Source organism: Sebastes fasciatus, chromosome 16 (genome assembly GCF_043250625.1).
Source record: "Sebastes fasciatus isolate fSebFas1 chromosome 16, fSebFas1.pri, whole genome shotgun sequence".
In the NCBI taxonomy this organism is placed as follows: domain Eukaryota; kingdom Metazoa; phylum Chordata; class Actinopteri; order Perciformes; family Sebastidae; genus Sebastes; species Sebastes fasciatus.
Genome location: NC_133810.1, coordinates 10,927,616 through 11,071,794, shown reverse-complemented (window position 1 = coordinate 11,071,794; position 144,179 = coordinate 10,927,616). Strand labels below are relative to the sequence as shown.

The 144,179-nt window shown below is 40.3% G+C and overlaps 3 protein-coding genes and 1 long non-coding RNA gene across 7 annotated transcripts; 3 read left to right on the top strand and 1 right to left on the bottom strand.

The window, feature by feature from the left end:
- The first annotated feature begins 32,980 nt into the window (after positions 1 to 32,980).
- On the top strand, positions 32,981 to 43,323 carry LOC141753489 (leukocyte cell-derived chemotaxin-2). The gene is made up of 6 exons (XM_074612224.1): positions 32,981 to 33,086; positions 33,364 to 33,434; positions 36,127 to 36,441; positions 36,918 to 37,008; positions 37,488 to 37,633; positions 41,176 to 43,323. The coding sequence occupies exons 2-6, from the start codon at positions 33,383 to 33,385 to the stop codon at positions 41,340 to 41,342; spliced, it is 771 nt and encodes a 256-aa protein (XP_074468325.1). The 5' UTR covers positions 32,981 to 33,086; positions 33,364 to 33,382; the 3' UTR covers positions 41,343 to 43,323.
- Positions 43,324 to 44,730: 1,407 nt separating this feature from the next.
- sh3pxd2b (SH3 and PX domains 2B) lies at positions 44,731 to 93,486 on the top strand. 4 transcript variants are annotated; one of them, XM_074612220.1, is made up of 15 exons: positions 44,731 to 45,201; positions 49,594 to 49,674; positions 61,276 to 61,351; positions 69,343 to 69,419; positions 75,761 to 75,852; positions 82,528 to 82,553; positions 83,509 to 83,544; positions 85,653 to 85,784; positions 85,860 to 85,961; positions 87,480 to 87,563; positions 88,291 to 88,408; positions 88,638 to 88,846; positions 89,654 to 89,700; positions 89,785 to 89,910; positions 90,067 to 93,486. In XM_074612220.1, the coding sequence occupies exons 1-15, from the start codon at positions 45,130 to 45,132 to the stop codon at positions 91,603 to 91,605; spliced, it is 2,817 nt and encodes a 938-aa protein (XP_074468321.1). In that variant the 5' UTR covers positions 44,731 to 45,129; the 3' UTR covers positions 91,606 to 93,486. The 4 variants fall into 4 exon arrangements, with proteins under 4 accessions (XP_074468321.1, XP_074468322.1, XP_074468323.1 ...); XM_074612221.1 differs by lacking the exon at positions 83,509 to 83,544 and having other exon boundaries at positions 44,732 to 45,201; XM_074612222.1 differs by lacking the exon at positions 87,480 to 87,563 and having other exon boundaries at positions 44,732 to 45,201.
- A 4,040-nt stretch (positions 93,487 to 97,526) lies between these two features.
- stk10 (serine/threonine kinase 10) lies at positions 97,527 to 143,844 on the bottom strand. Its single transcript, XM_074611077.1, has 20 exons — positions 143,312 to 143,844; positions 129,252 to 129,416; positions 123,163 to 123,211; positions 122,313 to 122,462; positions 118,349 to 118,421; positions 115,922 to 116,116; positions 115,299 to 115,380; positions 110,833 to 110,967; positions 107,679 to 107,999; positions 107,128 to 107,592; positions 103,372 to 103,496; positions 102,250 to 102,373; positions 101,738 to 101,917; positions 101,498 to 101,590; positions 101,194 to 101,323; positions 100,836 to 100,960; positions 100,371 to 100,559; positions 100,162 to 100,287; positions 99,709 to 99,822; positions 97,527 to 99,362 (listed from the first exon to the last, which is right to left on the bottom strand). Exons 1-20 carry the CDS (start codon positions 143,471 to 143,473, stop codon positions 99,222 to 99,224), a joined length of 3,144 nt encoding a protein of 1,047 aa, XP_074467178.1. The 5' UTR covers positions 143,474 to 143,844; the 3' UTR covers positions 97,527 to 99,221.
- Positions 99,270 to 102,432, top strand: LOC141752853 (uncharacterized). The gene is made up of 4 exons (XR_012590356.1): positions 99,270 to 99,384; positions 99,448 to 99,807; positions 101,759 to 101,948; positions 102,301 to 102,432. It is a non-coding gene; the product is annotated as an uncharacterized LOC141752853 (long non-coding RNA).
- Positions 143,845 to 144,179: the final 335 nt, after the last annotated feature.

Below are 144,179 nucleotides of genomic sequence, written 5' to 3'. Positions count from 1 at the left end.
TTTAAGCTCCAATTTTTTCAAAATAAAATTACTTAGTGGTTTACGAATAGATCGGCTTGGTTAGGATTAGGCAACAAAATTGCTTAGTTGAGTTTAGGTAAAGATCGAGGTCTGGCTTAAAATAACTCCGGAAGTGGCGTAACTTATGTACGTTATTGTTTTTTGACCCACCCATCCACTCCGACTTCCTCCCTATGCAGCATTTGCCGCTCTTTATACTTCCCGATTCACAATTACTTTGATTACATAGGAATTGATTTAGTGCTGACCATCACAAAAAAATGGGAAATTTGTGCCTATGTACATGAAGCAATGCATTCAATTTCGGGACTATTGCACAAACTGCTGTGTGACTGGGCTGAAGTACTTACTTAAGAGTAGAAATCAAGTACATACAATGCATTTTTGATGCAGGCCAACCCATTCATGCAGTATACAACTGGGATGTTTGGTGGTGGTCATATATACCAGCTGACAGCTCAAGCTCGGCAGTGTGTTCCAGGCAAAACTTTGAATACTACTTTGAGCATTTCAAAAACTGAATTATAGCACAGTACCTATTGATGTTGACTCCATACAGATTCTCCTCTCTGGGCCAACTTTTGTCTTTACTCACGACTGTGACCGGTTGAACCTTCACAGCACCAGCACTGAATCCTTCTCAGAACTACATGTACTGAGTCTCCAGTGATTTAACACTGAATGTGAATCAGTTTACCTCGCTGACATTTTCTCCTTGTGTAACATGCCGCAGGCAGTAAGGGAGATAACGCTAACTCACATTGATCCTCCATTTCAGCTCTTTTGTTAACTGATTACTGGGGAGGCTTGTGACCATGGGCTGTTAGAGGCCCAATGTCAGGTCTAACTTAAGGCAAAGCAAGCAGAATGTATTATGTAGAGGGATTTTGATATGCAGTTAATCTTTGATGTGGCGCTGGACTTGAAGGACGCTGAAGGCAAATTGCCTCTGAGGCGATATGAATCAACATTTTTACACAGAGCATTGCGTGAGCATTGTCAGATGTCATCTGATGTCTCTGAATTTTACAGACGTAGCTAACAAAATGATCTTGCATTGGAACACAACAAAATGAAAAGCTCACAAAACCATGCACAAAGGTCACACATGGCATATTTTTAGTAAAACATGATAGCATCCATTCTGACACATACAGTAAGCTCAAAAATCTGTCTGTGCAGATGGTACAACATTCTCTGTTGCTGCTTAAAGAAAGCTTTTACTCCTTGTAAAACCGTCTCTCGGTGATACGTCTTTGTGCATGGGTGCTTTAACACAAACTAAAAAGATACGAGTAATCGAGGTGGTGTCGATTTATTTGATGGAGCCATATGATAACGCCTTTCTCTCTTTTTCTGCCTAATTGCATTACTTCCTCAGGTGCCCGGGGCGCTGTGCACAGGTGGAACAGTAACTGTCTTAAAAGTTAATGGTCTCTGAAATGGCTGATGAAAACAGCCATTCTTAAATTCTCGAAGAGAGAGAAAAATACATGGTTAATGGTTAAGGTGACTAAATTTGTCTCACTTTGACGTCTTCCTACAGTTACAGTAGTACTGTATAGTGTTGTAGGAGAAGCAGCAGAAGGTGATGAGGATGTTTTTTCCAATTCGGATATCAGCTTTTTATAACCTGAAAACCTAAGTCAGGTTAGGTAAATATTTTAGATATTTAGGGATGTCAAGGTTTACGCGATAATAGCGCATTAACACAAATTTGTTTTAACGCCACTAATTTCTTTAACACATTAATGCGACTTGCAATTTTTAGGTTGTAGTGGGCTCAGTTTTAAAGCTAGATACTGGTATCAAATGAAACTAGAAAAACCTAAGGAATCCATTGGTGCCAACCTACTAGCTATACTGTCATACTACCTTGTAGGGCAGGCGGCTAAATAACGCTACACATTTACTCAAAATGTTGGCGTGGAAAAAATGGCATGGCCATTTTCAAAGGGGTCCCTTGACCTGAAAATGGGTTCTATGGGTACCCACGAGTCTCCCCTTTACAGACATGCCCACTTTATGATAATCACATGCAGTTTGGGGATTTCCAATAATAAATATATACATACATTTGCATAAAGCAAGCATATTTGCCCACTCCCATGTATATAAGAGTATTACATACTTGATAAATCTCCCTTTAAGGTACATTTTGAACAGATAAAAAATTTACAATTCATTTGTGAATAATAGCGATTAACTATTTCAATCAATTGACAGCCCTAATTAACAATGGATCAAATGACTGTGTAATATGAATGAAATTGCTCATAGTTATAAACCCACATAGAATTATTATTTGACTCTGCAAATCTCTACAGAGCGTGTTTGTGTGTTTCCATTCACTGTGTTGGTTTTGTTCCCCTCTTAATGCTCTCATTAACCTTTTTTTCCACAAAAAAAAAGCTCTGATAAGCCCACTGCACATAACCTGCCCAGCATCAGCCAACTGACAAACAATGGTACAGACTAGCTGAAGAACATGGTGGAGCATTAAACAGCTAAAAAGCGAAATATTTCCCTCAGGAGTTGGTGGAGACCAAAACCGAGCTAAAAGGAGAGTGAATATTGGACTTACGTTTGCCAGGTGGCCAGAAACACAACTCCCAGTGAATGCTATTATTGCTCCATGTCTGCTAGATGTGTAAATAGATACCTCTACGCTAACACGATTGCTAAATAAACTCTATAAAGTGATATTATGTCAATGTTGTGTTTACAGCTTTTGCAATTTAATCTTCCAGAGGATGCTCTCAAACTATTGCTTAACTTTGGGGGTCACATGAGAGGATAGAACCTGTGAATTAAATTTTGGCATAACTTGTTTTTCAAGGCAGGACAGTTGAATGTCACGTTGCTCAGAGCGTCGTGTTTCCACTTCATCTCCACAGAGCTTTCAGACAAACACTTTGCCGACAAAGCAGGTGGAACTCTGTTACCTCGAAGCAAATCAGTTTTCCATTCCGCTGAATAGAATTCATGAATAAAAGCTAGCCAAATCCTCAAACTGTTTTTGTAATTTTCTTTTTTTGGTCCATGTCCTTCTCACACAGACACAGTATAATGGTAATCACTGTAGCATTTATTGAACGGTACTTTGCGGTTGTTAAGTAATGGGTAAATGAGTTGGAATGGGCCACCGTGGTGCATTTAAGTGTTTATCTGGCTGTGTGGTGAATGAGTGTTTCCAAATCAGGGTTTTATTTTGCTTTAATTCTTTTAAACATCTGATGGACCAGAATAAAAGCGGATGTGGATGTGTGTCATGAAGACTTTCCTTCCACTACCTGCAGACTTGGAAATAATTTAATTAATTGTATAAGTACTTAGTTGCCCTTACAAAAAAGTAGATACTTCAAGTTTATTTTATGAAGTAAAATTAAGTAGAGTTCAGGTATATTTCTTTATGTAGTAAGTATACTAATATCAGTTAACTGGTATATTTTAAGTGTACTACTTCAATACTTCTTGGGACTAAATTGGCCCACTTTTTTGTTTATAAAAGTATACTTTTAAGTGTACTTTAATTGTAAGAATAGTAAACTTTCAGCACACAACTACATCCAAGTTGTATTTTGTAACTATACAGTATTATGAAGTGAACTATACTACAATTTAACTTATAGGTATGCTGTTAGTTTACTAGTTATATACTCGCAGCCCACTTTTTAGTTTATGAAAGTACATAAAGTATACTCTAAGTAAACTACTATTTTAATAGTTTTGACTGCAAGTATACTTGTAAGTTTTCTTCAACTTATAATACTTAGCCGATGATTTATGCATTACATAAAGAGACTTTCGCTATTTGATTTGATATTTTGTGATGAGTGGTGAACGAAGAACGCAAAAACATAGAAAATACTTGAAGATTTAAAGTAAATTAGTATCAAAACATACGTTTACAAAGTCTCACACGCTCCAATAGGCTACTTTATCAAAAAGTAACCATAGGCCAACTATACTTAGACCTTTCTGTGTACTTGTCAGTATAAGCCAACTTAGACTTTTCTGTATACTTGACAGTAGAAGCCAAGTATACTTAAGTATAATTTTGTTAAGTATATTTCTGTTAAGTACATAAAAGGTAAACTGAAAGTATACTCTCTTATTTTAAGTTTAAAAGAAGTATACTAATAGCCCACTTGAATAAACTTAATTTTGTTAATGGAAGACTTAGATGAATACATGCTAATTTCTGCCATAAACTCGATAAAATGTGTATTAAATGTATAATGAATATCAATGTGGTTATGGTGCACATTTGATGACTGCTTGCTTTTTGAGATTTTACACCAATCGTATCCATAGCAACAAAGCAGTAAAGACTGCCTATCACTTTCGGCCCTTTTATGCAGCATCACACAGCTGTGCCCTTTTAGATTCTCATTGTCATGCTGAGCAGTCGACTTCAGAACATCTAAGACCACAGTCTGTCAACATTTGGTTTCAGCGATATATTTCCTCCGTCACACAATCTCACATTTATAACTTGAGTTTACTCTGTACGTTTGCTGTCGAATCATATTCACTTCATCTACCCATTTATGTGCAAACAAACCCACATTGTACTGTATGTTGTATAGTTAGCTGCTCTCGACCTTCCCCCACAGCGCACACACAAACAACACTGTCACATTTCTTGGTCTCAATGCTAGTCAGTTACAATAGCTGAAGAGGCTCTCCCCGGGTCTTTGTTAAACCCACTTAACATGTCAGAAGCAGTGCTCGTCGCAATCTGTCTCTCAAGATGCATCATGACAGCCTCTCCTGTCTGCTCCGGACAATGTTCCCCCGTGATATGAGAATGAAGGAGTTGGAGAGGTGCCAGGGTAAAGGATGGTGAGACAACAGATACAGAGAGACAGAGATGGAGTTTGTGTGCGAGTTCTCAGTTCTCTGTCTGTTAAAAACAAACGTTAAGGGGAAAAAAATGTTGAGCATCACAATGCTGTTTGTCACAATAGCAATACACGTCGAAGCACAAAGAAGAGTTTGGCAAAGAGAGATTTTTCTTTCACTTGGGGAGAAGAAGTTTATGATCTTTGTGTTTGATTGCGGTTTAATTTGAGGAAATTGGTGAGGTATTGGACTCTCATCATGGTTATCAATCTTACTTTGCTGGTTAAAGCTTTCAGCCTCTCACTGGAGAGGTGTGACAATAATACACAAACACGCATGCACCCTTAAGACTAGGAATGTGACAATGTACTGTGCTTTTGACTGAGATTACGGGCTAAACTGAGGTTTATGCTGTGTGATGTGACAGTGTCCCGTTTTGCCTCGCAGAGACGTGAATATTACACGCCTGTATTAACGTGCTGTACCAGCAGGGGGCGACAAAGTCACTCACCTAGTTTCAGACAACAAACCCGTTTAGATAGGTTAAGGGAAAACACCATGGTTGGGCTTCAAATTAGTACGTAAACTAAGAAAAACACATACGGAAACAACAAAATGTTACATGTACACAGAATCCGTCCATTCCACGCTTCCCATTCATTGTCTAGTAAGCAGCCGTGCAATGCATTCTGGTAGCGTGGCAGCGCGATTTGAGGTCTTGAGGTCTAGGCTATTTTATGCAAATCAGGGGTGTCCGGCACAACTCGTCGCCTCTGGACACTCCCTAGAAACTTTAAAACTAAATGTTGTTGATCTGAAATAAAGACAGATTCAGCAACTGCGTGGCTTATTTTCTCACCTCAAATGTTTTCAGAACCACATTTCGGTGAACTATTTTCATAATATAAGATAAGAAAGTTTCCAAACGAGCCGCAATGTTGGTTCCGGTTTCAACGCTGGGAGCAGCAGCCCACGAGGGAAAGCGTTCGTCCAATCAGGTGCTGAGTGCCTAGTGTCTAGTAGCATGTACTGTAACGTCATTACAGAAAATATGTGACAAACGTCACATGACAACCATCACTACAAAACATGTGACAAACGTCACTAGCGTAACTTACAAAACAAAGCACCGGTCTCTAACATGGGTCTTCCGCTTGAAAGTCCCATGTTTGTTGGACCCCTCCTCCTCCTCCACGCCCGCCCGCTATAGGCGGTCTTTCTCAATTTATATACAACGTAACTAGCTCTGAAGTTACACTTCTATGACTACACAACACGTGACAACCGTCACATGACAACCGTCACTACAAAACACTGCACCTTCATGCAGGCGTGTAATATTCACGTCTCGGCGACACAAAACGTGACACTAACTCGCTTTCTTCCGCTGGACAGGCGGGTCTGAGAGGATTTTAAAGAATAACTGTGGTTTATCACAAATTTGGTCTCAGTTTCCACCTCACCACCTTGATTCCAAGTCCCACACAGCACACGAGGAAAAATCTAATAAAGAAGTAAAAGATAGAACAATCCACAGAGAATGTTCAATAGATTACAATTGAATTAAAAAGGCCGCTGCACAACAAATTCTTCTTATTCCTGTTACTCCAAATTCAGAGCACAACCAGAAAGACATGTGTGAAAAAGCAACATCTGGGACGCCTCTCCACTGACGTCGACCCACGGGAGCACAGAGTGCTCTTTGCACACAGCTGTAAATGTGGCGAAGCACATTGACACATAGTTTTACTGTTAGATCATTAATAATTTATGAGCATTACACTCTTTCTTTTTTGCCTAATGCACCACACTGCCATTTATTATATTAAACTGTATCTCTATACAGGTGTTTGTTTACATTCTCTTCTCAGTCACAAATTAATGCAAACATCACTCATGAAAAGGTCAAACGTCTAGTGACATGGATGATAAATACAGGACTACAGCACACATAAGATTAAATGGGAACAGATTTGTAAATGAGGGATTATAGGGTAAAGAGGAAAAGAGAGCGAGAAAGAAGTTGAGAACAGAAATGAGGTGTTGTTAGCAGAAAAGACATAAAAGAGAAAAACTAAAGGGAGTAAAGTCACATGACTGAGCATTACACTGTTCGCCTTTGATGTAATTGTACAGTTAGATACCAAAGATTGCCAAATAAACCTACCCACAACACATCTTTACAGTTAGTTACTGCAATTTGCACAGCATTATGGGTATAGCGCAAGAGTTATACTGTATATTATTTACAGTAACTTGCTGTATTTTGCAGTAACAAATTAGCAGTAGAGAGGCGTACCTTCCATTCTGGTGTCCCCCATGGGACTTTATTTCCGAACAAATATGTACGGTAGTCAACGGTGAGGGACAAATATTTTTTTTGATCCCGTTTGAATTGCGCCATGAATCACACATATGATGTTTGTCAATTTAAAAGATAATTTTGCAAGTCACTACTGTAGGGGTAGACCACATGGGCTATGTATGGCTATTGCGCAATAATCCGACAGGAGAGCTAAATGCGAACGTTTTGTTTGTTTATTTTCTGTATTTGTTTGGCAGCGTGTTAATTCACTTAATCTGTTTTCTTAGACACTGACTGACACTTCTGTTTTGTTATGTGGTTGATATGGTTGCTTTGTGTCGGCTTCATTTCTGTTTTATCCTGGCTTGCATTGTTTAACCTTTGTGTAGCAGTTAATGCAAAAAAATATAATCAAATGTCTTAACAGCAGAGATAAAAGGAAAGTAATTGACATCAGGAGAAAAGTATTTTGAGATAAAGGTGAGCTTGACTAAAGAACTGTGTAAACTAAGAGTAAGGGAGCCAAATCCCTTTGCTCTGCGTCCTCAGCGAGTGATGAAAGTCATTTCAATTTTACAGCCATGATGACATGTCCCCAGTGTCCACTGTCAAATCGATCAATATGTGCACAAATTGTGTGCTTATGTGTGAATGTAACCCATTTACAGTCTGTGACCGCCCTTGGATTGAAATATATACAGTAAGCCTATTTGTGATAATAATTCTGTTACCTGAGTGTGAGCGTGCATGTGTGTTTGTATCATTCGGTTGTCGTTGGTATTTCTACACATAGAGGAAGAGGTGTCCTCGTAAAAATGGAAAAATCTTTCAAAGTCAATACTCTTCTTAAAGATAAATTTTTTTAAGGAGGGAAATTGCTTTTTGGCAGTAAAGTTATATATTTTCTTTACTGCTTGATCTTTGCCTCAGATCTTTTAAGAACATTAAATGTGCTATTAATAATATTGATAACATCCAGCCACTAAATGTCGAATTCTCCCTCCCCGTTCCATTGCATTTACTTCACAACAAGTGGTTGCCAGGCACTTACCATCAATCTCAGCCAGTTTTTTTCCACACTAACTGGCAACTTGATCGCTGACAACCAAGAGATACCAAGTGATACCAACGTTGTTATACTATTGCCTCACAAACCTTGTTAGAAGTGGGAACCGAACGTTAGATATCTTCCACAGAGATAAACAAAACATTAATTTTGGACCCACCAACATTTTTAAAATGATTAATTCACAATCATAGCAATTGTTTTCAGGAAAAGCCATACTTTTATCGGCAAAATAATCGCACAGTTTTTAATCTGTTCAAAATGTACCTTAAAGGGAGATTTGTCAAGTATTTAATACAAAAAAAGGTGAAAGGCCCAACTTTGGCATGTGCCTTTGTGTGTCTCTACACCTGCTCTCCTACCAGTGTATCCCTTTGTGTGTGTATTTTATAAGTACCCTTTTCTCTTTTTCTTTTTTTTTTTCCTTCTAGGACGTGTGAATGGACTTGTCATGCTCCAGGCAGCCTCCAGTGAGCAAGCCAAGGGGAGCCTCCTTGTCTCCTTGTTTTTTTGTTTTTTGCCTCACTGTCTGGTGAAACTGGTGACATGAGCTGTCACTCTCCTCTCCGCTGCTGCTGCACACACTCCTCCAGAAGAGCTCACAAACACCTCAAGGATCACAGGAGTCACACGGAGGGACGTACACACATAAGACAAGGATGCACATTTGTATCTGCAGACATCCACACGTGATGCAATGCAAGAAGACGGGGGTATGTATGTGTTAGGGTGTGTGCAAACAGCAACACACAGATACAAACAGGGCATGGGGCAAAATTAGAAGATATGTTGAAGGTAGATCGCTGACTGACAGCTGGCACCATTCAAAACATTCGTGGGACACTCACTCAGGCTTGTTTTGATCTGGTGAGCATCTGTGGCATATTCACTCACTTGGTTGAGCAGGGTGGAAAAGAGTGAGAGAGCTCAGCTGACTTTTCCTGGATACATGTGACAATCATCCAACCAAGCAGCCGTTTTCTCTGAAAACCCACACTCTCAGGTATATAATCTTTTAAAAAAATATGTGTTGTAGCACGTCAAATAAATGTTTCAAAGCATGACCTTTGGAATACCCTTCCTGTCTTGCCCAGGCCACATCCAAAGGAAGGAATCAACTGGACTCACCTTGATATCTCAGCTGTTAGTGAGGCCGTCGTCAAATGGGGTAATCTAACTTCAGTTTTTCTTCTTTATCCTTCTTAATTGGACGCCTGGTGAACAGCAGAGTCAGATCTTAATGGAACCCTCCTCTAATCTCTGCGAGCGACTCATGCATGTAGCTTTAATTTCTTTCGTCTGGTCTGATCCAACGCCAAGTCCATCTTGTCTCAACAGTAATGAGTTCAACAAGGATCACAGGAAGTCTGATGACCCGACCTGATATTTATTAGCGTTGCGGTGTTTTGTGTTCTAGCCGTTTAAAACACTTATTAATGTATGTGCGTTCACTGAAACAAAATCTAATCAAATATTTGCCTCCAGTTGTGTTATTGTCTTCCAGATCCTCACAACAGTACATGATAAGAGCACATTTGTCACTCAAGTTGGGACATTTTTTACTTATGGGTCCTTGCCCACAGTGTCTTACGACAGCAAATTAGGGCAATTGTAGGTGAAAAAAATATTATTATGGAACCGGGGGACGGATTTATATTCTGAGAAAAAAACTCAGTATTTGCCAGATTAAAGTCGTAAATTTACGAGAAAAAAACTCCCAAATTTCCTAGATTATAAAATCATAAATTTACGAGAAAAACACGTATATTCTCTGATATTAAAGTGACAAAATTTATGAGGAAAAAACTCAATAATTTGCAATATTATTAAGTCTGAAATTTACGAGAAAAATGTGGATATTCTATGAGATAAAAGTGGCAAAATTTACGAGAAAAAACAACTCTCAAATCTCCGAGATTATAAAGTCGTAAATTTATGGGGGAAAAAACTTGAGTGCAAATCGTGGTAACGGTAGTCACCGTCTGAAGTTCTTTGCTCCGTAGTGTTTTTATGGGTAGGAGGCAACGGTCCTAAAAGATACATAAAGAAAGACAGTTTTTCCTCAGGATATTATCCCCCTGTCCCCCAGCTTTGTACATATTTTTTTTAACCTACAATCGCCCTTCTAAACCGTAGTAGTCTACTTGTCATTACATGATTGTGTGCGAAGTCATGCCACCTCTACAATGTGTTTCACTTCCAATCTAAACACACCCAACACATTCTCATCCCAACTCGTCACTTACTGACGCTTTGTGAAACCCCTCTGCATCACTTTTCGGTCGCAGTAAACACGTGCTTAATGTTGTGAATTAAACAAAAACTCTTGCTTAGGTTTAGGCAACAAAACCACTTAGGTTTACGAAAAACCAACATGGTTGGGCTTAAAACTACTACTTTTGTGCTGTGAAAATGTGACTTAACGTTGTGAACACGGGACACAAATGAACAGCTGATTGTTTACTGCGTTTACTGTTGCAGCGGATGGGTTTACATTGTAATTAATGGAAGGCCCGGTGCATCTCCTACTGGTATTAGAGGGTACCTTGTGCTGCGGTATTGAACGCCGCAACGTGACAAAGCGTCGGTATTTCACGCCCTCGGAATGAGAACGGGCTGACACACCCGTAGAGAGAGTCCACCTCTGAGTTGCATAACAATTTGTGATTCACATTGTCATATTTTTTTTTCTGTGGAGAGACATTTGGGGTCACAAACTCAGGTTACGCTCATAGTAATGAATTATGCTGTGATCAGCAATTGCATTGCACAGCAGGGACACAGTATAACACAACGAAGCACTCAACCATTTTCTTGTGTACTATGTATTTGACAACATCACACTAAATTATTTCTCAATAGAGAATTGCACTCACTATGCGTCTTTAGTGCACGGCTCCATATTCGACCCCTTTTTTATGTGGTGACAAGGATTTCACGGTCAAATAATTTCCATCTTCCGTCTCTAAATGGTGAGGTCACAGGATAAAAGGCCTCGTAAAGTTCTTTCTGCTGTAGTGAGCAATCCCAGGTGAGAGGACAATTTGCATGTATCTAACCTTTGATGTAGCAACTCCCCGGAGAGACTGTGTCGACTAAATGGCCCGTTACAACAACTTAACTGTGCTCTCCTTTTCACCTCTTCCATCATTTCTCTGCTGTTTCTAGGAATACGTATGAGGTGTTCATGAAGAGGGAAAATAAAGAAATGCAAATAATGATTTCTATCTAACAATGTGCACTTGTGCTGTCCAGATTTTATGGATTACTTGAACTACATAGTGTACCAGCAGTTTCTTACTTCTGATAATGTGTGTGTTTGTGTGCTGAGAAGATTTTGTTCCTTTCAGGCTGACGGACCCTGAGGGATTCTGAGCTCAGAAGGACACAACAGAGCCGGAGAGGTATCAAAACTAGACATAGATGCAGAACTGCGGCATATAGCTTCACCACCTGGGACAAAACCTAAAAGTAACAGGCCCTATTTATGACTCATGAAAAACAAAAAGCTGCTTCCTCTGAGAAGCTCACCTTCGGCTCATGGCACAGGACACAATCCTACACGGCTCCAGTTTTGCCAGTTAATCTATCTGACCCGTTACCCGCAGTTATCTTTAAATCAATGCGGCCCTTATAGGCTCAGAGCCAGCTGCTGGCATAGGCAGATTCAAGTAGGCAAATGCAAGGGATACAAGGTACTATAGGGACACACTCTCTATGTTTTCATTGGATTACATTCATGCCTTTCTGTCGGTTCAGACCACCTCTTTTGTGGCTTGTTGGCACATGATACCATTTTACAACCGTTAGAATTCGGGATGGCCACCGTACTCTTACCGATATTGCTTATTGATCCGGTACTTAAACGGTACTCTTAACGGTTCTTTTTGTCGTTTTATAAGAGAAGAAAAAACGCTCTACACACACACATACTATATACATCCACCTACAGTGTATATATAAATATATATATACTGGAACTATAAACCAGAGGGATGAACTACGAGCTAGTCTGATGAAAACGGTGAATTTCTCCTCCTCTATCTGATGCACTTTCACTAGATGTTTTGACAGATTGCTTGTGTTTCCACCCAAACAATCAAAAGACTTGTTGCACTTTTGGCAGCGAGCATTGTCTGCATCGACTCAACTGAAGTATAACCACACTTTGAACCGTTTTGTTCTCTCCGCCATTGTCTCTAAGAGCAGGGTCTCCAGTTTCTGTGTGTCTGGCTGTGTGTCTGTGTGTCTGTGACAGGCTGAGAGAGAAAGATCTCTCCTCTGGACTGGAAAGTGCATCACTGACAAAGGTTTTAATGTTATTACAAATTAGAAACAGAGTTTGCGAGATCAAGACAACTTTTATGTAGCCTAAATAAATAGGAAATTAATTTTCTTAATTTCTCTACCGATTGCAGAATCGTTAACGTTGGAGCTTATCGATACTATAGAAAAAAATTGTGCTCATTTAGTACCGAGTTTCGTTACCCATCCCTAGTTAGAATGCAAAGCTGGATCGCTAACCAAGCAAAGTGGGCAACTGCTACCTGAAGTTGACGCTCTGTTTTGAAGAGGATCTCTGCGTCAGAATCTGTATTATTTTTGTATTATACTCACCTGTTGAATTGTCCTAAAATAATATGTGGTTAATCAAATCACAAGTAGTATTCCAGCAGATAAAAAACTCATTGCACAGAGAGGAAGAAGCTCAGCTTTTCAATGGTAGAATGTACGAAGGCCTTTATTTTCACAAGACGGTAGCAGGTAACAGATTCAAATTTTGCAGATGCACTGCACTTAAGATATATTTTTACACGTACCTGTATTATTATTAGTAGTAGGTCAATGAACTCTTTGTGACCCGTCAGGTATCGGACAAGGTGCTTCTTGACTCTGGCACAGAACATCTGTCCTGTTTGTCCCACTGTCTTGAATGCACTTTAAGGACCTCATTGTCACAAATACGCAATAATGTCCTACCCTGGACAGTCCCTCTGCAGTCACAGGAAAGAGGCAGGCCCGTTGTCAGCACAAAGGATCTTTATAGCCCCAGATAAAGGCAGGACGTTGGCAGAACTCCAGCAGCTAGAAAGCAGGAGATGGAGCAGTTGTAGAAGGTATAGTTGGTCCTCCTTTTACATAGGGAGAAAGAGGGAAGGGGGTGGGGGGGATGTTGCATTTCTATTATCTTGAAGTAGGTCACGTACACAGTGCTGCATTTGTCATAAATGACAGCTCTATTAATCATGGAAGGGGCAGTGTTAATGCCCAGTGGCTTTGCTCTGCAGGTGGGTTGTCCCTCTGGATGCCAGGGCTCCAACCTCGGTGTTCTACCCGTGTTCTTTCTCCTCTCATCCCTCAGCGCTTTGCTGCTCTGAAATGGCTCACCTTGCGTGCCCTCCGTGCGCATCCAACTCTCACCTTTTCCCAACTCCAATACCCTCTCTCCCTTCTCTTGGAACTTTTCTCTCAATTTAAAGTCCTGCACTGTCTTTTCCATTAAAAAGCTGACTCTTGCCTCTCTCAAAGTCTCCGGTTTCCCTGACTCTCTTCCAACCACTCTCCTTCTTTACAGTCTTCTTCTCTTCCTCTTTTCCCCAGACGATGGCTCCTGTTTTTTTAAGATACTCCGCAGGATCTGCACCAGCAATCAGCCAGTTAGCACTCCGAGCGCTGACGTGTTTGGGTTCCCGGGTGTCTTCACCAATTTCCACTCACGCACCTGTCTCTTCATTCCATCTCCTCCTTTCTGTGTAGATAGTTATACAGGCCTGAAGGGAGAAGGACGTTAAAGGGAGATGCCAGTGTAACTGTCTGTTTTGATTGTCTGACGGGTTGTCTGTATACTAATGTATGCAGGAACATGGGATATGCTAAGATATGACTCAGGAAGAGTTGTGGCACTTCTGAGTTATCCCTCACACCCTTCAACTGATATGCAGCATATGTGCAATTTTGAATGATAATGAAAACACTATGTTCTAAGAAAACAGATATTGATACACACATGAACAGAATATCACATAAATCACAAGGGACAGTAAAGATACAGTACAATCCAGCAGATTTATAGGGTACCTGTACATTTCACTTACAATTATGAAATCTGTGAGTGTTAAAAACATTGTTTAACCCAAAATGTATTTATGTAATTCATAGTAGATACAGATAAGGCTTACCAAAGCAATAGCTACTGTAGATCAGTGGTTCACAACCTTTTTCCTTAGGGGACCCCTTTTCTATCATTACATAAACTGACGACCCCTGAATAAGTAACATATTTCATATTATATTTGATGCATAACAATAACCGCACAGAACAACTGATAAATTGTACAATTAACCCAAATAGTGAACACAATAACTGTAGGAAGTTTGTATAAAACGAGCAATGTGGATGAATTTTTAGCAGATTATTTCCTTGGATATTGCATCAGAGATTAATGTTATTTTTTTAGCAACTTTTAATACAATTCTCTGTCTGTATTATGTATTTATTTAATTTTTTAACAATTATACACACTTAATAGGCTTCTTTTTTTTTATAAATTCAGTTCTTTCTTCTCCCTGAAGCTTGGCCATTGTTCTATTAGGTCTTTGCTTGTTTTAATTGTGTACTTTTCTAATGCAGGATGAGAATTACACCCCTTAAAAGAAGTCCTCACGACCCCCCCTTAAAGTTTTGGAGACCCCTAGTTGGGATCGGGACCCCCAGGTTGGGAACCAGTGCTGTAGATTACTTCAAGTCACAGTGAAATGGAATATTTGAACGGTGTATTTAAATCAAATCCTTCGCATTTCACAATTTTATGACAGTCACTAATCACAGTAGTGCACCTTTACTTAGACATTTTGCATGGTTGTTAGTTTACCGTCTTATGCAGTTTGATGGATGGTTGATTGTTGATATCAGTTTGATCTCTCTGTTTAGTGGAGAGACTGATTTGGTTTGGTACATGTTGGCTTGGTGCAGGGGCTCGGGGTGGGGGGGAGACAGCTTGTCTCTACCGAAAGAGTATAAATGTGACTCCCAGTAACCTTAAAGTTATTTCCCTTACAGTATAGGTCGTGTGCTCTTAGCTGGCTTGCCAAGGTTACCCACTGATAAGCCTACAATCAGGAATCTCCTTCTTCAGAGATGGAGGGCGTGTGAACCCTGCAGCTTCACTGTGAGGTCAGGACTTCTGGAGTGAAGTTAACCAACTGGGGATAACATTAAGGTAGCTGGTGATGATGAGGGAATGCTTACAAAACATAGGTTATATAATACACGTCTTGTTTTCTGTTTCTACACGTGTTAACTGCAGAAGATGTGTTGCTGTAGAGAATTTGGAGTTGTTTAAATGCTCACTTTGACGGAGCTGTGTAGAGTGGCAAAAGTAAAGTAACTTTCCCAACACTGACAATGGCTCTATTAAGACAATCAAACCAGCACATGGAGACCGTGGAGATGTTAACCTCAACAATTTATTCTGTGCACTAACACGTCGGTCTGTCTCTTCTAACACTGCCCTCTGTCTGCATATTTGTGTATGTGTGTGTGTGTGTGTGTGAGGACGGGTGTGCCCATCACCGCTGCTGATAGTGTTACATATTTCAGTCAGATCCCGCGGTCATACATCTGGGTGCATTTGAGACCCGAGATAAGGAGGGATTTATGAAGGCAGCCCTCTGCTAAGTCAAGGTGAACACCAGAGATATGATGCGTCTGTGTGTAGCAGTGTGTGCGTGCGATTCAGTGTTTGTGTGTGAGAGACCACGAAATGTATGATAGAATTGTACTGTCACGTGCGTGCGCCATGCCCATGCATGTCTGAATGAGTGTGTGTTTCTGTGTGTGTGTGTGTGTGTGTGTGTGTGTGTGTGTGTGCTCACCACTGATGTAGTCGTCTCTCTACTCAATGCCTGTGGAGGATGCGATGTCTTATGGTGCTTGAAATCCATCCTTTCAATATCTCAATATCATTTTATTCCTTTAATTCATTCTTTTTTTTTTTCCTCACACCAACTTAATCCTTTTCATGGCCACATGGCCTGAAGCCTTTCCCAGAATGCATTTGGCAGGAGGCAGGAAGATGGACTAGCGACCTGTTTTAGGTGCCTCCCTGCCTTTCCCCCAATTCAGAGTCTCCCAACTATACAGATAGATAAGCTAATTTTAGCATAATCTCTCTTTCACCTGATGGTATGAATCACTTTGTCTGTTTCTGATATTTTCATATGACTGAAGAAAAAAAAGATCTAGGTTAAAGGAGCACTAAGAAGGAGCACTCATAATTCTCCAAACTCATAACATTCAGAGACACTTTACTATTCATTTACTATTACTTAAAATTTTAGTGGATTTCTTAATCCTGTGGTCAAAGCTAAAGTGCAACCTCATGTTTGTGCAGTAGGAAGGCCAACACAATATGCTCCAGAGCTAGGGCTGTCAATCGATTAAAATATTGAATCACGATTAATTGCAAATGTTTTATGTGTTCAAAATGTACCTTAAAGGGAGGCTTGTCAAGTATTTAATACTCTTATAAACATGGGAGTGGACAAATATGTTTGCTTTAAGCAAATGTATGTCTATATGTATTAATGGAAATCAATTAACAACACAAAACAATGACAAATATTGTCCAGAAACCCTCACAGGTACTGCATTTAGCATCAAAAATATGCTCAAATCATAACATAGTAAACTGCAGCCAAACAGGAAACAACAGCTGTCAGTGTGCTGACTTGACTACGACTTGCCCCAAACTGCATGTGATTATCATAAAGTGGGCAGGTCTGTAAAGGGGAGACTCGTGGGTACCCATAGAACCCATTTTCATTCACATATCTTGAGGTCGGAGGTCAAGGGACCCCTTTGAAAATGGCCATGACAGTTTTTCCTCGCCAACATTTTGCACAAGTTTGGAGCGTTATTTAGCCTCCTTCACTCTAGCTTTCAAACTGAGCCCGCTACAACCTAAAAATCGTAAGTTGCGTTAAAGAAATCAGTGGCGTTAAAACAAATTTGCGTCAGCGTGTTATTATTGCGTTAACTTAGACAGTCCCTATCCAGAACATAAACTGTTTTGGGGCATCAAATGTTCACTTGTGTAGCACAACTGGAGCAAGCTGTGTGTCCCTGGAAAGCCCTTTGTAGTTGTTAGTACCGTCTATTTGCTCGCTGAGGTAACATTAATGAAGCGCTGCTGTTCCATCTGGCATTTCTTATTAGTAGGTGGAGGATCATTAGACAGTGTATTACTGCTGACTTTTTTCTTTCTATATGGGTCAGTTGCCAACTTCAATATATTTGCCTTCAAACAAGCTCCACCTTCTCTCACCATGCTCTCCAACAATCTTGGGCAGATTATCATGACCATGGGCACAGATTCACCAAGGGCTCTTACACTCACACTCTTCCAGAGAACAGGACCTGAGTGCATGATAGCACAAGGCCAAGTAACCTACACATACAATGTATTAGCTTTTGTTGCAATTATGTTGATTTTTTTTGGTTAAAGATAACCACATTCGATCCATTTTGCTCTGATGATACCATGTACATCATGTACATTTATCATATCAGCAATGAAATATGCTCTACCTAAACCACAGGCTTCCTCTGGCCTTCTGTAAGTCATCAGTCCTACTCCAACTCTTCTCATCTCCAGCTTCCTTTTCTTAAAGTTTATGCTCTGCTGACCCACTAGGAGGGTGATTTTTCATGTTGAAATCGTGGTTAACACAAGCATTTTAAGTGTTTTCCTTTTACACATTTACCAACTTTGTAAGGTGATTATATGTCCATGTTGTGTTTACAGCTTTTTGCACTGCCTTCAAGCAGCCAAAAATATCAATTAATGCAGGTTTAAAGGTGCTCTATACAATATCCAGAGCATTAATATAGCAGCAAACAATTATTTCCTATGTAAAGATATAGAGGAGTAATGTCTACCTGAGCAGAGAATGAAGTCGCTCTCCCTCAGTGTGTGTTGTAATCAGAGTTTCCGAGTGAGCGCCATTAGCTATGAGCCGCTGGCTCAGACGTCTCCATGTTGAGAGCCATGCAGAAGCAATAGAAATGCTCCCAATCTTGCATTTAGCACCTTTAAGGCCCAGACACACCAACCCGACATCAAAGAACTAGGCCACAAGTTACGTCGCTTTTGTCTTGGCCAAAAAGTTGCACTCCAACACACTGCAAAGACTACAACCGACCGCCAAATACCACGTACGTTCTGCGCCTGCGTGAGAGGAAATAACTCTCCACACCAGCAGGCGGTGGTAGTCTGTATTTGTTATTCAAAAAGGGAAACCGGAAGACCGAGGGCCGTTGTTATGTTACGTACATGAAATAAAGCGCCGTCTGCCGACCATTTTCACACCACTCCCACTCACCGCTTCATTTCAGATGGCCATGCCATTGTGAAAATATCCGTGTATTGGAATGATCAGATGAGATGAAGATGAAAAATGAGAAGAGCCTTCTGTGTTTTTCCTCTTGTCTTTACTCATTGGCTTGCTTTCCGCACGTCCGTTTCTCTTCTCGTGCACCGATTCGTTTAAGCTGAACCGCCAATCAGAGTGATTTCTCCGCCGCCGATTCATCATGCTGAATCGGCCAAAAGAACTCAGACACAGGCAGACTAGACCCGACAGTGAGGGGCACGCCGCAAAAACGTCGGCTTGGTGTGTCAGGGCTTTAAAAGACAAGGGCCCCTTTGCCATGGGCACTTTGCCAATGCAGTCGTCCATGCATCTAGCAATCCAAACTTTGGCTTGTTTGAACTTAGTTTCATAGTTTGTCTATGTGAGGAGGTTTCATAGTGTGTCTATGTGAAGAGGTTTCATAGTGTGTCTATGTGAAGAGGTTTCATAGTGTGTCTATGTGAAGAGGTTTCATAGTGTGTCTATGTGAAGAGGTTTCATAGTTTGACTATGCAAGGAGGGGTGGTATTTAAAGTTCAGAGTTGGGAAAAGGGACTTTTTTGTATAGGTGATAGCAGAAAAGTACGTTTTGGAGAATAGGATTGAGACATCTCTGCTGAAGAGAGTGGTGTTGGGTGATGTGTGTCACTCCCTATTGGGTGTCTCTCCCGCCCCGCCAACCCATCCGCTTGCACACTCCTAACCGAAGAGGATTGCACTGCACCACACGCAGCGACTGCTGCCCCCTCGCATTTTCTTATTTCATCGAAGAGTCTTTCTCGTTTTGGACTTTCCTTTCAGGTCTCTCAGATCCCCTTGTCTTCCCTGTCACGTTACTTTCTTCTCTGTCCCTTTGAACTTTTCTCCCCCCTCAGAACAAACTCTAAAGCCTTTATCTACTTTATTTAACACTCAATCATCATCACAAGACACTCTATGCAGAGAACTGGGACAGAGAAAGATAAAAGGGTGTTTTTGAGGGGGATCGCAAATGTATGACTCGCTTATTCTATTACATTGGTTTTGGCACGTCTGCCAAATGCCTAAGATGTGGATATGAATTGGGTTTTTCTAATAAAAAAAGCCACATGAATTTATTCATTTTCAGCCTCTCTTTTGACCACAGAAAAACTCAAGGCCACGTGATAATGTGAGTACTGGACAGACAGAACGTTATCTTTTTTATGTCACTGTACTTTGTGATAATGTTCAATTATACTTAGTGTCAGTCAAGTGACACTCACGGGAAGTAAGGCAAGTCTCCACCAGGAAATAATTCCTTCAAAACCATCACGTTCTGCTTTATTGTCACACTCGTGTCTTCTTATACACCAGAACCGGTACTTCGCAAAAGGTCAAGGCCGCGTTCCCTTTAGGGGGAAAGAAAGATCCATTAATATTGTCCTTTAACACTCCCATGAGTAAAGACTGTGTCTGGCTGCAGGTCTTTAATTAACAGCACTTCCTGTGTCACACACTGTGTGAGTTCTGACATTGAGGCGGTGTGTACAGTATATTTGCGTATCACATAATAGATTTTTTTTTCAACCTCTCTGTACTATCCTGGAAAATATTCAAACCACTGGTGATTCCAGTGACAAAAGACCATTTTCCTACGTGGGAACAATGAAAGAACATTGCCGCCGTGGGAGTACAGCGTAATTGGGATACATTCTCACACACGCTGAGCTTCTTCACCATGTTGGTCAATGCTTTCTGTGCTAAATGGGAAAAAGGTGCCCCTGTGCATTCTTTAAACTATTTATGTCTGACTGTGGTGACACTAATGGCTCGTGTTAACAATGTCCACGCTTCCAGCCCATATTGACTATAGGCTTATTAAAACACGTTGTAGCTCTCTCTCTCTTTCTCTCTCTCTCTCTCTCTCCCCAGTGCTCTAGTTCAGTGATTCTCAAAGTGGGGTTTGGGGACCCCCAGGGGTCCGTGGCACTCTGTCAGGGGATCCACGACATAATTACCTATAAATAATAAAACTGTGCTCTCAACAACACTCATTAACAAGTGCAAATCTACATATAGGGACCATTTGCGCCAATAAAACAAACATGTTGAAAGTCAGCTTTAGCCTGGTGAGTTTAAAGATCTGGATTTAGGACTATGCCAGTCATTTTCTAACAGATCAATGTGAGATCAATAACTTGAAATGAAGGCTATAGATGCTGTCAAGTTGAGTCCAAATGGACTTAGAATAAAATCACCCTCTGTTTAAAGGTATATACAGTAAGTGGTGTTATTGCACGGCTTTTTTGAGTACTTGATTCTGATTGATCAATCACGGCATTCTAGGGTCTGTTATTTCTTTGTAGCAGACTGTTGCTATGGGCGCAGTTCTGATGTTGGACCCTGGCGGACTGTTTTTGTGTCAAATTATTGATTTCTTAAGCAAGTAGTCGTGTAATAAGCAGGATAATGCACAGCTAACGGGTCATTGTTGTGAAATAAACCCCATCAGGGCGATGTAAGACCCCTCTGCTCCGCGTTGGGGTGCCGCATCACCCTGTTGGGGTTTATTTCACAACAATGACCCGTTAGCTGTACATTATCCCTTACTTAACATTCAATAACATGGCAAATTTCCCCGTTGTGGGACTAACAATGGATTATCTCATCTCATCTTAACATGTTTCAAATTGAAATGTGTTTCTGTTTATCACTATGAAACAGGTCTGAAGTATTTAGGTTGAAAAGTTTTAGAAAACACATAGTTCCAATGACATCTAAGAATACAAATGGTGGTAAGCATTATGCTTAATCTGTGTTACGATTTAGAGGGGGTCCTTGGAAAATGTTTCCCCTGTAAAGGGTCCCAGCTCTAGTTCATTTAACATTGTTTATTCTTTCTAGATATATACATACAGACACACAAATAAACACATAACCACAGAAACATACACAAAATATTATGAACACATACTGTATAATCTTTTACACCAATCTTGTAAAATTGCCTGTTCCTTTACATTGTTGTACTTATTTCCGCTCCATGAATTGACTGCAGGAAATGTAAACATGTTTTTCTTTAGTTTATGTAAACACAATGTAGACACATTTTTTTCATTGACCTTCATGAACAGGTTTCATCAGTACTGGAAATGCCAATACCAATTTCCTTGCAGCAGTTTCCTTGCAAAAAAACATCATCCAGCATCCATCTGAAATTATCAATTATATTGACTACTGTATATCCAGTAAAGTACTGTTACAGTAGTTTATTCTTTCACCTGACAATGGTGAATGGCTGACAATGCACAGTGGTAAAGTTCATCATGCACTGAAACAATTCACATACGTATAACATCCTCTTTGAAACTGTATTTTGAAATAATAAGCTTCATCTGAGGTTTGCAAACTTGTATTTGTAAAATCCTCTGATTAATATTTTTTGTTTTATTTAAATGTTAACCACATGTCTAAAACAGTTTAAAACTGCAACCTTAATCCGGGAGAAAATATGTTTCCCTCGAAACTTAATTAAGAATGCAGTTTAGTTGTATGGGAACTTTGCAGGAGACAGGGTTGCTTTGAAAGGATGTGCTCAGCTAAAATCTTTTATTTTGATAGTCAAGATTGGTTAAGGATCTACAGTATGTGACCTTGTAGGATTGCTACCCGTCTATCACTCAATTGCAAACTTTGATTTGTTTTGTGTTGTGGTTTTGGTAGGTGGGCATGTTGAAACTATTTTGCATAATTTATACGTGCTGCATGAAAAGACTGAATCTATAGAGAGACTGAGTACTGTGGAGTGAGTTTTATCAAGCAATAACAAGGTTTTATCAAAGATTCACCAGGAGAGCTGTTAAGATTTCATACACAAGCATAGTTCTCTATCCGGGTGCAGAGTTTGATACTCATGAAGTTGCCATTTTAGAGTGAAATGGTCTCATACGGTGGCACTTCAACGAAAAAACGGTGTAGGGGCAGTTAAGGTCAGAGAGAAAACTGAAACTAAAACTCTACCCTTAAACAAACTGGTGTAGTTAACTTGCCCCAACTCGTGCCTTGACCTTAACCTTAAATGTTAGCTTATAGGTTTAAATGGTAAGAGATCTTTATTGACCCTCCTTTATTCTTTTCTAAAATCATTGATAAATTGCACCTGCCTGTGGACAATTTGAGCATATTGTGTAAATAGGTGTAAACTGCAGCCCATCATGTTGGTGCTTAAATTAAAAAAGAACCCTCATGAGGCCCATCTGCTACAGCCATTGAAGAATTTGAACTTACCCATAAGAAACTGATTGTGGTAGACGCCAGCAGCCTCTGGCAGTCTTGCCGTATTCAGTCTTGCAGTTGAGAGTGAACATTTCATGTAATCAAGCAACCTTGAAAGTACCAGTACTCCTCTCACTGACCCGCTTGGTAATAATCACTAATCACCATTGCCTTTTCCATCCAGTTAACTTACCTCAAGCCAGCTGCAAACCACCAACAAAAGCCATCCCCACCAACTTAAAGGAACGGTGTGTAGCATTTAGCAGGGTCTATTGGCAGAAATGGAATATAATATTAATAAGTGTTTCCTTTAGTGTATAAATCACCTGAAAATACTAATCGTTGTGTTTTTGTTACCTTAGAATGAGCCGTTTATATAAATACAGAGCTCTTCACGGAGCCGGCCGCCATGTTTCTACAGTAACCCAGAACAGACACATCAAACTGGCTCTAGATAGGGTCATTCGCGCTTTCCCGTCGGAATACTACATGGTGTACACATGCCACGCCAAAAGCAACAAGGGCGTTGTTATTGCTCGTGAAATGACTGACAAATTACCGTGACATTTGCCATTCGGTGAAACCGGGTTTGAATCCTCAATCTCATCTAGTGCTGTAACACAAATAACCCTTCAGTATGACATCTCCAATTTGAATACTTGTATGCATGTGTTTGGATGTCAAACCTTATTGAATGTTTGATCTTAGTTCCATCCTCTTAATGTCAGTGGTTTCTGTTTATACTGGCACACCCGTCATTATGCAGACAGTGATAGAAAGAGAGGCACTGTAATGACACATTGAGTTGATGTGTGCAGATTATTAGCAAGCAAACACAGTGAGACAATTATTAACAAGCAAAACAAATGATTTCTTATTTTTTTCTCTATTTGCCTTCTCCCTCACACACATTTTCTTTTGTTTTTTATCCTTCTCCCGATCTCTGTCGGTGCTTCTATTCAGTTAGATACTGTTTGAATGATCACATTCCCTGGCATGAGAGTGCTATGTAATTAACCTATGAGATTCCTGCTGTTGCAACGTGCCTCCTGCCTGCCTCCATCGCCTCCTCTGGTGGATTATTACTGCCATCTTCTGGCCAAACACAAAACTGAGTCTCCCTATAGTGAGAGAAAGATGTGACAGAGGAAGTGGTTGACATTTTCACTCCACAAGTATTCCTAAAATGACGGATTAGGCCTACTGCCCAGTCAAGTCATCGACAGGTGACCATGAGAAATGACCAACATCTGACATTTAGAACTTTAAACAAAAAAGGGAAAAGGGTCTAAATGACATAAAATGAACACAGATCTGGGTTTTTTTTGGTTTATATAACTCTTTATAAATAAAATGAATAAGTAAGTTTAGTGATTTATTTATTTTAGCCGCAAAAGAGGAAATACATTAACTTTCACATTAGCCATGAATTCTTGGAATCATTCAAGAATTGAATATTCCTTCATTTAAAAAAAACAAATAGATAAATCGGTTTGACAGCACAAGCTGGTTTCCCAAACTTATTATTCAATTTACTTATGCCGCATTGGTAACTGTCCTTTTCCTATTGTCAGCAAATCCCATGAAAACACCAAAACAATGAAAACAATGAACTGATCCTACTAACAAGTGTTGCCTGGGTAGGCAACACTTTATATATTTTATTTCTCTGTGCCATAGAGCTCCTTGTTGTCTACAAATTATTAAAAACCCTTCAACGAGCCACATTGTTGCACTGTTCCTTCACTAAGTACATGGTCGCTATGATACATTGTAGAGATCTAGCTAAGCTGGCAAACAATTATTGTTATTATTAGATTGCTATAGAGCACTGGTTCCCAACCTGGGGGTCACGACCCCCTTTAGGGGTCACCAAACCTTCACGGGGGGTCACGAGGCCTTCTTGATTTTAAGGTGTGTGAGAAAACTTTTAGATATAGTTGGCATATGTCATATGTTATATGTCAGCATTTCAGTCATTTCTGTGAATAAAACTATTATTTAAGATATAAACTTAAAAAACAGACTTCCCTCTCTCTGCTAAAAATGTAGGATTGTTTAAAAAAATACAAAAATACTAAATACAGACAGAGAAGTGGATTAAATATTTTTCTAAAATAACAGGAAAACTCATCTCTGATGCAATATTCACAGGAAATAATCTGCTCAAAATTCACCCAAATTGCTCGTTTTACACAACTTCCTGCAGTTATTGCGTTCACTATTTGGGTAAATCGTGCAGTTTATCCTTTGTTCTGTACTGTTATTGATATGCATTGAATATAATATGAAATATCCAGAAAATATGTCATTTAGTCAGGGGTTTTCAGTTTACTCAATGATAGAAAAAGAGGTCTCTTAAGGAAAAAGGTTGGGGACCACTGCTATAGAGCAAGCTAGCACCTAGTGCTAAATGTCTCATGGTAAAAGGAAAAAAACTGAACCTGCAAACTTTCCGTCTTTAGGTTGCTGCTAAATTGCTGCACGACCCTCAGCATGATCCTGTTTCTGTTTCCTGCACTTATTCCACTTTTCTCTTTTTGCCTTTTGTGGCTGCTTGAAGGACAACTCCTCATTTTGCCTGTCAGGATTAGAGTTTGTGCTTCAAAACAAGCTGAAAGTCACAGTGGGCAGGAGGACCAGAGTGAAACAGGGCCCTTTTATGCAGCAGTGGCTTTAGGAAGGCTATTTTGCTACAGCTGGCAGTGGAAGGATTACTCAGATCCTTTACTTAAGTAGAAATACCATAGTGTAAAAATACTCCATTACAAGTAAAAGTGCTGAATTAATTTGACTTAAGTAAAAGTACAGAAGTATTATCAGCAAAATATACTTTAAAATGTTAAGTACTCATTATGCAGAATGGCTATAACATTGTTATATTATTATAGAATATAATACTATACTATGCGTATTCTCATAAAATGGTTTGTATGATATCTTACGAAAAAGTTATTCTTCCTTTTTCATTCGTTTTCCTATGAATGTCCAGCAACACATATCAATTTCTGTTGGTTACATGCATACAGTTTCCTCAAAATAAACTTCCGTCTTCACAGGAAACAACTTTCTTAGGGTTAGGCAACAAAACTTCTCAGTTCGGCTTAGGTAAAGATCGAGTTGGTTAGGTTTAGGCAACAAAACTACTTAGTTCAGCTTAGGTAAAGATCGACTTGGTTAGGTTTAGGCAACAAAACTAGTCAGTTAGGTTTAGGAAAAGATCGTGGTTTGACTTAAAATAACTCCGGAAGTAGCATTACTAAAGTACGTAAGTTGCGTAACAAATAAATCAAAGTTGACTTCTGGTTTCACACGGGACGCGAACGTCGGTCTCCTGGGCAAAAGTCCAGTATTTTTTGACCCATTATTCCACCCCGACCTCCTCCCTATGATGCGTTCACCGCTCTTTATATTTCCTTGTACAAGATTATGTTAATTACACATGGATTGATAGAAGTAGAAAGTAGCTTAACATGGAAATACCCCAGTAAAGTATAAGTACATGACAGGGACGCTCTCTTTTTCTCCCACCTCTGTTCAGCAGAGTATTATCCCAGCAGGGGATCAACTTGTAGTATTCAGTTAAACAATAATCATCCCTGTGAAAAGGTTTATTTTGTGTCTTTGTAGACGGCTACTTTTTTTCTCTTCCCGGTATACAGGTGTATTAGTATCAATTTCTCTCTCATTACGTGTGTATGCTGTGCTTACGAAGGCTAATTATACATTGAAGCTTCATTGAAGGAGTTTTATCTTGCAAGCGTGATGTAAAAACACTGTAATTATAGATAATGTGGGTGTAATTAGGTACTTCTTAATGAACAGACTTTAAATGAGATGTTGCTCGGATGAGAGCAGGAGCTAGATGGGGCTGAGAGACTTTTTTGAACTTACTTCTAATGCTGTTGTCCTGACTTCGAGAGGTCTGTTTCTCCTATATGAGCTTGTAACAACAATCTTTGATGTGAAAATAAGGGGGCATCTGTGTTGTTCGCTCATCAATGCAACCTCACAGCGCAGGCTAATCGATCCGGCAGCTGCTGGGTCTATGCTTTGCCACATTTAACACCTGGGATGAGCTTCATGATGAACAGAATAGCAGCTAAATCCTATAAATAACCAACGTTATTGTGCACTCTTGTGGGAGGCGTGATATGTGGGAGGCTTTTGTGATACATGTTCCTGCATGGCTATATTCAGTCTGAGAGACTAAAGTGTGAATCTTCAGCTTATAAAGGCTCCATGAAAGGAGTGAGCCTGGATCAAACTCTTTTAAGAAGGCAGCAGGTTAAAAAAGCCACCCACCTCTCTCTCTTTCTTTGCCCCCCAGCTGGGATCAGACTCTAGTGAGGGTGACACGGCTGACTGCCATGTTTCTCAGCAGTGACTTCGCTCTCTCTTAATTCATTTATTCCCCTGCTCCACCTCATCTTCCGCTGCGCACCTCTGCCTTCTCCCTCATCAAAGCGAGGGGAAGTGATTTAGCCGCCCTCCCCGCTGTGTTTTGATGTTCTCCCTCTCCTCCGCCGCTGATCCATCAGTCATGAAACCGCGCTTTGATGCGTACACGATTGTCCGTGACATTCATTGTCTTGGCCTATCACATTCACCGCCGTCGTCGTGTCCACTCCTGCACAGTTCAAAGGCTTCAAGCCCTTGAAATTTAAGCTCTCCTTCGCTCTCTCCAACCAACTAGTATTATAGGCACATTTTTTCTCCTTCACCCCTGTATTCATTGTGTCACGGGCTCCGTTAATTCTCTCGGAACGAAGGTTGCGAAGCAACAGGAAGGAAATGTTACAGGTTAGAGTGTCAAATGGAGCCATTTGTTTGAACACAAAAGTTAAAATACACAGCAGTTACCGTTTTACCGTACAGTTTTTTTGTTTTTTTTAAAACTGTTCCAAATGCCAACTTTAATTACAGGAAACAGCACTTTCTCACTCCCAACTCAAATACCGCCACTTGGTCATTGCCCCTCTTGCGTTAATTTGGACGGACCAGGGACGGCATGTCAATATACGCTTGTTATATGCATAGTGTCCTTTCAAAATAAACCTCCATTTTCACAGGAAGTTACGTTTAGGCAACGCAACCACTCGGGTTAGGAAACGGTCGTAGTTGACGTTAACTTCACTGACTAATGACTCACGTGACTAGTGACTGACAAGACTCACGGGGCTGACGTGACTCACGGAGCTGACGACTCATGTGACTAATGATTCACATGACTGACGACTCACGTTACTCACGGGGCTGACGATACTAACGACTTACGTGAATCATGGATTTGACGATACTAACGACTCACGGTAGTGGACCCATCCACCACCCCTCCCGCCTGCTGTGAGCTGACTCTCTTGCAATTAATACTACGTATCTTGCTCCGACCGTCAAATAACGCCGCAGGTGGGTTTACACTGGAGTTAATTGAAAGCCCGGTTCGTCACATACTGTCACTAAAATGTGCCTACGTGCATCACTGCCGAGTCGGTGGTATTTGAGGTTGGAAAAATAGACATTTCTAAGTTTTCAAATCATATGACTTCTCCTTCGGTACTTTTTATACCATTTTTGTACTTGTGGGAACAAACGTAGTGAATCTCAAGCTGTGTAAAATCCATTGGATGATATCAGACTGAATGATCTGGAGTAGCATTTCATCTGGTGTCTTTCATCTGATGCTATAGTCCATGCCTTTGAGGCTGATGGGCCTTAAGATTCCAGTCACACTCTGCTTTTGTTGTCTCTGCTTGTTGCTCAGGTTGGCTTTTAACTTGTACTGTAGATTCATGGGAATTCACGAGAGGCATGAAGGACATGGATTGACATTTGTATATCTTAAAGGATATGCTCTGCTTAAATGTTGTTGTTTTGCTCCCTGCAGACTCAGAGAGAGAGACAGAGAGACGTGTGACCAGACTTCAGTCCATCCACTAACGCCCTTTGAAAGCCCTCCCTTGGCAGACATGGAAATGCTTTTAGTAGAACACATTATTCAGACTTTGCTGCCACCTGTCTGCTGCCGCCAGCGTCGCCCAGTTCATCCCCTGCCCTGTGGCTCTAAGTTTGTCTGCTCAGGCCGGCTAAACACCTGCTCCCCAAACCCCATGAATATGTTTACAAATGGACGAAGCCAAGTGGGTGTGACTGGGATGAGAAAGCTGATTTAGACCCGCTGAGCAGTTCCGATCCATCAACAGACCCATAGAGCCTTTTCACGAGCCTGTTTTTGTCAGATGTTCCTTTCACCTGAGCAGCAGAAAGACTCCAAATGAAATGAAAGATTAAAAGTCAGGCTCATGCCCAGTAACCGCTCAGCTTGTAAAAAGGTGAAATATCGCTGCGTTCTTTCGATATTCTGTCTGCCAACGGGTCTCAGTTGCAGCGCCTTCAACCTTCACAGGGGAAAGCCTCGCTGTGTGCTTTTTCTTTACAGATGACAGGGGCCTGAATGTCATTTGATGCAGGCCTGGCAGTTTGCTGAAGGGAACAGGAGGGAGAGGGAGGGAGAGTCGGGAGAATTAGAATGTATTTCAGGTCTGAGGCAAGTGGTGCATTGCTGCAACTCGTATCTCAGGGAAGGAGGGAGTTTAAAAGGAGGGGGGTTTTGCAGCGAACTGTTGCTAGGAAACACTTGTGGCATCCTTTTACTCCGTCTCGTTGAAATGCCAGAACTAACTGACAGAGACGCCGGAGTGAAATGTCACTCCTATCCTCCCAGGAGTTTGAAGAATGCGGCGCGTGTTTCTATTTAAGTAGCCATGTTTATCAAAGGGTTCTCAAAGAGTCAACACTCTGCCGGAGCAGAAGGTGTTTAGGATGCAGGGAGGCTGGCTTGTCTGGCTGTCTGTCTGTCTGTCTGTCTTCGTCTTTGTTTTTTATCCCCCTCTCGTTCTGTCTTTCAAGTTCTTCTACCTACCTCATTTCCCTTCCCTCACTCACACACTCTCAGTTGAGCGCTATTACTCCATCTCTCATTATTCCACCCCCTATTCTCTGTTTTATATTGCTCTCTAATTCCCTCTCTCCTTTTCCAACTCCAAGCCATATGGTCCATCAGTGTAATCCTCCGCTCGGATATTTGATTATCAAAGCAGTCTGGCTGCAAAAAGGCTCAACTCTCCACCGACCACTACTGAGCCCACTCCCCCACACTCCCTCCGTACATTGTAATTCAGAGCGAGTAACCAGCTCTGAATTAGAATAAAAGCATTTAAATTCCACAGTGACCTCATCTGCACCACAATACATCAGTAAAGTAAGATACACTTGGACATACAGATGAAGAGAACTTTGAATAAGCAAGCAAAAATCACGTAACTCTTCATTTTTGGATTTTAATTCCATGTAGCTAACAATACTTTTTAGTCCTGATATTAAAGGGAACTATTTTTGCTTATTATCAGGTGCATTCCTGTATTTTGGATTTCTACTACTCCATGTTTACATGCTTTAATGTTCAAAAATAAATGTTTCTCATACCGGCTTTTCGCCCTCAGTCTGAAACGCTCTGTTGGATCTCCTGCACCCCCTCCCAAAAAGCCCAGTCTGCTCTGATTGGTCAGCTGGCCCACTCTGGTGTAATTGGTCAATTGAACCCAACTCTTTGGACTCCGCTCCAACTCCGCTCTAACTAGCTTTGTTTGAGGGTGTGTCAAACTAACAGCTAGGCAGGTATTATGCAAATATGTTACTTGGTGACCTCACCACGTTACAGAAGAAAAGGCGGTACTTCAATCAAGGCGTTTCTGGCAGTTCAGGAGCAGTGTTTCTGTTGGGGAGAGTAATTCCCTTTGGTGTGGACTTTGGGCTTTGCGACTTTGCAGACCTTTTACATGCACAAAGAACTATACAACACAATAAAGGAAAGGGAAAAAGCACGGAAGCATAATAGGTCCCCTTTAATTAAAAAAGGAACAAAAGTAGGGATGTTTGAGTTGCACATAATTATTAACTTCTATAATACACAAATCATCTTTATGCGCATGCCAGCTAAGACTAGTTGCCAGCTATTTTGTAAGTAATCATGCAACATCTCTGAAATAATGACTGAATAATGAATTTTTAGGTGGGCTCTTGCTTTGTTTTACCCAATCAGAAGGATTGCCTTCACGCAGTTTCCCCCAAGCTTAGAACTGGATTAACACCCGCGTAACCTTGAAGAAATCTGATTTGCCGTCTTCGGCTTTCACCACATACGTGCCGCACAAAGCCTGACTCTTAAATACCCTACACCCACACGCTTTACCGCATTCATCCATGTACCTACTTTGCACTCTTCCGCTGGGAGGGGATCAAATTCATACCATTGATTGACTTCCGTTCCATTGTGTGAGGCCTTAAAGCTAATTATCTCATAATAGATGCCAGGCTCATGCTTGGAGAATAATGATTTTTTTGTCTCGTTAAGGGGTAGAAGCCGGGATTTGACAGCGTGAGGGCACACAGCGGTGACAACAGGCCTATGCCTGCTGACTGCACTGCACATACTAATGGGTTTATATGGAAGGGTGCCATGAAAGGAGATCTTTATTGCATACACTAAAGTCAAAATATCAACATTATGAGAAACTCATACTGCCATTTCGGACTGACACAACGAACTGTAATATAATCTTTATTGCGGCTTTGTAGCAGTTGACATTGTATAAACTGCCTGACATGCATGTGGACATAATCCAGGCAGTAATTATGTTTCCCACCACAATGAAATTTCGAAGACAAATAAGTAATATATAAACATACTTTCTAGGAGACAGGGTTGCAATATATGAGAAACTGTAATGAAATGTCCCCCTGAGCATTATGATACAATGTATGATTCCCTAATAATATTATAAACATCACATTATTGCATTACCTAGTGATTCTAATGAATAATTCCCACTGAACTAAAAGTATATTAATAATAGTGCAATACGCTGAAAGAGTAAGAGTCAATACAGTTTATGCATCATCATTTACTGTCTAACAAAGACAGTCATCTTTAGACAAAAATGTATGATTGAGGCTTACGGAAGCAAAGCTAAACGATAATATGTCATATGAGTCTGTGATAGTGCATGGTCATTCCTTTTGTGATGTGCAAAATATTATAAAGTGAAGAAAAAAAAGTAGGACTCTAAATCCTACTAAAATATTTAATTGCGATTGTCCTTAATTAATCATTTTTTATCTGTTCAAAATGTTATTTAATACACTTATCAACATGGGAGTGGGCACATATGCTTGCTTTATGCCAACGTATGTATATATTTTAGGGTTGTCAATCGATTCAAATATTTAATGGCTATTAATCGCATGATTGTAATCGCAATTTTTTTCGCATTTTTTTATTGTTCAAAATTGATGTTAAAGGGAGATTTGTCAAATATTTAATACTCTTATCAACATGGGAGTGGGCAAATATGCTTTCTTTATGCAAATGTATGTATATATTTATTATTGGAAATCAATTAACAACACAAAACAATTACAAATATTGTCCAGAAACCCTCACAGGTACTGCATTTAGTATAAAAAATATGCTCAAATCATAACATGGCAAACATCAGCCCAACAGGCAACAACAGCTGTCAGTGTGTCAGTGTGCTGACTTGACTATGCCTTGCCCCAAACTTCATGTGATTATCATAGAGTGGGCATGTCTGTAAAGGGGAGACTCGTGGGTACCCATAAAACCCATTTTCATTCAGATGTCTTGAGGTCAGAGGTCAAGGGACCCCTTTGAAAATGGCCATGCTAGTCGGATTTTAAGGGGGTCAATTAAAAATCGCAAGTTGCGTTAAAGAAATTAGTGGCGTTTAAACGAATTTGAACAAATTAACACATTATTATCGCGTTAACTTTGAAAGCCCTTAAAAAAAGAGATTATAATGCCATTTGTCAATGCTGTTGCTCAGCTGGTAATAACTCATTTCACATGGATATTTGTTAAAGCCTCACTTTCAGGTGTTTTTTCTCAGACGCCAATAACTAACTGTGCAACTTTTGGTATAGCAACAAAAAGTCAATAAAGAGAGCCTTTTTTCCAGCAACTAAATGGGTGTGTTTTCTATAGGCCAATATCAATATTGACAGTGGGGGAAACGTCCCGTGGCCCTGGGAATGCAGCTTCCACAGCGGGCTGGTTCTCCAACAGTCCAGGCTTTGTGTGTCTACCCACCGCGCCGGCCGCCACATCGCAACTTCTCCGTAAGTCCTTTTTCTCTCACTAGAAAATCTGAGCAGTGTTCAGTCAGAAAAGGGTATCTGGTCTGCTTCTGTTTGAGATTTTAGACAGATTAACTACTGTATGAACTGAGTCAGTGTGCAAGAATACGTCACAGATTTGAATCTTAGGGTGAAATCTGCATGTATAAATAACCCTAATATGCATATACGCCTGCTGCTTTATATGACAATGACACCTATGGGACACTTACCTGCCTAGATGGAATAATTCTTCTGTTTTTTTATTGTTATTCTGCAGATTTTTGAGCTCTGATCTGATGATGAGAATGCTGTCGAGGGTCTGTCTCATTGCAGCTCTGCTAGTATGCTGTAAGTAGCGTAATATATGCAAAATGTACACTACATATAACATGTACAGTATTCCTGGAGGATTTATGTAAAGTAACCGTATTAAGTTGAACACACAAACATGCATGTGTAGGCACACATACTGTACACACACAGCAATTTGCCATTCCAGTGTTCACTAATAAGATCCCTATTACAGAAACAATAAACGGTGTATACTGTAAATATCTGTCCGCCCCCGGAGATTATTACCATGAACCGAGCCCTATTAGGAGACTGCAAACTCCTGTGAACATAAAACCTTGCGGGGGTTCTCGGGCCTATTGCTGGAGTGACTGTGTGCTGGCGCAAGTGGATGAGACATTTAAAGCCTGATTGAATGCTTAATGCAACATCACATAATTGCAATCTAACTGCAAAGCTTAAGGCGCACTCTGACTCTGAGCAACGTGGAAACGAGACGGACATCTTGTTGCGTAGATGAAATGATTCATGACGCACACAGTGGGCGCAACTTTCACTCTGCAGCTCCATGAATATCACTGAATATCCTCTTTTTTGTTACTTTCAAGTTGATGTGTGTATTTATTCCACCCACAGACAGCATATCTTGCCATTAAAGTAAAAGACAATGCAGCTGCCACATCCAGCAGGTTATTTCCCGATCCCTGTCACAAACTATCCCCAAATTCTTCTTTTGTGTCTTTGGCATATATTTACCAGAAAACTCAAACAATGCTCACCCACTCCTTTTTTAAGGTTATTCAACTTTATCTTTTTCTTCTTTTTCAATCTTCTTTATTTTTTAGATGACAAGTCCAGACTACTGCCACCTGCTGGTGTTGGCTATGTCTGATGCAGTTAACATAATATGGAAACAGACACCAGGCCAGACTGGTTTAGAGGGTTTCAGGACCGAAGAGGGAGACAGAGAAAGGAGTTTGGTTTGAAGGTTTCAGCACCTCGGGTTAGAGAAAGATAGTTTCAACTCAGTGGATGTTTCTCAAAATGCCAACAACCATTCCAAACACCCTAGCAACCATTTAGCCAAATTCACCGCATTGCAACACCATGACACCCTAAAAACCAACCGAAACAGGGATCAAATATGTAGCACCTTAGCAGCCCCATAATGTAGCAACCACCTAGTAATGCGCTAACAACCGTTTAGTAAAATACCAGTAAAACCATCCAAGCTAATATCGCCCAGGCAACAGGCACAGTTCCATTTTTGTCACAAAATTCCGGCCTTTTCTAATTTTAGCTCACATTGCTGAGGAAAATTGCTTTTCTGTGCCAGAGCCAGCTATCCGGCCCGGCTGTCTCCCTGTCATTAAGGCTTTCTAGTGATAAGCAGCTCCTTTCAATCACTGAGCCCAGCATGTGTTCCTGTGCCAGGCCAGCGTGATTGAAATATTTTCTGTGCCTCTGAGGTTAATAGAGTTAATGAAGATCAAAGACTCATGTCTGGGCAGGATAATTAGTATTCTGCCGGAATGAAAACACACTATGAATAACTGAACTATGACTCAGTCTGTCTATAATGGACAAGTAACACAGTTCTCAACAAGTGTGCCCAGGCAGTGAGCTAAGAGAAAAAATAACCACCTCTAAGAAAAGTGTTTCTTAGAGATAATCAGAAGCAAGTTCCGTGAAGTCATTAAAGCTTTTTCCATGAACATTCGTCAAGAATGTCTAGAAGGTGTGCTTTTTTCTTTATTATATCATCAGGGGTTTTTATGGCATTTTAAAGCAATCAGCCAGTCAGGTATGACTTTGAAATGTATCAAATTTGCTTCAGCATCAGGACGTTTTGGAGAATAGTATTTTAGTTTTCTTTTTTATTATTTCTTTGTGATTGATTTTTGAGCCCTAAAGTGAATCCTCTTAACTCTAACCCACCTTGTGATGACTATAAATAGGTAAGAAAGGTAGATATGTGTTGTCTGACTCTGTGGGGAGTTTCTGGTGCTGCTGAATTGTATTGTGTTATACCGACAGGTGTTTCTATTATTTTGTACACCGCATTTATATCAATGAGGGAAGGCTAAATAACAGAAGCACCTCTCTTTATGATGCAACATTGTTCAACAGTGCTGCAATCTACACTACTGTGTAGATTGGTAATTTGAGTACAGACAGTAAAATCATATCAGTGTCCCTTAAGGCCGAGACACACGAAGTAAACATCAAAGAACTAGCGGCGACAAAGGCCGACTGTTGCATCGCCTCACGTAGCCTTTGTCTTGGCCGACAAGTTGCACTCGAACACTCCGATGGCCGGTTAACACGTACGTTCTGTGCCTGTGTGAGATGAAATAACTTTCCACACCAGCAGGTCGCGGTAGTCTGTATTTGTCATTCAAAAAGGGAAACCGGAAGACCAAGGACTAAGGATATACAAGCCGTTGTTCTGATACGTACATGAAACAAAGCGGCGTTTGTCGACCATTTTCACACCAGCCTCCAACACGGGCAAACCAGTGCCGATGGTGCGGGACACACCGCAATAACTAGGCCGACAGACGCTCACCGACGGCCTCAAACTGTTCGATGGCCTAGCGTTGGCTTGGTGTGTCAGGGCCTTTAGATCTGTAGCTCAGATTCTCTGTAATAAATGTTTAGCATACACAAACATTCAATGTAATCCTTCATCTAAGAAAGTTGTGTAAAGCCACATTTTTAATCCTCTCTCTTTTCATCTCTCCTTAAGATGTCCTTTTAAGAAGTTGTGCTTTAGAGCATGAAAAGAAGAAAGGTGAAGAATCCCAAAGCCCTGACAAGAACGCTGACAGTAACTTCAAGGTGAAGAGAAATCACACAACAGCAAATGACGGGAGACCTAAGGCTGTGGCTCCGAGGAAGAAGGTCAAGAAGACGGGAAGTAAGAGAGTTTCCACGGGACCGAGAAGCGACGTCAGCTGCACCAGACTGGGAGGCATCTGCCAGCCCAACCGATACATCTGCCAAGGTCAATACCTGAAAGACAAGTGTTCAGGGGCCAAGACGCGGCAGTGTTGTATGCCAGGTATAGTGACACACAGTTACACATTAATGTAAACACATACCAGCACATTCATGCATATAACAAAGACTATTACTATAGAAGGTGAGAAATGGGCTACTTCAGACACTTTATCAGTCACACAAGCACGCTGCTGTTTTTTTGCCATGTAGAGATTAAAAGACCAGAATGTGTTGAAACCACTAGATGCCGCCAAATCCTACACATTGTACCTTTAAAAGGTAGTCAGGTAAAATGTGTTATAATGGGTGTAAGACTGATATAAGAGACATCAAAAAATGACATTTGAATAGTGTCTTTCTGCTGTAATTGGCCTTATTTCCATATGAATAGAATGTGAGGTGACTCGGAGGACGTTGAAATATTTTTATTCAAATGCAATTTTTCATGCGTGGCCTTTTGGAATGAAATGCAGCAACCTTTAAATAAGGAAGAAAAGTATTGGACTAACATATTACTTTTCATACCTGTCACTGTAGTTGGAGCCTGGAGTGTCCTTTGTGCCAGTCACCACAACAACAGAGTGAGGGCGTGTGATGCGCACGGCTGTGGAGCTTTCAACTCTAACAGGTGATTCCTCCTGATCGAATCATTTTGAAGCCTCTGAAGATTACCCATGTGGCAACACAAGAGCTTCCAAGTGCAGATGAGTTGATAATGCAACATTTCTGGAGTTACATATTATTCTCTTAAACTGTTCACTATGTGGCATCTGACATGTCTTGCTGTGTGATTAACCTGGTTATGAGGTTGACATGACAACAGCTCTACATCACGGAGAAAATGGATGAAGTATGTAATCATCTAAGGGATGATGCAATTTCACGGCACAGCTCCCTCACAACCAAATCTATGTCTATACTAAAAGGACAAGAGAGACCAAAATTATATAGATAATCATCCAGCTTTCTCTGGGTGGATGGCTGGGCAGACGTGTACCACATCCATAGAGAGACATTCGAAGTTCTTTCCTTGAAATATGACTAATTGAAACAGGCTTTTTTACGATATCTGTGCAATTCCAATCTTTTCTGTCGCTCCTCTCACAGAGATAATGACCGACATAAAGCGGTGGACCTGGTGTGTGATGACTATGGTATCGTCAATGCTCCATTCTCAGGCTCTCTGGCGGGCCCAGTGAGTCGGAAAGAGCCTGCTGGGAATCAGTATAATGGGGTCAAACTTCTCAATGATGGTAAGGAGGACAAGATGTCAATAAAGTACTTGAAAGTGAGTTCAGCAAAGGGAAAGAAACTTCTGGAGATTATCAATCACCATTTCAAATTATAAGAAAAGATAGAGGAAAAGTCAGGAAATAACCAAGGTCTTTTAGAGTCGTCCTCTGGCAACCAAGGATATCTATACCACATTTCATGGCAATTCATCCAATAGTTGTTGAGATATTTCAGCAGGGACCAAAGTGGTTACCGTGCACGGCTGCTGGATTCTCGCAATGTCATGATATCATGTGGGAATCCATCTTGTCAGGCTTCAAGTAATGCATTTGTGTCTGGCAAGCCAGTGCACAGACCAATCAGCGTCCTGTGAGGAGCTACTGGCAGCTATGGGGTTAAGGTTAATGTAGATGCTGCGATAGCGTCAGTTATATCAGAACTGGAGAGTATTTCTTTATTGAAACAAGAGCAAAGAACGTGTTTTCACTCTTCTCCCAACTGGCTTCCACAAGAGTTTGATTGACAGATGGTTCTTCCAATCACCTGCCAGGTATTTTTTGAGAGTGCCAGCCCTTTTCCAAACAGTTTCCAATATGGCTGTCATTTGATTAAAATATTTAATCGCAATTAATCGCACGTTTTTTATCTGTTAAAAATGTACCTTAAAGGGAAATTTGTCAAGTATCTAATACTCTTATCAACATGGGAGTGGGCCAATATGCTGCTTTATGCAAATATATGTATATATTTATTATTGTTAATCAATTAACAACACAAAACCATGACAAATATTGTCCAGAAACTTTCACAGGTACTGCATTTAGCATAAAAAATATGCTTAAATCATAACATGGCAAACTGCAGCCCAACAGGCAGCAACAGCTGTCAGTGTGTCAGAATGCTGACTTGACTATGACTTGCCCCAAACTGCATGTGATTATCATAAAGTGGGCATGTCTGTAAAGGGGAGACTCTTGGGTACCCACAGAACCCATTATCATTCACATATCTTGAGGTCAGAGGTCAAGGGACCCTTTGGCCATGCCAATTTTTCCTCGCCATAATTTAGAGCAAGTTTGGAGCGTTATTTAGCCTCCTTAATGACAAGCTAGTATGACATGGAAGGTACCAATGGATTCTTTAGATTTTCTACCAGTATCTTCACTCTAGCTTTAAACCTCTGAAATATCGATTGTGTTAATGCGTTGAAGAAATTAGTGGCGTTAAAACAAATTTGCATTAACGCGTTATTATCGCGTTAACTTTGACAGCCATAGTTTCCAATGATCTCACAAGGTTCTGGCGGGTCAGGTTACCAAAATCGTGGACCAACCAACTGACTGAGTGACATTACCATCCCTAGTCCCACGTCGCTAACATGGCTTAAAATTGCTGGCCACATCAGCTCAGTTTTCTTGAAATTGCATCTCAAAGTCATACTAATATTTTCTACAACTGAATGAAAAAGCAGGTTTTAATAAGTAACCTTTTATTGTTACCTCAGCAAGTAAATTCCTGTAATCTATAGTGTATGGGGCCACGGCGAGGGTAAAGGTGGTGTTATGGTGGAGGCGTTGGGTGGGGATGAAAAGAAGGGGTGATTTAGATGGATTAGTCAAGGTGCTGGAGAGGGGGGGCTGAGACTCCATTGAACTCTCGGTTGCCTCTAACACCGGGACCCAGCTGCATGTGAAACCCCATCAAAGGCTGTTTATGAGTAATGACCCCCACTAAGGGCCATCATTATTACAGAACAAAGCAGCGCATCAGCGTTTGTGTGCGTTTGTGTCGACGTAGCCTGTGCAGAAGAGCGCACACATGCCTTTGCAATGTACAGTATGTCTGTGTCTGTGTATTATGTGAGTGAGTGTATTTTGAGAGCATCCTGAGTTGATAAGGCGCCGGATTTGATGAGTAAACATCATTAGTCGCTCATTCTGCCTCTACCCCTAATTGAACTGTATTATCAGAACACATGTACCGTCAGCTCCTTTCATCTCAGGGTAAAACACAGACATGATTAGACATCACAGAGACACATTACCTCGCCATGATATCCACATTAATGGTGAGACACTGATCATTAGGAGCTTGTAGGATTTAATGATGGTGCTGCGTTGTAGACTAGCCTACTTTTAGGTTGTTTGTTTCTAAGTTGGCAGCTTGCTTGTTTTTGTCTGCAGAATGGGGAAAGGTGGATGGTAAGACTTATTTATGCATTTCATATTTGTTGGGTGGCCTGAGAATATTTTCATCAACACAGGTGTGCTATCAGCCCAGTCGCACAGCAGTTCATGTAGTAGTCACAAAATGTAATGTATTGATTCGTGTATATAGACACAAATTATTTTCGTGATGGTCGGCACAAAATCAATTCTTATGTAATCCACGTAATTGTGAACCGGGAAGTATAAAGAGTGGCGAACGCCACGTAGGGAGGAGGTCGGAGTGGATGGGTGGGTCAAAAAACTTTCGCCCAGGAGACCGGTGTTCGTGTCCCGTGTGAAACCAGAAGACAACGTTGATTTATTTGTCACGTAACTTCCGTACTTACTTTACGGCACTTCCAGAGTTATTTTAAACCAAACAAAGATCTTTTCCTAAACCTAACTAAGAAGTTTTGTTTGCCTAAACCTAACCAAGTACATCTTTTCCTTAAGCTAACTAAGTAGTTTTTGTCACGTAACTTCCGTACCTAAGATACGGCACTTCTGGTGATATTTTAAACGCGAGCTGTTCTTAAATCTAAGTTTTATTTTGAAAAGACTGGAGCGGAAAATTGACATGTGTGTCACATGTTGCTGGACATTTTTAGGAAAACGCAGGAAAAATACATTCTTCTGTTTTTATAAAGATTATTATTTATGGCTTTATATTGCCTTTATTAGTGCAGCTGTTGAATGACAGGAAAGGGGGACTGAGAGGCGATATAAGGGCCGCGGGTCAGAATCGAACCCAGGCCGCTGGACTCCGCCTACATGGGGCACACGCTCTACCGGGTGAGCTAGAGGTCGCCCTGAAAAATAGATTCTTGAAAGTCGTGCTGAGCGTCATGAAAAAAAGGGAAATTCATATCCATGTACACGAATGAAATAGATTGAATTTTGTGTCTATTTCATGGTCTGCTGTGAGACTGTGTTTGTGCGATGTTAAAGGTGTCTAACTCCTTTGCTTTTCTCCAACAAACACATTATTATGATCACTTTTAATTCCTATTTTACACATCCATTCCCCCGTGGTGTAGAAACAGCTTTCTGCTGAGACGTATTTCAACTAATTTCTCACAAATTTACCCCATGAAGGTGAAGTAATGAGAACAACCTGACATCACAGGTAGAAATTAGCAAAGAAAACATATTCTTAGTTGTGTCAGTGAGGTGAGTTGAGTCACTCTTAGCATCAGCACTATCTCACTCTATTACAAAAATGTCATTGATATCCTAAAATTGTTGAAAGAAAAGAGTATGCACATAAAGAAAAATGTCTCAACACGTCCACGCAAGAGATAATACGGCATTAATATACAAAAAAAGTATAATTTTTTTGTTTCTGTCTCATCCAGTGTACTGTGTGAAGATCTTCAACATCCGTCCGTACCGTTACACGGGCCCGGTGGCTCAGGGAGAAGCTTTGGGCTACCTGTTGCCGCTGCAGGAACGCTTCTCCGGCATCACATCACACCTAGAGCTGCAAATGTGTGACGGCACTGATCCTTCACCTTTCATATGACCTCTAACCTCTCATCTTGTATATGGTGTCTGAGCTCTGACCTCTACTCATTCATATTACCCTTGACCCTTGACCTTTAGTTTGACCTCTGATTGTCAGCATTCATGACTACTGTTCACCATTTTGAAACCCTTAACATTTGACCCCGTGACCCTGCAGATATAATCCCTGATGCCTATAAAGATAATTATGACATCTAATGTTAGTTGTAACTTTTCTGTACATATTCAAAATATGGCCTATGATGCAGCAGCAATTCTTCATCCTCTATAGAATATAGCGATGCAAAATGTTGATCTCTCTAATGACAGCATTTAACTATATTATGTTTTTTCCCCTGCTTACAGCAATTTAAAGGGCCAGTGTGTAGGATTTGGCGGCATCTAGTGTTGAGGTTGCAGATTGCAACCAACTGAAACTGTGAGCCATGTGTGTAGGAGAACTGTGGTGGCCGACATGAAAATGCCTGTCTATAGTTAGTGTTTGGTTTGTCCATTCTCCATGAAGAGGACCCGCTGTAGATATAAACGGCTCATTCTAAGGTAACGAAAACACAACGATTCTTATTTTCAGGTGATTAAACATTAAAGAAAACGTACTTATTAATATTATATTCCATTTCTACCAATAGATCCCCCTAAATACTACACACTGTTCCTTTAAGTACATACTTTTTTGATGGACAACTTTTGTGTGACTGATTGATCCTTGATCTCCAAATTTTCTACTTTTTTTGGGGATATTTTTGTATTATCATTAGAAGGACTGTCCTCGACCAAAGAAATTCTTTGTTGATTAACATCATTTTGTTGACTTATCGATTAGTTGATTTAATCTGCAGATCTGTAAAAATTGTGTAATCCAGAGATGTGCTCATAAGTTTCTTGGAAATAAATCATTCAGCATGAAAAAGCATAAAAAACAACTAAAGAAATCTTAGTCGACTAAGAGCGAAACGACTAACAGAGGACAACCCTAATCATTATTCGCATTTTTTCCACTGAATGCCATGTTTATTTTTATAAAGTTCACTGGATTTTTTTTCTTTCTATCCCTCAACATGGACTCATATAACCCCCTTTGATGTGCTCTATTTTTAGGCCTATTTGAGTGATGCAATAAATTCTTACTTTCATTTCTGCTTTTGATTAAAATGGTTCCTATTCCAAATAACCAAGTTGGAAGTTAAATTTAGGATGTGACAAGTTTAAATTGGGAGTCACATAATGTCACGACCTGTCATAAAAAATTAATTGTTGAGTTTTTTCAATACTTGTAACTCACTATGACAATTCTGACTCCTGACATTGTCTCCGTAATGCAGCCGTCATTATTAATCAGTTGTAATTCTATAACAAGGGCTGTGCCTCTGCAGATAGGAACTGCCACATATACAGCACTAATGTAATGAGTGCAATGCACCAAAAGATGGAGCTGTTTTGCAACAAAATTGAAAGTCAAATCTCAAACTTGGTCATTAGTCTTTTTAAAACCTGTATATATCAAAGTGTCAACTTTGCAATTTTTTGAGTAACTTACAAAATAACTACAGTTCAATCTAAAACAATTAATTGCAGCATAACACTGTGATATTAATAGGGAGGAAACAATGACAAGTTTCTACTTACAAAGCACTTTTCTGGAACAAAATTAGCACATTTCCAGTTTAACCCATCCCAACTTTAATCATCTCATGACCGAGAGCGAGACATTAAGCACGCACACACATGATGATATCATGTGTTGGAGTCTCAGTGAGTCAACAGTTCCTCGTTTACACCCCAACAAATCTGTTGCTCTCCATGTGATCAAGCAATAGTGCAACTACAAGTGAACATGTGAGCAAATTACAAAATTAGCCATAATTCACATAATTATCTATAATACATTTGCATCCAATTATCATGAAACTTGGAACAGACCTGTATGCTGTTTCCTTTTAGACATTTTCAAATTGACCAATAGTGGGTGCAACAAACAGCACAATAGTTCAAGACACTTGAACCTAGATTCCCAAGTTCATACATCAAGTCAATTTTCTTTTTATAGCCCAAAACCACAAATTTGCTTTAAAAGGCTGTCCTTAAGGTGGTAATAGACCTACCAACCAGGGATACCTTAACTCATTTGAATAATAGAAATTCCAATTTGAGGCAAAGTCCCACATTTTCATTGGCTCTATTTTTCAAAAGTCAAACCACTGCAGGACAGACGCTTTTCTTTTGTTTTTTGTTATTTTTTCAATTTCACACAGGGGGAATACGACATGAAGCGACGTGTGAGTCTCACAAGAAACGCGCGGCTCAAAAAGCGATGTGCCGATCTATGCATGCATTTGGGCAAAGCATAGAGATGTTACAAGGTAAGGGGCAGAATAGAAATGTTTATTATTTAAGTTAGACAGACATTATATAAAAAATGGTAGACTACTTCTCAGCCTTTGTAACGTGTCCGACATTGTCCCGCACAAACATACTCTTTGTCCCACATTTGGTTTGTTGGGATCTGGTCACCCTAACAAAGAATAATGAATAAAGACTATAATAGTTTTGAAGCATTAACATTAAACATCAATAGTGTTATTGACTTGTATTTGTTTTAGGAAGACCTACACCCACTGGAGCTTCTAGGTGTCCCACATTAGGCAGTGTCCCACTTTCCGAAAACTTATCCTATATTTCACTCTCCAACCACTCCCCTTCTTAAATCTGTGTATTTTGTGGATTATTGACATTAAGAGTATTTGATACATGTGGATGAAAATATTCCCACCCAGTAACAGATCTAAACATTACAAACCATATGTCATGTGGCATTTGTTGTTTTGTAGTTTTTTAGTACGGCACATTGTACAGTTTTCAGTCATGCCTGTTTTAGGGCTTTACTTTAATTGGACATGTCTGCTTTTATAGCCAATAATTAGACTATTTACACAGAATAGCTCCAGTTCTGCTGTGTTAAGTTGATGGAGATGTTTAGAGCTGCAACAAGTAATCGATGAGTTGTCAACTATTAAATTAATCGCCAACTATTTTGATAATCGATTAATCGGTTTGAGTAATTAAAAAAAAAAAAAAAAAGTCAAAATTTGCTGAATAAGACTATAATAGTTTTGAAGCATTAGCATTAAATATCAATAGTGTTATTGACTTGTATTTGTTTGAGGAAGACACACATTGTCCCACATTACGCAGTGTCCCACTTTACTGGCAATTTACCCTATATTTCACTATCCACTCCCTTTTTTTAAATCTGTGTATTTTATGGATTATTGACATTAAGAGTGTTTGATACATGTGGATGAAAATGTTCCCACCCAGTATAACGTTGATACAGCTTTAAGTGCGTTGGATTAAACCCATAGCTGAGTCCTCCTGCAGCCTGCAGCCTGCTGTGGTCTGCTGTGACGCTGGAGGGCTGGAGGGCTGGTCCATGGAGCAGGATAATGAAGCGTCCCAGTCGCTCAGTGGGAGTGGGCGAGCTGGGATAGGCTGGGAGTTTGGTTGGAGCCGTCAAACGGGACGGGAAACCAACAAGAAACCGACCGACTAGTAACTTCTGGCTTTCTGAGCAGGCTGAATGTTGGACAGGAAATCTGACGTAGACAGCTTTTTACTGAGGGGGAAAAGAAAAGAAGCATTTGTTGCATTCAGAGGTCACAGACGGAGCTGATCGGATGACAAAAAGAAGCGAAACTTTCTCTTTTGATCGCTCGTAAAAAACCTCCAACCGGGATTTCTGTTTTTCTTTTCTTTGTAACGGAGGCGTAGAGAGAGAAGAGGACACCATGCCACGGCGCACCGTGCTAGAAGTAACAGTGCAAGATGTCCAGAAACGGAGGAATCCAAACAAACACTACGTAAGCTGACTTTCATTATGACAACAGCAACAGCAGAGCTTAAAGTGGGGAACAGATCAGGGCTATTTTGCAACACTTCTCTCTTTTCCTGTCGGTAAAAGTAAAAACAAAGGGAGGATCAAATTACAGTTTACCAAAGCCAGCCCAAGTGGACTGTTGCTCAGACTCTTTAGTTTTACACTGTTAGCCTACAATCAGTGGAGATTTATTAGATCCTAAACATACCAGACAGTGAAGAAAAGACATTATCACTGACAACCTTAAAGAGTTACAGAGTTCAAGTTGCTCCTGGCTGTTTTTCAGCTTGTCGGAGTCAGACTAATGTTGGGTTCATCACTTCTTTGTTTGGGTTTTCAGATTTAACCAGCATCTTTTGTCTTATACTCAGAGGAATTATGGTCACCAAATGGATCTAACTCTTATGACCTTTCACCCTCTCAGTCTGCATACATTCAAGTGACCCTCAGCAACTCAGTATCACATGTTTAACATCAGTGAAGAAACTGAGTTATTAGATACCATACAGTGAAGAAAAGACATTGAACACTGACGTTTGACAACCTTAAAGAGTTACAGAGTCTCATTCCTGGCTGTTTTTCAGCTTGTCTGAGTCAGACTAATGTTGGGTTTATCACTTCTTTGTTTGGGTTTTCAGATTTAACCAGCATTTTTTGTTTTATACTCAGAGGAATTATGGTCACCAAATGGATCTAACTCATGTGACCTTTCATCCTCTGTCTGCATACATTCAAGATGACCCTCAGCAACTCAGTATCACATGTATATATGTGAATATATAGGCATTGTACTAATTCTACCAGAGTCTGCAGTCAAACAAAGTAGTGCTTCTCATATAGCCTGCAGCTATGTGTGTGTGTGTGTGCCATCAGAAAACATTTTAATAGGCAAATCAATCCAGTCCTGAAAACATCCAGACTAATCCCCATGAGTTCAAATTGAGCATTCCAGCTTTGTCGCGCCTGAGGCTCTTCAATTTGCTCATAAATACATACAGGCACTGGTAGGTAACCAGGAAGTAGAGTTTAAGGTCATCACAGTGAACACAAGGCAATGTTTGAACAAGGGAAGGGTTTAAACATTACAAACCATATGTCATGTGTTGTTTTGTTACTTCAGTTTTTTAGTACGGCACATTGTACAGTTTTCAGTTATGCCTGTTTTAGGGCTTTACTTTAATTGGACGTGTCTGTTTTTATAGCCAGTAATTACACTATTTACGCAGAATAGCTCCAGTTCTGCTGTGTTAAGTTGATGGAGACGTTTAGAGCTGCAACAAGTAATCGATGAGTTGTCATCTATTAAATTAATCGGCAACTATTTTGATAATCGGTTTGTGTAGAAGTCAGAATTCGCTTCTTAAATGTGAATCTTTTCTGGTTGCTTTACTCCTTTATGTCAGTAAACTGAATATCTTTGAGTTGTGGACAAAACAAGACATTTGAGGACGTCATCTTGGGCTTTGGGAAACACTGATCGACATTTTTTTACCATTTTCTGACATTTTATCGACCAAACAACTAATTGATTAATTGAGAAAATAGTCAACAGATTATTCGACAATAAAAAATAATCCTTAGTTGCAGCCCTAGAGACGTTAAGAGTGATAATATCCTGATGTCAGGTGATAATGCTATAGGGTTATCTCATTAACAGTGTCTCTCTATTGGCGTACAGTATCTGTGCCAATTTAGGAATCTGTTCCACTACCATTACCGTGTGTGGGGGTGAGCAGGACAAAAGTAGGGAGAGAAGAAGAACAAGAATCAATGTGTGAATATTTTTCCTGTTTCTAAAATCATTTCCCGCTGGTACTGCAAAGTTGTGTGGGAGACAAGAATGTCAAATAGACAAAAGACCCATTGCTTGCTTTTCTGCAATTCTTAAACAATGGAGCTTTCATCATTCTGGGGGATACATGTGGGTGAAATTGTCTGCAAAAGTGCACGCAGTCCATTTTTAGAGTAACACGTATGACATCATATGATGTAGCGGGCCAAACAGTGAGAGCCACTGCCAAGGCCTTAGCAGGTGTTCGTGTTAGTTCCGTGTACATGGTGTGTGTACTCGTATGTTGGTCTGCATCCATGTATGTGTGAAAATGATGCCTGGGTTGACGGACCAACAGACCTTACACCGCTGTGAGTGTTAGTGGTCAAGGACGCAGAGTTCTCGAGGTCCCGTGTCTTCTCCATCTGTCTGTTTGCTCTCTGTGTTGTACTCTTGTTACCTTAAAATCTTCCAGAACCCTGGAGGTGCGGGTTAAGTGTACAAAAAAGCAGCTTATAGCGGTACTGCTCATCAGATTTGAACCTATCCCGAAGAGAGGAAAAACACCAGAAAAATCACATTCCTAAGACACTTACAGATATAAGAGCATTTTACGGCCAGTATTAGTGTTTCATTGCCCAGAGAAGCTTTTATAGCTCAAGTTATAGCCTTTCCCTTTCTTCCTCAGAGCTATAGCCTCATTTACCATCATAGGTGCTGTACTTGTAGATTATTTGTCTTAATTATGTTTATAGACTGTAGCAAGGAAATGGAAAACCCTTTTGCATATAATGGTTCTTAATTGTTTAAAATTAAGCAAATAGTTATTGTCCACCCACAGGCAATACCCAAGAAATAGTCACTATGCTTGTGTTATTGTATATATTAGAGTTGTTCCGATACCAGTATCGAAAGTGCATCAAGTATCGGCGAGTATGCAAGTCTATGCACCGATCCAATAACACGTCATCATATTATTTATCAGCTCATTTACGCTACACAGCAATACTAGTCACTCGCTACCCGATCCGTACATCCTGCCCGATCGATCGGTACTGCGCATGTGCAACTCTCAACAGAGATGAGAAAGAAACTCATTTATTAGCTACTTCCATCATGGATTTTCGGACACAGGGAATCGCTTTTCTGCAGCTGATGATGGAAGTAGATAACGAGTGAGCCATCTCGCTTCTTTCTCATCTCTGTTGAGATTTGCACATGTGCTTTACTGATAGGGCAGGTGCTAGCGGAGAGTGTAACTCTAACCAGAGCTAGCAAAACATAAGCAATTTGGCAACATTTTATACTGGAAAATACCACTAGTAAAAACATTGACGTGATTTTAAACACTGGTATCGGATAGGTACTCGGTATCGACCGATACGCAAGTTCAGGTATGGGTATCGTGAGGGAAAATATGGTATTGGAAGATCTCTAGTATAGATGGCTCTCCATTGGTTTAAGTTTACAGACACTGACACATAACTCTTTTTAGTCAATGAAGACAGCCTCCCTGCTGGTCTATATAGCTCCTGTAGTTGGTCCATCCATGGCCATATCTGACTCTACTGCCCTGAAAGTGAGAGCGAGGCCAGAGGAGGTCTGGGAGTGGGGCCAACAGCATTCAGCCAGACACAGCAAGCCACCGGGGAGTTTCCAATCACCTCCCTGCCTCTCCCCTCCTCTTATTCTTCAACAAAATAAAGAACTGTGTCTGTTGCCTGTAGACAGCAATGATTAGGCTATATACTTTGGTTGGATGCTTTGTGCTGTTTTATTGTGGTTAAAGGGTAACCTTGGTATTTTTCCACCTGGACCCTATTTCCCCATGTCACCTCTTCAGATTTTAGAACGAGACTTCTCCTTGAGTGAGACTCTTTCCATAATGTCAGACACTTATAATAACAATCAGAGCCTGTCATGGCAAAAACAAGCACTTTTAGTGGGCGTAAATGACAGTACCAGCTTGCCCCAATAGCACCACATTGCAGCCTGTGAGCAGCTGCCTCCGCAGTGCTCTCCCTCAATATTGGACCAATTTCAGAAATTGTTGTCCCTATTAGTCAATTAGACACAAAACCATGGGTAAATATATTCCAGGTTGAAAAATACAGAAGTTACACTTTAATATGAGGCTGATGGAATCTGCAGTTATATATATTGAAGGCGTCACATCAAACTCATGAATTGATATTTCCATTGCTGCTTTTGCTGCTCAGGTCTTTATGGGAACAGCTGCTACAACAATGTTTCTCAGTAATTTTGAAAAGACAGCATTGTAAAATCTGCTGCATCTATACAGGATAATGACTTCCTCTTCAGCAGGAAGTGACGCAGATGGACTAGGAAATGAAATAATCACATATTCCTAGTACTGTGTTCATGTGAACGGATGATGACAGTGACCGCTGCCTGTGTGACAAGCGTGCTGTTTGCCTTTCCTCACGCTACCTTCCTCTGGGAGTCACAGCACTGCCAATTACCGGCACCATGAGTCAGGAGTGATGCCCCAGGGGGGGGGGTTTGGATTTTCAAGTGGTTGACAATAATGGCTATTTGTTAGTTTAAATGTTCCACTTATTTTTGTCTTTTGTTTTTTTCCAGGTTTACATCATCAAAGTGTCCTGGAGCGATGGCAGCACAGAAAGCATTTACAGACGCTACAGCAAGTTCTTTGACCTCCAGGTGAGTACATGTGTGCATGTGTGACTGTGTGTCTTGGGTATGTCTACTCTAGTTGTGTGTGCAATCGCATGTTTTAGGGGACAAGGAGTGGGACAAGACTAGCATAGGTCAGGAAAGTAAATGTAACTCCTCACTCCATACAACGCTGTCCTCCTGTAGACCTAGTGCTTGTAGCCAAAGCTCTCCCTGCTCCACCCATATGACACTGGCAATTAAATTGTGCGAGAGGAGTCGGAAAATGTCCCAATGAAGTTAATAGAGGACAGTGATGAATGCGACGACCACACTGATGACCACAGAAATGTCTGAATCACTCTCGAGCGTCACGCTGGCAGCGTGTGTTGCACAAGGAGGGAATCTCATTAGTATCCTAGTTTCCGTTCCTCTTTCGAAGGTAATGGATCGGAGGCCTCGGCCACGTCCTTGCTCAGAGAGCGTGGACTCCAGGAAACACAGAAAGGCAAGCACTATTAATGAGCACAAAGTCAATTTAGGCGGGGCATACCGTCAGCCCTAATTGGATTACATTCCTTTTAATTGATTAGGATGGTCAATGCATGAGCGATGAAATCCAGAATTCTAATGCTCCACAGAGGTTTTTCTGAGGCTGCAAGTGTCATATTAAGCGGATGAATACAAACCATTTCATTAATAATATTAGTTTGACTTAAGGCTTCAAAAGCTGCCAACAGTCTTACGTATGAATCAGCTCCTATTACACTCATGATTGTTTTTTAACTGTAGAAACTTTCTGTTTTTTGAGGCCATGCCAAAGTAAAAGTCCATGTGTAGCTATGAAAAGTAATCTTTGTAGTGTAATAAACACAGATTGGGTAAAAACATTAAGGGCTGTTATCTGCTCTTTACTGATAACATTTAAAGGGGTATTCAGTCATATGGCCACTGTTGAACTGTTGTCAAATAGTAAGACCTGCAACAACAGTTAAAGAACTTTACTCGTCTTATAAAAGCTTATTTGTACCAATTTAGATCCTTGTAATTAAAGGAGCTAAATACGCGATTTGGAGCATTTCTATTGCCTCTCAACGGCTCTAAACATGGCAGACGGCAAGCCAGTGGCTCGTAGCTAGTGGTGCTAACAGCGCAACAGTGCAAACAATGGCAAAAGTCTTGACAGAGACAACAGTGTTTACCTGAGGGGAAACCTGCGGGTGGACGCTGCGCTTACGCTATGACGCCGTCGGTCGGGCCACTATCGTTATCAGCTGTAACTGCCATATAAAGCATATTTCATTCCCATATCTTGTGGTCAGAGGTCAAGGGACCCCTTTGAAAATGGCCAGTTTTCCTCGCCGAAATTTCACACATTAGAGCGTTATATAGCGTTCTTCCCGATGAGGTAGAGCAGGTTCTCTAGTTTCACATGATACCAGTATCTTCACTGTAGCTTTAAGACTGAGCCCGCTACAACCTCTGAAAGACAGCGATTGTTAAGAGGTTAATAGTTTATATGATAAAAGATCCATACTTGACGTCCGTGTATCGATACAATATTGCCACGCAAAATATCGCAAAACTATGTTGTATCCTTTCTTTTTTTTTTTACACCCCCAGAATTTAGGCTGAATGGTTGGTTGAACATCTGTCTTTGGCTTCTGTAGCTATTCTCAATTACATATATACTGTATAATCAGAGTATTTATTTATGTTCTGAACATTGCAACTAAAGTAAATTAAGTTTGGTGAAAGATTAACAATGTTCGTAATTCAATAAATTTGGATTCATCATCCAGCCGTGGCGCTGCTTTGCTTTTGATGTTTTTGGCTCAAGAAGAAGGCTCTTTGGACTTTGTGAGTGTGACTAAGTAAGAGGAGGAGATTTGGGAAACCTTCAAAATATCAATGAGAAGGGAGTTTTCTTTTCAGAAAGGACTAAGTGAGTTTTGAAAGTCAGAAATCTTAGCAGCGGATGAATAATAGCTGCATCAGAATGAATCAGTGTTGCCATTTGTGTGCTGGGAAAGCACAACATTTCTCCTGTTGCCTCTTATAGAACATCCAACTATATTAATAAAACACAGTTAACTGTCACCTATCACTTCCAACAATATCATTCCATGTTTACTTCATCCATGCTTCAGCACAAATTACCAGTTGCAATGCTAAAGACCTACAGTATCGGATCAATGGCATTGAACCAGATGAGCATATGTGAGATATTTTCAGCATGGGCATTCCCCCGCAGGTGCTCAGCCTGCCAGGCCATGCAGCTGCTTCCTGCTGCGTTGACAGCCTGTGGGTGGGCCCTCACTGGTGAGGGAGATGTAGATAAACCCAGCTGGAGAGATTACAAGCCAATCTCTTATCTCCTGTTAGATTTGGCATTGACATATTGTAAGCCACCTCGAGGCTGGGGTATTTCTTCCAGAAAAGTGGCGAGTTGGAATGCTCAAAATCTCATCAGCTCCTCTGTGATAAAGGGATTATACGTGTTGTATGTGCCGGCATTTTTTGTAATCTTTTTAACATGCTATTTTATCATTTTGAACTGTTATACAGTGGACTATGATGAGGAATAAGGCAGTGGTTTGACATCATCAGGCGTCATCCCAGGTGCCTGGCAATAATAGTGACATAGAGCTGAGTCATATAGCTCCTCTTGTTACCATTTCTTCATTTCCTGTCATCCCCCTTTGCTTTTTTCCATCTTATACTGCCTTTTCCCCGTCTGCTCTGGTTGTGTCTCATTCTGTGACTTGATGATGTTGTCTTGTCTTTTCATTAAAGAGGGGTGTATGTGAACATAGAAAAGATGATACCGTAAAGGAATGACACATGAAGTTTACTGGTCATATAAAAGCCGCAGAGCCAGACAGGAAGTGTTATTCACCACATCCTGTCAACACAGCTGGACCAAGCAGCTGAAACGTGCTCTTTCCTCACTGACCACAGACTCTGTTTATTCACTCAGTCTGACTTCAATTGGATTTCTACAATTGTTAAGGGAATTTGTATTCTTTTAGATCTGCTTGGTTGTTTCAATGCACATATCCATATTTCATATTTGGATGGCACAATATTGGTTTCTTTTTATAAGCAGGTAGAATCTACACCAAGCTGTGTTGAGCAGACAGTGATCCTGATGACAAGGAGAATAACACACACAGGGTATCATTAGATAATTATAAGGTTAATACTAATTTACATTCCTTCATCTTTTTAAGTGTAGTTCTGTTGCAATAAGTCACCCAGTAATGATAAATATATTTGACTTCAGGACATCTCTGACTGGGTGAAAATCAAAATTTGACTGTATTAATTTAGATATTTTCCAAAGTAAAAGTCCTTTGAAGTGTATGATTCAACTTTTTCCCATGGTCTAGTGTTAAAAAAGTGAACATAAATCGTAATATTGAATCGCAATACTTAAAAATCACAATATATATCGAATCGGCACCCAAGTATCGTGATAGTATTGAATCGGGAGATAGGTGTATCGTCCCAGCCCCAGTATATACCGTCATATCACCCTCTCACCCGAGATATTTCTGCTACTGCTCACCCACCTTTTTTCTGCAACACCCACACAACAGTTTCTGTGTAGCTTCTACCCCTAAATAGCATCAGGTAGTTTAGTATCCATTTTTTCATGCTGGTGAACGACTGCATGGTGAGACAGAGTTATTGCCCACACTTATGCAATAATGTATGTAATGTAAAGTATGTGTTTAGTCTTGAGAGCTGTTGAATACGGAGAGAACGAATTGAGCAATTAGCATTTTAACATAAAACCTGTGGGTGTTTTTTCCCTCTCTGTTCCAGTGTGTTAAATTGTGACCAAAAATAGACAGATCTGTTGCTTCAGAAGGATGGAAAGTGCAGAGATTCTTTTTGCAATGGGGTCATCAATTTTGTTTCCATGTCACTAAGAACAGTTTCCATGCTGCACACGTGTCCGCTCAACTTCACAAGCTTAGTCTTCCAACATTCCCAGTCGCCTTTGGATACAGGAGACACTTTTACTTTAAAGCTGTAGGAAAACAATCCAATACATCACTACTTCCTTATTCAGCGCTGCACAGCTGTCACATATTTTCCAGTAATCAAGTAACTAAACTTTTTAAAGGTGGGCTGGTTATTTTGCTTAAAGCAACGGGGCTGCCTGTTGTGTGCATTCCACAATGTGCTCATTTCCTTCTTGTACACAGTCATTTTCAGAATGAAATGTACCGTATGTATCCTTAAGCAGGGCAGTTTGTTCCTGGTTCAAATAACTCAAAACATGTGTTTTTACTAAGGAAAGGCTGAAAGATAGGCAAAAGTATTTTGTGTTACGGATCTAGATGATGTGGACTGAATAATGAATCAGTCAGAAAATATTCAGTGTTGTCAAAAACTGTTTAATGCACTGAAATTGTCTTTGGTAGATGAAGATGAACTATTGAAGAGACTGATGAGTCAGTGAAATTGATACAAAAGACCAAACCTCTGAAGCTAAACATCACCATAGCACTCTTTTTTTTAAAAAATGTCTTATTCATATGTGTTTGATTATGACTGCTGGGGATGGAAGTGGTATCCAAGCAGCGTGGCTGACAGAAAGCCAAGTGTGATATGGGAGCTCTGCTTTGTTTTTTTCCCCCTTATGGCTCCTTAACCATTTGCTGTCTTGGACAGCATGATTTGCAGTTGTCTGTCAAATGACTAGCCTTCATTGGGATGAGTCATAGTTTAGGAAAATAGCTTATTGTTGTTGGCTGCCTGAGAGAAGACGGGCACAAATGAACCCGCTTGCTAATGTCACCACATGCATGTCAAGAATCCAAACAGAAACAGATTGATCCTCCTTCCGCTTGTGCTCTAAAATAGCACAACAACTGAGATTGGGAAGTTGTGCTTCACATCTTGAGATAGACTGGTGACTATGAGTGCAAGAAAATATCAATACATGAATATCACAATATAATTTTTTTTGATATTGTATCGATTCTCCAAAACACTGTATCAATCTTTAATTTACATCTTAAAAATCGGATGGCCCGCCGGCCGCTATTCTGTCTTCCAGAGGTTGTAGCGGGCTCAGTTTTAAAGCTAGCCTGAACTAGCAACAAATGAAACTAGAAAACCTTAGAATTGTGTATGACAGAAGTTGAGACACTTATCCAAGGAGTCCAATTGTATTCAGGTGTTAGTCCCCATAGTAGCCATTTCACATAGTGATTTTTTACTCAGATTGTATGCATATGATGGTGTGTTCTTTATACTATGACAGTTTTCCTAAACTTAGATCTAAAACTCACAATATATTGCCTTGTTTACAGTATTGCAATATCTTGAATCGTCACCCCTGTATCATGATACGTATCGTATCGTCGGACAGTAAATGACAAATTGTGTCATATGCCTCTAGAGAGTAGGAGTCCAGAAATACAGCATGTGATTAAACCCAGGCTTTTCAAAGTGGCGTGGGCCCACACCACATTAAAACAGTAACTCTTGGGTAAGCACTTAATCCCTCTGATGAGAACAGTGCCATGGTCCTGTAACTCAGGGGTTAGATGAGGATAGCATTTAAGAAGCCCATGTTACATTGGAGCCAACCTTGCTGTAACAAGCTCAAATCTTCAACCAAATGATGCATAGTGGTTGGATATAACAATATACTGTATATCAAGGCTGAAATATAGAATTCTATGATATTATATACAATGATATTCATATTCCCCATCCCTATTAAGTGATCAGGGATAAGATCGTCAAATTGATGATCCAGGGTCAAGCCACTTTATTGTGTGCACTTGAGAAACACTGAGCCTCAACCAGACCCTTGGGTGCTGTTGTTGAGCTGACCTTCTGCTGTGACCTCTCTGGAGGTGGATATGTTCAAAGAGAATGACGCTACGGGGACTAACTAAAAGCAGGGGTGAAAGTAGATTGAAGTTCTTGCCGGTATACTACCAGGCTACCCCAGCCGTCATCGCTTAATGTTGTTCTCCTCCCACCCCCAGCTTCATGCATCCCTGAATTCAATGCCTGTATGGTGTAGAATGAAATTAGAAATACTTGACATCATGTATAGCAAATTATTTATTTGAATGGTGAAAGTACTGGAGAATCATTCGTAAATGTTGACAAAATTTTCGAGTTTCGAGTTGTTGTTCCGACTGGGGGCATATTGTATTTACGATTATTCTGACACCACATAAATGCAGCACAAATGCCCTACCTCGCAATGTTAATGAAAGTGGAACAGTATTGCCCCATGTGCCAACAAATCGAGCTGTGATTAGGGATATTTGATACACCACACAGTTGTATCGGCAGGGATACATAGCCTGCAGTAGTGCACAGAGGCCGTTTCCATGGTTTCTATGCATAGCGCCTGACGTTTACTCACAGAACGCTTGTCTGCATGAGGAGCACAGTCAGACCCCGCAGGCGGAGTGTTGCTCCCCGTCTGAAAAGACCTTCATGAGTGTACAAACAAACTGAAAATATAATCTCCTTGTTGGAGGTAACTAATTGTATGTTGACCTGACATTATTAGATGTGTTTTCTTGTTGGAAATGTGATCGTGAGTGACGGGTTGTATTGTGGGTTTTGGCATTCAGCTACTGTCCCCTCTTTCCGGTACTGCATACTGGCACTGAATCTTTTAGTGGTACGTAGTACCGGACCGTACCGGCCTACTTTCACCCCTGACTAAACGTAAAATTATTTAGACCGACTGAACTAAACCTACTAGGCACCGATAACCGATATCATCCATGAGTCCCCAGAAATTGGCGTTTGCGTTTATATGTTAACATCAGCATATAGTATTTATCAAAGTAAAGTTAGTATTAAAACACGAACACTGAGGTCTTACGCATATTAAAGCTACATAGATGTTATTTACTCATCCATCCATTCATCCTGCTTACGGATACAATCTTTGTTCTCACTTCTTCAAAAGTGGACTAACAGCTCAGCCCTCCACAAATGTGGGGTGTTGCCTTAACAGTATGGTTGTCTGTAAAGGGTTAAAAATGACCTCAAGCATGAATGTACAGTGGACTGAGTGAAAGAATCAGAGGACTACCAAGATAGGCATGTTGCAAAGAGAGCAGCTATTGTTCTCTCATTCAAGAGAGTCTCAGATCTTCTTTATTACGCCTTTTTATTTGAAGGGTGACAATGTGGTTAAAGCGGATATGGACTAGACAAATTACAGCCCGTTGGAAGGTTACGTTATTCTCTGCATCAGCAAGAATTTGGTGAATGAAATAACAGTGTTTTGCAGTTGCACATTATTGGGCATATAAACAGACTAGTAACATGACATGTTTACAATGGAAATGTTTGTTCTTCCTTACATTCCTGCACTTGGTCTGTTGTAAATCAATGACTGAAATGTGTTGTTTTTTTAAGAAGTAGTGGTAAAATCAACATTGACACATCACAACTAAGAGACTGTGTGTTGTAAACAGATTTTTAACATGCTCATTTTTTCCATTATTCCATTTCCCTGGCACATGAAAGCTTTGCTGTGTGTTTTCTTTTTATTGTGGGAAATTTAGATATCTTCCAAGCATTGTCATTGTTCATTAGAATAATAGCAATATATCTCCTCCTCATCGGGCTTTGGTGAACGAGAGAATGAGTCAGCCAGTGGTTCTGTCAAGTCAATTAGTTGGGAAAAAGTAACATTGCAGTTTAGGGTATGAATTTAAAGAGGACATAATGCTTATTTTCAGGTGCATACTTGTATTTGGGATTTCTACTCGAACATGTTTGCATACTTTGATGTTCAAAAAACTCTTTACTTTTCTCATACCGGCTGTGCTGCAGCCCCTCTTTTCCCCCTCTGTCTGAAACGCTCTGTTTGAGCTCCTGCCCCGCCCTCTCGAAAAGCCCAGGCTGCTCTAATTGGTCAGCTGGCCTACTATTATGATTGGTCAACCGTACCAAATGCTTCTAACTCCGCTCCAGCTTCGCTCAAACTAGCTTTGTTTGATTGCGTGCCAAACTAGCTGCTAGGAAAAATGTGTTGCTTGGTGACATCACCACGTTACGGAAGAAAAGGCGGGACTTCAATCAAAGCATTCCAGGCAGTCCACAAGCAGTGTTTCTGTGGGGGAGAGTAACTCCCTTTGGCTTCAACTTTGGGCTTTGTAACTTCGCAGGCCTTTTACATGCACAAAAAAAACTATATAACACACTAAAGGAAAGGGAAAAAAACATAATAAGGTCCTCTTTAACATTTTGACGGCATTTTGAATATTCTGTCAGCATTGGCATAAATACAGAGATATAGTACATATCCAGAGCTGATGAGTTCATAGACTGAAATTATCATTTTTGTAAGCTATGTTCCATATAATCAGTGTGTGATGTGTCCACAGATTGCTATAGTACTATGTGGCACACATTTCCTTGTAGCTGAAATGAACTCAGCAGGCTATAATTTACAATAACATACTTGAGAATATCCTTGGAAAGTCATGTGGAGCTTGACTGTGCGCCACCTTGGCCTGTCATCCTCCTGCCTGTAGAGCATGAATATTTGATGTTGGGCGCATGATGTAACTGGTATTTTGAAGAGACATCTTTACTCTCTCCAGATGCCTTTTCTTGTTTGAGTGGCTCTGATTACAGAGTAGATACAAGGTTTAGAGTAGACACAGAGACTGGGTGTGTCTGCACTCACAGTCAGACACATGGGAACAATTACAGTGTGTGGGGTATTGGCTCTTCTGTGTTGGTCTCTCTCTCTGTCTGCCTGTCTCTTTGCTTGCTGTCTCTCTTAAGGTGGTAATACTGTGTCAATGATGAAGCGACTGACTCGTAAGCCAAGCAGATCGTGGCGTTGTGATTCTTTTTTTCTGAATTCCTTTTTCACCTTCTGCTGTATCTTAAAACAAACAACACGACTAAAGACCAAAGTGGGTTGACTCAACTCATTCCTTGTCTTGCTTTAGTAGAAAAATAGGATTCATGGCTCTCTTTTCTACCCCCTTTCTTTTTATTATCTTTAGTGAGAAACTAACGCTGAGCTTTAGCCGTCATAGCCAAAGAGAAGTCAACCGTAACTGTCTTGATATTCAAGCATAAAGCCTCATCTTTGGCCTCACAGAATTAGACATGCCCACGTCATATTTGCTTTCTTCTTACAACCAAATCCAAGACTAACCAACATATTTAACATACAAGGACTATACCGACTGGGGTCCCCAAGAATAAACTTCTGTAAGAAACAACCATCATAGCAAAATGTTGTGAGATATGACAGTATACCTCTGAGGTCTGCGGGGACCCCAGTCGGTAGGATGAGGTTTTGGTTGGTTTGAGATTCTCCAGTTTTCTGAGATGCAATAAATCTTCCTGTCAGGTATGAAAGATAAGAATGTCATTGGATTATTTGCATTATAGTTGAACTCATAGCTTTATTGGACTCATCACAATGGACTTTGTTGTTATTGTTTGGCCAGCTTAAGGCCTTATAAATGCCCGTTGGGGTGGGAGAGTAGGTCGAGTTAATCAAACATCATTATAGAATTGGATTTAGGATTCCAAAGCGTTTTCTTGGCATGCTTTGAGATTTGTGGCTTGTAAAGGTCATTAGAGGGTTTCAAGATTGGGTTAAAATGAGATTGTTGAACTTTCTTGTAAATGGAACAAGGCTGTTGCACAAAGGCTGAAACGAAATATTTAGAGAAGCATAAGATATGAGCAAGAGTTAGTGAAGAAATTATGTGAAGCAGAGAAAACAAAGGTCAATGGGTTCTTTCTGTATAGCTGAAGATCTGCAAACAATCATTCACCTGTAAAACACATGTCCTCTTGTATGTTCTAACTGGTGCTTTCCCATCCAGATGCCTGCAACTGTCCAGGCACTAAAATATATATTAATATGGATGCTTCTACATGGGTGACATCTAATGCAGTTTTGCAATCTATTCTTCTTGCAGTCTTGGTCAGGATCACAGTGGCTATAGAGGGCAAGCTGTCGGGAAAATAGGGAAGCATCAAGCCCTATCTACTTAAGTGATTTAAGTCTGTTTAATCTTTATGCCACTCATGGTTTTATGGCACAACAACACCTGTTTGGCACCTGAACAGACTGAAACAGTCTATTTGGCACATGTCTCTGCCTTTCCCATAACCTCTCCATCACCTCACCTCCCCATGTCTCTGTTAGTTTTGGCTCAATGCAACTTATTGTTTCTTTCAAATTTACCCTAGGACATTTTGTGATGGCTGTACTCCTTTTATATTGCTAGAAAACTTGCTGTAGAAACCACATGATTACACTGGAAAAGACAGAGAGATAACATTTAATAGCAGCATCAGGGCAATATTGTGTAACAGAAAGCCCTGCTATGAACTTTAATGAATAATCAAAGCTCATATAAAAATAATGTAATGTGAGTGGATGTAATGCAGCACCCTACAGCTCACATCCTCTACCTGGTGATGTGCGTGGTTCATGTTTCATTACCCACATGCGTAAAATTAGATTCAAGAGTAGGCGGATCAGAGGAGGCCGATGAGTGATTTGATATTTTGATTCAGTTATGTTTCATATTGACAACATTGACAACAGGCTTGATGCTTGTCATTGGCACATACGGGATGAGTGGGAGCAACAAACCAGATACATAATCTACCTTACGTAACACATGAAAAGACTATATATATTTGTTGAAACATATAAACCCAGAAAAGACAATTTAAGGATACTGTATGTACTCACTGTGGGATCTGAAATTTAGCCATTGAGGATTGAAGGTAAAAATACCGAAGCACCAACTTTAGAGCATTCCTGTTGGGTATTTCCACTGCTGCATATTCTAGAAATGAGTCTCCCTTACCAGTAAACGTCAGTGTTATTTAAAGGTGGGGGAAATGAAAAACATCCCTGGTTTGGATATCTGGAGAACCAACTTATTTTGACCCTTAAATGCCTCTATGGAGCAGCCTTGATGGATGTAATTTTATCAGGTTGACATTGAACAGACGACAGTCAGAATTGCTATTAATGTCATTATGCGATAGCCCTGTGACTGTCATAGCAGCCTACACATGGGCCAGCTCTAACTGCATCCTCTACAGACTAGGGATGCACCAAATGCAAAAATACATACATGAATGTGTGGAAGCACACTGATTTCATTAAGAGTCATGAACAAAGGAGACATTAGTGGCCAAAGTGATGGATCATATAGTTGAATGCGACAGTGGGAGAAAAGCCAAAAAAGTGTTGAAGGAGAAACAAAAGACTGAGTTTTAAAGAGAAAGAAAAGGATCAAGAGAAGCGTTGATCAGCAGATTTAAAGAACCACTGCTCTCTGGCCTTTCAAAATTATGGAAACCGAAATGTTCCACTATGTCAGTGGTGCCTTGCTGCTAACAGCCCCTTTGCTGCAACAACATATGAAGTAGAGGGGGAAAACCATACCATCTGCTCAGGACATTCCTAATCATTGGCAGACCTTCCTTTATTGGCCGAATTCCTTGTAGGAACTGCTGATTTGTAAAAACGTGAACCCTTCCTCTCCAGCCTCAGCTATCCTGTTGTGTGTAATGTAAAGGGCATGTTTATGTGAAAGTGTAAGTGCTTTGTGTGCTAATAAGTCTTAATTGATTGGGGTGTTTCAGATGGAATTGCTGGACAAATTCCCGGTGGAAGGAGGCCAGAAAGACCCTAAGCGCAGGATCATTCCATTCCTACCAGGTAAGATTTACAGATGCACAGTGTCCCCCAAGGCCCTTTCTCTCACATATACATAGCACGCACACAACTATGGCTTGTTTAGTAAACAGAGAAAGAACTATTTTTATATTGGATTAAGTAATATCAAGAAAAATGCCAAACATTTGCTGCTTCCAGCCTCTTTCCAGCCAGCTTTCTCCTATTTATATCAATAGGGGGTTAGGGTTAGGGTTTTTGACTGTTGTTTGGACAAAGATTAAAAGATTAATCAACTTGTATAAAAAACGTACAATGAAAATAATTGAGATATGCTCATAACAAAACACAAATAACAGTGAACTCCTGGATTATCACTTAAATCACTCTGTATTTCCCCTTTGCTGTATTGCTGTGTCTTCGCCTCATTCTTGCTCCCTTCTCCATCGCACACATTTACACACATTGGGTTAAAATGTGGACGACAGTGACTCACTGATAGGCTGTGAATGAACCGAGAGAAACTGAATAATTTGCACACAAAAGAACCCACCGGAACAATCTGCTGCCTGCAACCATAATTGTCCATAATCTCACTGTTTCTGTGAATCGAGAAAGAATATGTTTTTCCATCTACTCTTTAAACCTTCGGCTGACTCAGCTGATCTCTAAGCATATAGCCCAAAGACATACGAGACAATTATATAGAGTAGTGTTGGAGCCTTTGGGTGTAACGTTAAATATCTGCCTTTTTCGCACAAGAATACTCTACCTGTGATCATAAAATAAAAAATGGTTACAATGCATAATGTTCATTATGAGCTGTTTCCTTGGCTTAGCTGCACCATTCTCCTGACTGAATCATCGTCTGGTGTAAAACCTGACTGGCTAAAATACTGGTTTCTTCTTTTTTAGTTGCCATTACTCACTTACAAGTGCAAGTGGCAGTACATTTTGTTCGGAATAAGTGCTTTAGGAAAGCTGTGCACGACCAACTTTTAGAATAGTTGAGATTTAGATCCTGCTGAAAGTAATCCTTTATGGGAGTTTGGAAGAAAACCTCGCCCTAAGACCCCACCCACATCTCCCCCACCAGGCGAGTGGGGGATAGGATTTTTTTTTGTGGCCATGCAGGTCTGGAACTCATTGAGAGAATACATACAAAAACACACACACTCTCTCCGACTGTTTGATGGACTCTGAGTAGGAGGAGGGAAGAGAGATAGATAAACATTGCTTTTCATACTATCCCCTGCTATCCACTTACAGCTGACCATGGTTACTATTAGGAATTCTCCTCTACATTAAACTCTGTCTACTTCCTTCCTGCTTTTACCTTTTAGACCCTGAAAGTCTAGATTTTCTCTTACATTTCTGTCTACTTCCAGTGAAGCTCTTAGTATTTGTAGAGACTTTCACTTCTCCTTTTTTCTGTGTAAGAAAATAACCACTGAAGTGCCCCAGAGGAAGCCACCAAATCCCCTACTGCTCTTATGGCACTGCTAAGAAAGCAAAAGTTAAAGACTCTACATAGTACCCTCTACGAATGCCACTGTGAAAACATTTGCTTTTGTGGCACAATGATACTGACTACGGCTGTGTATTGGGAATCATTTGGCGATACGATACATATCATGATACAGGGGTTATGAATCAATATATTGTGATTCTGCAAGCGAGGTGATATATTGCGATTTTTAAAAAAAAAAAAAAAATTTAGGAAAACGCTATAGAGAACACACCATTTGCATAAAATCTGAGTAAAGAAAGTTTACCTTTTTATGCAATCAGAACAGTGGGATCTGCATTTTATCGCAGTCCCTGTGACATCCGGCATCATAGCACTCCTTTGAGAGGGCACATACACTGAGATGCATGCAAATGAAATAAAGTATTGACTGAGTTAGTCTTTGCATGTAAACTAGGGCTACAACTAACGCTTATTTTCATTTGTCGATTAATCTGTTGACTGTTTTCTTGATTAATCGATTAGTTGTTTGGTCTATAAAATGTCAGGATATGGTGAAAAGTGTTGATCAGTGTTTCCCAAAGCCCAAGATGACGTCCTCAAAAGTCTTGTTTTTTCCACAACTCAAAGATATTCAGTTTACTGTCACAGAGGAGTAAAAAAACAGAAAATAATCACATTTAAGAAGCTGGAATTGGAGATTTTTTTTTTTTATTTACTCAAACCAATAATTATCAAAATAGTGGCGATAAATTTCATAGTTGACACTAATCGATTAATCGTTGCAGCTCTAATGCAAACTATTAATTAGAAATTTATAGTGTTTTTGAGAATCGATACAGTACCACAAAACACAATATTGCGATACTCGATATTTTCGATATTCTCTTACACCCCTAATACTAGGGCTGGGCCTTATGGAGAATATCAAATTTCACAATGTTTTTGACCAAATACATCGATATTGATATTACGACGATATTGTAGGATTAGCTATTGGTGCTTTCACAAAATATTTAGACAATGAGATTTTTGATAAATAATCATCAGTAATGTGGATTTAATGACTAAGTGGGTAAAGGCAAATGATAGAACAGCTAGAACAGTCTGATAAGTACAGAAAATTACATCACTTTACTGTAATGCAGCATTTAAAACCAGGAAAAACATATAATAATATATATTATATATCGATATAATTCTGATATATTACCCAGCCCTACTGACATTACATTATTTATTCTCAGTGCCTGCATAAATTGATGTTTAAGAGAATGACCGTTCCTAGTCATCTCAGATCCCAGATCAGGTTATACACCTCTCTGAGATGGCTTTCAAGCTGAAATATGCCTGATTTGCAGAAGTAATTTTCCTGACAGCCGAGAAAATCCTTCCCTTGCAGAGCAAAAGTCTGGCCTGTGGGCTGAGACAAACCTAACAAGGCACGGAAGTGGTTTTCCCTTCTTGGTTTTGGTTTGTTCAAGCTGTTTTTACTCCTTTGGTATCTCCGCATCAGCAAAGTGGCTTGTCTGCATGTGTGGATAGTGCAGAATTTCTGCTGCCTCTTTTTGCCAGGTGTACACATTGCTACATTTTTATCCTTTGCTGTAGAAACTACATGATTTCCCTGGAAAAACATATCAAGATAACATTTAATAGCAGTATCAGGGCAATATTGTATCCTTTACCTCAAAGAGGAAGTTCCAAAAAATCCCAAACTTGGCCATTTAAACCCATAACTCTTTTGTTATCTCATGATCGCATGGCATGTGCAGAGTATCTATTGGCCATTTGTCATCTGAATACCTCCCATGGTGCTCAGTTCCTTTGATAGGTTCATACATGACATTTAGATGATCTCTTCACCCTTTAAGCCAGTGTCAGCAGGTCAGCCTTTGAAAAAGAGCTGATGCCAATTATCTAAAGTTGGGGTTGTTAGACTGAGTCAAAACCAAAGATGGAATGTGGGTCTGTTTTCTTAGGGCCCCCTGCATGATAAAAGAGGTTAAATTCTTCCTTGAACTCTGATCCCACAAGTAAACTATGAATTTGTATTTGTTTTTTTTCCCCCTTTCCTCTTAATGATAGATCTACAGCACATACTTCTTTCAGCTACTCTGTCTGGCTGGAGATCTCTCTGCCTGCCACAGTAGGAGGCACAGTATGTTGGGCAGGTCAAATATGTTTCTGTGGATCTGAATAACACATTCCCCAGCCGGTCCTCCTATGAAAGGCAGAAAATAACCGAAACATCTCATTGACCTTGTTGCTTATGCCTCATTCATGTCACGTTCATCTCTCGTCTGTAGGGGAAAGCGATCACTGCTCTTGTCTTCTTGAATGTGGTGTACCAGTAGCAGACTTGTGGAGTTGTGTCTGCCTTAGTCAGCAACTTGCCTAAGAACACAGTAATTAAAATACACACACACAAACACACACGCACATACGGCTCATTCTTAGTCTTGAGTCAAGTTTCAACTCTTGTACTGGAAGTCTCAAGTAATTCGAGACACGTGCAAGTCAGTTGTTAACTTTTGTAACAGCGAGTCTCAAATCATGTATCACTTTTGTCTTGAGAGTTGACTTGAGACTTGCTAATGCCAAAGATACTCTATAGCAAAGATGACGCATTACAAGCTCCGCCAATGGTTAGAAATGGTATACACTTCTTGCCTGCTAAGTAGGCGTGTTCATGGCATGTTCGCCCTCCCCCCTGCCCCCCATCCCCTCGACTCCTTTTGTTAACATTAGATATTTATAAAGCTATACAGTCATATTTAGCATTACGAAAATTAGTTAGCGAGGGCGTTCGTGAACATTAGTTGCCAGAGTGTGTTTCTGAGACAGAGAAAGGTCTCGAACAAAGTTAAATTATCATGATTTGTCCATCTGAGATGAGAGATCTCAGATACAGGAAACCAACCCTCAGTGCGCCGTCTCCTTTCTGAACTGTCTCTGCTCCTACAAAACCTGGCAATCGACTCCAAGTCAAGACTCAAGTCCTGTAAAAGCAAGTTTCAAGTCGTCTCAACTTAGTCGAGACAAGTCCAAGTCAAGTCTCATATTTGTAATAGCAAGTATCATGTCCAGTCAGTTTTGTGAAAAGCAAAGTCCTTTCAATGCATAGGCCTGATGATTAAATAGTCAAAGTGTGTGCTAGCCATTGTCCGATTTGATTTTTTTTATATTTCCTGGATTTTTACAAGGTCATACTTGATTTTTTCCCCCCCTCCCTCTAAGTCTAAAGTCAAGACTTTGGGGAGTAAAATATCAGAGCAGTCAAGTCCAAGACAATATAAGTCCCCAATTGTCCCTTCAGCCACTAGATGTCACATTCTCCCTCCCCGGTTCCATTGCATTTACTTCACTACAAGTCATTGCCAGGCACTCACTGTCAATCTCAGCTATTTATCCGCTTTTTTCCCCACTAACTGACGACCCAACATTTTTAAAATGATTAATTCACAATCATGATTATTTTTTTCAGGAAAAGCCATACTTTTATTAGGCACCTTTCTAATCTGTGGATGTATATTTTTTTTAAAATTATTAGTCTAAATAAAAATGTTATCAATAAGACCTTTAAGTCTATGGCTTAGGTGTTATGTAAAGGTTTTAGCTACTCAAAATCCCTCTATGTAACCAAACTGGGGCGGATAAACAGGAGGAATTCATGTGTGGTGAGTCCAGTGATTAAGAGGTGAGCGCTGAGAACAGCTTTCTGTATGTGAGGTGTGTAACAAAGACCCTCTCTGTGTTCCCATCTCTATATGTCTCTTCTCTCATCTAATTTCCTCACTCTCTCCGGGAAACAAAAGTTGTTTGATACCCTTGGTCACTGCTGGCTCTGAGATTTGCCATAAAGTCTGCCCTGCCTCAGCTGTGGCTTCAAGGCAGCAGCTTTCCTACCCCTCCATCCCTCCATCCCTCCTCCCTTCCCCAAACAAGCCCTTTTCTCGGCTGCACCCATGAGCTGCCCTGCATACAGAGTGGGCAGTGTTGAGTCAGTGCTTCTCTCCCCTGACCCCTGAGAGCTTTGGAAAACCGTCAAGAAAGCTTTCTGTTTGGGGAGTGACGAGGGGAGGAGAGGAAGAAAGAGACAGAGGAGGAGAAGGAGAAGGAGGAGGAGGAGGAGGAGGAGTACTGTAGGCGTCGAGGCAGGGTTGACTTTCAAATCTCTTTAGTTTTCCTGAGCTGTCCAGACAGTGTGTCCTGTCGGCTGCTAACACCTAACACCAGCCAACACCTTAGAGATTTGGAATGTCTCCTCTCATTCTTCATCTAGTTAATCTCCTTTTTAATAGTCTCCCTCGCGTAGTACTATACTGTTCTCCTGCACAAAATGTGGTGAGAAATGGTCAGATGTCGTCAAGACCGTAATAGTCTACAGCCATGCTAGAGGAGCCATGTGGAGGCTGTAAAAAGCCATAAGAACAGGAGCTAGACGAACACCCATTATTTTGAAGATCAGACTTCCTCGCCTCTTCATAGCACCCAACTATAGTCTGTGCTTGAGGTGATATTCATTAATTATTCCCCAGGCCAATCAGCCTTTTTTAACTCGCTGACAGCATTTACAGTCTGGCTCTTTGATATTCTAGTAAGCTACACTCTCAACACATTGTTAGGAAGTGTATGAATGACTTCCTGTGGTTTTTGTCTTTATTTTTGTCACGCACCTGAGTCAGCGAGTAGGTTGCCGTCGGCGATGGGATGGTTGGAGAGAGTACAGAGGTGGTTCTCTTTGGAAGTTGAGTGGTGGTGATTGTGGTTATTGTGTAAAATGTGTGAGATCTGTGGTCTTCAGAGGAAGTTACCACACATCCATCCACTCAGCAGTCTACACCTCTCTGCACACTCTATTTCTTCTCAGTCTTTCCCTTCATGTATCTTTATTTTCTGTAGTCTTGATTCACAAGACGAGCGGTAACACATGGGAATACATATAATCAGACATTGAGATGATCACACACTCTCTTCGTGCCTGTATCTATTATTCATCAATATGTCATCCACTCACAAACAAAACAAACATTTGTGGTTTTGAGCTGCATGGGTCACGGAAGCACGAAGGCATTTTTAGTAACATGGGTGAACGGGTAGGTATAGAGCTGTAGGGGGGTTGACTGCTCAGCAAGAATCTTCTGTGAGATAGATTCATGTTTCAGCAAGTCTGCTTTAAATGTTCTCTGAACAAATACCATAACCCCTTGATCGGGGTGATACAGGAACTTCTCAAAACATGTCCCTTTTTGTGCACAGGATCTTGTTACAGCCTTGACGTCCTGCCCAGTTTATATGTTTTCATTAGAAATGTCTTCAGCAGCTAAAATGAGGAGAAAAATAGATGCCGGCTCTGAAATTTCCTGCGAGTTAGAAGAGTGTTTTAAGAGGCCTATTTGTAGCCATTTCTTGTTATTGTTATGGCGACCCGTCTCGTCTGTGCCTGTGGTTATTTGGGCCCGGAGATGAGAGCAGGGGAATAGCATTCAAGCTGTCATGCATTTAATTTGCTTTCCCAAAATCATTTATTCATGACTTGGAAAGGCCAGCTATTCACCTACCTCCTCACCCACCTCATTGTGCTGTCAGTGTTATTGATGACACGACTATATTGTGTCTGCATGCTAATTCACTAACCATGTGTTGTAAAAGCCACAGTGTCCTTATTGTCCCTCAGTGGATTCTTAACTTTTTAATGGTGCTCTTAAGAGCATGATCTGAAAAAAAACTTTTTTTTATAATATTGTTTTTATGTATATAAACAAATATATGCTAATTATAAAGAATAGAACATATTATATAATTTTGCTGGTCGCAACACTGATATCTGATTATAAGTTTGGCTTTTCTGAGTTATTTTTTTCAATCTCTTTATTCTTTATGTGTAGAAACAGAAAAATAAACTATTATCAGACATAGACAGTTAGAGTTTGTACATTATTTTTTTCTTTAAAGAGGACCTATTATGATTTTGTGCTTTTTCCCTTTTCTTTAGTGTGTTATAAATTTTTTTTGTGCATGGAAAAGTCTGCAAAGTTACAAAGACCAAGGTCCACACCAAAGGGAGTTACTCTCCCTCACAGAAACACTGCACTTGAACTTCCTGAACTGCCTGAACTTTCGTAACGGGGTGATGTCACCAAGTAACATATTTGCATAATACCTACTTTAGGTTGGTTTGTGGCTAATTTGGTATGCCCTCAAACAAAGCTAGTTAAAGCAGAGCTGGAGCGGAGTCCAAAGAGTTTGGTTCGGCTGACCAATCATAACAGTGGGCCAGCTGTCCAATCAGAGCAGACTGGGCTTTTCGAGAGGGGGGGCAGGAGCTCAAACAGTCCATATGAGAAAAGTAAAGTGTTTTTTGAGCATTAAGCATGTAAACATGTTCTAGTTGAAACCTAAAATACAAGGATGCACCCGAAAATGAGCATAATAGGTCCTCTTTAAATCCAATTGGCCCAGCCACCCACTTCCTGCATTCCCATGGTCCCATAACACCATTTCCCCACCTTACCAACACCTGGCTTTTCTGAGTTCTAAGTCTGTTTTTCCTACTTTGTTACAGGGAAGATCCTGTTTAGGAGGAGCCATATCAGAGATGTGGCCATGAAAAGACTAAGGCCCATCAACGAATACTGCAGGGTGAGTATATTGACCGAAACTTCACTTTAACCTTGAAATCTCCTGTGGTCGTATAAGTGGTAGTTCATGAAAGCTCCACTGACCAGTGAGCGTTTACATCTTCAGCACAAAAATCAAGGTAGGAAGCACAGTGGTTAGGGGAAAAGAAAAACAAGTATCCCACCCACGTAGTGTCAACTTAGTCATGAACAGGAAAATGGAAAATTTCATGCCCTCTGTGTATATATGAGCAACACCAGTCACAGTTTCTCTAAGCACATTCAGGATTCCACTAAGCGACCCGACCATCTGATTTCAGTCGAGCTTATTTATGCTTGAATGCCCATCTTGGATTACAAATTTGGTACATTGGAGTTACAAAATCACAAACCCTTACCTTCATCTGTCAGATATTCAAATACGTAGTGATATTCATTAAAGTTAAGCTCATAGCCACACTGCAAGATTTGCATAACAACCAGATTTATGGGATTACATTGTCCCGAGAACAGCTGTATGAATAATGCCATTGCCCTTGCCTTGAAAAATTGTCTCTTTGCGATGCGCGCCATGCTAAACTCCCTGGAGCAAACCTTTGTGACAGCAGGCATCCACCCTGCTGAGGTGTCCTAAACGCTCCCCAGGTGCTCTGTATAGCTGACTCTGACCTCTCTGCTAAAGGAGACAAACTAGAGGGGAATTTCTCCCAAGGGATCGATAATGTATGGGCCAAAAATCTGTTGTGAATGCGAATAAAATGTCCTTGTAGCTCCCGGATGTACAGTAAACCCTCTGGACAAGATATTTATGAATGCACTTTATATGTTTACGCTGTTAAGTTGCTGTCAGTGACAGAAGAAAGACATGACGAAGTGTTTTGTAATGTGTTAGTGGTGTCTGTTTTACCATTTGAAATATTGCAGCTCTTTCCACCAGTTAAAACAGAGATAATGTAAAACCTGTGCATTATACAGCCCATTACATGGCTTTTTACCAAAGAGATTAATCACTTAATGCCTCAAGAGAGAAAAAAAATGCATCTGCACATTCTCAGACTCCACTGTAGCAGAACTGCAACCATAAAACTGCCAATAGCGAGCTACTAATTGCTACAAACTGACAGAAATGTAACCACAGCAACATGATGAATAAACTATGATTGATGTTCAGCTTCTTAGCAACAAGACACAGTTGCGTGCCTCTTGAAATAAATTCAAAGCAATAGTTTTAAAATGTCTTTTTTTTTCTAAATTATGTTTATCTGCAGTAACCAAGGAGTGACTCCTTGAGTGTTTTGCAACCAGGGGTTGTTGCTTTTTATGATCAGACGTCTCCAAGCGGATATCTTGGCTACAAACTCACATTATTTTGGTGTGAAACAGTTGAACTGAGGCCTGTACTACGAAGCAGGATTTGGGGTTAGCGAGGTAACTTCAGGTTTATCCCTGGGTTTTCAGTTCTATGACGATGGTTCACTTCTTAATGGGGTAGATCGCCACGGTAACTTATGCTGAACACATAACCTGCTCCGGAGATCGTAAGGTATTACACAAATACAAAGAAGTTAAAGTCATAATCTAGCCTAAAAGCAAAATAGTCTAAACTGACAAATGCAGGAAGGATAGCTGACTGTATGCTGTGGGTGCTTACGGCTTTGAATTTTGTTTTTATAGTTATTTTTTTACTTGCTCTCAAGTTCTTCTTACACCGCTGGAGCTGAAAGAAGGCTGAAATAGTCATACACGTCACAATCTTGAAAAAGGGCATAATGAAGTGTAATCTATTTATCCATTCTATTCTGAAAGCTATTTATATCTAGACGAATATATGTATAACGTTTGAGTATTCCGTTAAATTAATAAATCTGTTAATTTCCGCATTCACACATCACCATTTTTATCTTTCGCCAGCTGTCCTTCCTGTATTTGTCAGCCTCACTGTGTTCCTTTTAGCCTGGATTATGTGTTTAACTTCTTCGTATTTGTCTAATATTATAGTTTGCTCTTTGCTCTGCTGACAGTAGACTTGTCCATGTTTGTGATCGGTCATATGCTGCAAACACCGCCCCTTTCATGTGAACGCGCTCATAGCCATATTGAGAAACCCTGGGTTGATTTACCGAGTTGATAACCACCGTCGTACGACCGCTTAACGGGATCGTGTTTGTTAGGGTTAGTGAAACCAGATAACGAGAAGATAACCTGGGTATGTTGAACTCGCTTCGTATCAAAGGCCTCCGTTGTTGTAATCTCATGTTGTGGTGGGAACTACCAGCAGAGAGTTGTGCCAAAGGCAAAGAGCTTGCTGGTGCTCTGCTTGCATGTAAGCACATCCACAGCCCATAGGTGGTGTGTTGTTACCTTGGGGCCTCTAAACCATACACACACCTCCTTCTGTCTCTCTCAGAGAGAGGAAATTTGAGGGTGTTTTTACAAGTTAGTCGTGACTTAGCCCTTACTCATGCCTTCTTGAGTGTGTTATTTTATCATGGGATCACTTCTCTTCTCCATAAAGAGCCTCATAAAACCACCAGTTTACAAATTAGTTTGTGATATGGTGCAGATTGTCACTTCGGAACAAAAATAACAAATCACAAGGCCTCAGAGTGAAGAGAAAAGGTTTTTATGTATGATAAACAGTGTTGAGGACCAGAGGGGCTGGTGTATATACGGTCGTCTGGGGTTAAAGGAATGTACAGCTGGTGTAGGCAACATCTTTAAACACTTATGCGAAAATAAGAGTTTGGGGGAGGAATGGGTAGAGTTGTTGGTTCATGTCTATGGGTGTGGATGTTTATGGGAATAGCTGAGCAACTCTTACAGCAGCGGTGTTGCTGTTGTCGAAGTTCTTATTGTGGAAATGTCTGAAAAGTTCTTAAGATTGTGTTTACCTGTTGCGTAGTTGAATGGTTTTTGATTGACATACCATGTTTTGTCAAAAATTATTTAGGGTTTAAGGCTGAGTGATGTTGACACAAATGTGAATTGCTGAAACAAATCCAAACTTGACTGTAAGCACAAAAAAATGCCATTTTCATCCACCCCCACACGCACCCAGGTTGACAAGGTGAAACTTCATGTTTTTCTTGAGGGGAAGAGCTGAGTCAGCCCTTCTGTTGTACAGCTGAGGCTTTAACCTGACTCATATGGAATTTCCCTGGTTGTAAAGTCTTGTGTTTTTTTATTCGAGTCGGGAAACACAGTCGGAGAGAAGAAAGAAGGAAAGAAAAAAACAACAACATGGAATCAGGGACTGTTTGCATAAACCAAGAGTAAGACTGCTGAGCTAGGATGACTAGAAAGGTCACACAGCTTAATGAAATGCATCACATCAAAAAGTCTTTTAAGCAATAAAGCAATTTCCGCTCAACCTTCATTTGTCAGCATTCAAAAGATATGAAAAAAATAATGTTTTGTAAGTAAAAGCATCAATATTTTTGCATAAATAATACCTCAAAATGTCCTTTTATTTAATTTTTTTTTAACGCAAATGCTCCAAACATTGAATATGTTTTAAATAGATTCACTGACAGACAGTTTTCAGTGGATGATTTGAGATGTTACAGATGCAAAATATAACCTTGTAGACCTCCTTTGTTGTCTGTGTTTGACGAGGAAGACTGAGGATCCTATTGTCTGCATGTACTGTATCTACATAGATTGTGCACAGATAAAGTCACGATGTTCTAGGGTTGTAAGAAAATATTGTATAAATTGGGTATCACTGTAAAGCTGAGACTCTTGTGGATCCAATGAGCCCAATTGTAATGATGTAATGTTAGTCCCAATAGTAGCCATTTCACTTTTTAACTTTTTTTGTAATCAGATTTTATACATATGGTGGTGTGTCTTTATACTATGACAGTTTTCCTAAAATTTGATTTAAAAATCGCAATATATCGCCTTACTTAAAGTACCACAATACATTAAATCATTACCCCTGTATCATGATAAGCAACGTATTGCCAGATTCTTGCCAACACACAACCCTACAATGTACTGTACCTTATCAGAGTGCACAAGTAGATCTCTCATTTCCATTACCTATTTTTCCTTGGGGAAAGCACACATGCGCACACACAGGGAGGCACACACAATTACCTTAATGCTGCCTGCTGTAAAGAACACCCATAAAGTCCATTTGCTGTAATGTACCCTGAGCCTCCCTCCCGTCTCCTCCCTGGGGAGAATTGTAATGAGGGGACGGGCCACAGGCCGACACGAGGAGAGGGATAAATCCAAGGAGAGGATAGCCGGTCCAGGTTGCACTCTGACCTCAGGCACAGTGGAGCGTTGTGGGCTGCAGGACTAGAGATTGGAGGTTAAGGGGGGGGGCGCTGGAGGTCATCCACAAAATCTCTTAAATCAGCTACTTAGCTTTAGAGTCTCAAGATATAAGATATGCATGAAGCTACCGTAAAAAGGAGGTCATATATGAATCAACAAACGCAAGCACGCTCCATATGACTTTGCGGCTAATGGAAAACACTAGTTATACTTTGTCCATGGCAGTAGTCCCACTCCTTTCCTTCAACATGAGCTGTTGGCTTGGACGTATGGTCGTAAGTATGACAAGGCAAATGTGGCACATGGGGCAAGGGCACCTTGGTTGGGTCTTTGGCTTTCATTCCATATCTGTCAGCCCTGACGTTATATCCAGAGTGCGAGAGGTAGACAGAGACTCTGCTCCCCTGAAAGGACAGAACTGAAACACTTAGGAGTATTAAAATCAGAGGTATAGGCCAGCAGAGGAAGCTTGATGGATAGCATCGAGCTTTGCCTGCCAGCAAAAAGAGAAGGAGTGGCTTAGCTCCCTGCTGTAGGAGAGATAGTCACCACGGGGTCGTTGACGGCAGTTATTCTGTCTTCTGGTTGTTTGAGGCATCAAGCTGTTGAGGTGATTATCTGTTTCACTGCTGCCCTTTAGTGGTTTGGTTGAAAGAGTAGGAGAAGCAGATAAAACCCAGACTCAGGAGAGAACAAAAACAGAGAGAGCTAAAAAAAAAGAGATTGTGCGATAACCAGACCAGACGTGCGTGCAAGGGAGAGATCACAATAAAGAGAAAACTGAATGTGGCTGTTTGTCTTTCATCTCCTGCCTTGTTGTCAGGGCTCATGTCTCTGCTGCTGGTGATCCTCCACAGAGGCATACATGTAAGATGAGGGAGGAAGTTAGGTGAGACGGATCAATGAACTGAGAACCAGAGCAGAACCAGCTGGTGTGCCTGAAGAACACTGCAAAAAGACAATGGAAAAACTTATTTTTGGTGCGCTTTTATTCTGAAATTGTTCAACTTGTTTGCTCTTCATCTTGAAATTAGGGCTGGCAGTCGATTCAAATATTTAATCGCGATTAATCACACTTTTGTTATCTGTTCAAAATGTACCTTAAAGGGAGATTTGTCAAGTATTTAATACAATTATCAACATGGGATTGGGCAAATATGCTGCTTTATGTAAATGTATTTATATATTTATTATTGGAAATCAATGAACAACACAAAACAATGACAAATATTGTCCAGAAACCCTCACAGGTACTGCATTTAGCATAAAAAAAAGCTCAAATCATAACATGGCAAACTGCAGCCCAACAGATAACAACAGCTGTCAGTGTGTCAGTGTGCTGACTTGACTATGACTTGCCCAAAACTGCATGTGATCATCATAAAGTGGGCATGTCTGTAAAGGGGAGACTTGTGGGTACCCATAGAACCCATTTTCATTCACATATCTTGAGGTCAGAGGTCAAGGGACCCCTTTGAAAATGGCCATGGCAGTTTTTCCTTGCCAAAATTTAGCGTAAGTTTAAAGCGTTATTTAGCCTCCTTCACGACAATCTAGTATATAAGTATATACTTATGTCATCCAATAGTGCAATTGTGCAATATGTTAATCATTAGTGCGGCTTATGTAAAATAGACCACACCCACAAGAATGTGGCAATCACAAAAAAAAGCGTTTGGCATATTAGCGCTGATCTTTGTGAATTGGACTGTTTTTGCAATGAGGCTCATTTGCATAGAAAGGGTCCAATTTTGCGCAAAATGTATGTATATTACCTCATTTAAATACATGCAAATAGCACAGCTTGGCATCGCAGTTATGGGTGCATTTCACCCTTTGCGGGTGCTTCGAGAATTTCACCGTCTCTTTTTGTCTCATTTGTGCCGGTTTAGCTGCAGCTATAGCAATCCTTTTTCTGCCCTGTGTGTAATAATTGCTTGCTCTGTGACTTCATGGAGGCCAGACACCCAATGAACACTATGCTTAACCTCTGGTTGACTTCTGTAAGTGCTGAAGTGATTGTACTTGTCAGTTGATGTGATTACCGAAGTTTCCTGCTATCTTTTGTGCCTGCAGGCCCTCATTCAGCTGCCAGTCTACATCTCCCAGTGCGAGGAGGTCAGAGTGTTTTTTGAGACCAGACCCGAAGACCTCAACCCACCAAAGGAGTGAGTACCACACATGGGCACACACATAGACACACACAACCCTCAGGCTCCCATACAATGGAAAACACCAGTCATTGTTCCCCTGACTGATGTCATGTCATGTCACGTCCTGCCAACATTTACCCCGAGCCTGCCAGTAATGAGCATTCATTACACCCTGTAATGGATATGATTTCATACTGTTGCACTACTTCCTGTCGTATTCCTCAAGCAGAAACACACTTAATAGGTCCTTTTTAAATGCCGAGTTAGCATTTAAGCATGTCGCTGCAGCTCCGTTCAGCCACCAGGCTCCAGACAGCTGAGGCTGCACAATTGCTCTGAAGGCATCGGCGTGTAGACCTGCTCTGTTGTCTCTTGAAAATCTCACTCAACACATTAGCGTCATATCCAGCGCTGACAGTTACTATGTGCCAAAACTAAGACATCAGTGGGCAATGAATGCCAGCGGCCAACACACACACACACAAGCACGTGTTGACACGCACATAACTTCACACGCGGGGCTCTGTTACAAATGTGTTGTTAGTAAGGTTACCGGCACCTTAGGGGCAGCGGAGGTTACGGGTGGCTGGTTTCATAGAGACCATAATGTGGGGCTCACATTTTGACCCTGGAGATGGTTTTTACGCCAACAGCTGTCAGCTGGGTTATTAGTTTTAACCTCTCTGTCATCACATACTGATATGTGGCTCCGGACGTTGAGAAGTTGCCTCATTTGGCAGGAAATTGAGTTGATAAGTCCTGTGATATATATACTGGGAGTGCATGGAAAGGCCAGCAGTAAGGTAGCGCGTAAAGAGAGTGGGGTTTTCAATTTACAAGACTTGATTGCAAAATCTGGGTCATTGGAGTGAGACTCTATCCCTGTGTCCCAATCCCTTACTACAAACTCAATACTATAATGCTATACTGCACTGATAATTTGAACTTAACATACTGTGCACTAATATCATGTAACTATAGGAGAAATTAACTTCATCATTTTTGTACTACTACTACGAGCAAAATGTTTTTTAAAGTATTACTGAATTTATTGTTTTTTGAGATGTCACTTGAGCTGTAATGTTAAGTATCCACTTAATGTTGTTTGCATTGTGGACCAATAGTGAGCAATACAACATTCAAAAATCGAGCTACTTCAGTAAGCATATGAAGTTACATTTATGTCGTTATCGTGCAATCAAACAGAGTAGGCTGTTTAATTGCAAGTAAAATAAATTTGTGATTAAAAATGTAATGTGAATCAAAAACTTTTCTTTGCGAATCCAAACGTTTTGCTTGCTGTTGAGCGGAGTATCGTGGGCGGGACCTTGGGATTTGTAAACAAAACTTTTTGATTTGTAAACAAAACTTTTTGATTTATAAACAAAACTTTTTGATTTATAAACAAAACTTTGGGATTTGCGAACTAAACTTTTGGATTTGCAAACAAAACGTCTGGATTTGCAAACAGAACTTTTGGATTTGTCAACGAAACTTTTGGATTTGCAAACAAAAGATTTTGATTCACATTTATACATTTGTAATCATGAATTTATTTTACTTGCAATAAACCATTTTTTCGGCTCGATTGCATAATGAAGACACAAAAGTAACTCCATATTAGGCATGCTGCCATTTTCTAATATACATTGTGTATTCATTAGTCAGCATAGATACGCTGCATACTCAAAAACATGTACCCCCTCCACCCTCTTTAGTTATATTAACATTAAAGCAAGGCACTTTCTCTGGCACAGCTTGGTTCAGGCAGCCACAGTCTTGTACCTGCCTAGTGCAGTTGTACGTGTGTCTTTTTCATATACCAATTGTCCCCCACAGCCACCTTGACATTTAAACAAAATGTTACTCCACTTTTGGATCTGCTTTTTTTTATACTGTAGCGCCTAGTGGATTTGACCCAAACGCCACTGTGTGCAGAATTTTTGTGATTATAGTATCCTAAAAAATGTGTTGTTGTCTGGTTTTTGTTGGTACAAAAGTGAGACAATCCCTGTGCCAATTGGCGAGGTGTGTGTTCATTTCAGCCCTCCATTCACTGTGTACCTGTAGGTCAGCTTGTCTTCTGTCTGCCACAGTGTTTTGATACTACAGTGAGAATTTACAAATTGCACACATTGTGGCTTTACATGTTATTTTGAAACTTTATTCCTAACATTATGTAATGTATAATTATTAAAACATCTTGTAGAAAGCAGCACAATATTCCCATTCATATTCTTGGTAATTAGGTAATGTCTATCAGGGGTGACTGAGTGAGCAGCTGGGGGTTCTCGCTCAAGGACAATTAACGGGGACACATTGCTGTTATGGGGATTGAATATGAGACGGGTGCTTGCACCAGCCTGCCATATTGTCATCTATAATGTGGATGGATCGCATGTCACTTTGAAGTGTGCTGCCTGTGTTGCAGTCATGTGGTTTACTGAGTTTGCTGTATTGCTCAGGGCTGCGATGATGTCATCAGGATCGTGTGACTGTGTCACTTGACAGAGATGCTTCTCTCATCCCAACATTATTACTAGTGTGACAACCATAATCCTCTTTAACTCTCCCATAAAAAGAAACATCTTCATATCTGTGTATGATATGAAAGTACTTTCTTCACTTGAGTATTTTTGAGAAAGACTTTAGACTCTACCCATGTTATTAGTTTATTTGTAGAAATGCTTACATTTGACCACTCCTATGACAGATGTAAAATCAATGTAAGACCAGACTACATGTTTTTGCACTGTAAATTATTACATTATACAGTTGTACTTTACTTACGCACAATCCTAATGTTTTTGCACTTTACTGGCATATTTAAATTTTATGCTACCTCACACTTTTACTATATTTAAAGGTGCTATTGATAACACTCATAACATTCAGCCACTGTATGTCACATTCTCCCTCCCAGTTCCATCGCATTTACTTCACAACAAGTCGTTGCCAGGCACTTACCGTCAATCTCATCCATTTATCCGTTTTTTTCCACACTAACTGACGAACCAGAGATACAATGTGGTACCAATGATGTTTTACTATTGGCTTATAAGCCTTGTTAGAAGTGGGAACCAAACGTCAGATATCTTCTACGGAGATAAAAAAAACCAAAAAAAAAAACCTTCATTTTGGACCCGCCAAACTTTTTAAAATGATTAATTCACAATCATAATAATTCTTTTCAGGAAATGCCATATTTTTTATTCCACGCTCTGTGTGTATAAATTGTTTTAAATATTTGGATTGTTATACAATGAATATAAAGTAGGTGGCGGTTGCCAAGGACACCTACCTCCTCACTCCTCCTACACAACCCTAAGCATGTGTTGGGAGAGGTAGGAAAGAGGGGGGAGCATTTGCTCGAGGCGGAGGAATATAGGAGAGACCTTGGTTTGTCTTTATTGAAATTGGATTACTGCTTTCTGCTAGTGCAGCCTGTTGTTTGGCTGACTGACAACAGGGCTGGTGTACAGACACAGCAGTCGCTGTGGGAGAAGATTTATCACGGCCTATAAATCTACTGCACTGAGAGGGACATCTGAGACGTTCTCCTTAAGAGCAGCAAAGTAAGAGGAGAGGAAAAGGCGTATTTAAATTTAAAGAAGACGTAGAGGTTTCAGAGGAGCAGAATAAAAGGGAAGAGAGGAAGTGTTGTAACAAGGAAGGGGCAAGGAAAGGAAAAAGGGAAAGTAGGGAAGATCATAGGGGAAGGAAATAGAATTAGACGGTGGATCCAGATGGAAAGAATGAAGAGGAGGTCATATACAACAAGGACAGAAGGAGATGAAGAAAGGAAGGGTAGCGGGAGAGGGATTATGAGAGGAGGGATTTCATTTACCGTTCATATCATTATGGTATGAGTCCTCGTGGTACCCAACTGTTTATTACAGTGAACCTGTAAAGTGTGTTCTCACAATTCCCCCGTAGTTATTTGTTCTGCCATTCATCATATGGCCGCCATATGACTCAACCATGGTTGTCTGATGTGACTGTTCCCATGAAAGATTAAATTGAAGTTGGCCCCACGTTTGTTTGTTTTTTTATGCCTCCGTGCCGGCAATAGCCGTGGCCGGAGGCATTCTGTTTTCGGCTGTTTTTGTCTGTACGTACATCAGTCAGTCCATTCTTTTGAACGCGATATCTCAAGAACGCCTTAAGCGAATTTCTTCAGATTTGGCACTAACTTGGATTCAAGGATGAACTCATTTGAGTTTGGTTCTCAAAGGTCAAGGTAACTGTGACCTCACAAAACATGTTTTGGCCAGAATTCATATAATTATGACAATTTTACACAAGACAAAGACATTTTGGACAGACATGGATGTAAACTGCAACTTGACTAGTTGGCAGAGGCATACAACCCGAGGCAGTGATTTTAGTTCCTTTATTTTTTACGTAACCAGCCTCAGAGTAACATGAAAACTTCTGAGTGTGAGATTTGATTTGATACTCTGTAGTTACAGTAAATAATCACATTAGGCCAATAATCCAGGTCAGTGGTTGCGTCCGGTGCATTACAGTACTTGACCCTGGTTTCACCTCTGTTCAGAACGAGCAAACAAAGAATACACATACTGTACACACACATTCCTGCTCTATAATCATCCAGATCATCGGTACTGCTTTGGTCGGCCCTACCGGGGATTTCTTTTTATAGTACGTTAATGGGTACGCTTATGGGTATAGATTTATTGAGACTTAAAGCCTCTGCAATTAACAGCTCTGCCGATCGAACAATGCTTTATGTGGCTGAGCGCATTCATGTTGATGCAGGGAAAAGGAACAAGCAGTAGTTGCCAAGGAAAATGATCAAGGGAGATGAAGGAGTGAGTTAAGTAGAGAGGGAAGATGTGAGATGGAAAAAGGAAGAAGGCGGAAGGCCATTAAGTAAAGGAGTAATATTTAGATAACAAAGAGGGAGACGGAGAAAGAGAAATGCTAAGCATTAGCCACCACTGACTTTGCCGGGCATCTGGACATTGAATCGGCTCCCGATTGCTGCTGTGGAGTGATGGTCTATTTATCAGGCTAATGTCTAAACCAGACAAAGCAGATTATTGAATTTAACATCAGACTAAATTTCAGAGATCTAGAGGCTTTTTATTCACATGGGCCTGCATCGGAGCGAGGCAGAGAGACGGATCCTTTTCTCATGTGTCGGTTGCATATTAACAGGTAACAATAATGTTGGCAATTATTGTTAATTGTTTGCTAGAGTAATCAGTAGGTTAGGTTAGGTTATCTTTATTGTCCCACAAGGGGAAATTTGTTTTGCAGCCAGGGTTCACATAAAAACAGAATACAAAAGACATCTTTTCAGGTCTGAAAAGTGAAGCCAATGTAGAAGTGCCTTAAACTTGCATTCTTTCTAATAGCCAGCAGGGGGCGACGACTCTGGTTGCAAAAAGAAGTCTGATTGTACAGAAGTCTATGAGAAAATGAGCCTACTTCTCACTTGATTTATTACCTCAGTAAACATTGTGAACATGACTTTATGGTCTCAATCACTAGTTTCAAGTCTTTCCTCAACACAGCATGATGTTCATTTAGTAAATTATGGTCCCATTTAGAGTCAAATAGACCATAAAGCAGGGGATGCTTTAGGGCGTGGCTACATTGTGATTGACTAATCGCTACCACGGCAATGTTGAGTCTGGGAGTTGTCTGTGTTTTCGTCTTACAACTTTAACCCTTTCACAGTGTGTTTTCAGTTTCAGTTAACTATAACCTTTTTGGTTGCTTGAAAACATCTTATTCAGCGTTCATTGTACTTAGCTCCACCCCCTCGTGTCACTTCTGGTTGCAAAAAAAACAAGATGACAACGGCCAAATTTCCGGACTCAAGGCTTCAAAACGGCAGTCCACAAACCAATTGGTGACGTCACGGTGACTACGTCCACTTCTTATGTACAGTCTATGTTTTAGACACATTAAAATGGAGGAAAAACTCGTCACACCAAGCCACAAAGTCATCCACCACCGGCCCATGATCCTGTACCTTCCCTTTTAAGAAGGCTAACAATAACAGAATCATCAGCAAACTTTAAGAAGTGTCTATTGTTATAGCTGCTGCGACACTCATTAGTGGATTGGTGGATGAGTAGAGCTGTTTGGAGTGAACACCATTAACTCTCACCCACTGAGACCCATCAGTTAAAAAGTCCATTATCCAACCAATCAGGTTATAATAAAATGACAGTGTAAGTGTTGTGCTGTGACACTATGACAAATTCAAAAATCAAATGAAACAATTCACAAATCTGATCAAAAAATCAATTCAGAGTTTATTTAAAAACATAATTAGTACCAGCTATTGCCAGCAATAGTAACAGAGATGGTACTGTTAACAAAAGCAGTAGTATGATGAAGTAAATACATAAATACAACAACCAAACATCTTGGAAAAAAAGTATAAACCATTACTTTCTTAACACTGGTCATTCCTGCAAAGTATAAATTAAAAAATAATAAATCTCTGAAAGTAATATGAGTCTGATTCAATAATTAAGGCCACTTTCTTATCTTTTTTTCAAGTTTTAAGACATTTTGTGACGTCCATGAGATGATGTGAATTACTATGCATACTGACAATAGTATTTCTAGGTCAGGAATATCTCCGTAGCTCTGCAAACTGATTTTATATTTCTTGGTAGTAATGTGATTATTCCCTCTCTTTAACAGGGAACCCATTGGAAAGAAGAAATCAGGTAAGACACATCTTTATTTGTCTATTTGAAATGAAAATAGGGTGAGGTGGCCTTGTCTATAGTGTGTTATTTTGTCTCTGTACAAAAAAAATGGAGAGGAGAAATCAGGTACTTTGTATTTTTACTGCTTTTATGAGACTATACAAGTATTCTGCAATTCATCTGTATTATACAGTATAACATAACATTATCACCATCTAGTGGTCACAGAGTTTTACACAGATAAATAAATAAAAAAAGATTCCACCAGCCTAAATGTTCTTGTTTCATGAACAAAGATACATTCTCTCCTTACTCAAATGTCTCAAATGTTTTCCTGGAGTTGACTCTTATAGAAACCGTCTTTGCCATTGTTTCTCCGTCAGTGGTGGAAGAAGTATTCAGATATTTTGCTTGAGAGAAAGTAGCAATACTACAGTCTAAAAGTACTCTGTTACAAGTAAAAGTCCTGCATTCAAAATGTTACTAAAGTAAAAGTACAAACATATTAGCATCAAAAGTACCAAAAGCAGAAGTACTCATTATGCAGAACATTTCACTACTCAATACTATATATTATATTATTGAATTATAATTATTTCTGCATTCATCACTTTAATGATGCAGCTGGTAAAGGAGGAGCTAATTTGAATTATTTTATATACTGCCGGTTTTATAATAATACATAATTGATTGGTAGATTATATTTTGTATTAGTAATCTGAATCTGCAAAGTAACTAAAGCTGTCATATGTAGTGGAGTAAAAAGTACAGTATTTGCCTCTGAATTGTTGTGAAGTAGAAGTATAAATTAGCATAAAATGGAAATACTTGAAAGCACAAGTACCGTTCTCTCCATCACTGTTCACTGTTTATTTTTTATATTCTCTCTCTTCTCTCCATTCCTCTAATATCCCTACATTGCATCCATGTCATTTTTTCAGTTTTCTTCTCCGTTCATTTTCCTTTCCATTAGGGATTGTGGACAGAGCGACTACTTTCCTAAAGCGAGGTAGTAAACACTTGCTGTGTGTGACCCAGTGAGTTGCTAGTGGCCTGTTACCCCCCCCCTCTCCTCCCCTGACCTGGGCAGGTGGGATGTGGCTCTGTTGAAGGCTTGGGGCTTGCATTGGTTCTGTAGAGGGACTATACTATATAGCTGGTGATCTTCAGACTCTGTGTGGCTCATTTCTTGGTTGTAATTTAAGTTTGTTGAGTTGGGACACAGTAGAAAAGACAGAAGATAATGGCATTTTAACTGAGCCCTATTGGCAGAAGTGTTGTCACTGGTTGAGTTAGATGTAAATAATCGAAACCAAAGAGCCCTTTGTGTTTTAGGAAAGTAAATTAGTGATTCAAAAGTTAGAGGTGCTATTGATAACATTGATAACATTCAGCCACTAGATGTCACATTCTCCCTCCCCGGTTCCATTACATTTACTTCACAACAAGTCGTTGCCAGACACTTACCGTCAATCTCAGCCATTTATCCATTTTTTCCCACACTAACTGACGACCCAGAGATACCACTTGATACCAATGTTGTTTTACTATGGGCTCACAAGCCTTGTTATAAGTGGGAACCAAATGTCAGCTATCTTCCACAGAGATAAACAAAACATTCATTTTGGACCTGACAAAATTTTTAAATGATTAATTCACATTCATAATAATTTTTTTCAGGAAAAGCCATACTTTTATTCGACACCGTCTAGAGGTTCTGGGGATGTATGATTATTTTTTTAAATATTTTTCTACATAAAAATGTAATCAATAAGACCTTTAACTTGTTTACTTGGGTTAGTTTATCAGTCCAGCTGATGTTCCAAGCTCAAACTCGCTTACCCATCTACTTTTTTACGTGCATTTGTGACTTCATTTTTGAGCTAACTGTGGTTATTTGCTTAAAATTAACCTGATATTCGTGTTCCTCCAGTTCTGCCTTTGAGAAATGTTTCGAATACTAATATTCAAATTTCTGATTGACAGAATTGAGAATCTATTGAAGACTAATTGAAGATAAATACGGCTCTTTAATTAAACCCATTTGCCTAGCTTGCTGCTGCTCACTGAAGGATGTGTATGGAAAGACAAACTGTGGTATTTTAATCTGTTTTAAGAACAATATAATTTGAATTTGACATCATCTGTACTTTACAGATTTTCACATTTTCTTTCTGCCTTAAAATGTGCCTAATCAGCACCTTCAGTGACCTGCATGCTGAGGCAGATTTTAATGTCCCTGCACCATTCCTGCAGTTGATGCAACTTAAGGTTGTTAAAATTGCAACATGTTGATATGTATCAACCAAAAGGTATTTTGTTTTCAATTATTTTCCACATGTACTCTTTAGGGTTTGTTAGACAAATCCAGAGAAATGAGCCATAGTGTTATAAATTGGTGCTACTGGTTGTATTATGAGCCCTAAAGTTAAAGCTGAAGTAGATTTTCCTCAGGATTCCTTGGTGCTAACATTGGTGGCGGTGTCTTTGTGGTGCTGGTTTGTTTCTGTGTGGAAGTCACCTCCATGTTGATGATTTGACTTAACCCTCTCCACTAAAACCCCACCTTTTGCTCCCAATCTCTCAGTTTCCCTCACGCCATATCTCCAATCACATCCGCTATGTACGTCCTCTGCTTCATGTCTGGGTGAATCTCCATACTCTAGATAAGCCTCCTCTCACTTAAACTTTTTGTCCTTGAAATTCTTCTTGGCATTTCATTAAAAATGAGTTGTTCTGGGATTATATGCATTTTGGCTTTTTTTTTTTTTTTTTAAAGACCGTGCTTAAATTGGCTTTTCAGTAAATCTCCTTAAAGTGTGTATAAAATCTGACATTTTAGAAGGTCATATTCCCTTAAGTCAGTGAGATGCAAGACGTCTTCAAAGGTCAATATCTCAAAGCCACACAGATGCAAGCTTATGATTCCAAGTTCTTGGACATTCATTTAATATCACATTAACAATTATTACCAAATATCCTCACTGGAGACCAGAGGGTAATGAGTAGAGGCTTTTTTACATTATTGAGATTTCATCCCTAGTCTGCCCAACAAAGGAGGAGAAATGACAAAAGAGCTAAATGAGCCCGTGTTCTGATTCGCTCCCCTTTTAATAGGAGATTCCAGCTCAGCGGACCCGCTCCTCCTCGACCAGTATGTGGCAGTAACAGACTATGAGAAGCAGGAGAGCTCCGAGGTCAGCCTGCATGTGGGTCAGGTGGTGGAGGTCATTGAGAAAAATGAGTCTGGTAAGTTCTATACAGCATCCGGTATACGCTTTCCTTTTTTTCCTCAGTTTGATTAAACAAATTCTCCTCATTTAGGGTGGTGGTTTATCAGCTCAGACGATGCCCAGGGCTGGGTCCCTGCCACCTGCCTTGAGGCGCAGGATGACCCCGATGACTTCAGTCTTCCCGGGGAAGAAGGTACATAACCCTTTCCATCCGGGGGCTATTGTTTCAGATTCAATACCCTAAAGAAAAATTTTAGGATGTAGCATTTACTGTCAACACAACTGTATGCTTAAGTTATTTCTTACTTTTGGAATAATAACAGCAAGTAGAAAGTTTTGACACAAATGTTTTGTGCTATTGTCTTTGTTGCCTTCTAAAGTGCAACACACACCACACATTTGTTGATGCCAATACACTGCCAGTGTGTGGGCAACAGCAATCCAAATATGTTTAAACACCTCAATTATAGAGCACTCATCAATACAAATAATATGCAGCATTTAAGCAATACATTAAAAGGTGAAACTTGAACAAAAATGTGAACAATTGGGAATAAAAAAAGCCATCTCTGGCATATATTGGGGTAAGATTCCATAAAATAGCCCAATGTAGATGCTAAAAGAATGATACTGTAATGATACAGCACATCACAGGGTAGGAACCCTACTAAGAAAAGACGTGTAGCCAGCCCATATGCAAATTACAGACTGTCTTTCAAGTCTTGGCAAGCCTAGGAAGTATATGGTTTAAAAGTGGAAATTGAGCTGGCCGCCCTGTCTTTGTTGGGCAGGTCAGTCCTCAGAGCCCTGGAATTAGAGAGTCACTCACATCTAACATTCACTTTCACTGGCATGAAGCAAATAAATTAGCAATTGAGCGAGTACGTAAGTACAAAGTGGTTATACATTAAGCTAGCTTCTGTGGCAGCAGAATGGTGCAGTAGTATCACCAACATACTAGTAAGGACAGCACATAGAGTTTGACACTGGAATGGGGATCCAAAGGGAAATAAATAGTCTATCTAGAATGGATGAAAACTCTACAGGCTGGTCTTATACACTGTTTGTAGCTATACCTACAAAAAGTAATGCACTGTAATTTGTATATATCCCATGAAATCAATTTGTGAACCAGGATATAGTGTATATATAGAGGAGAAGGTTGGGGTTGCGGACTTTTGCCCAGGAGACCGGTGTGAAACCAGAAGTCAACGATGATGTATTTGTCACATAATTATGCGTTCCGGAGTTATTTTAAGCTAAGGCACAACCTTTTCCTAAACCTAACTAAGACATTTTATTGCCTAAACCTAGGGAAGTTGTTTCCTATGAAGACGGAAGTTTATTTTGAAAAGACTGTATGCATGTAACGAGCAGAAATTGACACGTGTTGCTGGACATTTGTAGAAAAAACAACAAAAAAGGAGGAATAACTTTTTCGTAAGATATCATACGAACCGTTGTATGAGAATACATTGAACTGCAACACTGTGATTTAGGGGGAAAAAATAATAAAATGTGCATAAACCTAGAGGGATTATTTGTCAGTAAATGAGTAAACCAGCATCAGGCCTGCCAGGAGTAGAGCTTTGATTTTTCTAATAGGCCGACCAAAATTGAAAATGCTTTCATTTAGGATGAAAACATCGTCCAGATGGGATATGTAATGTTCACTTCCTATTTTGCCTCACTTACTGTGCTGGGATGTCAGTGCCTCGGAGGTTCTGGTCACTGCCAAGGCACGTGGGTCGTCGCAGAACTTTAGGGGATCTATTCAGCACAGGCTTTGGGCAAGGTGGAGCGCACGCCTTTCTTCTCCCCCTATTCTAAATGTGTGTATGTGTATGTGTGTGCACGCATACACAGCTGTGTGCATGTTTGTTTGTCCATGTGTATGCATGAAATGTTTGTTGCATGAGAGATCCAAGCATGTGAATCAAATCCTTGCATGCAAAATGGAATGTGTATTTTGTTTTTATCTGATACGAATAAATAAAATATTCCGTAGTATTACATAGAATATTTATAATGTATTAAAAATAATAATAAGAATAGTAGAAATGGCTGTATTTCTAGTACAGTAGCAAGTCTGTCCTGTTTGTGGTAAACATGTGTGTTTTGTGTGTTGCACATGTGTGTATCTTACATCTTCTCACTCCACAAGATGCTGCTCAAGCCTTGCCTCATTTAAATCAGTTAGCCAATGTAGAACCAATGCACCTCTGTACCTTTTGCAGTATCTCATCCTGAGTGTTGTGATGGAGACAGTTCATTAAAAGGGTTGCAGACATTTTTACTGCATACCAATAACGACAAGTTTAAATTATTTCATAAATGATACACACTATTATACAAAAAGTTAGTTTGAAACGCTACAAGCCATTGTAATCCAAGTGTGCCACTATGTGCTTTTTCTTTTTCTTTTTTATTTGTGCTCCTTTATTCCTGAACCTATACACAGTAATCTTCAAAACCGACATTATGTTCTTAAATTTAACAATATTGTCTTTTTATGACTCCAGATGAGAAGTATTCAGTGATTTACCAGTACGCGGCCAGGGATGATGATGAGATTGACCTGGAGAGAGGCATGGTTGTAGAGGTGATTCAGAAGAACCTGGAGGGCTGGTGGAAGATCAGGTAATAAAATCAAAGACTAAAAAAAAAAAAAAAATATGATAAACAAAAAAAAAAAAATCTGTATTTACCAAGGAGACAAGTTAATGTGTTTGAAAACATGAATTGACATCAGATCTTAGATAATAATGAGGAAAAGAAATATCTAACTGAAACCTAACTAATGCCCATAAAGTCCACCCAGTCCGTCTTTCACCTGAAGCCACTGATTGTACGTCTCTCCCCCTCTCAGGTACCAGGGCCGTGAGGGCTGGGCCCCGGCCTCCTACCTGAAGAAGACCGACATCCAGGGCCAGAAGCAGTCAGCAGGCGCTGCTGCTCATGCCAGTACCAATGACCTAGATGGGTTTTCTAAACAGAACCACCAAAACAATACAGCCAAAGAGAACCGAGACAACAGCCAAAAAGAAAACAGACTCTCATTTTTCTCTGACAACAAAAGTAAGTGGAATTTATATCTATTAACTGTCGTTCGCTCATTATCTATTTTGCTGCTGCATCACTTAAAGGGATAGTTCAGGTGTTTTAAAGTGGGGTTGTACGAGGTACTTTTCCATAGTCAGTGTATTACCTACAGTAGATGATGGTCGGCACGCCCCCAGTTTAGAGAAACAAACAGGAGTACCAACACAGGAGCAAAGCAATGTACTGCTGTGGACGGGGCTGGCAGCAAAACATATTTTAGCCACCTAAAAGAAAGGTCCACCTGGTTTGAATATTTTCCGACGGGGAACTGAAGTGAAAGTGAAACTTTCTATTTCTTCAAAGCCGCCAGACTCACCTGGCAAAACAGTATAGATACGTTTCACTTTCAGTTCCTTTCCCCGTCAGAAACTATTCTAAATATAGCGTACACTTAAACTGCTTTGCTCCCGTGTCTGTACTCTTGTCTGTACTCTCCAAAATAGAGGCATGCCGACTGCCGTCTATCATATGTAATACTCTGACTATGAGTAAGTACCTCATACAACCCCACTTCAAAACACCTGAAATATCCCTTTAATATATTTTAAAGCTGTTTATCTGTAATGTGATAATACATAATGCCAGGATATGTAAACACACTCTAAAAAGTATGCAGAAATATACTGGTACACATCTATTATTTGACAAGGTTGTGATTTGCTTTAGGATACAGTCTTATTGCCCAGCCACAGTCAGCATAACCAGCATTCAACACAAAATGAAAATGATAACCTGTGTAAAATGAATGAATTGGTGATTACTTAATGTCTTTTCCCTCCACAGAAGTGGGATTAAGACACAGACCTCCTCCACGCAGAGATCTAACCATTGTAAGAGATCCAGTTCAAATCTCTATTTGACACAGTGGGGATTTCTATTGTATTGGAGAATAACTTCTCTCTCGCATTCCACAGCCACGTGGTGCAAACCTACCCAAACCACCTGTTGCTCCTCAGGTTGAGGAGGAGTTCTACACCATAGCAGACTTCCAGACCACCATCCCCGATGGTATTAGCTTCCCAGCCGGAGTCAAAGTTGAGGTGGGTCAGGCACTTCCTAAAGTTGTATTAAAATGAAGAATATAGAGACACATTTGGTTTGAATAAAGATTTGTACATTTTGTCTTTTCATTTATTTCATACATTTTAAAGTGATATAGTAAAATGAAATGACCCTTTTTTTTTTTTACCTACCAGGTGATTGAGAAGAATAATGGTGGTTGGTGGTACATCCAAATGGACGACAAAGAGGGCTGGGCCCCTGCCACCTTTATTGACAAGTACAAGAAGACCAGTAATGCCCTACGACCTAACTTCCTTGCCCCTCTGCCCAATGAGATGGAGAAGCTGAGACTGGAAGATGGTGGACCTTCAAATGTTTCCGGGTCAGATGACAGCTGGTCCAAACCTTTACCAGATGAGCCAACCACAGCCCCTGACTCCCGGCCCAAGCTGAGAGATTGGAAGTCCGCTGCCAACAAGGGACCCGCTACCTTCACTGCGCCTTTACCTCCAGCCCCATCTGCCCCTCCAGTCGAGGAGAAACCAGCTCTGCCACCTCGCAGGGAGTCCATTAATAAGAGCTTTGAACTGGAGGTATCAGAGAAACCGAGGCCTGATCATTCCAAACCTTTGCCTCCAAAACCCCCAGCTCCTGGGGTCATCATGCCGCTGGTTCCACCCAAAGCAGCCCCCTTCAAACTGGACAAACCACCAGAGCCAAAGAAAGAAGATAAGAGCAAAGCTCTTCACCTTCGGAACGAGATGGGTATTGAATGTGGCCACAAGATCTCTGCCAAAGAGGTGAAGAAGTTTAATCTGAAGCCCGTACCTAAACAGCCACCAAAACCAAAACCAGAAGCGCAGGAGGAGAAACCAGAGGCGGCCGGCCCAGCGCTGTTTATGAAGCCGAAGCCGGTGCTCCGACCTAAACCTGTTCCAGCTGCCAAGCCAGAGCCTCCGGCAGAGAACAAACTAGACATCACCAACCTGAGAAGCAAGCTGAGGCCGTCAAAACCTGCGGATCCCAGCTCTGCGTCAGCTGAGGCGAACCATCAGAATGACACCTCGGCAGCATTAAATAGTTCCCATCCCAGTGCACCCTCCAGCTCTCCCCCCATGCATATCCCTACTCTCAACAATGGTAAGCACTGCGACGAGCCAAAACTCCCCCCAAAACACATTAATGGCCATAGCCATGAGAGCTCATCAACCCCTGCAAAACCAGCAGTGCCCCCCCATAAAGAACCTCCACTGAGACCCCCCGCCATGGCTCCAAGGAGACCTCCACCTCCAAAGAAGACCGACCCATCCAGCCCGACCGAGCTCAAACCGCCACCTCCTCTAAGAGAAATCCAGGACCCTCCCAAGGGCCCAGCACCCCAACTCAGCAGACCCCCTCCCCCTAAACCCAAAGGGTTTGTTCCGACACCTCCAAACAAAGAAAAAGAAGAGCCCAAAATTAATAAAGTCCCGGTTCCTCCCAAGCCTCAGTTGAAGAGTGAGAAGCCCGGCCCGCCCAGGGACAAGCTTCCACCTTTACTCATGGAGCCCAGTAAGGATGAAATGTATCTCGCGGTGGCGGACTTTGAAGGGGATGACCAAACATCCAGCTTCAAAGTGGGTACGGTGTTTGAGGTGATGGAGAAAAACAGCAGCGGCTGGTGGTTCTGTAAGAAAGCAGGACAAGACGCTGAGAGCTGGATTCCTTCGAATTACCTGAGCAAGAAACCTTAGTGTGAATGTGCTCTCAAAACCGTCGCCATATGAATAAGTAAACAAACTAATGATTTAAATGAACAAAATATCACTACTTTGTAGCTAATTAGCATTTTTCTTTTGTTTTTATTTATAGGTACCTTTTTTTAAGTGACACATTTTTGTTATGTTGCATTTTGATAAGAATATTCTACCTAAACTGAACCAGCAATAACACATGACCTTGTTGGGTCTTGTGATGTTTACGTTTTTTTTTTGTTTTTATCTCAATTTTACATGAAAAAAAGTTCTTTGCTTTCGTTGCCATATGCTAGTCGCGGCCTGTGTCAAGTCTTGCCATTACTTAGGCTAGACGCTAGAACAGCAGTAAATGTATCTCCACCCATGCCTTCTATGATATGGTGCCTCTATATTATATGCAAAGTGCTTCAGTGCTTAATATACTGTATGCAACTGTAGATATAGTCCCTGTTAGAATCTGGAAAAACCTTTAAATAAAAATCCAACCTCTACATCACAGGAGAAAAATGTTCATATCCAGCAGTAGACAAAAAAAAAATCACAAATCCCTTAGACAAAGACTGCACATGAACTCACCGGGGGAGTTCAATGACTACATCTGGGCTTTCAAGTGCTATTAGCAATTACTAAAAGAGATGTCTTTGCCAAGTAGAAGTGCTGTTTGTTATACGAGAAACATGCATATTAGTTTTTGTGCTATTGTAATGCTTTTCTTGGTCGACTGCATAATTAACGTTGCAGTGACTTGTAACAGATGTGCACTTTTTTCAGTCATTTCTTACGAGATCATTTTAAGGTTTGCACACGCTGAAGGGAGGGGAAGAATGCCACAGTGCATTTGATTTTAGTTTTCCATTTTATTAGTTATGTGTACTCACTGTAACGAATATCCACCAATGTAAAGATGACGAGGCTAGAACATCCAAACTGACAAGTTGAAAAGAAGCTCTCTGTCGACGTATTTTAACATAATCATGTTATCTCACACCCAAAAATAAGAAGTATGAAATGTGACTTGCAGAGCACATCTGCATACCAGATGTTTGACCTGAGAACTAAGAAATTGGGTGATCTACAGTGATGTGTGCAATGATTTACAGTATTGTAAGTGTACAGTCTGTTCTCAACCGAAGTTTGGTGCTAAAATAACAGCAAAGTATGACCATTGTATAAAAGTAATGTTTTACATTAATGCTTGACTGGTCTCAAGCATGGTCAGTATAGCAAATTATTTTTTATTTTATTGTACAGAAATGAGAGGCATATCTTAGCTGTTGTCACTTTTTCTTTGATGGTCCATCTGTCAGGTCTTTTACTCTGTACTGATGAAGGGATTAGAGGAAGAAAGAGCCAAGAAGGAATTTGAAAGGTTGATTTACAGGATTTGCTGTCAAGAGATGGAAAAAGTCACTTAAGAAAAGTGACAGTAAAAAATGTGAAACAACTGATTGTTAATTTCACACCAAATTAAAGTTTACTATACACATTTTTTAATGAAGTGTTAGGTTTACTAAATAAATAAGCAAAATTGGAACATAAAAATGCACATTCATGGTTCTCTAAACAATCAGACAAGGCTACAAGCTGTTACACTGCTTCTAGTTGCTATAATGTTATTCCACCTTCCACCCATGTTTTATATAAAAAAAAAAAGATGATGTTACCAATTACAGAGAATAAGAAATTGTATTGTTGGGGTTTATTTCATGAGGACAAACGGCAAGAAGGTACAGTACAGTACAGTGTAAGGCAAATGTATGGGTTGATGGTGTTATCATTTCAGTATTGTAATCTTATTTACTTTTTTTGCTATGTATTTTTCATTACATTGAGTCTACTTTTCCTTAAGTCAATAAAAGTTTCAGATTTTTCAGTTCAGCTGTCATACTGTGTCTGAATTGGTATTTCAAAAACCCCAAGAAAAATGTGTACTGCTGGAATGTTTCTGGGTTATTTATCTCTTATTGATTTTTTTTTTTTTTTTAATTGTTAGAACATTGCAAGGCATAAATCGAAGCAAATGAGTAGTCTTCTACTTTTTCATACATTTTCCCTCCCACCCCAACAGTAAGAAAAATAAAGGAAATGACCAATATCACACGTATGGCAACAGTAACAGACTTAAAGCAGCAGTGACACCAAAATTGGTGAAATACTACGCACATGAAATAATAGAACACATACAATATACACGTATACACACCAAATAAAAAGTTAAAAAAAAAAGTAAATAAAAAATTAGGCTCAGTTGTCACAACCAGGCAAAGAGATCAGAGATTTAATATGAATATCTTACTGGTTTATTTGAAGAAGTGAGAAACTTTTCAAGTATTCTCTCTTAACTTTTTCGACAAACTATATCATGACTTTCTATTTTTTCGACACACTATACTATGACTTTTTTTAAGACATGTTATACTATGACTTTTATTGAAAAATTGACATACTGTACTATGACTTTTTTTGACATACAATATGACTTATTTTTTCGACATACAATACTATGACTTTTTTTTTGGGATATTTTTGACATACTATACTATGACTTTTTTTCCACATACCATATAGTATGTGGAAAAAAAGTCATAGTATAGTATGTTGAAAAAACAAATGTCATGGTACAGTATTTTTAAAAAAAGTCATATTATTCTCTGTTGAAAAAATTGGGCAGGTACCTGCCTGCCCACTGGCTACGTACCTGCCTGCGTGCGCGCACACACTCTGCCCGTGCACTGCCTATTGCGCGTCACCGGAGTCTTCCACGTGCAGCTTGACAGCTACCATGTTCGTTGGCTACGTGCATTATGATATGTTTATGTTCCTAATGATAATTTTGAGGGAGTGGCTTTGGATGGAGGCCTGAAGCCACGGACTGTCAATGTTGCCGATTTGGCGACTTTCTTGCTATAGATTTAGGGACTTTTGGAGATGCTGCTGCTGCGTCTCACTGCAGGATTTCGCTTTCTGTCTGGCCAGAGGAGGCTAATCAATTACGATGGAAAACACCTGGACGCACTCCTGCGTCTGGGCTCTGAACAAACGCTGGTAAGTTGACGCTCCTACAGTGAGTTTCCACTGCAATGTGTTGCTATTTTGCAATATATTCTTGAGTGAGCATGAATTTTCAGATTTTCTTAAAAGGCTGAACTTTGTTAAGAGATGTCTTACTTGATCACTTTTCGCTGCTGGACAGGTCCTCAGTCTGTCTCACTAAATCTGCTCTCCGATCTGTGTCCAAACCCTTCAAATCTGGACTTTATCTGTCTAACTCAGGGGTCACCTGCAGCCCCTCTCCAATGGCTCCCTGTAGATTTTTGAAAAATGGAAATGAATAACTGTTTTTTGTTTACATTTTCATTTGTATTTATCATTGTTGTAGGTCTATGGTACGACCGAGTATTAGGGCCACATTGAGGAAAAATAAATAAATCTGAGATTTCGATAATAAAGTCATAGGTTTTCGAGAAAAAAGTCGTAATATTATGAGAATAAAGTCATAGGTTAAAGAGAAAAAAGTTGTATTATGAAAATAAAGTAATATTATAAAGTAGTAATTTTACGTGTTTTCTTTTTTTCTCGTAAAGTTATGACTTTATTCTCGTAATATTACGACTCTTTTCTCATAAAGGTATGACTTTATTCTCGTTATATTACGACTTTTTTCTCGTAAAGTGATGACTTTATTCTCGTAATATTACGACTTTTTTCTTGTAAACTTCTGACTTTATTCTCGTAATATTACGACTCTTTTCTCATAAAGTTATGACTTTATTTTTGTTATATTACAACTTTTTTTCTCGTAAAGTTATGACTTTATTCTCGTAATATTACGACTTTTTTCTCATAAAGTTATGACTTTATTCTCGTTATATTACGACTTTTTTTCTCGTAAAGTTATGACTTTATTCTCGTTATATTACGACTTTTTTTCTCGTAAAGTTATGACTTTATTCTCGTAATATTGTGACTTTTTATCTTAATATTATGATTTTTTCTCGTAAAGTTCTCGAAATCTGATGGGTTCTTTTGCAGCTTCAGACAGATTTTGCCTAAAATGGCTCTTTTGATAATAAAAGTAGCTGACCCCTGGTCTAACTGAATAGAGGTTGAAACAGGCAACTCCCGCGAGTGTATATGGGTGTTTCTGCAACTAAGACTCTCCCAAATAAAAAAAATGCAGCCTCTCTGAATTAAAATTTTAACCATCAGAGTACGTAATACAAACGGGTACACAAAATTGCATGTTGTGGTTAAGATTTGAATCTATGTTTATTTTCTTACTGTTTTCATCACTTATTCTTATACTAAATGTCCTTACCGCTTCATTTTATACATTTTGCTTTTGAAAATTCTATAATATTTTTAAGACATTTAAATTCATTTTCGTCAAGCTTTGTGCATCATTGTAAATATTGATATATAAACATTATTTTAAAAATACGGGATTTTGTGTTGTTTTTTTTCTTCTTCATACACTAAAATAGGCTACATAATATGTTGTGTTTTGTGAACAATATCTCTCTCTCAGGAGATGCAGACTACAGCTAAATCCTGGACCAGTGATTCCTGGAACGCTGCAGAACTTCGGTGTGTCTGGAACTCCTTCGGTGCCGATGGTTGGTGAGTGAGCATGCATTTTCAGATTTTCTTAATAGGCTAAACTTTGTTGACACATGTCTTACTTGATAACTTTTCGCTGTAACAGGTCCACTGTCTCTCTCACTAAATCTGCTACTGACACCACCGTGTGTCCTGTCTTACTGAATAGTGGTTGAAACCATAGACCTACAGTCTGTGGTTGAAACAGGCAACAGGTTACTGCAATTAAGTTTTACCTTTCTCAAATAAAAAAAAAAATCAACCTCTGTGAATTTTAATTTTAACCATCAGAGTATGTAATTTACAATACAGTTTATCAATTATTCTTATACTAAATGTCCATACTATATTATGACTTTTTAATTTTTTCAACATACTACACTGACTTTTTTCTACATACTATAATGACATTTTTATTTTTTCGACATACTATACCATGACTTTTTAACTTTTTTCGACATATTATACCATGACTTTTTTTATTTTTTCGATAAACTATACTATGACTTATTTAAAAAATTCTGTCGAAAAAAAGTCATAGTATGTCGAAAAAATAAAAAAAAAGTCATAGTATTGTTTGTTGAAAAAAAGGAAAAAAAGTCATAGTATAATATGTGGAAAAAATTAAAGAAAATATAGTATAGTATTTCGAAAAATAAAAAAGTCACAGTATAATATGTTGAAATATTAAGTCACACTAGTATGTGAAAAAATAAAAAATAAAAAGCCATACTTTGTAAGTGGAAAAAAAAAAAAGTCATAGTATAGTATTTGGAAAAAATTCAAAAGTCATAGTATAATTTGTGGAAAAAATAAAAAAGTCTTTTATGGTTTGTCGAAAAAATAAAAAAGTCAAAGTAGTATGTCGAAAAAATCGTATATCGAAAAATAAAAAGTCATAGTATAGCATGTCGAAAAAAGTAAGTCATGTTATCATATGTACAAAGTCATAAAAAATACATTGTATAGTATGTTGAAAAAGGGATTTGTTTTTGTTGTATAGAAAAAAGTATGGCATACTCTATGACTTTTCATGACATTTTTTATTTCATACCAGATTGTGTTTTTTTGTCACTTTTTTATGGCTTACTATTACTTTTTATGCCATAATTTACCCAGACATTTTTTGTGACACACTATACCAGGGGTTCTCAAGATGACTGAGTGCTAATTTAGGGAGCCAGCATCTGATTGAGGGCCGCATAAAACGCATGCATTTTATGTCACGTTCAGGGGCTGCACAAAATATTTCTGAGGTCCTTCACCAGAAGGATCACGCTGATGGTTATTGCCACTACTACAAGAGTCTACACCAAAAATCTAATTACAAAATCTGCCTTTATTAAGAGTAATTTACAACAGTGGTTCCTTCTGATACAGTTTCATTCACACTCACAACCCCTCCATACAAACAATATCATGTAAACTGAGGCAGAGAGGAAGGCATACATGGAGCCATTAAACATGACAGAAAAGAGAATTTTTTACAACAAATTTAAATACTTTTTGAAAGACTGTGTGAGAGGGAGAAATTAAGCTGTACCTGATTGCTGACCTGGTTAAATCCAATAATGTAAAATAAGAATGTAATCTGCAGGCCAAACTGCTTTAAAAAAAACAAAAACAAAAACACTTTCTCTCACACAACAAGGCAACAAGTTCCTCAGCTGCAAACTTTAGGTTTCAGTTTAAGATTAAACATCTAGAGGCATCTTACAGCAGGCTGAATTGTTGTACTCCCTTAAAAATTATATGAAGAGTTATGTTCTAAAATCAGATAATGAATTTGAAAATAAAATTATTGCTTACAAATAACTAATGATTGAATCATTTTAAAGCAATGCGGTTTCTTTCAAAAAAATTGTTGCATCTATTTTTGGAGTTAAACTCTTCATATTATTCCCCCTCTCAGTGCAAAGGAAGGCACAGTTTAAGAAAAATAAACCTCTTTAAGCTTAGCAAAGACATACATGGAATATTGCACTTTGGTTAGCAGGCAGTTCATTTACTGCACATGGTATAACAATTATATATTTAATAAATTTTTTTTTAATTCAAATTTAAATCCCCTATCTAACGTCCTTCAAAGAACAACAGTATTTTTGCTTTGGCTTCGTCAGTTCCCATCCAGTGTGACTGAATTTACAGTAAAAAATACAACAAAACAAAAACCATACTAGAAACGCTGTGTGAATAACAATGAGTCTTCCCTTGTCTGTTAAAATCTCATTCCTAAGTAATCATTTAAAAGAAACAATTAAATTCTGATCTGGATTTAGCCTTATCCCCCATTTCAAACAAGATACAAAATAAGAAGCACATCCTTCATACCAGAGGTGTCTAAAAAAGAGAAAATAGTTAAATTAGCATTTACAGTGATACATCTGGAGAAGGTCGTTCTTTGTCAGTGAAAATAAATAAAAGCAGACTTTAGCTGCTATATGACATGCATCTGACCAAACAGGTCAATGAGCCAAGCAAAACAAAAAAGGTCAGTAGATTATTAAATTTTGGGTGTGTTTTTCGGTCATGATATTTGGAAGACGCCACTGATAATTAAACAAAAAGTGCTTATGTACTGGCTCACCAGCTTTAAGAAATTCTTCTCAACCAAATAGTATTTCTTCTTCAATATTTACTCATTAAGACTGATAATTAGTTTGGTATCTTCGGCTCACGGCCACTGTATCCTATTGCCCTCATGTTCCACTATTGAGCAATAAGAAGCGGACTTGAACAAAAAAAGGACATTAAAAAACTGTAGGGGAGCTAATGCTATGGAATCGAGTCATGTGAAGCACATGATCATTTTCAAATCCATCAGATACTAAAAAAAAATAGATTCACTAAAAAATTAAAGGAACCTAATGGAGGGATAGGTATGCTGCCATTACAGGCCAAGCAAACTAAAACTGAGGCAGCAGGCTATTGCAACGCCTGTAGGTGTAAGGGTGAGTGTGTGTTGGTGCTAACAGTGTGCCAGGAGATATTGTGTGATGTCACAGTGGCTGTTTTTATGTGTTGGAAGAGTCTTGGTAAGGCACAAACTTGGAGAGTTTGTTGGGGGAACTTGGGTTCGGGCAATCGGAGCTCGAACTCATCTTGAAGAATCTCTCCTGCTCCTTTTTCTTCATGTTTAGTTCCTCTTCAAGGGCCTGGGGGGGATGGAGGAGAAGGGTACAAACGATGTATGAGATGGATCACTACCTAGTTTGTTATTTAATGCACAGGTAGTGTAAGGTTCTCATCCAAGTCTAAACAAGTGAGCATGTTTCTCAAAATTAGGAAATACTCATTTCATTAGTTAACCATTTTTGTTTTAAGATAAGCTGTGTTTTTAGATATGCATGTATAATATACCTATAACACAAGACTATCTGGTCACTTTGAGCTATAAGCACTTGAATCATTTTAGTACATTTATATTTTAGGTGAAACATAAACGTAACGAGTGTAGTTTTGTGTGTTAGAGCCATGCATGTAACACATTGTAATATGTACCTTCTTTCTGGGTTTCAGCTGATCCCTCCAGTCCTTCAGCAGCTGGTTCTGTTGTTCATCCAGATATTTGAGCCTCTGAGTCTCGTTCTCAATCAGCAGGTGACATTTTTCATTCTGAAGCACAAAACAAGCTCTTGTTAACTCTCGCTCTCTCCTCCTCATCTACCTCTCTCTCTCCCTCATCTACCTCTATCTCCCCCTCATCTACCTCTATTTCTACCTCTCTCCCCCTCCACCTCTATCTCTCTCCCCCTCATCTATCTCTACCCCATTTATCTCCATCTCTCTCCCCCTCCTCTACCTCTCTCTCCCTCTATTGTTACCTCTTTCCCCCTCATCTACCTCTATCTCTATCCCTCTCATCTACCCCTCTCTCTCTCTGCCTCCCCCACATCTACCCCTCTGACACCAGCCAAAAGATCTACCGTGTTAAAGATGAGAAAGTTGATTCACCTGTAGCTGCTGCAGCTCTCTGATATTGCTCTCACACTGGCCAATCATCTCTCTCATCTGGCTCTCGTGTTTCTGCTGCTGATGCTGCCTCTCTGCCTTCTGCCGCTTGTCCTCCTGCTGAGAAAACTAGAGACACAAAGAGAGCGAGTTACTAAATGATCAACTTAATGCTTAAACATGGGAGTGAGAAAACCCTCGCTACCCCTTACCTGTTTGATCTTCTCTCTGTCCTCTGATGAGCTGCCGGTTGAGTTGATGCGGAGGCTCTTCTTGAACATGGCCATGCGGGTCTTGGCCTCGCCGCGCTGGATCTTAGGCAGCCGGTTCTTCTCCTGCTGCTGCCGACCTTTCAGAATCTCAATCATTCGCTGATTGTAGCACTGCATCTGTTCCTGCTCCTGTAGTGACACAGAAAATAGACATATTGTCACATTCATATCGTGTGTATTGAATATATACTTTGTCAGTGCTAAAGACAACGGGAAAAAGCTTAATTGACACAGATGGAAGCTCTGAATAAAGTAGGGTAAAATGCTGGATTGCTAAACAAAAAAAATTAAGTTAATTCCTGATTCAAGACTTGATTTTAACATTTATTTGCTACCCAAAGTTGGTGTTGGAATTGTGGGTGTAAACATTTTGTGGCAAGAGGAGTTGTAAATCAATTGACTTACCGTCCCGTGTTTTTTGAGAAGCTGATGCCTCTGGAGGAAGTACTTGTCTTTCAGCTGCTGCTTCAATAACTGGTGTCTCTCGTAAAGGTTCTTCTCCTCCATGTCCCATATTGTAGCTTCACGCTCTAGTCAAAGTGAGGAGGAGACAGAAGAAATGACTGAGTTACTGAAACGCAATGTGTCAACGCTGTAACATCCCCGTACACCGGAAAGTATGCGTGAGGTGCGCACCTTCTTCCTTTATAAATACCAGTTTATGTGTCGGAAAAGTCGTACGCATAGTTTAGCTAAGAACAATGAGACAATAATTCAAATCGAATGCAACGGCTGATCAAATAACCCCTCTGCTCAGCTGTACCTCTGATTAGCTGGTGCTTCCTGTTAAGGCATCCCCTCTCCATCTCTGCAATCTCTCTCTTGTTGCTGGAGATGATTCTGTTCAACGTTTTGTCCAGGTGGTTCTTCTGCGCTGATAAGAACTTCTCCTCCTAAAACACAGAAAAGAGAAAAACATGAATGGAGGGATGGCTAAAAAGGAGCTTTTATTGTGTAAGTGATATGTTATGTTTTCAGCAAAGTTTCATGAATTTCTCAGTATTTAAATTTGTTTAAAACCTTTTCAGTTAAGTATGCATGGAAATACAGTGAGCTCAATGACTTACCTCTCTTATCTTATTCTCTTGGAAGGAATTCATCATATGCTTCAAGGATTCTTTACGCTGACTTCTGGGCAGCTTATCAGCAGATTGTTTTACCTTTTAAATATATTAAAAGAAGACACATTTCAGCAACATGTTTGATACATGATTTAAACATGGGCACACACAGAAGCAAGCATAGTATGTGAAGATGGACAAAAATATCATGAATGTCTTTTTGTTCCCTTCCCCACATCCTTATACCTCCTTTTTCTTGTGTTTTAGCTGATCCTGGAACTTGTGGAGGTCGCGTTCCTGCTCTACTTTGATGCGTTTGGTCTCGTCCTTGAGTTTAACATGGTGGTCTCCTTCCATCTTCTCAATAGTCTGCTTCTGGTTCTTCTCCAGGCTCTCCAGCTCAACATCGTAGTGCTTCTTCTTGGCCTGGGACGCACCAAGAGGAAACAAGCACACTGTAAGCTTCGGTGAAAATAAAAAACAGCCCTACCGCGTTTTATGTCACACCACCCAAAGTGTAGTATTCACATTACATACTGTATGATAGAAGAATGTATAACTTTATACACTAAATAATAAATACTTATTAACATTGTATTTCATTTCTGCCAATAGATCTGGAGGTCTTAAAGGGAAAGTTCGTGGGGTTCTATGAAGCACTTATCCATAATCAGTGTATTACCTATAGTAGATGCCCGTTGGCTCTCCCCTATCTTCCTATGAATAAAAACAATTTTTAATAAGAAGCTGCGACTCACATTCATCTCCTGGTCAAAACGTCTCTGCATTTGGTCTCTCTGTATTTCCAGTTTGGCGTAGAGACCGGCCTGAGCGCGTTGCTCTTCCTTCTGCAGCAAACGGAGCTCCCGCAACTCCTGACGTCTTAACACACACAAACACACACGCTGTTACTTTTAATGTATATATACAGTACAACTTTAGTTTATGAGTTTAACTACATCTCAGACAAGCAAACACAGTTAATACTAATATTTAAGTTAAGTGTTTGTGTGTGTGTATATGTGGGTGGAAGCATGAGTGTGTATTACAAACATATCTATGTGGATGTATATGGGTGTGTGTATGTATTGTATGAACGTTATGGTATTTGTTTAGGGGATTGATAAGCTCTCTCGGCCATTACATGTCAATCCCATATGTTATATGTTGTATATTTTATTTGTCTAATAAAAAAATATTGAAGTTAATACCATCACTATATTAATTATTTTAAAAGAGGTATGTGGGGAGATATCAAAAATGTACCCCTTTCTCTCAGCTTCTGAAGGTGTCCTTGTAAAAATTAGCCCCAAGTCTGTTGGTATTACTGCAGTCACACATGCAATGTCATATTCCTACCACTAGATGGCATGATTAATGCACCAGGAACTCCTTAGGGCTTCAAAAGGCAGTGCGATGTGTTTAACACTGTTGTAACCGTACAAATCATTAATTTAAAAAGAAAAAATTAAGTAATTTACGACAACAAATAAAATTGTATCGATCATTCCATTTGAACATCTAGACTCCCAACATTAAATACAGCTAACCCAATCTTCCTCCTGATCAAAAACTTACTTCAGAGACATTTCATTTTTCTTTCAAACCATACACTCTACATGGAGAGAGACCAATACCTAAATGAGTGTTTTTCCATAACAGTTGGGTATTTGTAAACTCAAATCTCAAGGGGCTAAAGCCCAAGAGCTCAGGATGCCTGAAATAGTACGTGTAGTGAAAACAACATCCAACAGGTCTCTGTACAGACTTCACTGTGAGCTGAGGAATAAACAGACCGCCGAGTTCATGGCTCTCACTCACAGACAATGAAAAGAGACACTGAATGTATGTTATGTAGACAGATCGAATCGTTCACATACCTCAGGAATCTCATCTCCTCGTCTTTCTGCTCATCATCCCTGATGATCTTGGAGGTGGTCACGCTCACCTCCAAGCCGTCGATGACGAACTTCCTGGTTCGCTTCAGAGTCTTCCTCGAGAAGTCCTGAGAGGCCGAGACAGAGAGGAACAAAAAGGTCAAACAAAATAGCATGACATCAGATTAAATCAGAATTAAAGCACATGACAAATATCCGCTTGTACTTGAGTAACATGCATCAGTATGTGATTGAGAGTGCACTGAAACTCTACCGGGTGATTATTGTGGTAGTTAAGTTAGCATACTATACTATGATATTTTTGTGACATTTTTTATATCCATTCTAGGAGTTTTTTGACATTTTTATGACATACTATATTATAATTTTTTAAGATATATATACTATAATTTTATTATGGCATACTAGACGTTATTATGACTAATAACCTAATATGATTTTTTAAAATACATTTATTATGACATTTTGGTGACATACTATACTATCACTTATTTAATGACAGGGGCTACTTTATCATAATTGTTTTATGGCTTTTTTTAATGACATTTTTATGGCATACTATATTATGAATTGTTTTAATGAACATGTATATAGCACAGTATGACATTTTTGTGGCATACTATACTAACATTTGTTTAACATTTTTATGACATACTATATTATGAATTCTTTTATGAAAACTTATGGCATGCAATACTATGATATTTTTTGTGACATTTTTTGTGACATTTCTCAATCACTATGTGATTGAGGAGTGCACTGAAACTACTAGGTAGTTATTGTAGTAGTTAAGTTGTTAGTTTAGAGACATGTTGGGAGGGAAAGAGTATGGGGGTGAAACTACTTTCTAACTCCACTTTCTTTTCTTTTTTTTTAATTTTCAAACTTCAGCCCCAACGGACACCAACTCAGGTCACGACTCAATCACCTGAGGCTCCCTTAGGAGCCACAAAACGCTTTATACAACTTTTTTCACAGTTGTACTCCCCAAGACCTGTAAAGAGACTTTGAAGTGTAAAATCGGTGGAGCTCCCTTTAAATATGCGTGCCTTTGTGACTCCTAATGTAGCCTTTTAATCTGGCGGAAGGAGAGGCAGCTCTGTGTTGACAAAGGCATTAATATACCTGTCAATCTGGTTCTACTGTAACAAGCAGCAAGATGCTCCATCTGTCATTGTAATGGGGAGTGCCATGCAGGTAGTAACCTCATCAAGTAAGTGGCTTCTTTAACTCTTTACAACAATGCTGGGTGAAAGCCTACTTCATCTACAGTAAAATTGGTTGGTTTTTGAAGATTCATGGTTTTAACCAAACACAACCAGTCTATTTCTGCTACCAAGAACAGGCCTGCAACCTTTTTTCTTTGCTCCCAGATCAAAGTTGAAAGTCTAATTTAGGAGGTTTGAGCGAGACAGCAGCATAGGCCACAGTCAGAGCGTAAAGCCACCGTATAATTGAAGACAAAATTGTTATGGCTAACAAAGCACGTGTCCCCTAATCTAAATCAGCTTCCATGGACAATATTTACAGGACTGATATGGCAGGGTTTACTCTGCAAACACTGTGCAGCTCAAACCCTCGATGACATCATTTCCTGGTTTATAAATAGTTTGTATAAGAGGAGAGGAGAGGAGAGGAGAGGAGACTGAACCAAAAAGCGTGAATTAATTTGTTTTGTGCATACTGCTGTCCACTCTGATAAAGCTGCCTCATGAACCCTCTACAGCTGAGCAAATAGACAACATATGAGGCTATTCCCATGGATGACAGCTACTGAATCTACTTTTGCACTGTTCAGTACTGTTGATTCCAGGGCTGTCAAAGTTTAACTCGATAATGCATAAACGCAAATTTGTTTTAACGCCACTAATTTCTTGAACGCATTAACACAACTTGCTATTTTTAGGTTGTAGCGGGATCAGTTTTAAAGCTAGAGTGAAGATACTGGTATCATATGAAACTAGAAAACCTAAGGAATCCATTGGTACCAACCAATATGACCAATGTCATACTAGATTGTCGTGAAGGAGGCTAAATAATGCTCCAAACTTACACTAAATTTGGGGTCCCTTGACCTCTGACCTCGGACATGTAGGTCATTCTGCAACCTGCATTGTTTGCATTTGAGGCTCTAACTTCCGATCGCTCGTCATTCACAAAAACACATGCAGCTCTCCTGTGCACACACACTGATGCTCTCAATCATACACACTCACACAAATGCTAGTGTCCTCCTGTCCAACAAACAAAGATAGCCCATTCACTCTCGCCACAGGCTGCTGCTGCTGAATAATCTGTTCTGGAAAAACTTAACATGCCACAAACAGACACGACTCCACGCGCAGTCAATAGGATTTCAATCATGGTCGGTCTATAAGCCACCAGAAGCAGCAGAGTGACAATGAGCTGCACAGAAACTTCCATTCACGCTGGTGAATGCTGAACTGTGCCCACACAAAGGGCACTGTTGGTCCCGATGAATGGAAAATGTTGCATATTTTGCTTCAGAAAGGCTTGGTGATAAATGATGAAATTGTCTCTCTCTTGTCTCCCTCCAGCTTCCTAACTTCCCTCCCTCACTCGGACCGTCGGGCTGAGCACAAATTTGGTGATTGTTGTCCTCTACGGATTGCACAAATTCTCCTTTCTTATTGGATTATGTCAAAAATGCATCGTCATGAGGTGTTAAAGAGAGCTTGTTTTCGTTTACAATGACATTTTGGAGATTTGGTTTTCACCTTCGACAGAGGCCTTTTAATATACTGAACGTGTTCGTCAATAATTCAGCCCAGACTCACCAAATAAATCCATATTCAGCATAAATCATAGCCAATTAAAAGGAAAAAAAAATAGGGGATTGAGGGCGTTAACTAGTATCATTCTCCATATCCTCCCGAAATGCAGTGCAAGCCTACTGGAAGACAGGCTATCCTCTGTTTCAGATGGCTAACACCCACACCCCAAAACACAACACAATGCAGTTTCAGTTCCTCTGTGGGTGCCGAGAAATAGTTTTTCCAAGGAGGGGTTTTCCTACAGAGGCAGGGAGCTGACTCTTTTACACTTCAATACTGGTCTATTTCACCTCAAAGACATGTTCTCTGCTGAAACACTTCAATGAATAAAGACTATGTCTATATCAGAGCTGTCAAAGAGTGAATATACTAAAGTTTGGCGAGGAAGAACTGGCATGGCAATTTTCAAAGGGGTCCCTTGACCTCTGACTTCAAAGTGCCCACGAGTCTCCCCTTTACAGACATGCCCACTTTATGATAATCACATGCAGTTTGGGGCAAGTCACAGTCAAGTCAGCACACTGACACACTGACAGCTGTTGTTGCCTGTTGGGCTGATGTTTAACATGTTATGATTTGAGCATATTTTTGATGCTATATGCAGTACCTGTGAGGGTTTCTGGACAATATTTGTCATTGTTTTGTGTTGTTAATTGATTTCCAATAATAGATATATGCATGAAGCAGTATATTGTCCTCCCGTGTTGATAAGAGTATTAAATACTTGAAAAATCTCCCTTTAAGATACATTTTGAACAGATAAAAAATGTGCAATTAATTTGCGAATAATCACAATTAACTATGGTCAATCATGCGATTAATCAAGATTAAATATTTGTATCAATTGACAGCCCTAGTCTAAATCCCAGGTTCATTCATCAGGAATATTTATACAGGACAGATCAGGCTGCTTCTTGTGGAGAGAGTTTTTATGTCGACTCACCCTTGCAGCCATTGAGATGGTCTCCTTGTGGATCGACATGTCCATGCTCTCCGATGCCACGCTGCCTGAATAAGAGTACCGCTTGTTGATAATCCCTCCATTGATGTAAGCCTCAGCGTTTCCTCCTGTCGACGTCCGATCAGTATTTCCTCCTGTCGACGTCCGCTCAGCGTTTCCTCCTGTCGACTTTCGCTCTCGGGTACCCTTGGGTGGGCCACCATTCACCTCAGAACGGGGTGTAGACTGTGGCGAAGCAGCAGAGGAGGGAGCGGGACTGGCTGTAGGAGTGACAGCGGGGTTCGGAGTTGGTAAGCCTCTGTTAGCCACAGCGTTGCTCTCCTCCTCGGTCACCTGGATCTTGGGCGGCGCTGAGTCTGTTGAGTCCATGATGATGTCAACATGTTCCTCAGATGCATCAGGCTGGAGAGATGGTGGCTGTTCCGTCTCTGGTGTCTCCACAGCAACCTTAAAACACATTTTATCTACTTTAATTACTGAATACACCACAATCAATACTATTTCATTTTCTAAATATAAAACTTCAAAAGCACCTTTTCCTCCGATGTGGGGGTACTCTTCCCATCCTCAATGCCTGAATCTGAGCTGGAGGTCTTAGTTGAGGCCTCGCTCTCCGATTTCTCAGACTCCAGAATGACTTCATCGGCCAGTTTGTCATCCAGCTCCTCGGGATCCTTTGGAGGGAGATTGTGCCGTGGTAGGGGAACAGGGACCCCCATGACGGCGGCCGGCTGCTCCTCTGTTGGTAACTGTGGCTCGGCCCCCTTCCTGGGTACAGGTATTGGTGTGGTGGGGGAGGGCGTGGCGGGGCTCGAGACGTCCGGAGACTGGTCTTCCAAACTGGCCTGACTGGTCTGGCATGGCAGGGAACAAGGAAGAGAATAGTTAAGCGTTGACGTGACAAAACATTTGATGTTTTCCTGCTTCAAGTGGGCTCCCAAAAGTCCAACTGAAATCACATTTAGTATTCCATTTTTTGCAGTCAAAAATAATATGTTTTTAAATGTTTTAAAATTAAAAAATGCAAAGAGAAATTATTGTTTTATTTTCTTAGTGAGAACATTAAAGGGTCAAGAGGTTTTTTTTATATTAAAAAGGAAAAAAAAGGTCTTTGGGGAAATATAAAAAATGCTAATTTCCGAAGCAGAAAAGTGTTAAAGTGGGTTGATGTTCAAAGTCTGTGACCCTTATGTTGCATATAGAATACTAATGTTACTGCTTTATGCAAGATTTAATTAGCTGTATTGAAACAAAAGTCTCCATCTACGTAGGCGGATACTGGAATGGTATTCCATCAAATTAATGCAAAACCACGGGGGCGTCATCATGAAACATAAACATTAAATCAAATATAAGTTTCTCCCTTTTGGTTTCTGATTTTTATTTCTCAAAGGGGAAAAAAGGAAAATTGATTTACAGAACACATACAGTAGTATGCTGCAGCAGGCAATTTAATTTCAGTTGGACTAATGTTTCTAATCAGGCGTCCCACCTTCAGTGACATAACCTTAAACTTTGCTTTAGCAGGAATGCAGTCATTCCTGTTTAGACTGCTGCTTTTCACACAGTCGCTGAGATGGCTATCTGTAATAATAAAGTACACTAATAATTACAGAGGTGAAAAGCCTGTGTTAATCATGGCTGACAACCAGGGACAGAATGTTTTTAATGGCATTATTATCAAGAATTATGTGTGATTCTTGGCGAAATAAAGCAGTGGACAGTCCTATTGGAAATTGTAAAATCCTGAATAAAATTGCCACTAAGAATCAAATAAAGAAGCAGCCTAAAGACACTCTAAAAGCCATCAATAAAAATATATAATAACAGTTTTAAACTATCAAAGAATAGATTAATAGCACTTTCCCAGAAGGGAAAGTATAGTGTTTCTGCAGCAATTATATCAATTCTCAGAAAAGGCCATTTTCATAATTTTAAATCTAATTACAGAAGACTCCAGACGTATGTTAGACGTGGGAATTCTATGGTCTGTAATTGTAAATGCCACTGAAGACGTTACTTCAGAATTAAATGCACAGCCATCTGTTAAACTGAGCAACTCTGCTTCTCGAAATACCCCTCCGCTGTCTTCCTCTCGGAGGTAAACAATACCATCAGACATCTTTATGGCCGGGTTTCAGCCTTTCTAATGCCTCAGCAAACATCTCTGTCTGGCTGTGTATGATATATAGGAAGAGATAAACGGTAAGATAACCGCTCGGCTGGCTTTCAGGGTCTCCTGACTGTTCGTGTCAAAATGTTGCTGTGTGCGTACGAGAGAGTCCTTGCTGGTAGAGATAAGGAAACAACATCATACTTAAATAAACGCAGGGATGAGAAATCTGATGTTTGGACTCAGTAGCTGCACTATAGAGTAACATATTTTTGTATTTACATTTCTTTTAATATTATATATATATATATATATATATATATATATATATATATATATATATATATATATATATATATATATATATATATATATATATATATATATATATATATATATATAAATAAATCCAGACTGAAATAACTCAGTAGCAATTAACCTAATTTGTGATAAATCTAACATGTTGTGTTTAAAAGCCTCATGATATTGTGGGTTTTTTAACCGGGGAAACTGCTGACACAGAAGATGATGAGTGTCCAGTCTTGTTTTCAGTAAACAGAGCAGGATAAAGCAGAACTGCATAAATAAAGAAAATCGCACCACCTACAAAACCCTAAACTTAATCCAAACATCTACAATGTTTGATTCACAAGCTGTCTGGAAAGAGTAGTCACTTTCTAGTTTCAAACTGCACGACACTGGTGCCAAGTTATTCACCTAAATCAATTCGGATGTCGCACTAACTGTTGACATTAAGGGAGGAAGAGAGAAGTGGGCAAACACTCATTTTCGTGGAGAGAAAAACATCCCCGTTCAACACATTTGTCTGCTCACAGCTTCCTTGTAGAAAGACTATTTTTAGGGTCTTCTATCACTGTGCGTCTCTGGCTTACAGTAAACCGTCTGTCTTTAGTTAAGGGTCACAGTACAGCAACAGAACAATGTGCGACCTTAAATAATTTATTCCATCGCGGGTTGTGAGGGGTTTGTGTACAGGAGCGAGGACGAAAGGCAGCACCTATATTTAACCATGTGTGGGGGGTGTGGGTGAATGCCAGTATTCCGGTTTCTGTTCCTTTGTTCGTGTCTGAGGTCAGGAGGTAAACGGCTCTCTCACACTACTGTATGTCACTTTCTAATCTTATGCCTTCTGTGGATGTATGAATGGCTTCTTTGGCAGAAAGGCAATGTTTATAAAAAAAAATGTTTGTCAAAGGGGTCAAAAAGCAGGGGAAGCGTACGGTTAAGGTAGAACATGTGTGCTTTTTGGGGAATGGGTGCAAGACGTGCATAATAATTAATACTGAATATGCATATTGAATAATATTGTTGGATTATTCCTTATTTCATGCGCTATTTTGGGATTTATACATTATTATTACATACTAAGTCCGATCACAACAGTTACCGTCCCATTATTGACCTTGTAAAGTCCAGATCATGTGCACTCTTACAACCCAACCCATGAACTTCCCACCCTCCTTTTGGAAACAAACAATGACAGAGAAGAAAATGAAGGGACAGAAAAGAAAAAGTAAAAAAAAAAAATGTAAAAAAAAATCAAGGTTAGGTACCACAGTGAGGTCCATGGCGTCGTCCTCCTCTCCTTCCTCCCTATTGTCCTCTATTTCCTCCATGACCTCAGCCTTGGCTTCAGCCACCAGCTCCCGCAGTGGGCGGTTAGACGTCACCGATTTCACAAACGGGTGCTGTGGACACAGGGGACAGAGGAGACATGGTTAATTAATTATCAGTTCAATTGCACACAGTGGCTGGTGCTTAAATAGCAAGAAAAGTGTCTTACAACTTGTTTTTGTTCCTTCTAGTAATTCATTTTGTGCATCACATTCTGAGCATAAATGAGCTCGTAAACACCACAAAGAGGGATGGAGACTAACAGGCTTGATGTGACCACAGGATAAACACGCTTACAACCATTAAACAATCTTTGCTGGAGGCCAACAGAACACATTATCCAGGGATCAGAGTATCATAAGACCATGAGACTACTGCTTGGGGGATGCTGCAATCGCTGGACTGACAATGAAGAAGTAGGAATAAGATTAGGAACGCATGAATGCAGGCTACTGAATCAAATAAAATTCTGCTGAAAATAAAGTAATTGCAGTCATATACATTAACTCGCCCATGGAGCTGCGAGAGGCAAGGCTACAGGAGACTTTCACTGCAGGGGAAACTCTATCTGCCACCTGCCAGTTCCTGAACAGCTCCAACAATAGTGGCTCTACAATACAACTCTCCCTTTAACGGCCCTCTGAAGTAGCAGCGTTCAATCTAACATCGCGTCCTTTAAATAGCAAACCATCTTTAGTTTTTACAGCCGCTAAATAGAAGATGTGTGTTTTTGCCAGAGTGCAAACAGGGCGGTAATAAGTTAAGTGCAAGGGGAATAAAAAGCTAAATTAAAAGTTGAGTGCAGCCGATCATCTATTATTCAGACGCTTTGCACTCCTGTGTAATTTAATTGGAACAGCTGACAAAGGGAAAAGTGGTGCTGGACCGTGAAGTGTGCATAAGTCTGGGCGTGTGTGTGTGCACATTAAGTGATGATCGCACTTGTTTGTGTGTAAGGGCTGCATCAGGCTTTTTACTTCTCCAATGACTAACAACAGTCAGCTATAGTCTGATGAGTGCCATCTAACCATTTATTACACCATAGTGGAAATAAGAGTACAAAGATAAGAGTATGAAAAATATTAGATTTGATATACGACATGTAGTTGTTGTCCAATTGACATTTAAGGTAAAAAGGGTCTTAGTTATTTTGTCAAGCCCTGGTCCCAATGTAGACAGTACCACATTGACAATACTAATTGTGATTATTTTGACTGATATTGCAATAGTGATATGATTTGCGATAGTAGAGGGAATGATCATTTTTACACTATTTTTCTCATTTTCATTGAAAAACATTAAAATGATTATGTCTCTAGTCTCTAGAGACATAATCATAAGTCTCTACAATATGATGTGTACACACATTTCACCTTTAACAAATATTGCGCCTCCTGCAATTTTGAAAATTGCAGTAGGCTATATTGCGATTTCGATACAATTTTGATTAATTGTTAAACTACTGATCAAAGCCTACACTGTTTAATAGAATTAATTACTGAGACAAAATATTATCTGTGCATTTCTTTTCGTTTCCCCTCGGGCACCATTAGAAACCCTACAGAAGTGACCATCTGAGGTTTCAGCTTCCAACTGTTTATTGTAACAAGTGGACTCAGACCTCCCATGTTCAAGCTAAACGCAGCTTCATTGAAGCATATCAAAGGGGGGAAAAAGGCAAAACAGTAGTATTGCTGTTAAATCTAGCTGTTTTTCTGCTGCCATTATGGATCAAGACGTGGATCAGTGGAGCTTATGTTCTCTCTTTTCGGTTTCACATTGCGTTAGACCCAAAGAGGCTGGTGTTTTTGGATCTTACATGCATGGCTAGGCGTGAAAAGGTTAAATGTGAACAATATGGCCCATTAGGGGACTGGAGGAGGGGGCTGCATTAGGACAGAGTAGCTCTATCTTGAGTTTTAGACATTGAGAGAGCACATTTTTGGTAAAGTGGGGGCGTTTTGGTCCCTCCTCACTTTCTTAAAAGGGTGGTTCAGAGGTTAAGACTTGTTTTTAAGGTTACGGTTATAATTAGGTTACGTTTGGGGCAAAGGCTGGTGTTAGACAAGTAGCAATTTTGGTCGACATAAATAAAACTGACTTGACTTTTATTGTCCAAATTTTGAAATATCTGTCTGAGAAAAATCCGTTACTCTGTATAATCCACAGACCTCACAGAAACTACTGAAAAATAGTGCCTGTGAAAACGGTCCATAGTTTCTTCTGAGATTTATCCAGAGAAACAGGGATTAACAGTATGCCAAATTAGACATTAGCAATTCCTGTTTACAATGGAACCGTGGATTTAACGGACAACGATCACAAGATTACTTGATACTGAAGAAAAATAAAAAAAATGTGGTGATTCTCAGGCAGGTTCTGGAGTCATAAGGCTTTTTTTCTATGATTTCTAAGCAGAGGCCGTTACTCTTTCCAACAATCAATTAAAATAAGTGAGCGATGACATTTAGTGTCACACGGGACACCAACAGATGTCTCTTGGGTGAAAGTCCTGTGTTTGTTTGACCCATCCATCCTCCCCAACCTCCTCCATACAAGGACTTCATTCGACTATCATTAGAAACATTTGTGATACGTCAAAAACAAACGTTATCCACGACAAAATATGTTTCCCCTCAAAACATAAATCGACAATGGAGATTTGTTGTATGGCGACGTATTTTTGAGGAAACAGGGCTGGCCTCACAGTTCGAAAAACCTGAGTGAACTGACCCTTTAATGTTAGAATTAGGTTTACAGTAAAGGCAGGGTAATAGTTTGGCTCAGGCATATAGTTGATAGTATTATGGTTCAGCTCCAGGGGAATGCCGGATGTCAATGAGGGTTCTCACGATAATAGAAGTATGAATGTGTGTTTGTGTCTGCACATGTCAATGTTGCAAAACCACTACAAAGCCCTGGCTCAGAGATAAAATAGCCAAATATTCCCATGGTAACATTACCCAACATACAAACACGCTATGATCAGGAAGAGAAAATCCAACCAGTACGATACATGAATGGAAGCGACACCAAAAAACACTGTAGAAAAGCCTGACCATGTGAAACTGTGTGGGAGGAGAAGCTATATTCAGTGTAATGAGTACAAGTCATCCAGATGGTCTCCCGCCAGCCACAGTGACTGATAGTGTGTCATGTTGTTTTGTATACATTCTTTACAAGCACACATGGGGGACAGACACACGGCAAATCTGTTTAAAACTAATAGCATGTTAGAAAAAGCCTGATGACAATGAATCTGTGTCCTTATAAGTGCTCTTTTGGAACAGTCACACACACCTACAGTTTAATGTTATCCATGATTCATTAGAATCGTCATGTTCACTTCCTGCGCTACATCTGTTTCCCACATCCATACACTCCAATGAATAACTAATTCTGACTTTAAAACTTGTCACATACGCTGATGGTAACTTCCAGTAAGCTGACTTCATTCAACACCCTGATTTCAATGCCATCATTGCACAACTATCCACAGTAAATACTATCTGACAGCCGTAAGGAGCAGCAGGCATGATAAACATCTAAAAACCTCCAGCACGGCACCAAAAACCGGACCGCGCCCGTCTCTTTCCCCCCCCCACTGGAGAGCACATGCAGAATTCCCAGCGGGCCCGGGGTCTAGCGTTTTTCATCTCTGCCTCTCTCTAATTGGCCGGAGGTGGCGAGCTCGGGGGTTATCCAGACATGCTATTGGCTGAGGGTGGGAATGTAAATAGCTGGCATTCCCCTCAGCTGTGGGATACAGACAGGAAACTGTGGCTCTGAATTTTAATAGACACTGCGCTCGTGCTTTAATCCACACCCTGTTCACTTTTTCTCTTGCTCGGGAACTTTGAGAAACTTCTGTCAGAGTACTTCCTAAGATATTAATGTTTTACTGCTAGACTCTCAACAGCCTCTCATTAGAAATATGCCAACTATTTGTGCTTTCCTATCAGCGTCACTAGTCTGAATTTATGTGTATTTGCTATTATAGGAAAACAAAGGGGATCTATTTGTGAACTTTCTAAATTCTTCAGAATTCAAAAGCCCTCAGAAGGTGCTTCAAAAGAGCTTTGTACTTTCACTTTCTTTCACTTAACTTTTGCACTTTTTGCACAATCCCTGCTTCTCTACCGGCTCTATTTCTTGCCTAGTCTTGCACACCTCCTATTCCTCTCCCACTCGCATGTCAGTGCCCTCCACGGGTGCAGCGCTCACTTCCCTGGCATAGATCTCTCCATTCAGGTCTTAAAATAGAAGATTAAAAAAGGCCCCGTATACTGTATGTGTGCCGGTGCGCGATAAGGACAGGGCGAGGACAATGTTCAATCATACATCAAAGTGCAGCGTTGTGTAACATTTGCTAGGTTATTAACTGCACATTGGGTCAGGGGCCTACCTCGTGGAGTTGTCCTACAGTCGGACGAGTATCTGGGTTTTTGTCCAAGGCTGTCTTCAGGAAATCTTTAAACTCCTGTGACCTTGAGGGAACACAAGGGGAACAGTGTTAATGAAAAACGAGAGGTATGAAGAAAGAGGGGGAGGGAGGGAGGGATAGTTGCAACATAACAAAAAGATTCGAAGACAACATTTCAGTTATGGGATGTTGGTACATGTGGGTCATCTTCGTGCACAGCTGTGCTTTGTAAAACAAAGCTTTCAACAGGAATGATGCGTGGGCTCCCCGTCCCAAATGCCCTTTCAGCACCTGATAACTTCACTTTTGCAGCATTACATTTGCTGCTATGGAACATTTAGACTCATAAAATTGGGAAAAAGTTGTAGTTTGACACTCGCTTAAGTCCTGAGTTGTTGCTATAGTTTTGGAAAGGGCAAAAAGGGCTGCAGGCAGAGAGGGGGAGGACAATGGGATAACGTAAATTACAGGACAAGAACAAATTTGGTATGACAAAAAAGCGTGTTCCTGGCCATCATATCCCTGCTATCTCTTCACAATTTTGCACATGTGATGCATTCACTAACCAAAGCTGAATTCAGATACATTTTTAAATGCATCCTCACCATTTGTGCGGCTGCTCCAGGGTGGGCGGCTCCGACTTGGCGATCTTCAACAGCACCCTCATGGGGTTGAGCTCGTGGTGAGGGGGTTCGATCTGGGCCAGCTCGATCAGAGTGATTCCCAGAGACCAGACGTCGGCCTTGTAGTCGTACGGAGCATCCTTCATCGTCTCGCACATCACCACCTCTGGGGCCATCCTGAGACAGAGAAAGACAAAAGGTTTAAAAGGAACAGTGAGTGTAGGATCTGGCGGTATGTAGCGGCGAGGTTTGCAGATTGCAATTTCTCCCGTGTGCCAAGCGTGTAGGATTGCTACCGTGGCCGACGCGGAAATGCAAATGGCCCTCTCTAGAGGCAGCTGTTGTAAGAGTAGAGTGTGTGTGTGTGTGTGTACGTGGGAAGTGAGTGGTGAAGCAAGAGAGAGAGTATGCAGTATGTGACCTGTCTGGATAAAATGGATATGTCCATGTGTAGCAAATGTGTTTACAAGAGGAAGCTATTAAAAAGTGACGCACATGTGATATTTGTTTTAAGTCCTAAAATGACCGTGAGGGATTACTGACCTTTAGAGCCAGTCCACAGGTCTTACATACATACATACAGGAACTGCTAAGCATTAAGTGACAGAGCTAATAAGTAACTCAACTTGTAAAGAATTTAACTATTAGGTTGTAAAAATCGGATTTGCAGAAGAAAACAAAACAGCTCGTCATATAGAAATCAGTCCCAACATGATTCAATAGTTTCTGATATCATCAAAGACACACCTGTGGTATTTACAATATCTTTATCTGAGCAGTGACTAACTGATGATTAATGCAGGGGGGGGGGGGTAAGGAGTGTTTCTCCTCGCTCTTGCTCACTATTTTGCATGAGTCAACATCAAGCACACTTCTCCAATCAGCGCGTGTTTGCTGACTATCTGCAAAATGGTTCTCTAACCCCTGAGCTCTTAAATTTACTCAAGCGCAACGAATCAAATGTGTGCTCCCCGTTTCTTGTTGACTTTGCTAATCAGTGCATTCAAGGGAAAAGGTATACACCGAAAAACTGTAAACAATATTCTTTTCAGGATTGTGCAAAATGAGGGCACGGTCATGTTTCCAATGAGCTGAGGAGGGTACTGCTGATGGATGATAACCTGTTCTGGTCAATGGTTAACTGGCTGCAACACAGGGGATAACAGTATGGAGCGAGGTTCACTGTGGATACTTCAAAAGGGAGTCTTTCTAATCTGTTCAGGTATAGAGGAGAGAACCACCATGCTGCTGTGACAACATTAAAGCATTGAGTTGAGGTATTGGGTTGAATGTGTGTATATCATGCTCTTTCAAGTATTATGGTAGTGTTGTGGGTGGCAGGAAATGTGTTCCCAACAAGCCATAATCCCCCGTTTATATATCACATATAGGGATGGTTGATATGTTTACAGTTGGAGATTTTGCTATATGCTAAATTGTCCTTTTAGCTCAGGTTGTCACTGCAGACATTGTCCTAAATCACATTGGATTACATTGGATTTAGGATGTTGCATCAATCTGATGAAATATCTTGATTTTTCCTCAATTGAATATCTAGAAAAATAAAATCAGAAGCTTCAATCCATCCTAAACTCATGCATAGCTCTTACCCTTAAAAGGGTGCAGTTGGTTACTTCTAGCAAATATGATAAAATATATTAAAATATTTTTGTTTTTTATAAAACTGTCACTATATCCTGACAGTAATGCATGAGACAAGATAATCTGTGAAAAAAAATATGTTCCTCTGTGTCCTCCTGTGCTCCTAATAGCATTTGCAAGATTTCACCGCGCCTTAAGTAAAACAACCAATCAGAGCCGAGCTGTCTCAATAGCAGCTGTAAATCACTGCTCGTGAAGCTCGTGAACCCCGGCAGCGCTGATCATATGGGAATCAAGATTCTGTTACTATTTTTGCCAATTTCTCGCATCAAATGTTTTCAGAAACATCTTGTAGTGTACCGTAAAATGAGAAAGTTTGCTCCGGCCGTTGGGCGGTGCTTGGTTTTGGCTCGACTGTCATTTTCCAGCTAAACAGTACACTACAAGATGTTTCTGAAAACATTTGAGGTGAGAAATTGGCATTACAGTAACAGTGTCTTGATTCATATTTGATCAGCGCCGCCTAGTTTGGTCGGAGTTCACGAGTTTGTGCAGTGACTGACAGCTTATTTAGGGACTCCTCGGCTCTGATTGGTTGTTTCCTTTGGTGCTGTGAAATCTTGAAAATGCCATTAGAAGCACCGGACGACACAGAGGAACATTATTTTTTTTTTTACAAATTATCTGTCTCATGCACTACTGTCAGGATATAATGACCGTTTTATATAAATAACTTTTATCATATTTGCTCAAAGTTACCAACTGTAGTTTTAACGGTGCTCTGATGTAGAGTAACGTCTTACTCACCAGTATGGCGTTCCGATGAAAGAATCTCTTCTCTGTAAGGTTTTGGTGTTTTTCGCAGACACGCCAAAATCAGCTACAAGAATGAAGAGAGACAAAAAAGAAAAGATGACGTGAGACAGTTGAAAGAAATTCCCAAGAAGCATTTAAAGAGGGAGTGAAGCCGGTTCAAAAAATACCATCTTTTCCCTCCTTTGTAGAAGATGAACAGTTTGTAGCTTGTAAAACTGTCATGACATTGAGACACAAAGCCGGAATCAGTGAATTTACAGCAGTTCAGTTGCCCAAACAAGCTGCCCCCATTTCCTGACACGACCCTCAGATTACAGGGGTGCTGTTTTCACTTGGGCTGAACATATTTTTTTCTCTGCAAGTACAAATATTACGTGTGGCGTGCCCAGGGTTGAGTTCTTGGCTGAGGCCTTTCCTCACGAGGCAGCAGACTGACTGCTTCAATTACAAACTGGCATGTTCTATTACGGGGACATAAGTGACTGTCTTGGTTTTGCAGACTACAATTCAAATATCTTTGACCTTCCAGTCAAATATATAATTTCAGACTGTTGCAGTCTAAACTTTTGCAGAGAGAACGTTTATGTCATATAAAACAATAAATAGTACTACTGCTTTTATTGTACATCAAATACAAGTTTGCACATTAATATCCTGAAGGATTGTAACCTGGGCTGTCAATGTTAAGGCGATAATAACACATTAAAGTAAATTCGCTTTAACGCCACTTATTTCTTTAACGCATTAATTCAATTTGCTTAAAAATCCAACGAGCCGATATTTTGGAGGTTGTAGCGGGCTCAGTTTTAAAGCTAGAGTGAAGATGCTGGTATCATATGAAACTAAAAAACCTAAGGAATCCATTGGTACCAACCATGTCATACTACCTTGTCGCGAAGGGGGCTAAATAACGCTCCAAACTTGCGCTAAAGTTTAGCGAGGAAAAACTGGCATGGCCATTTTCAAAAGAGGTCCCTTGACCTCTGACCTCCAGATATGTGAACGAAAATGGGTTCTATGGGTACCCACGAGTCTCCCCTTTTCAGACATGCCCACTTTATGATAATCACATGCAGTTTGGGGCAAGTCATAGTCAAGTCAGCACACTGACACACTGACAGCTGTTGTTAACGAGGGTCTTTTAGCGCAGAGAAGTACTTGTATCGGTACTCGGTATCGGCGAGGAGCCAAATGTAAGTACTTGTACTTGGTCTGAAAAAAAGTGGTATCGGTGCATCCCTAGTTTCTGGACAATATTTGTCATTGTTTTGTGTTGTTAATTGATTTTCAATAATAAATATAAACATATATTTGTATAAAGAAAGCATATTTGTCCACTCCCATGTTGATAAGAGTATTTAATACTTGGCAAATCTGCCTTTAAGGTACATTTTGAAAAGGTAAAAAAAAGTGTGATTAATCATGATTAAATATTTAAATCGATTGACAGCCCTAATGGTAACATATTCTGGTAAAAACATACCGATAGAAAATACCAATTAAACCCAGAGGTCAAATACACGTCAGTTCATTCTGGCAAAGCTGCAGTAAAACCTGCTGTGTCACTGAGTTTAACCTACACTATGTTCCCTTACATAATCAACAAGGGTGTGTCTCTCATGAAGCATTACTATGATTATACACAAATATTTATACCCTTCATACCTAAAGGTTCCCATAATGCACCACACCATCAGCAACTATGGAATCCCAACAAACTCAAAGAATAGAAATAATAGTCATGACTGGGATTTAGTGATTTAATCTTAAGATTTTTAAGTGGAAAATTCAGATAATGTATTAAAGTGTGAGCATAAATAAGAATATTGTGTTGTTGCCTGTTCTATATTGATTTTCCTTTCCTTGATAAAGCAGCATGAGACACATTTCTTCTGTCTCTTAAAATTGGTCCAACTGCTGAACATATCTCAAGATCAACAATCGCTGAAGCGTTTTATAACCATTAGCCAAAAAGTTTAGGACACGCTGTTCTGCATGGTAGAACAAATTGTTTTTACTGCCACGTATCACAGGTAATTGACAGACAGGTAATTGCTACCTTGTCTGAATTAACATGTAGTTAGTGTAGTTTGGAAACGGCAAATTACTTAATGAGGTTAAAGAGGCAACTCCCAGTAATTATATCAAACTGCGGTGTCCTAGTGAACAATGTAAGTTTGTTGGTCATGACTGTGCAAAATAACAGAGTCAGACAGTACAGAAAGTAAAACATCATGCATCAATTGTCAGCCATTTGGAAAAAAGCCTGCACTTCCTTAACTTGCACGTGCATAAAGCACATTAAGACACCCTTTTGCTTTCCTGGAAACTACACTTTAATCCAAAACATGCTGGTAAAATGGGTTGGATCCACAACTTCAGCTGTGCAATGTGAAGAATGCGGAGAACTCTTCAAAAAGCCAATAAATGAAAATATGTCAAACTTCTTAGAATGCAGTTTCCCCCACACAATGCCCACTTATGATCGTCCTACGGCGCAGCAGGAGCAGTACAGGGCCTCTAACTGTGTGTGTGTATGTGTGACAGCATCAGTGTGGCTGCATGTGTGTGTGTGTTCAGCCCATATGACAGCATGCACGTAAGCCAAAGAAACAACAGACCAGAGTTCCAGAGGTAACCTGTAATGTGCAATGGGAACGTGGGGTTTATTTAAGAATTAGTTCCACTTGCATCATTTTGGCAGTGGAACGGTTTTCTCTGTGAATGATGGGATGTAAAAGACAGAGAGATTACACCGGGCCTTACAAATTTGATCCAAATTCAACCCATAAATTTAAAATATGTTCACCAAATCCTCTGTTACTCTCTGAACTTACCGTATTGCTTTTTTCAGACTTTGTACACCTGTGTACATGTGTGAGCTTGGACAAAAATGGCACTTGGTCACCATGATGCCTACTAGAGCTGGGTGATATGGCCCAAATCTATCCCAATATAGGTAATTTCATATAAATAGTCTACAGTACATGAAATAACCAAATGGTAAAACCTATTTTTGTATACTCCTGTGTGAATTAATGAATGAACTCAGACTTCCGACACGGAAAATTTCAATGGAACGGCCATTCAAGTCGGAATTCCAAGTCGGAAACTCGCCAACATAAACACACCTGGCATCACAGCAACAGGGCGGCACACATACTTTATGTAGTGTTTGTGTTTTGAGATGTCCTGTAACAACAGTGTAGCTGCTATTTCCATTCAGTTGATTTGTGTTTGACAGAAGTCTTTGCGATCATGCGGTACTAGTCCACTCTTCCCGTCTCTTTTATAACAGGGTTCCTGCAGATCCTTAAAATACCATAAATTAGATTTTCAGAAATATTTTGCCACAGGATTTTTCTAGTTGTTGATTCAAAGATGGGTACTTTATATGCGTTTCTCTTCGCTAATGGCGCTGTGGTGGATGATGTAGGTTCTCTGAAGATGCTTGCGAAGCTCAGACACTTACATACTTATACACATACAAACATCAGTTTACTGTGGGCGTCCAAGTCTTCCCCGAGCAGATACACTGGGACACATATAGATTGGAAGTATAAATACCGACTCGGGATTATCGACTTCCGACTTGCAGTGGTTTGCAGCATACGGTATATACTTGACAAATGAAAAGTGTTGAGTATTTTCTCATTTTAAGAACTTGGGTGCAAAATGAGCATAAAGTTTTAAGTGAAATTTTAGAGAAAAATAAATAATTATAGGCCTAGCCTATATCGCGTTAAAAATGATAAAGAGAAATATATGCGATAGACATTTTAATATCGTTTTGACGATATATATCGTCATATTGCCTAGTCCTAAAGCCTACATAATGAAAACCAGTCAATGGTCAACAAAATCTTGCTTTCTAGGAATGCTAGAGTTAAATGTCAACTTTGTAGAAGCACTTACAACTAACAATATTCTAAAGTATAAATATCTAAATCCTCACCCAGTTTGATGTCTCCATCCAGCATGAGGAGGATGTTACCGGCCTTCAGGTCTCTGTGGATGATCTTCATGCTGTGGAGGTAGTCCAGAGCTTCCAGCATCTGGCGACACACCACCTTAATCTGTGGCTCCGTCAGCCCGCGATCCAACTCTGATAAGGGCAGGAGAGGCGGGAGATGGAAGGGGTTAAATACGGTGGTAGGAGAGTTGAGGAAAACTAGCTGAGAGGGTTCAAAACCCATTGTGCACACCTCGCAGATTCCACATTCGGCGTACACACAATCATAAAAACAAAGTCTTGAGGACAGATGCAGTGTGTGAGCTCCGCCAGAGAAAACAGAAAAAAAGGTAAACCCGTGATGATATCAATGAGGTCTCTCAGATAGAGTTGCTGGATAAGTAATCCCAGATCAGAAAAGCTTTCTCACATCCAAGCTAGTCCCTGCCCTGCAGACTTTATTCTACCGTGTCTGTGTTTGGTTAGCTGCAGTGGGGGTACAGACAGTTATGAGGATGTGGATTACCCAGGAAAAACAGACTGGGGGGTTTTCCCACACCGGAGGACTACACTATGTCTGACTGCTTTCTAGAGCATTCAGGGCCAGACTGATGAAGAGTGATCACGTTCGGAGCATCAGTATTGGGATAAATGTTGGTTTTCTAGATGTTTTCTCTACAAACAAGAGCATAGATTGGCAGCACATCTTTGACGTTTTATTATGTCTACACTTCCTTGAAGGGACAGGTGTAGTCTCAGCACCGCTGCAGGTGTGGAATTCGACTCTTGTGACAGGGAAGAAGGTGGAGTGCTTATGAAAACACACAGAGAGCAAAAAGAGAGAGAGGCCTACCTAGCATTGTGGCATCCACAGCACCTCCGGGGCAGAACTCGATCATGATCTGGGGAATGAAGGGGGGGAGGGGAGAATGGGTGAGGTTAAACTTGACCCAGCTTGGTGAATATACATGCACAACTCATATTTGTACAATTATTATATGGGTGTCTTTTAAATGCTTTCTATTCTAATATATCTCAACTCATAACTTTGTGTGATACGTTGTGTTTTAATAGCAGATTTTGCACATGCAAACCAAAGACAAAATTCTGCCTTTTGCATGCTAAAATTAATAATAATAATTAATAATAAAAGTATTTTCTATTCTATTCTAAAAAAAAAAACGTTAATGAAATGATTTTGATTCTCCTACTAGAAACATTCAGCACTGATAGACCATAAAGATTTGGCACCTGAACTTGAGAGTAAATTAGGAAGTGTGCGGCAGTAAAATGAGCTTGAGTTAATTAATAACATACATCGTAACTCTCCAGAGGTCAAAACAACAACAACAAATTGGTAGTGCAACATTCCCAGTCATTCCTATTCACACTATTTTGGCAAATTTACTTTTGGTAAAGCAAACCAGAGGAAAGAAGATGACATGCTAATATGATGTCATCAGTACCTGGAGAGCTCCCCCTGCTCTACGTTAGTCAAATACTCTTTGACGTCTGTTGGTGAAAGTAATAGAGTACACACTTTGGAAAGTGGACAGCTGGACTCAGACTAAAGTGAATAATAAACACTTAGGGTGTAACTGTACACAGTTACTGGGACACACGTATAAATACCAGTAGAGCAGTGAAGTAAAGACACAGAGAGAGACAGAGAGAGACATATTATGAGAACACCTCCCTAAATGGTGTCTTGGCCAACAGCAACTTCCAACAATTTCATTTCCTCTCCTTACATAGTCAGTCTCTCACACTCTGCCTGTCAGAAAAACCTCTAAATGTTCAAGTACAGTGGGACCAAAGAAAATAAAGACACCACATGATTTCATATTAATCCCATGCAGAACAGTTAATCTGGTTAAAGATCAACCCTAGGTGGTGTATGCAGGATACCTGCTGAGTGATGTCACTCTGATTTAATCATCGAGTCCTGCTTGCTACGACAACACCGTCAGGACAGGGCGTGGAGTTTCAGTCCGGACAAAGCCATCAAGAGAATTATAAGTACAAAAGGTACAAAAACACCCCAGCAGGTACAGATGACTCTGTACGAGGAACTATGCATACCTCCATGCACGTGGAAAACTCAAAGATGAGGAATGTCAAGCATGGCATGCAACTCCTCAGGTGAAACAAATGTGCTTTTGTTAAGTTCGGATGGACAAACCCCACTCGTTTTGTCACGTGTTATCAAGGATGTTTCACTTCGTCATGGTCTCTTGAAAAGGACAGACAGCGGAAAGACGGTCTGGGCTGTGTGTTACACGCTCTGCTGCTCCCAGCCTTCATATCTCCTCACTGGATCACAATGAACTGCCTTCTGTTTTGAACCTCTGTTTCTCTTAACATAAACTAAGACATGACTTAAGCTCTATTAAAGCACTGAACACTTGGTTTAAAACTATCTATCATCTGTAACTTTGCTTGTAATTTGTCATTCTCAGTTGCAAATTAAAAAAAGTTTAACACTCAAAAACTCTATCTGGATATTGTTTGTTCAAGATTGTTAGTTTATGTTATTTATTTATGTTTTAAAAAGTACCATTGGCTGATATATCATTATCTGATTAGATTCTGGTGGTCAAAAGGTCAAGGTCACTGTGACCTTACGTCCGTCCCATTCTCGTTATATCCAGGGTTGGAAATTAGCACCAGCCACCAGCCAAATGCTGATAAAATATGAAAGTGGCTGCTAGTTGAAATTTAGATTAAAATTGGTATGGTATAGTTAAAAGGTGTTTTCAACAATATCTCCATGCAGTGCTGTAAATACTGATAAAACAATATAGTTTTAAGCGCTTCCCCAGAGAGAGGTTTATTACACATCTCAGTACAAAACTATTTCCCCATTCCTGTTCACCACTAACCAAACATTATTTCTATTTCCCCTCTGTTTAAAAACCACCCCCCCTAAATTAAATGAGCTGCCCTTCAGTAGCAACACACTCTGCCGCCCAACCTAAACAGCTGTACATTACACCACTCAGAGTCAGAAGCAACTGGTTTGTGTCTCCGTCAGTGTCTCTGCAGCCAGATTTTCTCTTCCTGCTTGAAACAATTCTGGATGACATGTTGTGCTGTAGTGAAGAATGTGCCCCGACCGGTCAAGCTACATGCAAAGCATACCTACTATGGGCTGAACGCATGCAGACACAAGCTTAACCTTAGACCGAGAAACCAATGTGCCTGATTTTTCTTTTGAGACAAGCTGAACCAAATTAGACACAGCCTACAAAATACAAAAAGCTTTAAAAAAGGGAGCAGGCCTCGCTGACATTGCAGTATTCCTGCGACTCACAGCTCTGTACTGACACAGTGATTTCCCACCTCATTCAGCCAAAATAAAAAATTATTTAAAAGGCTATTTGCCAACAATGACCTGCTTAGAAACTGCAATAATAAAGAAAGAAATATGAGCATATAAACCGTGACACACTGTTAAACTGTGTCACTCTATGAACATGACTAATGCTTCTGTGTACATGAGGCGGTGCCAAGAAAGACTCAACATACCGACTTCTATTGATCTGCATTCCAGTGTCATCAAAAAAATCTCCAAGCAACCACAACCGGTGACATTATGTACTGTAGAACTCACTGTACGCACATCATGGCAAAAATATAATGACAATAAAAAGTATTGTCATTGTCTCACTGTGTTATTACAGCGAGATCCCACTCGTCTCCACCTACTTTGTATAGAATTATTTTGAAGAGCCTTAAGTTTGACAGAGTCTGGGAACACAAAACACAAGAAAAGATGTTTCTATCATTCTATATTTAAAGGCTCAGATGAATAGACTTTTGGCTCTGATTTGAAACTTATCTAAAAGTTCATCTATTGTGAAACTTTACTTCCTTCATTAGACATTTCTGCTGGAGCTCTAATCTGATTCCCCAAAATGACAAAAAAACACATTTTCTCCCTTACCTCTAGTGTTATCTAGCTATGCAGACGACTGTGTTGAGTTTTGCCCAAATACTATAGAGGCAGATGGAATTTTGTTTATGGTGCTCAAAGCATGGAGAATATACATGTATCCCCATTACGTTTTTACTAGGGCTGTCAGAGTTAACGGGATAATAATGAATTAACGCAAATTAGTTTTAACCCCACTAACTTCTTTAACGCATTGACGCAACTTGGGTAGTGGGCTCCGTTTTAATGTGCAATTAATTTGCGATTAAATATTTTAATCGATTTGACAGCCCTAGTTTTTACGTTACGTATTTTAGATACTTTCCACTGGAGAAATAGTTCCTATGGATTCTATTAGTATTTGAGTGGAAGCATAGATATCGCAAAATAAAGCTATGTGTGTCTTTTTGTCATTTGGCTAAACAAACCCTTTAATCAGACAGGCTTAACTATGCTTCTAAATGCTGAGTGTAAGTTCTTCTCTGTGTTTATTGTCTCTCCTTTTCATCTGTTTATCTCTTCTCTTTCTCTCACTGTTCGTTCTTCTCAGTGTGCTGATGTCAGCAGTCTCGTCCCCATGTTAAAGGCCCTCTTTTTCTCACGCTGTGGGCCTGGCTGCCCCTCTAGCCTCAAGACCAGATTGTTCCTGAACTGGAACAAACAGCCCTTCTCTCTCTATCTCTCTCTGCCCCTCTCTTTCTCTCTTTTTTCCTCTATCCGTCTCTTACTCAGTAGAAAGCAGAACGGGTGGGTCGGTACTGGAATGCATCATCTCACCCCTGCCCAGTCCACCCAACCGGAGGTTACTGAGGCCTGACCGCCAACCACTGGGCTAATTGTTGAGATCCTTTGGCCTCAGACACACTCATAGCAATGAGGTACAGAGCTTGTTATTCTGCTGCTGGTCGGATGCTCATATGTCCATTTTATCCGCTGTGAGTTTCTATACTAAACCAGAAAAGTTGGTTGCTCTTAAAATACAGGCTGAATAACATTTTTGAAGAGATTGAGAGTTATCATGTGTAAAATCTAAAAGAAACCATTAGTATCTGAGCACAGCTTGGAAGTGAGACAGTAAAAGTTGAAAGTCTGAAGCCACACAGACACACACACAGGAAGCCTGTGGTATAAACGCTGCAGGAAGGGATGTTTGCACATTTTACTTTTCAGCACAAACTAACACAGTCTGACAGTCAGGCTTTGACTGATGGAGGACGTTCACCTTCCACACTCAGGAATTCCAGCTATGGCCGACACAACCACGACTATAGCTCTGCTCTGGGGCTGTGGCATAGCATGTGTGTATAGGCAGAGATGGCAAATTCTTGAATGAAAATGAGCATAACAATGTAACAATGAGCATCCTCTCTATTATCGCAAATCATATCACAATATCAGTCAAAATAATCCCAACTAGATATTTTTTCGAAATCGTCCAGGCCTAGTCGGTAGCTCATTTCATTTTTGCGAGGGAGTAATAGAAGAAAAAGCCGCAGCCACAAGGAGCTGTTAGACACAGGTCTCCACTTCTCAGCAAGGTGACTAACTTCACGGTGCCCTGCTGTTGTGCTAAAGACTACTCCCGCTGTGCACGGCATGGAATCAGATTATAGCTATTATTGACTGACTTCTTTATTAAAACAACGTGAGCTTGTTTTGGCAGAGCTGTAAACAGATATGGCTCTTGCTGTAATTTCTGACAAAGTATCTGCTCAAAGAGTGTTTTTGCTGTCGTACTAAACCGCACTTGCTGTTACCATGGGAACCACAGGTGTGCCAGGGCTGAAATCTTACATCTTTCAACTTTAACAATGTACTTAACAACTCAGGCTGGTCTCATACACTGTTCATAACTATACCTACGGAAATTAATGCACCGTAATTCATGTATATCACACAAAATAAATTTGTGTGTAATTCACGCAATCGTGAACAAGTAAATATAAATAGCGGTGAACGCAGCACAAGGAGGTCGGGGTGGATGTGTGGGCGAAAAAACACCAGACACCCAGGAAACTGGTGTTCATTTCCTGTGTGAAACCATAAGTCTTTTTCATGCATAGATATGTTGAACAATTACTATTGTTGTAATAACTGAAGAAGGGAGAATACTGTAATAAAAGATCTGTTCAATCTAAACTCTAAATCTTACATTTATAATCCACTACACACAACTATCTTTAGCCTTAACGCTGCCTTGTAATTCCTCAGATATTCAAGGTCGTGCCCCAGCATGAGGTCACTATTATTTTTCTTGGCCCGATAGACTGGGAGATTACAGAGGGAGTTGAACACTTGACCCAGAGAGCGAGTGCAGCGAGGGAACATAACTCGAGAGCAGAAAACACTGAACTGAAATCAATCTTCATTCTTGTTGTAACATCAGGGTGAGGATTGGGTCATTTCTGATGTATTACGTCACCCTGGGGGGGAGGGGGGGGGGGGATCTTGTGTCATCCACATTTAGGCAATCCGCTTTTCTTATCTTTATTATTCAACAGAGCTTTCATATGTAGGAGAAATATACTCTGGATGAGATACTGTTGCACTAAAAAACAACAAGGCAGTCTCAGACTGAAATGAAACATCCCATGAGCCTGCCAACATGGTTAAAAGATCTGTTTTTCTACTTCCCCGCTGAGTTCAGGTTTGTGTGTGTTGTGGCTCTGTTTGGAAAGGTTGCAAAGAAAACTTGGTGGATAGAGACAGAAACTCCTCGACACAGTGGAAAAGGATATATCTAGTGAGGAGGGTATCAGTGTGGACAGCAGATAAGGTCCCTTTGGTACATTATGCACCAGTCTAAGATACCGGCAGCCTTGACCTCAGTGTTCCCACGCAGCAGCATACTTCTAAACTAAGTTTAAGTGCTGAAATGTGCAAACACGGTGATCAGTGTGGGGCGTTTTCAGTAAAAGGAAAGGTGAAACAGGAAGAGAGAAGGGTTGAAAAGTTTGTGGTTTACACTTACAGCTAATTGTCTTAAACCAGATTCCTGTGTTACCTACCCACAGTTTGTTGTCATGGTAAAATGCGTCAAGCAGCTTGACGATGTAGCGGTGGTCACATTTAGCCAGGATGTCGATCTCAACGATGTAGTCCTCCAGCTCCTCCTCACATTTTGTCTCGATCACTTTGGCCGCAGCCAGAGCTCCCGTCTCCTTGCTCCTGGCCTGAAGAGACACAGAAACACAACATTCAATTCAACATGCACAAGTAACAACAGGCCTGTTTGATTGATTCTTATTTACTCTGCAAAAGTAAATAAAAGGATGTTTTTTTTCAGTGTGATAATCCTATGAATTCAAGAGTTTCCCGTCACCAGAGAGGGCGTTTTCTATCACTAAGACTTCCACGATAAATATGAATAGCAGGGGATATACAGGGTGTGGTGTGTGTGATAGAACGGGGGTGTGAGGAAAATGGATCACGCTGTTACTTAACATTTCTGCCTCCAATTTTTTAAGTAAAAGGTGGAAAATATCAAAATCAAACTCTGCCAGCCGCCAAAAGGGAAGCCAAAAGGGGAACCCGAAACATCAAGAAACGCAGGAGTGCAATTAAAATGTTGACTAACTAACATTTAGAGACAAAACAGGAAAGGAAACACCACACCCTCCCTGAGCAACTGGGGAAAAAAAAAGAAGAACCACAAAAGCGTCAAGTGTCAGTGTGGCTAAACTAAGACACACACACACACAGACAGACATTGGATTCCTAGCAATACTGAGTAATAAAGGGAAGCAAACGTAAACATGAAGAGATTGTTCAGTGCCTTTTCTGGAAAGCATCAAAACACCCAAACCATCGGGTGACTCAGGGTGGAGCACAAGGCGCCAAACATGATGTTTCCTCCTTGTGTAAGAGACAAAAGCTGACTGATGGGACTTTGTGGGTAAACGAGACATAAATGTGAGCCTGCAGACAAAACCACACCTTAAGTGTGGTGATTGCAAAAAAGCAGGACCGGAGACGAGACTCGGAGACAACTTAAAATAGAATTGAAAACAGAGGTGGTGATCCATGCTGCACCACTGTTGGGAACCTCCTCTGATATTTTCTTACACCCCCTACTAGAAAGAGAAGCTAGAAGCACCTGAAGGTTAATGCAACAGGTTGTTAAGTGATCAAGAGGAACAATAATGACTGTGTGAAAGTTGGTGCATGAATGAGAAAATATGTCTCGACAGCGATATGTCACGGTGACAAATGGAGGAGTGCATGTGCACGTGTCCACCCAGTGACCTGCAGAAACATGACAGACTAAACAGCTCGGCGGGGGTCTGATGTCTCCACGCTTTAACAGGGGCTGTGGGAAAACATCTGAACAAACAGAACAGGCTCGCTGCCTGCAACACACGCTCTTTAACTCATCCCTGTTCGCCGTGACTATGTGTGTGTGTGTGTGTGTGTGTGTGTTTGTCAAACAGAGCTCCAGAGGAGCCGAGCCGCCTCCGCACCAGGGTAACCCACAGTGTGAGTCAACAGGACATCTCCTACTGCCATCAAACCATCAGTCAGTCGGTTAACAAGCCTCGACAGTAAACGCGGAGACACCAGAAACTTTCACTCCTCTGTTAACATCTCAGCTCTCTGCTATTTGATCCCCTCCTGCTCCAACACCGTCAGCCTCGACAAACTCACTGCCTGGGGTCTGATTTCCAGTAGAAATGGCTACAGACCCATTGGTACTGTACAGTATTATAAACCTACTGTATGTTTGTTGAAGTTCTGCCATCTCGGTCAAAGAAAAAGCTCTATACATACTTCAAATGTATCTTTAAAAGACACTTAATATATAACACTGTCATCTTTAAGATACGCCTTTATTTTGAAATTCCCATGCACCTCCTTCCTAAACATTCAAACAGTGCTTAAACATGAGAAATGCGGCACTCTTACAATGAATAGGAGGTGTTATTTTTTTTTATTAAAAAACAAAAAAAATTTCATTTAAAAGTTCAGTAATGAACTTGTCAAATCATATTTTTGTTGCTTTTTGATAGCTGATATAAATGTAATTGATTGTGTTAAATAGGCATATGATATCGTTGCATATCGATCGCTGGCCCCTTAATTGAATCAAAATCGTATCGTGGCAGACTTTATGATATCAGCAAATATCGTATCGGTGTCCAAAGAATCAATATAATATCATATTGTGAGGAATTTCATCACGATTTACACCCCTACTAACAAGACTAGGTACTTATAGTAAAGCTGCCATGTTATCTGTCCCAGAACTGTAACTACTGTCTGTGCATCTCTCCACGAAACAAATGCCGTCCTCATAATTTCCTCCTCGTGTCTCTCATTATGTGTCAGATTTACCGACCACTAAAATGATGGCTGACTTACTGTACATCTGAACAAGTAGGAGTATTGTAATGTTGAATCTGGGGGTTTACATCACCATTATTTCCAGTGGAACACTGGCTTCACAGAAAACACAGATATGAATGTCTGCCACCGCATCAAAATGTTGTGAACAAGTGAGAGTTGTTTCGACACCAGTACCAGAAATGCCTCAGATGCAGACTAAAATGCTGGATCAAGAATCGGCGAGTACACGAGTCTATGCACCGATCGGCTATCATCACGTCGTCATATCATCTATCAGCTCAACTACTCTACACAGGAACAACAACACTTGTCACTTGCTGCCCGATCCATACATCCTGCCCAATCGGTAAGGCGCAAATCTAAACATAGTCTTAACGTTTTCAACAACCAACCCTTCTGACCCAGCTTCACAAGGGCATTCACACACAAACACACACACCTTTACATCTCAGTGGGAACAAAGCTGAGGAATGTGACTCTGGCCTTCAGATGGTTGGGGGAGTGGACAAAGAGGGTAGACTGAGAGAACAGCCTCGTGCCTCATTTATGTGGTGCCTTTTTTGCGTAGCGCGGGGGAACGTATTGCGTCAAGGGTCCTCAAGTATAGTATGCAAACATGCGTGTTTGTTTACGTGTGCACCGTACCGAGTGTATACACCGCACGGGGAGGAAATTACACTGAAACGCCTCATTGTGTCTCACATGGGACCTCCTGACATCAATGCACAAGTGTGTGTATATGTTTGACCGTGCTTCGGAATGTACACAAGAGAGAAGTAATTGCAGGAGGAGGCATCATCTGCTTTAATCGGAACGACGTTGAAAAGTCCAGCAGCAGCAGCCACTCCCATCAAATACAAGTTCCTGTCCAAGTGACTGACGGGTCAGATTAGTGACATTTAAGGTTCATTTCTTCTACTTTTACAACTACGACTGCCACACGACACGTCTGAGGAAAGCTGAAAATATGCTTCTCCAAAGATGCACGTAAACGTCTCTGCAAACCTACGCATAGAGGGGTGTTATGGGTAACCGTAGAGGAGCCGACGTGCACAGTCGCACCTTCAAAATGTCAACGCCACGTCGATTGGTTGATTCAACTCCGGTGGGGAGTTCAAAATGGGAACGAAAAAGAAAAAGTCAATGTCATACAAGTACATACAAGTACAAAAGAAAGGTTTACGAGGGATAATTCCAGTTTTAGAGGGATTACAGGAGTTGTTACCAGTTGGCCCAGAAGGCACCTACATCATTCTCAATTTGTCTGACAAAAAGAAGTGACAAGAAAACGGCACACAGAGACGGCAGATGTCAGCGAGTTATACAGAAAAACACTCTAAATAATTACATAATAACCATTCACAGCCACAGAAGTGAATACAGTTAACTACATACTGTAGCTGCTGTAGCCATCCCATGAGAAAACAACGCTTCACTGACTCTCCACTCTCTCCAACTCTCCTCCAGAGGACAACAACAGTCTTTGGCTCTGTTTTGGGGTCTGGTTTCCATGGAGATCAGAATGACTCGTTTCTCGCTTTCACTCGCTCTCTTCCTGGCCGTTTTCCCGTTCATTAGTGACTTGGATTTCATGTAGGTTAAGTGCAAAAGGATTACCTAGAGGACCGAACCTGGCAGAAAAACAGACACCCTCGCGCTCTTCAACAAAATTGCCTAAAAAGACCAAAATGTTAAAATGCCATTGTACATCAAGTCCTTTTTTTAATGCGGCCGACTGTAGCAAATGACTCTATATGATTTCTTATTAGACCACATGCAATATTGTATCATGGGGCCCCTCTGGTGATTCCCATCCCTTGGGATTTATACCCAACACCTTAATTTTTCTGCTTTGTTTCTATTTGCATGATGCTTTTCTCTCAACCATCCATCCGTTTGCATTTTTTGCCATATACCCGTGTATAATCTCGCTTTTTTCCCCATCTTGTTTTTCTTGTTTTCAATCCTCTTACTGCAACATATGTCCTTCTCACCTCTCTCCCCTCCTGCCTCATCATTCATTGTCTGCATGCCACACTGCACATCTTTTGTCTTCCTCCCCAAATTTGTCTGTCATCCCTGCCTGTATATATCTCCCCTCGTCTGTCATGTATATTATTTATCCATCTGTTTTCTGTAACACTCTGTCTGAAGGCCACAATCCATGACCGGGAAACACACCGCAAGCTGCCGCTCAAGAAGAGCTTTAGAGAAAGCAGATGTCACTGACCCATGTGTTCGCATACAAACATACTGTATGTGCTGGCAGACTAAGCAAACACGCACACACTCCCAGCATTGTGTGTCATTTGGTATTCAGACACACGGTCTTTTAAAAAATGGATCACGCTGGGAATAACAATGTTTAATACGGTGTTGACTGGGACATTAATCATTACTGTGGGTGTGTCAGCTTAAAAGTACAGCGCTGGATCAAACTCAAAATGGAACAGAAGTTTTAAGCCTGTAAATAACCTGAAATGAAACTTAACATAATTTTTTTTTTATTACTTTTATAACAAATAAGGAGTATTTGCCCCATTTCGACTGTAGGCTGAAAAGAATGAGGAACAGTTAATGGACCAGACGACCTCTTGTAACCGATAACACAGATCTTCCCCTGGGTTCAGTCACCTCCAGGTTGATGAACATACCACATGCTGACGTGTAATTTCGGCTTGCATACGCTGTTATAGTTTCTACAAACGCACATGCACACAAGTCCCATCAGGGGAATGTGTGTGTGTTAGACCTTTGCCCCGTCATAAACCTGTAACCCTGCCCCTCCTCTGTAGGCTCTCCCCATGTGTCTGTCAACAGGAATGTGGTTCTCTCTGCTCCTACACAGTGACAGCAGCTATTAAAACCTCACTTATGACAGCAGACGCCCGTGGAAGTGATGATCTCTCAATCAGAGGAACAAGGTGCACAAGTGATGCATGTTAACAGCTACAACTGATTTGTTTCTTACATCTAAAAAGTGTTTTTTTGAGGCGGGGTTCAATGACAACTGTGTCAGAGAAGTGGCATACTGTGAACACTTGAGCAAGAGACAATAAGAAGCCATAAAAAAAAAAAAAACTTTTTAGAAAGAATCCTGGACTTAATTTCCACTGTGGAGGGGGTTACATGCCTCACTGACTTTTACAGTTTCAGTTTGAGTCATTCACTAAAAGACCACTTCTCGGTGGAGGTTGTTGTGTCTGTACGCAGCTTGTGAGGGACTCCTGCAGACACTACTCAGGGCTGAAAAAAGTCCCCCCCAACTCCTTTGCATTATTAGGTAAAAAGAAATAATTGAAAAGTTTTTATTTTATAGATATTCTCCTGAAAATACAGTAGGACTGTGTATACAAAAAACTATTTATGTAACAATAAATAAATATATAACATTTATATCACCCTGATATCAGCACTTGTTAACTCAAAAAAACAGCATGGCCCATTTACTTCTTTGTGTTCATGCCTCAAATTGTTTTACAAGACATGCCACTGTGTTGATTGTTTCTAAAATGTAAATTTTACAGTGTAAGGTATATCAAGAAAAATTGTTATACCAGTGGCAAAAGTCCAAAAACAAGTTTCATATGTAAACATCCACACCGATGGCAGCAAAGCCGGCGTTCATGCAAGTGGCTACACATGGATGTCACAATATTTTTATAGCAACATGGGGTTTTCTCCCGTGTGACTGACTACCTTTTCTTTTTCTTTTTTTTTTAAAGGAAAAGCAACCAGAATACCATGTTAGGGCTGTTCTTAGAAGAGGTAACCTAAAGTAGATTTAAACTTGTTTTGACTGATCAGTGGTCTGTTTTTGAGGGCTAGGGATGTATTTGCTAACAAACTAAAGAGTTCAGTTGTTTTAAAGAGGACCTATTATGCTTATTTTCAGGTGCATACTTGTTTTTAGGATTTCTACTACAACATGTTTACATGCTTTAATGTTCGAAAAACGCTTTATTTTTCCCACACCGGCTGTGCTACAGCACCTCTTTTCCCCCCTCTGTCTGAAACGCTCCGTTTGAGCTCAGGCCCCGCCCCCTCTCGAAAACCCCAGTCTGCTCTGATTGGTCAGCTGGCCCACTGTTGTGATTGGTTAACCGAACCAAACTCTTCTGACTCCGCTCCAGCTCCGCTTTGTTTGAGGGCGTGCCAAACTAGCCGCTAGGCAGGTTTAATGCAAATTTATTACTTGGTGACATCACCACGTTACGGAAGAAAAGGCAGGACTTCATTCAAGGTGTTTCAGGCAGTTCAGGAGCAGTGTTTATGTGGGAGAAAGTAACTCCCTTTGGCCTGGACTTTGGGCTTTGTAACTATGCAGGCGTTTTACATGCACGAAAAAAACCTACAAAACACACTAAAGGAAAGGGAAAAGCACAAAAGCGTAATACGTCCCCTTTAAGTGAGAATGATCTTTGTTTACTCAAAACCTACTGCGAATGAAGGTGACTAAAACACTTCTGACTAATAGACAAAGACAACGTAATGCATGAGTGTGTGGCTTCTAGCAAATCACGCAACAAGATTCTTCCTCTCTTGCACAACCCGCTGACTGCAAGAAAGCATGAATGTATGCATTCACTGGGCGAGAAGCACATAACCGACACCCAAAGAGAGAGAGCAATGAGTCTTTGCAGGATGTGAAAGTGTTGATCAACACTGCAAAAAAAAGCGCCCATTTTTGAAACCTTGAGGCGAAGGTACAAAGTGGAAGTACAAAGCAGGTCAGTGAGGCAGGAAATCATGATAATGCTTCAAAGAGCCTTCAAAGAAAACTAACCCACGCTTACACTGCTTTCTTTAAATCACTCATACTCATGCACGGCCTTGCAACACATTTCAAAAGCATGAATCTCATGACGGATAGGATCCACTTCCTTACAGAACAACGTACAAGGAACAACAGACTGGAGGGTTAGAGCGTGCCGAAAACAAAAGCTTAAGACAGGTTTTACAAGATGCCAGCTTGTTCAGTGTAACTCGATCTAGAACTGATCTGAAGTAACTTCAAGTGGATGGCACGCAATACGCTTCAATGTTAAAGTCAAACGGAGGGGAAATCAAAAAAAATAAAGTGAAGCAAAAACGTCAAGACAAAAAACGTATAACTCATAATATCCAACCAAGTCTCTGAGAGTAAGTAGAGGTATATGGCTACTGTAAGTAGGTTATTCTGCTTCTTGCATTCATTCTAACATTTCCTGATGGACTGGCTCGACGAGACAAATAAATCTCCAGGTTGTCACAAGCCCATTAACTACCAGCATATATGGATATAAAGATGTAGGAACACAGAGGAGGCTTTCTGTAAAGTGGCAGTAACAAAGTCATCGCGAGGACTCCCAGCATGCTGAGCCCACGCCCACTCAACAGGGCTCTTATCAGTCGCTGTGGGCCCAGCTGGTCCCTGAGATTAGACCCAGAGTCTGACGACGAGGGTCTCACTCCAACGTACGTCTTCGTGGCACTGCCATGTTCTAAATTAAGACAGACTGTGGCATTTCACATAAACCTTGTGGCTTTCCCTTGCAAAGAGGATGTTGCAGCCTGTGCCCCCTCCCCCCTAACCGATGACACCCAGTGTGTTTCTCTTTCACTTGTGTGAAGAAGAGGATAATCATGTTTTGAAGGGATTCTTCCATAAGCCTTTCACTTGTTCCACCATCTGTCAATGCAAGTCACACCAGCACAACACTTATCCTTTTTTCTGTGCTATAAAGCAATCCAGGTTTCCTGCAACATCTGGCCTGGTGGTAAATATCTTCAGAGGCCCAAGAAACCAGACGTGTTCTGAAATTACTTCTTATATAAGCACCTAATATGTATGAATAAATATTGTGGATTTGCCTTTTTGAAGCCTTGAGTTCGGCATTTTGGCCGTCACGTCTTGGTTTCTTGTGACATGAGAGGGTGGACAACCAAACTCTGCATAAGACATTTTCAGGTGACTAAAAATGTTATAATTAACTTTCATGAACTAAAAACACACTGTGAAAGGGTTAAAGTTGTAAGACGAAAATGCGGACAACTCCCAACAATGGACAATGTCGTCACAAGGTAGCCACGTCCTAAAGCATAAAGTGCTTTATGGTCTATTTGACTCTAAATGAACATCATGCTGTATTGAAGAAGACTTGAAACTAGCGATTGAGACCATAAACTCATGTTTATAATGTTTACCGAGGTAATAAATCAAGTCAAAATTAGAGTCATTTTCTCATAGACTTCTATACAATCTGACTTCTTTTTTTAACCAGAGAGGTCGCCCCCTGCTTACTATTAGAAAGAATGCAAGTTTAAAGCACGTCCGCACTTTTCAGACCCTGGAGGTAGCCCACTGACGGAAAGTGAAAACAGATAACGCTATTAAAAGCGAAACATATTGCACCCTAAACCCACTGCTGCACAGTGTATTGGCTATCTAACCTATCGTCTTTTCCTTTTACAACCCTGTATTTAAAGTGTGTTTTCACTTCAAGGATCATGGATGGATGGATGGACAACACCATGCCGCTCGCAGTTCACACAAAAAAGTGTTTTCCCATCTTTGAGATTGTGCACACAAGCCACGTTGTTGTTCACGAATCAACTGAAATGCTATTTAAACACATCTTGATCAAGAGCAATGCAATATTTCTACACAAACATGTCCTCTACCGCAGTTTAAGTTCACTGTCCTTTACATCACAGACCAACAGAGATAAGAGTGGATCTAATCCCACAATGGGAATTTGACAGAGCGCCAACTTACAACCTGCTTGTGTCTATGGAAACATTTTACCAGCTGAAGCAGCAGCAGCAGGGCAATGTGCTCAGCGGCACGTGGCCCATTAATTAGTGAGAGGAACCATACAACTCCTCTGTTTCATGCTTCAGTGGCAGCCGCACACACACCGTCACACACTCTTTCCAACAAGTGCAAGCATGCATAGACTAGACAGATGCGTAGAAAACATCCTATGACACACTGGGAGGACACGAACTGAGACATTCTCTTGTTATGACTTTAACTACGAGAGAGACGCAAGTGGTTATGATGACGGTGAAGACCCTGCAAAAGACAAAGTTTGCACAACATGGTGCAACATTTCGAGCGGTATGTCAAGGTCTTACACCATAAATCTAGAAGTAACACCGACTGCACTTCAAAAAAACACTGATTATGCCATCTATCTGTTACATGTTCACATAAAGCCGAACTCCAACAGCCTTTAGTAAAGTTAAAACGTTGATAGACCATTTCTTAGTCCATGACAAGAGCGCCAAATATTCTCAATAAACCAGGTCCAGGAGGGAGGCTACATTTCTGAAATGTAGTTCCTAGGCTGAACAAATCCTAGAGGAGTGCCAGCATGTACAAACAACTGCAAACAATGCTCTGTTAACACACTGCATCATGTCTTTCTATACTGTACGGCACCACCACTACACTGATGGTGAACAGTGATACTGTAACCTTGTGACAAAGAGAACTTGAGAATGTCCACAACAGCTTGTTTGTGTACATGTGGTTCCTTCTGTGAGGCTCTTACACCACGAAGACCCTACATTTAAAAATGAATACTCTTGGTTTGTTCGGATTCACCAACCTGCGAGGTAAAATTACAGTTTTTTTCAATGGAGTCTGGTGGCTTTGGCGAGAGCATAGATGGACACAACGGCTTCACTTCCCTGTCGGAAAGGGCTGTCTGACGGCAAGGTAAACCGATGAAAATATTCTAAATATAGCGTACGCTTAAATGGAACGCCAAACTGTCCATCACCATCTACACCAAACTACATCTTTAAGTTGTCATCTGAATTCTTAGTTAATTATACTCAAAAACGAATTCAATCAAAAAGCATGCACGTTAAATCATTTTCAATTGTTTCACTTCCTCATGCAAATAGTCTGAGTTTCAGGATGTGAACATTTAATGCAATAAGCCAGCAGTTTCTTAACCTTTTTGGCACGTGAACCTTTAAAAAACAACACAATGTGCAGCACTTTAACCAAAAGAGCAATCTCACATTCATGTGAATCATTTTTAGACTAGGCAAAAGATCAGAGAAAGTAAAGTAAAAAAATACATCCAATTGTGTGAAGCAATTCTGTCTTGTTAATCATTTTGTGACCTCTCATCTGCACTATCAACAACAGAGAAGTACAGTTACACCTACGTGGTAAGACTCTGGAAATAAAACAGAACATATTTGATAACTGAGGATTATATTGCATTTTATGAGATCCCTCCGTTACAGTGCTTCTCCTGTGATATAAACACACACACACACTCAACGGCTTGATTTGTCCTTAACGCTCCCCTTATGTAACCAAGTGAGTTGTTATTCTCCCGATGGTGACATTAACCTTTAGAGAGTCCGTTTGACAGGAGCACTCTGTACTCTCAACCAACACTGTACAATTAAAGAGGTCTGTTCTTAATCTCAAAGACACACGTCGGAAACAAGAGCGGCGGTCCCTGCCACGTGCAAATGACAAGAATTAAAACTGTCTTTTTATAAGACAATCAGCACTGCTCTTCCGCTGCATGTCACACATGCACACAAAATCAGCTTTTCATTCGCCTATAACAGTCTGATAAGCAGCTGATTTCACTTGTGACAGAGATACAGAGTCCCGTCTGCTCTATCAAAGACTTTAACAACGGAAAACATGTGCGATTCACCACTTGAGACCTTTCCCTCCCACAGACGAGCTGATTATTCTCGCAGTTCGGGAGCTGTGAGAGGAAATCGTCCCCTGATGCAGTCCCACGATTTCCTCTCTTGGCCATCATCTGCTCCCACTCCCCTCCATCTGACAGATGCAGGTGTGAAGCTGTCCTACTCCAACCCACTCAAGGAGAGGAAACAGAAACCAAAGCAGAGGCTTGACATGTGTATAAGAAAGAGAAAAATAATAGTGGGGACACATAACATGTCAGAAAGCTTGCCAATTATTCAAGTGGAATCATGTTCAACGCGACGATAAGACACAAAACACCTGTGCCTTTTAATTTTAGTTTAAAGGACCAGTGTGTAACAGTTAGGGGGATCTACTGGCAGAAATGGAATATAATATTAATGAGTATGTTTTCTTTAGTGTATAATCACCTGATAATAAGAATTGTATTTCGTTACATTAGAATGAGCCGTTTATATCTACATAGGGAGCAGGTCCTGTCCACGGAATCTGCCATGTTGCAACAGTAGCCCAGAACGGGCAAACCAAACTCTGGTTACTCGCTCCCATCGCCGCCGCTCTCTCTCTCTTGCTTCACCACTCACTTCCCACCTTCACAAACACTCTAGACACTGGCTCTGCTCTAAATTACCTACGCTACTCTTACAACAAATGGCTCTAGAGAGGGACATTTGCATTTTTGCGTCAGCCACCTTAGCTCTCCAACGTGCTACGCATACGCAAGAGGCTTCAGTTGGTTGCAATCTCCTCACCTAACTGCTAGATACCGCCAAATCCTACACACTGGACCTTTAATAGAGTATGCTTCCACACTGTAAAATTCAAAGAATCCCTATTTACAAACCAACTTTTAAAAGAACAATATGTAGGATCTGGCGGTATCTAGCGGTGAGGTTGCAGATTGCAACCAACAGAAGCCTTGTGCCAATCGTGTTGGAGAGCATCGGTGGCCGATGCGAAAACATGAATGGCCCCTCTCTAGAGCCATTTGGAGCAGAGCCAGGGTAGTGAAGTGAATGGTGAAGTAAGAGAGATAAAGGCGGCGACAGGAGCGAATAACGTTATCGACTCCTGCCCAACCGGTTCTGGGCTACTGTAGGCGGTGCAACATGGCGGACTCCTTCGAGAGGACCCGCTCCCTATGAAGAGCTCATTCTAAAGTAATGAAAACACAAGGATTCTTATTTTCAGGTGATTATACACTAAATTGTTACACACTGGTCCTTTAAAAGGTTTCTTCAAACTCAAAGCACCTCGTGTTCAGTCAGACCCTCGGCTTCTTAGAAGCAAACTCAAAGCATTGTTTGTTTCCATGTTATGCTTCACCTTGTGTTTTTTTTTTCTCTGCGTCATAAAGACTATCCATAGGCCTCCTCACATGCTCGCTCTGCTCAAAAGACACATTATAGGACAACTTACATAATGTTCAGACTTGTGGCTACAAGCGAGATTTAACTATTTTCTGTTCACTTCAGTGCAAACAAGTCACTAATCCACTGAGACTCATCCTCCTCACTGTACGTCTACTGTCCAGTGAAAGAGAAATAGCTAAAATAAGGTGGAGTCCTCTAAAATAAAGACTATATGTTCTGTTCAGACCTCTGGTACGGCATCACTTCTTCCACTGAGGCCCCTGCTGTGTCAAAGACCTTCACTGTGCTCCGCTGGCCAGTGCAGACACAGAGCGCCTGTGCCATGCTTCACAGAGGGGACTGAGCGGCTAACAGATCCAGATTAAATAACGCCTCGGAGCCAAAAGTGCTGCTGCTGAGGTTGGAGAGGAGAGGACAGAACTAATGAAGAGTGCTTTCACTGTCACTTTGGCTGCTTCACGCTGAGGGGAGATTTGGGTGTGTGTTTGGAAGTTTTTCTAAACCTTCTGTACTGCAGATGTTTGCAGGAAGAGAAGTCAGTGGTGTCTTTTACTAAAACTAGGATGATATAAGAGAAGTTACTTCAACAAGCCACTGTAGTGGATCTCAGCAGGAGGACGTAAACAATCCTACATGACTACAATGAATGATTATTTTTTGTAAGCAGGTTTCATCCACAAAAAACTTTTCAGTGACACACAAAGCTACACTGAGGTGACTACAGAGGGACTCTATGTGGACAAACCACATAGTTGACATATTAGTCATAATCTCAGCAATGCTGGGATGGTGAGGCATGCACACAGGTGATCTGCATGTAGGATATATTCTAAGAAACATTTCTATTGTGTTTCACATAACTTAAAGGTCCCATATTATAAAAGTGAGATTTTCATGTTTTTTTTATTATAAAGCAGGCTTAAGTCCTATATAAATACTGTGAAAGTATCGGAACACTCAATCCACAGGGAAATACACACAGCCCGTATTCAGAAACTCTGCAATTGAAACAAGCCATCAGGATTTCTGCCCGTTCGTGATGTCACGAATATACAATATTTAGACCCGTGACACAATTTTAAAACGTAAACATTCTAAATGTGTCCCAGTTTATTCCTGGTTGCAGTGTATCTGAATGTCATCAGCTGACAGGAAGTGCACATGGACCCAAGCTGTCGCCAAGCAACGCAATTCTGTTGCAATTCCGTCAAAATGTGCTAAAACGGAGTGTTTCAGACAGAGGGTAAATACAGGCATTTTCAGGCTGACAGTATGAGGAAAATAAAGAGTTTTTTGAGCATTACGGCATGTAAACATGTTCTAGTAGAAACACAAAATACAAGTATGAACCTGAAAATGAGCATGATATGGGACCTTTAAAAAAAGTTATCTATCTTATAATTTACAGTATTTCACAGACAAACTCATAATGTTTCTGGGAGAACATGAGAGTGAGTTTATAGAAAAAGAGATGAGCAACATTAAAAAACTCAAGTATTCAGGAAGCTTTTCTAACATAACAGAGTGTTAAAGAGCAAAAACAGGTGAGCAACTTGTCAATCAAGTTTGAGCTGATTAAGAACTACAAACAGGGTGTATCACTACACTAACACGGTGAGTTTACACGCAGGTGCCTCGTGCCTTTTGCAATCACACTCACCTTGTAGACCTTCCCAAACGCACCGTCTCCAAGCTCGCCGATAATCTCCCATAAATCGTTCGGGTTGATGTCCCTGTGAACGTGGTCATACTGCTTCAACTTCTTCTTAATCTCAAGAGTAGGCAGACGGAGGATTTTGCTGAATCTAGCGAGTGCCATCATTTACAACGCGTGAAAAGAAAGAAGTCTCCAAAAAGGCTCTACACGGAGAGCATTACGCACGGCCGTCAAACACACTTAAATACTAATTTAACACTCTTCACTTTGTGCCTTCGAGAGAAGAAGTTACTTTGCTCCGTCCATCACAACCAGGTGCTCATAATCCCATTCACAAGCTGCGGTTAGGAGCTGTTTTACGCGCGGTGACCACCTGATGATGGAGGAAACCGCCTGTCTGTCTGACAGCCTGCCTGACCGGGCAACTTGTTGCTGCTTCTGACTTGAGCCAAAAAAAAGCCCCACCTCGTTACCCAAACAGCCCCTCCCACTGCCGTCATGGAAATGTAGTTTCTTTCAAAGAAAAAGCAGCCGTCACACTATCGCACTGATGAGGTAGAAGGACTTCATGTCCGGGTCGGTGCTGGGCGTGTCCACCCCAAGATAGCTCAAACAGCTGTGCCAATAACAACACTACTAAATATGATAATTGTAGTGAAACTAGTGACTCAAACTTTGGGTGGATAATTCATTACAGTTTAGTTTTCTGAAAAATGTTAAATGCCTTAATCAGTAGTTTTAAAATCCTAATTTACCTGTGTCACTGTTATTCTCTTTTCAAACTCCATGCTGGCTCAACTAACCTGTTCTTCACCTGTACAAGCAATGCTATGGCGCCCTCTAGTGGCACATTCAGCTCAGTGAACTGCTA

Coding starts and splice junctions, on each gene's coding strand:
- sh3pxd2b (XM_074612220.1), top strand. CDS start 45,130: ATGCCACGGCGCACCGTGCTAGAAGTAACAGTGCAAGATGTCCAGAAA. Junction 85,962..87,479: donor CAGTCTTCCCGGGGAAGAAG/GTACATAACCCT, acceptor CTGGGATGTCAG/TGCCTCGGAGGTTCTGGTCA. Junction 88,847..89,653: donor ATTTTTCTCTGACAACAAAA/GTAAGTGGAATT, acceptor TTCCCTCCACAG/AAGTGGGATTAAGACACAGA.
- LOC141753489 (XM_074612224.1), top strand. CDS start 33,383: ATGATGAGAATGCTGTCGAGGGTCTGTCTCATTGCAGCTCTGCTAGTA. Junction 33,435..36,126: donor TGCAGCTCTGCTAGTATGCT/GTAAGTAGCGTA, acceptor TCTCTCCTTAAG/ATGTCCTTTTAAGAAGTTGT. Junction 37,634..41,175: donor GGTCAAACTTCTCAATGATG/GTAAGGAGGACA, acceptor TGTCTCATCCAG/TGTACTGTGTGAAGATCTTC.
- stk10 (XM_074611077.1), bottom strand. CDS start 143,473: ATGATGGCACTCGCTAGATTCAGCAAAATCCTCCGTCTGCCTACTCTT. Junction 118,422..122,312: donor GGATGGAGACATCAAACTGG/GTGAGGATTTAG, acceptor TCATTCTTGTAG/CTGATTTTGGCGTGTCTGCG. Junction 107,593..107,678: donor CCCCCACATCGGAGGAAAAG/GTGCTTTTGAAG, acceptor ATGTGTTTTAAG/GTTGCTGTGGAGACACCAGA.